General features: G+C 46.1%; 24 non-coding genes across 24 annotated transcripts; 3 read left to right on the top strand and 21 right to left on the bottom strand.

Moving 5' to 3' along the window:
- Nucleotides 1-7,075: 7,075 nt before the first annotated feature.
- trnas-uga (transfer RNA serine (anticodon UGA)) lies at nt 7,076-7,157 on the bottom strand. Its single transcript has one exon. It is a non-coding gene; the product is annotated as a tRNA-Ser (tRNA).
- A 25,375-nt stretch (nt 7,158-32,532) lies between these two features.
- Nucleotides 32,533-32,614, bottom strand: trnas-gcu (transfer RNA serine (anticodon GCU)). Its single transcript has one exon. It is a non-coding gene; the product is annotated as a tRNA-Ser (tRNA).
- A 16,956-nt stretch (nt 32,615-49,570) lies between these two features.
- Nucleotides 49,571-49,652, bottom strand: trnas-cga (transfer RNA serine (anticodon CGA)). The gene has a single exon. It is a non-coding gene; the product is annotated as a tRNA-Ser (tRNA).
- An 11,540-nt stretch (nt 49,653-61,192) lies between these two features.
- On the top strand, nt 61,193-61,264 carry trnag-ucc (transfer RNA glycine (anticodon UCC)). Its single transcript has one exon. It is a non-coding gene; the product is annotated as a tRNA-Gly (tRNA).
- Nucleotides 61,265-72,490: 11,226 nt separating this feature from the next.
- trnal-aag (transfer RNA leucine (anticodon AAG)) lies at nt 72,491-72,573 on the bottom strand. Its single transcript has one exon. It is a non-coding gene; the product is annotated as a tRNA-Leu (tRNA).
- A 6,816-nt stretch (nt 72,574-79,389) lies between these two features.
- trnal-aag (transfer RNA leucine (anticodon AAG)) lies at nt 79,390-79,472 on the bottom strand. The gene has a single exon. It is a non-coding gene; the product is annotated as a tRNA-Leu (tRNA).
- A 3,130-nt stretch (nt 79,473-82,602) lies between these two features.
- On the bottom strand, nt 82,603-82,685 carry trnal-aag (transfer RNA leucine (anticodon AAG)). The gene has a single exon. It is a non-coding gene; the product is annotated as a tRNA-Leu (tRNA).
- A 1,159-nt stretch (nt 82,686-83,844) lies between these two features.
- trnag-ucc (transfer RNA glycine (anticodon UCC)) lies at nt 83,845-83,916 on the bottom strand. The gene has a single exon. It is a non-coding gene; the product is annotated as a tRNA-Gly (tRNA).
- A 675-nt stretch (nt 83,917-84,591) lies between these two features.
- On the bottom strand, nt 84,592-84,674 carry trnal-aag (transfer RNA leucine (anticodon AAG)). Its single transcript has one exon. It is a non-coding gene; the product is annotated as a tRNA-Leu (tRNA).
- A 1,160-nt stretch (nt 84,675-85,834) lies between these two features.
- On the bottom strand, nt 85,835-85,906 carry trnag-ucc (transfer RNA glycine (anticodon UCC)). Its single transcript has one exon. It is a non-coding gene; the product is annotated as a tRNA-Gly (tRNA).
- Nucleotides 85,907-86,581: 675 nt separating this feature from the next.
- On the bottom strand, nt 86,582-86,664 carry trnal-aag (transfer RNA leucine (anticodon AAG)). The gene has a single exon. It is a non-coding gene; the product is annotated as a tRNA-Leu (tRNA).
- Nucleotides 86,665-87,816: 1,152 nt separating this feature from the next.
- On the bottom strand, nt 87,817-87,888 carry trnag-ucc (transfer RNA glycine (anticodon UCC)). Its single transcript has one exon. It is a non-coding gene; the product is annotated as a tRNA-Gly (tRNA).
- Nucleotides 87,889-88,563: 675 nt separating this feature from the next.
- Nucleotides 88,564-88,646, bottom strand: trnal-aag (transfer RNA leucine (anticodon AAG)). The gene has a single exon. It is a non-coding gene; the product is annotated as a tRNA-Leu (tRNA).
- Nucleotides 88,647-89,806: 1,160 nt separating this feature from the next.
- trnar-ucu (transfer RNA arginine (anticodon UCU)) lies at nt 89,807-89,878 on the bottom strand. Its single transcript has one exon. It is a non-coding gene; the product is annotated as a tRNA-Arg (tRNA).
- A 675-nt stretch (nt 89,879-90,553) lies between these two features.
- Nucleotides 90,554-90,636, bottom strand: trnal-aag (transfer RNA leucine (anticodon AAG)). Its single transcript has one exon. It is a non-coding gene; the product is annotated as a tRNA-Leu (tRNA).
- Nucleotides 90,637-91,780: 1,144 nt separating this feature from the next.
- On the bottom strand, nt 91,781-91,852 carry trnag-ucc (transfer RNA glycine (anticodon UCC)). The gene has a single exon. It is a non-coding gene; the product is annotated as a tRNA-Gly (tRNA).
- Nucleotides 91,853-102,818: 10,966 nt separating this feature from the next.
- On the bottom strand, nt 102,819-102,901 carry trnal-aag (transfer RNA leucine (anticodon AAG)). The gene has a single exon. It is a non-coding gene; the product is annotated as a tRNA-Leu (tRNA).
- A 2,740-nt stretch (nt 102,902-105,641) lies between these two features.
- On the bottom strand, nt 105,642-105,713 carry trnam-cau (transfer RNA methionine (anticodon CAU)). The gene has a single exon. It is a non-coding gene; the product is annotated as a tRNA-Met (tRNA).
- A 5,621-nt stretch (nt 105,714-111,334) lies between these two features.
- trnam-cau (transfer RNA methionine (anticodon CAU)) lies at nt 111,335-111,406 on the bottom strand. Its single transcript has one exon. It is a non-coding gene; the product is annotated as a tRNA-Met (tRNA).
- Nucleotides 111,407-120,380: 8,974 nt separating this feature from the next.
- Nucleotides 120,381-120,453, bottom strand: trnak-cuu (transfer RNA lysine (anticodon CUU)). The gene has a single exon. It is a non-coding gene; the product is annotated as a tRNA-Lys (tRNA).
- An 842-nt stretch (nt 120,454-121,295) lies between these two features.
- trnas-uga (transfer RNA serine (anticodon UGA)) lies at nt 121,296-121,377 on the top strand. The gene has a single exon. It is a non-coding gene; the product is annotated as a tRNA-Ser (tRNA).
- A 4,144-nt stretch (nt 121,378-125,521) lies between these two features.
- On the bottom strand, nt 125,522-125,612 carry trnap-agg (transfer RNA proline (anticodon AGG)). Its single transcript is given in 2 exon segments — nt 125,522-125,557; nt 125,577-125,612. It is a non-coding gene; the product is annotated as a tRNA-Pro (tRNA).
- An 8,350-nt stretch (nt 125,613-133,962) lies between these two features.
- Nucleotides 133,963-134,035, bottom strand: trnak-cuu (transfer RNA lysine (anticodon CUU)). Its single transcript has one exon. It is a non-coding gene; the product is annotated as a tRNA-Lys (tRNA).
- A 708-nt stretch (nt 134,036-134,743) lies between these two features.
- On the top strand, nt 134,744-134,825 carry trnas-uga (transfer RNA serine (anticodon UGA)). The gene has a single exon. It is a non-coding gene; the product is annotated as a tRNA-Ser (tRNA).
- Nucleotides 134,826-144,179: the final 9,354 nt, after the last annotated feature.

Below are 144,179 nucleotides of genomic sequence, written 5' to 3'. Positions count from 1 at the left end.
CCTTCTATTCCCATCCTATTCATATATTTGTCAAGATGCCCCTTAAATGTCCCTATCGTCCCTGCCTCCACTACCTCCTCCGGTAGTGAGTTCCAGGCACCCACTACCCTCTGCGTAAAAAACTTGCCTCGTACATCTACTCTAAACTTTGCCCCTCTCACCTTAAACCTATGCCCCCTAGTAATTGACCCCTCTACCCTGGGGAAAAGCCTCTGACTATCCACTCTGTCTATGCCCCTCATAATTTTGTATACCTCTATCAGGTCGCCCCTCAACCTCCTTCGTTCCAGTGAGAACAAACCGAGTTTATTCAATCGCTCCTCATAGCTTATGCCCTCCATACCAGGCAACATTCTGGTAAATCTCTTCTGCACCCTCTCTAAAGCCTCCACATCCTTCTGGTAGTGTGGCGACCAGAATTGAACACTATACTCCAAGTGTGGCCTAACTAAGGTTCTATACAGCTGCAACATGACTTGCCAATTCTTATACTCAATGCCCCGGCCAATGAAGGCAAGCATGCCGTATGCCTTCTTGACTACCTTCTCCACCTGTGTAGCCCCTTTCAGTGATCTGTGGACCTGTACTCCTAGATCTCTTTGACTTTCAATACTCTTGAGGGTTCTACCATTCACTGTATATTCCCTACCTGCATTAGCCCTTCCAAAATGCATTACCTCACATTTGTCCAGGTTAAACTCCATCTGCCATCTCTCCGCCCAAGTCTCCAGACAATCTAAATCCTGCTGTATCCTCAGACAGTCCTCATCGCTATCCGCAATTCCACCAACCTTTGTGTCGTCTGCAAACTTACTAATCAGACCAGTTACATTTTCCTCCAAATCATTTATATATACTACAAAGAGCAAAGGTCCAAGCACTGATCCCTGTGGAACACCACTGGTCACAGCCCTCCAATTAGAAAAGCATCCCTCCATTGCTACCCTCTGCCTTCTATGGCCTAGCCAGTTCTGTATCCACCTTGCCAGTTCACCCCTGATCCCGTGTGACTTCACCTTTTGTACTAGTCTACCATGAGGGACCTTGTCAAAGGCCTTACTGAAGTCCATATAGACAACATCTACTGCCCTACCTGCATCAATCATCTTAGTGACCTCCTCGAAAAACTCTATCAAGTTAGTGAGACACGACCTCCCCTTCACAAAACCGTGCTGCCTCTCACTAATACGTCCATTTGCTTCCAAATGGGAGTAGATCCTGTCTCGAAGAATTCTCTCCAGTAATTTCCCTACCACTGAAGTAAGGCTCACCGGCCTGTAGATCCCGGGATTATCCCTGCCACCCTTCTTAAACAGAGGAACAACATTGGCTATTCTCCAGTCCTCCGGGACATCCCCTGAAGACAGCGAGGATCCAAAGATTTCTGTCAAGGCCTCAGCAATTTCCTCTCCAGCCTCCTTCAGTATTCTGGGGTAGATCCTATCCGGCCCTGGGGACTTATCTACCTTAATATTTTTTAAGACACCCAACACCTCGTCTTTTTGGATCACAATGTGACCCAGGCTATCTACACCCCCTTCTCCAGACTCAACATCTACCAATTCCTTCTCTTTGGTGAATACTGATGCAAAGTATTCATTTAGTACCTCGCCCATTTCCTCTGGCTCCACACATAGATTCCCTTGCCTATCCTTCAGTGGGCCAACCCTTTCCCTGGCTACCCTCTTGCTTTTTATGTAAGTGTAAAAAGCCTTGGGATTTTCCTTAACCCTATTTGCCAATGACTTTTCATGACCCCTTCTAGCCCTCCTGACTCCTTGCTTAAGTTCCTTCCTACTTTCCTTATATGCCACACAGGCTTCGTCTGTTCCCAGCCTTTTAGCCCTGACAAATGCCTCCTTTTTCTTTTTGACGAGGCCTACAATATCACTCGTCATCCAAGGTTCCCGAAAATTGCCGTATTTATCTTTCTTCCTCACAGGAACATGCCTGTCCTGTATTCCTTTCAACTGACACTTGAAAGCCTCCCACATGTCAGATGTTGATTTGCCCTCAAACATCCGCCCCCAATCTATGTTCTTCAGTTCCCGCCTAATATTGTTATAATTAGCCTTCCCCCAATTTAGCACATTCATCCTCGGACCACTCTTATCCTTGTCCACCAGTACTTTAAAACTTACTGAATTGTGGTCACTGTTACCGAAATGCTCCCCTACTGAAACATCTACCACCTGGCCGGGCTCATTCCCCAATACCAGGTCCAGTACCGCCCCTTCCCTAGTTGGACTGTTTACATATTGTTTTAAGAAGCCCTCCTGGATGCTCCTTACAAACTCTGCCCCGTCTAAGCCCCTGGCACTAAGTGAGTCCCAGTCAATATTGGGGAAGTTGAAGTCTCCCATCACCACAACCCTGTTGTTTTTACTCTTTTCCAAAATCTGTCTACCTATCTGCTCCTCTATCTCCCGCTGGCTGTTGGGAGGCCTGTAGTATACCCCCAACATTGTGACTGCACCCTTCTTATTCCTGATCTCTACCCATATAGCCTCACTGCCCTCTGAGGTGTCCTCTCGCTGTATAGCTGTGATACTCTCCTGAACAAGTAGCGCAACTCCGCCTCCCCTTTTACATCCCCCTCTATCCCGCCTGAAACATCTAAATCCTGGAACGTTTAGCTGCCAATCCTGCCCTTCCCTCAACCAGGTCTCTGTAATGGCAACAACATCATAGTTCCAAGTAGTAATCCAAGCTCTAAGTTCATCTGCCTTACCCGTAATGCTCCTTGCATTAAAACATATGCACTTCAGGCCACCAGACCCGCTGTGTTCAGCAACTTCTCCCCGTCTGCGCTGCCTCAGAGCCACACTGTCCCTATTCCCTAGTTCTCCCTCAATGCTCTCACCTTCTGACCTATTGCTCCCGTGCCCACCCCCCTGCCATACTAGTTTAAACCCTCCCGTGTGACACTAGCAAACCTCGCGGCCAGGATATTTATGCCTCTCCGGTTTAGATGCAACCCGTCCATCTTATACAGGTCACACCTGCCCCGGAAGAGCTCCCAGTGGTCCAGATAACAGAAACCCTCCCTCCTACACCAGCTGTTTAGCCACGTGTTTGTCTGCTCTATCTTCCTATTTCTAGCCTCACTGGCACGTGGCACAGGGAGTAATCCCGAGATTACAACCCTCGAGGTCCTGTCTTTTAACTTTCTGCCTAGCTCCCTGAACTCCTGCTGCAGGACCTCCAAAGTCGCACAACTCTCTGTGAGAAATTTCTACATCTCCATCCGAAAAGGGCGACATCCTTGTTTTTAACTGCCCAGTAGTTCTGGTCTCACCCACAAGCAGTGACATCCTTTCCACCTCCACCTTGCCAAGACCATTCAAAATCTGATGTACTTCAATCAAATCAACTGTCACTCTTCACATCTCTATTGGAAACAAGTGCAGTCTGTCTAACCTTTCCTCATTAGAAAACCCGCTCATTCCTGGACCAATCGAGGAAACCTCCTCTGAACCGTATTTACCTAAATAAGGAAACCAAAACTGCACAGAATTAGCGAAATGTGTAGCTCCTGGAATAAAAGGGACAGCAGCAATATGGATATAAATGTGGTTGAATAATCAGAAACAGAATATAATGGCCAGTAGAGAGTTTTCGGACTGGAAGGAGGTTTGTAGTGTGCGACATGGGTTCCTACTGGAATATTTGCTTTCCCTGGTATATAACAATGTGCTAGATCATGGTGTAGAGGGAACAGTTTCAAAGTTTGATGATGGTACAAACTTGGAAATTTTCTGAACTGATACGTGGACAGTCTAGAACTTCAAACGACGAAAGATGATTTTCAGTCTGGAGACGTGTGAGATGATTGGTTTAGACTAGAAACCAGGCAGGGGCTGGTTTAGCACACTGGGGTAAATCGCTGGCCTTTAAAGCAGACCAAGGCAGGCCAACAGCACGGTTCAATTCCCGTACCAGCCTCCCCGAACAAGCGCAGGAATGAGGCGACGAGGGGCTTTTCACAGTAACTTCATTTGAAGCCTACTTGTGACAATAAGCGGTTTTCATTCATTATGCATTTTTTAAGGGAATGGAGAATCATAGAATTTACAGTGCAGAGGTGGCCATTCGTACCATGGAATCTGCACCAGCTCTTAAAATAGCACCCCACTGAAGTCCACCCTTTCCCTGTATCCCAGCAACCCCATCTAACCTAAGGGTAATTTAGCATGGCCAATCCACCTATACTGCACACCGCTGGAGTGTGGTAGGAAACTGGAGACCCGGAGGAAACCCACGCAGACACAGGGAGAACACAGACAGTGATCCAAGTGGGAATCGAACATGAGACCCGGCGCTGTGAAGCCACAGTGCTAACCACTATTCTACCGTGCTGTGCCTGAATCATGGTGAATACCAAGAGCTGAATAATGTTGTCAACACTCACATAGAAATGGCACACAGAATAAAATGGCGAGATCGTGGAAAATGTGGACCGTTTTCCATGACCGGAAGCCACCACTGGAAAAAGGCAGATCCAGCAGATAGGATTCGCCCTCACCTCCAATGTGTCAGCTCAGCCTGCGGCAGATTGAGAAAGAGAATACTTGAAGAGCAGCTTCATGACAGGATCGTTCGGAGTGACCATTGCACAGTGCTTACTCAGCAACGGCAAAGACTGGTCCCGTATGTGTTTTATTCTGTTCGCAGTGGAGGCCAACAAACCAAAAATAACCCAATTTACCCATGATCCCAGTACGAAAAGCAAGGGACAAAAATTGTTTCTTTTGATTTTATTTCAACAACGAAACTGCGAGGGCAGCATGGCGGCACAGTGGTCAGCACTACTGCCTCACGGCGCCGAGGTACCAGATTCGATCCCGGCTCTGGGTCACTGTCCGTGTGAAGTTTGAACATTCTCCCGTGTTTGCGTGGGTTTCGCCCCCAGAATCCAAAGATGTGCAAGCTAGGTGGATTGGCCTCGCTAAATTGCCCCTTAATTGGGAAAAATTAATTGGGTACTCTAAATTATTTTAAAACAAGGTGAAGACTGCGGATCCCGCTCCTGCTGTTTAATACAGATCACTATACCTGGCACAGTGAGCAGAAAGAAATTCGTGTTGTTTGTGTGAATTTCACTCCAATTTAAAACGCTCATGAATGAAAGTGTCTGTGTCACACGGCTCCCGATCAGCCAGGAGATGGCACCAGTCCACAATAAATGTATTTATGCAATATATTTCTGATAGTGTTTATGTGAGGAGGGGTTGATACATGTTCTATGTAATGATGTTCTGTGTGTCATTACATTGGACTCTTACTCTGGTCTGAGACGTTACCTTGTCCTTGTGCCCTGATGCTGCCCTTTTTATCCTGTTTCAGTAATAACTTTTTACTGGTATTAATTATGTAACTTACTTAGTGATTAAGTTATTCAGCCACTAGGAGTGTTTTAAGCTCATTTTGTAAACGGAACTTTGCGTGGCTCGTATTTTTGTCCCGTTTAACCCACCTATTTACTATTGTTGCAGACTGAGAACTTAGTTATTAATGTTGAAGATTGTCGTTTATTTAAATTAAGTTTCCACTCAAAACAAATTGATGCTGGTTATTACATAAGGAACCCATGGGTGATGAAAACAATTGGTGAATTTTATTTGAGGAGTGTCCACTCCTTTTCTGTCCTGACCTGCGGTATCTAATTAAATAATTCACCACTGTGATGGGCAGGAACTGAATCTGGGTCAAATGCTGGGACAGTCACCACTATACCACCACCTGTCACTGGGCAATGTTGCCCCCTCTGTATTTATAGAACGAATACACAAACAATGAAGCGGGTGAATGTATTAAATCAGGGATTCGATATTCTTGTAACCAATATGGCTGCAATGGGAATCTTTCATATTCCGATAGATCGGGTAGAGCTGGGTAGCTCAGTCAGAAATCAGATATCTGGGGATTTTAAGATGATTACTACAATGATAATATTTAACCATGTTAATGTTCTTTTGCTCCAATTGAAATGTGTTACGAATACAGCGTTACCGTGTTGTACAACTCGCGTTCAACCAGGAGATGGCAGCAGTGCGCAATTGTTTGGATAACCTGTTTGTGTCCGCAGATCTCGACAGGAATGGAGCTGCTGCTGCACGGGCAGCTGGACAAGCAAGCGGCACAGATATTAACAAACTGCACCCGCTCCAAATAGATTCCCCAAATTATTGAACAAAACAAAAACAAGCACAAATCATATTTTAAGAAAGTATGACAGTGTCTCTGAAAACAATATACCAACACCTCATAAAGAATCGATTTGCCTAGACTAATTCAAAATCAACCGTTTCAATATCAGCCTTAATTCCTTGCCAGTTCTCAGACAGGCGCTGAAGGGTGAGAAGATTGCATCACTTTTCAAGGTCCTGCTCAATAAAATCAATCACAGACCCATGATCTGCTTTCCTCCTGTTCTCAGACACATCCACTTTCTACAAGGGCGCACTAACTGGTTTTCAGAGTAAGAGTCAGACTGCAGTCACCTCGTTCTCTCTCGATCCCTTTATCTCAGAGCCACCTCACAACCAGGAATGGAGCTTCTCACAGAGCCAAGAATGGAATAGGTTGTCGATTCTTTCACTGATTCAGGACCGTCCATCACCAGGACGTGTTGGTCCAAAAGAGTTGGGATGAGATGGGGCTGAGTTTCGCTGTGTATCCAATGAGTCCCCGGAGAAGCACAAAAACAATGAGTGAGGGAGAGTGAAAGAAACAAAGAAACAGATAGAGACAAAGGAAAGAGAACAAGAAAATATTTTAAAAATATGTTCCATTTCTGCCACGATCTTTTTACCCAGAAATACATTCAGCTGAATGAAACCAAACCACGTTTCCATTCGCTGCCGTTGCTGCTTCTCCTTCCGAACGTTGCAGCAAATGTTATTATTTACTGATTGCTGTTTTGGGTGTGAGTTCCTTATTCATCTGAATATTTCGTTCAGTACCCCCCCCAAAAATGTTAAATATCTGGCTGAACTTGATTAACGTTCAAACCGCTTATTTACAAACAATCGGAAAACGTACTAATTTTCGAAGAAACAATTCGAATCACAGCCGCTGCGAGCAGGATTCGAACCTGCGCGGGGAGACCCCATTGGATTTCAAGTCCAACGCCTTAACCACTCGGCCATCGCAGCTGCGTTCAACGTATCATTTATTAGTTATTTGGTCGATGGAATACATTCTAAAACCAGCCTGGAATCACTCCAGGAAGTTATTCCATTCAAGCGACCAATAGTCGGCCGGTGCAGACACGGTGGGCCGAATGGCCTCCTTCTGCACTGTAAATTCAATGATAATCTATGATTAATCTAGGAAAAAGGTTCGGCACAACATCGTGGGCCGAAGGGCCTGTACTGTGCTGTATTTTTCTAAGTTCTGATAGTGTTTATGTGAGGAGGGGTTGATACTTCGTGGAAAATGGCCATTGGATTTGGAGAGAAGCCTTGAGAGACTCGAAAATCGCAACTCCCTAAACGCACAATTCCACTGATTTAATAGTTTGTGTCACAACATCAGTTACATTGGAAATATATTAGAAATTCAAATGGAACAGGACCACACTTCCCAGTCTGGAAGAAAATTAAAATGATGGAATCTAGAAATTACGGCACAGAAAGAGACCTGTGCAGGCCGAATGGTCACGTGATGACCTGATGACGCAAATAACATGATCACGTGTCTGGATTCGAGCAGTTCTCCCCGGATCGCGGTCAGAGCAGAAACCAGGAGCACCTGCTCAATTATTAATTTAATTATTTTTTATTACAAGACCTTGGTCGCCAGTCATTGAGAGACCAGCATTTCTACATGGTGTCAGGAGTGGGCAGTATGGCAGAAGGACTCCACCGCATCAACCTCCTTGTATCATCGAATCGTAAAATCTCCAGAACAGAAGGAGGCCATTCGACCCAACGAGTCAACACTGACCCTCCAAATGAGCACCGCCGCTAATCTGCAATAGGTAGTGCAGCATTCCGGCTAGCTCAGTCGGTAAAGCATGGTACTTTTAATTTCAGTATCGTGGGTTCGAGCCCCACGTTGGGCGCTTCCATATTAGTATCTTAAAATATTCATGCTGAATTAACTGTCTTCATAACAAAAACACAAGGTTCTGTCGCTTGACTGGGAATCCAGGGGTCGAAACTAACCCTTGGTGACACGATTGAATTAATCAGGAATTGAAATTTCGTCTCCGTAATGGCGCAGAAAGGTTCTGCTTCTGACGGATCGATTTCCACAACCGGGAACACATTTACACAACAGGGAATGATTTAACACAACCAAAGAACAAAGAAATGTACAGCACAGGAACAGGCCCTTCGGCCCTCCAAGCCCGTGAAGACCATGCTGCCCGACTAAACAACAATCTTCTACACTTCCTGGGTCCGTATCCCTCTATTCCCATCCTATTCATATATTTGTCAAGATGCCCCTTAAATGTCACTCGCGTCCCTGCTTCCACCACCTCCTCCGGTAGCGAGTTCCAGGCACCCACTATCCTCTGCGTAAAAAACTTGCCTCGTACATCTACTCTAAACCTTGCCCCTCTCACCTTAAACCTAGTAATTGAACCGTCTACCCTGGGGAAAAGCCTCTGACTATCCACTCTGTCTGTGCCCCTCATAATTTTGTATACCTCTATCAGGTCTCCCCTCAACCTCCTTCGTTCCAGTGAGAACAAACCGAGTTTATTCAACCGCTCCTCATAGCTAATGCCCTCCATACCAGGCAACATTCTGGTAAATCTCTTCTGCACCCTCTCTAAAGCCTCCACATCTTTCTGGTAGTGTGGCGACCAGAATTGAACACTATACTCCAAGTGTGGCCTAACTAAGGTTCTATATAGCTGCAACATGACTTGCCAATTCTTATACTCAATGCCCCGGCCAATGAAGGCAAGCATGCCGTATGCCTTCTTGACTACCTTCTCCACCTGTGTTGCCCCTTTCAATGACCTGTAGACCTGTACTCCTAGATCTCTTTGACTTTCAATACTCTTGAGGGTTCTACCATTCACTGTATATTCCCTACCTGCATTAGACCTTCCAAAATGCATTACCTCACATTTGTCCGGATTAAACTCCGTCTGCCATCTCTCGGCCCAAGTCTCCAAACAATCTAAATCCTGCTGTATCCTCTGACAGTCCTCATCGCTTTCCGCAATTCCACCAGCCTTTGTGTCGTCTGCAAACTTACTAAACAGACCAGTTACATTTTCCTCCAAATCATTTATATATACTACAAAGAGCAAAGGTCCCAGCACTGATCCCTGTGGAACACCACTGGTCACAGCCCTCCAATTAGTGCAGTGCAGTGCAAATCTGTCAACGGAAGAGTCATTTTTCCACGATAGAGAGAACAGTCACACAGCAGAGAGCTCAGTTACACAGCTGAGAGCTCAGTTACACATCAGAGAGCACGGTTACACAGCAGGATAAACATTTACAAACAGGGCCTCTCTGTGTGCAGCAGAAAACACATTTTCCTAAATACCCAATTTCTCCATCTCAGTATCTTGCTGGTTTGCACTGCACCTTTTCTGTGTGTCACTGTGTGTATCCTGATAGTCTCTTTCTGTGTGACTTTCTCTATCTGTTACAGCCATGCTGGTGTTACGTATTCATCTCACGTTTCCCAAACAAGCATTGTGATTGATAAATACAGAAAGATTTCCACACTGACATTCAGTACCAATGTCTGATAGAGACTGAATCCCACCCTCACATACAGTACCAGACTTTGACTGAGAGGGAAACCGAGAATGGGAGGCAGTGTCATACTGGACTCGGAACTGTAACTTCCTCTCTCCACAGATGTTGCCAGACCAGCCGAGTTATCCAACATTTTATATTTCTCTTTCAGGATTTTATGAAGAATCTCCATAGCGGCATTGCCCTTGTGCTCGACGCTTCTATTTATAAAGATTGGTCCCGGATGTCTATTGTTCTGTTCGCAGCGGAGGCCAACAAACCAGAAAGAACCAAATTGACCCAATGACCCCGATAAGAAAAGCAAGGGACAAAAAAGAGTTTCTTTCGATTTTACTTTAACAACCAAACCAAATTGAACAGGAATTAAGAAGCCCATTGAGTTGATAAAATACATTTTGCTTGGGAGGTAATGGTAAAATGGTGTCAGCGGCACGCTGACCACCGGCTGGCTCGTTGGTCTAGTGGGATGATTCTCGCTTAGGATCTTCTGCTGCCATAAAATGAGAGAGATCCCGGGTTGAGATTGCGGACTGTGCAAATAACTTTTTAAAATCTGTACGATCGATATGGTGCCATTGACTGAACTCGGGAGTAGTTTGGAGGAAAGGGAGGGAGGGAGCGAGGGTCATGTTTAGAGCTTAACCACTTCTTCACGCCAGTTCTTCAGCTGCCAACAGTACAGTCGAGGTGACCCAGTTGACCTCTTCCAGAATCCTCCTCTGCCGCTTCCACTGGATGAATTTCCTCATGTTTGTCCACTGGGGGGGGTTCTTCGGCTACTTGTCTGTGAAAGCAGCACCGGAAGCAGCTGTGGAGACAGATTCCAATCTCCAGGATGCAACTCTCCAATTGCATACTTCACTTTGATCAGATCTTACACTCTCGTTTAGAGAATCATTGAATAGTTACAGATCAGGCGAAATCCATTTTGCCCACCGTGTCCACGTTGGTCGCCGAGAGCTGGCGGTAGTCCCGTGATAAAAACAGAAAATGGTGGAAAATCCCAGTAGGCCTGGCAGCATCTGTAGAGAGTGAAACAGAGTATGAGGAGCAGGGTCATACTTGACTCGGAACTGTAACTCTCTTTCTCTCTCCACAGATGTTGCCAGACCAGCCGAGTAATCCAACATTTTCCAATTCTCTTTCAGGATTTTATGAAGAATCTGCATTATGAAGAATGTGCTCGACGCTTCTATTTATAAAGATTGGTCCCGGATGTCTATTGTTCTGTTCGCAGTGGAGGCCAACAAACCAGAAATAACCAAATTGACCCAATGATCCCGATAAGATAAGCAAGGTACAAAAAATAGTTTATTTGGATTTTACTTTAACAACCAAACCAAACCAAATCAACAGGAATTAAGAAGCCCATTGAGTTAATAAAATAAGCTTCGGTTGGGAAGTAATGGTAAGATTGTTTCAGCGGGACGTTGATCACCTTTGGTGATTCTCGCTTTGGCGATTCTCTCGTAGGCAATTCTGCTGCGATAAAATTCCAGAGGTCCCGGGTTCCAATCCCGGACGGAACCTGCAAAGCACTTTTTAACATCTGTGCGATCGATATGGTGCCATTGACTGAACGCGGGAGCAGTTTTGAGGAAAGGTAGGGAGGGACGTGTTTGGCGCTTAACCGCTCCTTGACACCTGTTATTCGGCTGCCCACAGTACAGTCGAGGTGAATCAGTTGACCTCTTCCAGAATCCTACTCTGCCGCCTCCACTGAATGAAGTTCCTCCTGTTTGTCCACTGGAGGCGTTCTTCATTGAGTTCTGAATTTGGTGCATTTGCGTGCTATAGTGAGAGTTTCGTGACTGAGGGTGTATAAGGGTTAATTTTGATCTAAAGTCTAGTCTTTCTTTTATTTAGTTAATTAACTTAAAAGTTCCTGTTTGGTTGAGAAGGTGAATTTTCAACGAGCTTTAAACAAAGGTTCTACTTGTAGGTACTTGCAGCTGGAGCTTATTAATTAGCTAATTGGATTAGGCCAGTCTCCAGAGGCTAGATTCACAGTATAAAAGTGATCCAGCTACAGTGCATACTTTGTTTGCTCTGAGTGATGAATTTGGTGCATTTGACTGCTACAGTGAGTGTTTGGTGACTGAGGGAGTTAGGTGAGGAGGTAGTAATGTGCTCCTTTAATTTCATTTCAGCAAAGAGCGAGAACGGAACCAGGAGTTTATAGAGTGTGTAGCTGACTGGGAGCAGAGTCAGAGGCCGGAAGTCCAGTTGATCCACAGGGCAGCTATATTCTGTAAGGCAAGAAGGGTTGGAGTCTAGGGCAGTTACATGCTCATCCTGTAGGATGTGGGTGGTGAGGGATACCACCGGTGTCCACGCTGACTGTACCTGAGGGAAGTGCACCCAACTCTAGCTCCTCAGAGACCGTGTTAGGGAACTGGAGCTGGAGCTGGATGAACTTCGGATCATCCGCGAGGCAGAGGGGGTAATAGAGAATAGTTACAGGGAGGTAAGCACACCCAAGGTACAGGACAAGAGTAGCTGGATTACAGTCAGGGGAAATAAAACAAACAGGCAGACAGTGCAGGGATCCCTCGTGGCCGTTCCTCTTCAAAGCAAGTATACCGTTTTGGATGCTGTTGGGGGTGGGGGGGGGGGGGGATGACCTACCGGGGGAAGGCCTTAGCGGCCAGCTCTCTGGCACTGAGTCTGGGTCTGGGGCTCAGAAGGGAAGGGGGAGAAGAGAAAAGCAATCGTAATAGGAGATTCAATGGTTAAGGGAATAGATAGGAGATTCTGTGGTCGCGAGCGAGACTCCCAGAAGGTATGTTGCCTTCCGGGTTCCTGTGCCAGGGATGTCTCGTATCGTGTCTTCAGGATCCTTAAGGGGGAGAGTGAGCAGCCAGAAGTCGTGGTGCACATTGCTATCAACGAGGTAGGTAGGAAAAAGGGTGTGGAGGTAATAAACGGAGTTAGGCTGGAAGTTAAAAGCCAGAACAGACAGAGTTGTCATCTCTGGTTTGTTGCCGGTGCAACGTGATAGCGAGGCTAGGAATAGGGAGAGAGTGCAGTTAAACACGTGGCTGCAGCAATGGTGTAGGAGGGAGGGCTTCAGGTATTTGGATAATTGGAGTGCATTCTGTGGGAGGTGGGACCTGTACAAGCAGGATGGGTTGGATCTGAACCAGAGGGGAACCAATATCTTGGGAGGGAGGTTTTCTAGTAATCTTCGGGAGGGTATAAACTAGTTTGGCTGGGGAATGGGAACCGAATTTGTAGTCCAGCAACTAAGGTAGCCGATATTCAGGACGCCAAAGCGTGTAATGAGGCAGTGGGGAAGGGAACACTGACAAAGGAGAGTACTTGCAGGCACGGAGATGGGTTGAAGTGTGTATACCTCAACGCAAGAAGCATCAGGAATAAGGTGGGTGAACTTAAGGCATGGATCGGTACTTGGGACTACGATGTGGTGGCCATCACAGAAACTTGGATAGAAGAGGGGCAGAAATGGTTGTTGGAGGTCCCTGGTTATAGATGTTTGAATACGATTAGGGAGGGTGTTAAAAGAGGTGGGGGGTGGCATTGCTAATTAGAGATAGTATAACAGCTGCAGACAGGCAGTTCGAGAAGGATCTGCCGACTGAGGATGTATGGATTGAAGTCAGAAATAGGAAAGGAGCGGTCACCTTGTTGGGAGTTTTCTGTGGGCCCAAATATTAGCAGAGATGTGGAGGAACAGATTGGGAAACAGATTTTGGAAAGGTGCAGAAATCACAGGGTAGTAGTCATGGGTGACTTCAACTTCCCAAACATTGAGTGGAAACTCTTTACAAAGAACTAAGAACAAATAAAATTACAGTACAGGAACAGGCCCTGCGGCCCTCCCAGCCTGCGCCGATCCAGATCCTTCATCAAAACCTGTCGCCTATTTTCCAAGGATCTACTTCCCTCTGTTCCCCGCCCGTTCATGTATCTGTCTAGATGCATCTTAAATGACGCTATCGTGCTCGCCTCTACCAGCTCCGCTGGCAAAGCGTTCCAAACACCCACCACCCTCTGCGTAAAATACTTTCCACGCACACCTCCCTTAAACTTTCCCCCTCTCACCTTGAAATCGTGACCCTTTGTAATTGACACCCCCACTCTTGGAAAAAGCTTGTTGCTATCCACCCTGTATATACCTCTCATAATTTTGTAGACCTCAATCAGGTCCCTCTTCAACCTCCGTCTTTCCAACGAAAACAATCCTAATCTACTCAACCTTTCTTCATAGCTAGCACCCTCCATACCAGGCAACATCCTGGTGAACCTCTTCTGCACCCTCTCTAAATCATCCACATCCTTCTGGTAATGTGGCGACCAGAACTGCACGCAGTATTCCAACTGTGGCCTAACCAAAGTTCTAGACAACTGTAACATGACCTGCCGAATCTTGTACTCAATACCCCGTCCGATGAAGGCAAGCATGCTGTATGCTTTTTTGACCACTCTATCGACCTGCGTTGCCACCTTCAGGGTACAATGGACCTGAACTCCCAGATCTGTCTGTACATCAATGTTCCCCAGGACTCTTCCATTAACCGTATGGTCCGCTCTTGAATTAGATCTTCCAAAATGCATCACCTCGCATTTGCATGGATTGAACTCCATCTGCCATTTCTCTGCCCAACTCTCCAATCTATTTATATTTTCCTGTATTCTCTGACAGTCCTCCACGCTATCTGCAACTCCACCAATCTTAATATCATCTACAAACTTGCTAATCAAACCACCTATTCCTTCGTCCAGATCATTTATGTATATCACAAACAACAGTGCTCCGAGCACGGATCCCTGTGGAACACCACTAGTCACCTTTCTCCGTTTTGAGACACTCCCTTCCACCACTACTCTCTGTCTCCTGTTGCCCAGCCAGTTCTTTATCCATCTAGCTAGTACACCCTGAACCCCATACGACTTCACTTTTTCCAGCAACCTGCCATGGGAAAGTTTATCAAACTCCTTACTGAAGTCCGTATATATGACATCTACAGCCTTTCCCTCATCAATTAACGTTGTCACTTCCTCAAAGAATTATATTAGGTTTGTAAGTTATGACCTTCCCTGCACAAAACCATGCTGCCTATCACTAATAAGTCTATTTTCTTCCAAATGTGAATAGATCCTATCACGCAGTATCTTCTCCAACAGTTTGCCTACCACTGACGTCAAGCTCACAAGTCTATAATTCCCTCGATTATCTCTGCTACCCTGCTTAACCAAAAGGACAACATTAGCCATTCTCCAGTCCTCCGGGACCTCACCAGTGCTCAAGGATGCTGCAAAGATATCTGTTAAGGCCCCAGCTATATCTTCCCTCGCTTCACTCAGTAACCTGGGAGAGATCCCATCCGGACCTGGGGACTTGTCCACCTTAATGCCTTTTAGAATACCCAAACTTCCCCCTTCCTTATGCCGACTTGACCTAGAGTATTTAAACATCCATCCTTAGCCTCAACATCCGTCATGTCCCTCTCCTTGGTGAATACCGATGCAAAGTACTCATTAAGAATCTCACCCATTTCCTCTGGCTCCACGCATAAATTCCTTTTTTTTTTGAGTGGGCCAATCCTTTCTCTAGTTACCCTGTTGCTCCTTTCTACGAATAAAAGGCTTTGGGATTTTCCTTAACCCTGTTAGCCAAAGATATGTCATGACCACTTTTAGAACTCTTTATTGCGCGTTTGAGATGTGTCCTACTTTCCCGATATTCCTCCAAAGCTTCATCAGATTTAAGTCGCCTAGATGAAAAAGGTATGCTTCCTTTTTCATCTTAGCAAGTCTCACAATTCCACCCGTCATCCATGGTTCCCTAATCTTGCCATTTCTATCCCTCAATTTCACAGGGACATGTCTGTCCTGCACTCGAATCAACCTTTCCTTAAAAGACTCCCACATTTCAAATGTGGATTTACCCTTAAAGACTTGCTCCCAATCCACATTCCCTAGCTCCTTCCGAATTTTGTTATACTTGGCCTTTCCCCAATTTAGCACTCTTTCTTTAGGACCACTCTCGTCTTTGTCCATGAGTAATCAAATAGTTTGGATGGGGTGGTGTTTGTGCAGTGTGTCCAGGAAGCTTTTCTAACACAGTATGTAGATCGTCCGACCAGTGGGGAGGGCATATTGGATTTGGTACTTGGTAATGAACCAGGGCAAGTGATAGATTTGTCAGTGGGGGAGCATTTTGGAGATAGTGACCACAATTCTGTGACTTTCACTTCAGTAATATAGAGGAATGGGTGCGTGCAACAGGGCAATGTTTAAAATTGGGGGAAGGGTAAATACGATGTTGTCAGGCAAGCGTTGAAGTGCATAAGTTGGGAACATAGGCTGTCAGGAAAGGACAGTGAAATGTGGAACTTGTTCAAGGAACAGGTACTACGTGTCCTTGATATGTATGTCCCTGTCATGCAGGCAAGAGATGGTCGAGTGAGGAAACCATGGTTGACAAGAGAGGTTGAATGTCTTGTTAAGAGGAAGAACGAGACTTATGTAAGGCTGAGGAAACACGTTTCAGACACTGCGCTGGAGGGATACAAGATAACCAGGAGGGAACTGAAGAAAGGGATTAGGAGAGCTAAGAGAGGGCATAGAAAATCTTTGGCGGGTAAGATCAAGGAAAGCCCCAAGGCCTTTTACAGAAATATGAGAAATATGAGAATGACTAGAGCGAGGGTAGGTCCGATCAAGGACAAGAGCGGGAGATTGTGTATTGCGTCTGAAGAGAGAGCAGAGGTCTTGAACGAGTACTTTTCTTCAGTATTTACAAATGAGAGGGGCCATATTGTTGGAGAGGACAGTGTGAAACAGTAAGCTCGAGGAAATACTTGTTAGGAAGGAAGATGTGTTGGGCATTTTGAAAACGTTGAGGATAGACAAGTCCCCCGGGCCTGACAGAATATATCCAAGAATTCTATGGGAAGCAAGAGATGAAATTGCAGAGCCGTCTGCAATGATCTTTTCGTCCTCACTGTCAACAGGGGTAGTACCAGGGGATTGGGGAGTGGCGAATGTCGTGCCCCTGTTAAAAAAAGGGAATAAGTATAACCCTGGAAATTACAGGCCAGGTAGTCTTACTTCGGTGGTCGGCAAACGAATGGAAAGGGCACTGACGGATAGGATTTCTGAGTATCTGGAAAGGCACTGCTTGATTAGGGATAGTCAGCACGGATTTGTGAGCGGTAGGCCTTGCCTTACAAGTCTCATTGAATTATTTGAGGAGGTGACCAAGCGTGTGGATGAAGGTGAAGCAGTGGACGTAGTGTACATGGCTTTGACTAAGGCATTTGATGAGGTTCCCCATGGTAGGCTTCTACAGAAAGTAAGGAGGCATGGGATAGTGGGAAATTTGGCCAGTTGGATAACGCACTGGATAACCGATATAAGTCAGAGAGTGGTGGTGGATGGCAAATATTCAGCCTGGACCCCAGTTACCAGTGGCGTACCGCAGGGATCAGTTCTGGGTCCTCTGCTGTTTGTGATTTTCATTAATGACTTGGATGAGGAAATTGAAGGGTGGGTCAGTATATTTGCAGACGATACGAAGAGTGGCGGAGTTGTGGATAGTGAGGAGGGCTATTGTCGGCTGCAAAGAGACATAGATAGGATGCAGAGCTGTGTGGGAAGTGGGATATAGGGTTAACGTTAGGGTTCTTGGCTATGTGGAGGAGCAGAGAGATCTTGGGGACTATGGTCATAGATCTTTGAAAGTTGCCACTCAAGTGGATAGAGCTGTGGAGAAAGCCAATGGTGTGCTAGCGTTCATTAACAGAGGGATTGAATTTAAGAGCCGTGTGGTGATGATGCAGCTGTACAAAACTTTGGTAAGGCCACATTTGGAGTACTGTGTACAGTTCTGGTCGCCTGATTTTAGGAAGGATGTGGAAGCTTTGGAAAAGGTGCAAAGGAGATTTAACAGGATGTTGCCTGGAATGGAGAGTAGGTCTTTCGAGGAAAAGTTGAGGGGGCTCGGCCTTTTCTCATCAGAACGGAGAAGGATGAGGGGCGACGTGATTAAGGTTTATAAGATGATCAGGGGAATAGATAGAGTCGACAGAGACTTTTCCCCCGAATGGAACAAACCATTACAAGGGGACATAAATTTAAGGTGAACGGTGGAAGATAAAGGGGGGATGTCAGAGGTAGGTTCTTTACCCAGAGAGTAATGGGGGCATGGAATGCACTACCTGTGGAAGTAGTTGAGTCGGAAACATGAGGGACCTTCAAGTGGCTATTGGATAGGTACATGGATTACGGTATAATTATATAGTGTAGATTAATTTGATTCTAAGGGCAGCATGGTAGTATTGTGGGCAGCACAATTGCTTCACAGCTCCAGGGTCTCAGGTTCGATTCCGGCTTGGGTCACTGTCTGTGAGGAGTCTGCACATCCTCCCCGTGTGTGCGTGGGTTTTCTCAGGGTGCTCCGGTTTCCTCCCACAGTCCAAAGATGTGCAGGTTAAGACCATAAGACATAGGAGCGGAAGTAAGGCCATTCGGCCCATCGAGTCCACTCCACCATTCAATCATGTCTGATTTCAACTCCATTTACCCGCTCTCTCTCCACAGCCCTTAATTCCTCGAGAAATCAAGAATTTATCAACTTCTGTCTTAAAGACACTCAACGTCCCGGCCTCCACCGCCCTCTGTGGCAATGAATTCCACAGACCCACCACTCTCTGTCTGAAGTTAGGTGGATTGGCCATGATAAATTGCCCTTAGTGTCCAAAATTGCCTTTAGCGGTTAATGGGTTATGGGGATAGTGTGGAGGTGTTGACCTTGGGCAGGGTGCTCTTTCCGGGAGCCGGTGGGCCGGCTGGCCTCCTTCTGCACTGTTCTGCAAAATTCTATGATAATCCATGATCAATCTAGGATACAGGTTGGGCTACTTGGCTGTGAAAGCAGCACCGGACGCAGCAGGAGAGAGAGATTCCAGTCGCCGGGATGCAACTCTCCAATTGAGCACTTCACGTTGCTCTGATCTTACACACTCGTTTCGAGATTCGTAGAATGCTTACAGGTCAGGGTGCGTCCATTCCGCCCACCGTGTCCACGTCGGTCGCCTCGAACTGGCGTGTAGTCCCGTGTTAAAAACAGAAAATGCTGGAAAATCTCAACAGGCCACCACTTCCCCATTGACCCGGAAGTATTGGATCTTCCTGGGGTTGAACGTTTATTTGAAGAAACGTAACCTGGTGGAAGAAGAGTGAATGCCAGAAGTGAGATTCGAACCCACGCCTCCAGAGAAGGCTGCGACCGTATGGCAGCGCCTTCGACCGCTCGGTCATTCTAACGCTTTGTGGCAAAACACATGCTCCGTGCACAAATCGATTTAAATTCTATCTTCATCGTAATTTATTTTCAAACTTGATGTGCTTTTCCTATTTTTGTGCCCCAACCAGAGTCCTGTATCTGAGTGCCATTGTTCTCCAAGCCGCTGGGGTTTAACGAGCTTCTCATTGCTGCATTGATCAGTTTACTCCAATCAACATTGACCGAACTGCCGCCTATCTGTTCCTCACGCGAAGGTATTGAGAGTCTAAAAGATCTGAGCGGGGTGAAGTGTCCAATTCGACAGTTGCATCCTGGCGACTGGAATCTCTCTCCACAGATGCTTCTGGTGCTGCTTTCACAGACAAGTAGCCAAAGAACCCCTTCAGCGTCCAAGCAGGAGGACATTCATCCAGTAAAGGCGGCAGATGAGGATTCTGGGAGAGGTCAACTGAGTCACCTCGACAATCCAGCCAGACAGACTATTTACAACACGAGAAGAGGAATTTTACCTGGCGTCCCGGGATCAATATTAATTCCTCAACCAGACTCACAGAGCAGATTATCCAGCCATTAACTGGGTTTTTGCCTGTGGTGTTTTGCTGTGCCAACTTAAGCAGGAATCTGACGTCCTGAGGCCACCACTTCACCATGGAATGGGAGATAATGGATATTCCTGGGGTTGAACATTTTGCTGGAGAAATGTAACCTCGTGAGGAAAAGCTAATGTCAGAAGTGTGATTCGAACCCACGCCTCCAGAGGAGCCGACAACTTTAAGGCAACGCGTTCGACCGCTCGGCCATCCTGACGCGCTACGGCAAACCATATGCTCCGTGCACAACTCGATTTAAATTCTACCTTAATCGTCTGCTATTTGCGATTTTTATCAATGACTTGGAGGAGGGAGCTGAAGGGTGGGTCAGTAAATTTGCTGATGACACCAAGATTGGTGGAGTAGTGGATGAGGAGGAGGGCTGTTGTACGCTGCGAAGAGACATTGATAGGATGCAGAGCTGGGCCAGAAAATGGCAGATGGAGTTTAACCTTGATAAGTGCGAGGTGATTCATTTTGGTAGAAAAAAATTGAATGCGGATTACAGGGTCAACGGCAGGGTTCTGAGGAATCTGGAGGAACAGAGAGATCTTGGGGTTCATGTCCACAGATCTCTGAAGGTTGCCACTCAAGTGGATAGGGCCGTGAAGAAGGCTGATAGTGTGTTAGCATTTATGATCAGGGGACTTGAGTTTAAGAGCCGCGGGATTATGCTGCAACTATACATGACCCTGGTGAGACCACATTTGGAGTATTGTGTGCAGTTCTGGTCACCTCAATATAGGAAGGATGTGGAAGCATTGGAAAGGGGGTCAAGGAGATTTACCAGGATGCTGCCTGGTTTGCAGGATAGGTCTTATGAGGAAAGGTTGAGGGAGTTAGGGCTTTTCTCTTTGGAGCGCAGGAGGATGAACATAAGAACATACAAACTAGGAGCAGGAGTAGGCCATCTGGCTCCTCGAGCCTGCTCCACCATTCAATGAGATCATGGCTGATCTTTTGTGGACTCAGCTCCACTTTCCGGCCCTAACACCATAACCCTTAATCCCTTTATTCTTCAAAAAATTATCAATCTTTATCTTAAAATCATTTAATAAATGAGCCTCTACTGCTTCACTGGGCAAGGAATTCCATAGATTCACAACCCTTTGGGTGAAGAAGTTCCTCCTAAACTCAGTCCTAATTCTACTCACCCTTATTTTGAGGCTATGCACCCTAGTTCTGCTTTCACCCGCCAGTGGAAACAACCTGCCCGCATCTGTCCTATCTATTCCCTTCATAATCTTATATGTTTCTATCAGATCCCCCCCTCATCCTTCTAAATTCCAACAAGTACAGTCCCAGTCTACTCAACCTCTCCTCGTAATCCAACCCCTTCAGCTCTGGGATTAACCTAGCGAATCTCCTCTGCACACCCTCCAGTGCCAGTACGTCCGTTCTCAAGTAAGGAGACCAAAACTGAACACAATACTCCAGGTGTGGCCTCACTACCACCTTATACAATTGCAGCATAACCTCCCTAGTCTTAAACTCCATCCCTCTAGCAATGAAGGACAAAATTCCATTTGCCTACTTAATCACCTGTTGCACCTGTAAACCAACTTTTTGCGACTCGTGCACTAGCACACCCAGGTCTCTCTGCACAGCAGCATGTTTTAATATTTTATCATTTAAATAATAATGCCTTTTTCTGTTATTCCTACCAAAATGGATAACCTGACATTTGTCAACATTGTATTCCATCTGCCAGACACTAGCCCATTCACTTAGCCTATCCAAATCCCTCTGCAGACTTTCAGTATCCTCTGCACTTTTTGCTTTACCACTTATCTTAGTGTAGTCTGCAAACTTGGACACATTGCCCTTGGTCCCCAACTTCAAATCATGAGAGGTGACTTCATAGAAATTTATAAGATAATGAGGGGGATAGAGTGGACGTTCAGAGACTATTTCCTCGGGTAAATGTAGCTGTTACAAGGGGGCATAAATATAAGATTCAGGGTGGGAGATATAGGAGGGATGTCCGAGGTAAGTTCTTTACTCAGAGAGTGGTTAGGGTGTCGAATGGACTGCGTGCTGTGATAGTGGAGTCGGACAATTTAGGAAATTTCAAGCGGTTATTGGATAGGCACATGGAGCACACCAGGATGACAGGGAGTGGGATAGCCTGATCTTGGTTTCGGAAAATGCTCGGAAAAACATCGAGGGCCGAAGGGCCTGTTCTGTGCTGTACGGTTCTATGTTCTATGTCCTTTCATTTCAAACTAGATTTGCTTTTCCTATTTTTGAAGCCCAGCCAGAGTCGTGTATCTGAGTGCCATCCTTCTCCAGGCCGCCGGGGGTTAAGGAGTTTCTCATTGCTGCATAGATCAGTTTGCTCCAATCAACAAGGACCGAACTGCCGCCGACCTGTTCATCACACGAGGATATTGAGAGTGTAAGATCTGAGCGGCGTGAAGGATCCAATTAGTCAGTTGTATCCTGATGACTGGGATCTCTCTCCACAGCTGCTTCTGGTGCTGCTTTCACAGACAAGTAGCCGAAGAACCCTTCAGTGTCCACACAGGAGGAGGTACATCCAGGAAAAGCGTCAGAGAAGGATTCTGCGAGAGGTCAACTGAGTCACCTCGACAATCCAACCAGACATGCTTTTTGCAACAAGAGAGGGGGAATTTTATCCGGGGTCCTGGGTTCAATATTAATTCCTCAGCCAGTGTCACTGAGCAGGTCATCCAGTCATGAACTGGGCTTCGGCCTGTGGGGTCTTGATGTGCGAATTTAAGTAGAAATCTCTTGTCCGGAGACGACCGTTTCCCCATTGAATTGGCGTAATTGGAACTTCCTGGAGTTGAACATTTTGCTGGAGAACTGTAACCTCGTGGAGTGAAACTTAATGTCAGAAGTGGGATTCAAACCCACGCCTCCAGAGAAAACTGCGACCTTAACGCAGCGCCTTCGACTGATCAGCCATCCAGCCGCGTAGTGGCAAACGACACGCTTCTTGCACAAAACGATTTAAATTATATCTTCATCGTCATTTCTCTGCAAACTCGATGTGCTTTTCCTCTTTTTGAAACCCAGCCAGAGTCCTGTATCTGAGTGCCATACTTCTCCAAGCCGCTGGGGGTTAAGGAGCTTCCAATTGCTGCATTGATCCGTTTGCTCCCATCAACAATGACCGAACTGCCGCTCTACCTGTTCCCACACGAAGGTATTGAGAGTCTAATATCTGAGCGGCATGAAGGATCCAATGAGATAGTTGCATCCTCTCTCCACAGCTGCTTCAGGTGCAGCTTTCACAGAACTGACAGATGACTGCCTCTCAGCAAGTAGGGTGGGGGCAGCTTCAGCAAGTCATACACTAAGCTAAACACTGCACCTTTAACTGAGAAGCAGCAGAATTTGACTTCCCACTTACCTTTCCTGATTTCCTCACTGCACCAAATTACCAAGTTTCAATTCACATTCTGGATGTGTCTCACTCACTCAGGATGTGTCTCCTTGAACTGGGCAAAATCAGATGTGCTTTTCCTATTTATCAACTCCAGCCAGAGTCCGGTATCTGAGTGCCATCCTTCTCCAAGCCGCTGGAGGTTAAGGAGCTTCTCATTGATACATTGATCCGTTTGCTGCAAACAACAAAGTCCGAACTGCCCCCTACCTGTTCCTCACACGAAGGTATTGAGAGTCTAAAATCTGAGCGGCGTGAAGGATCCAATCAGACAGTTGCATCCTGGCGACTGGGATCTCTCTCCACAGCTTCCTCTGGTGCTGCTTTCACAGACAAGTAGCCGAAGAAGCCCTTCAGTGTCCACACAGGATGAGATACATCAAGGAAAGGCGGCAGAAGAGGATTCTGGGAGACGTCAACTGAGTCACCTCGGCAATCCAACCAGACAGGCTATTTAAATAATGAGAAGAAGAATTTTACACGGAGTCGTGGTATCAATATTAATTCCTCAAGCAGACTCACTGAGCAGGTCATCCAGTCATGAACTCGGCTTCTTCCTGTGGGGTCTTGCTGTGCGAATTTAAGTAGAAATCTCATGTCCTGAGACCACCGCTTCCCCATTGAATGGGAGGTATTGGATCTTCTTTGGGCTGAACATTTTGCTGGAGAAACGTAACGACGTGGAGGAAATGTTAATGCCAGAAGTTGGATTCGAACCCACGCCAACAGACGAGACTGCGATTTTAACGCAGCGACTTCGACGGCTCCAACATCCTGACGCGTTGCGGCAAAGATATGCTCCGTGCACAAATCGATTTAAATTCTATTTTCATCGTCATTTCTTTTCAAACTTGATGTGATTTTCCTAATTTTGAACCCCAGCCAGAGTCCTGTATCTGAGTCCCATCCTTCTCCAAACCGCTGGGGGTTAAGCAGATTCTCATTGCTGCATTGATCAGTTTGCTCGAATCAACAAGGACCGAACTCCCGCTCGACCTGTTCCTCACACGAAGATATTGAGAGACTAAGATCTGAGCGACGTGAAGTATCCACTTCGGTTGGAGAGTTGCAACCCGGCGACTGGAATCTCTCTCCACAGCTGCTTCCGGTGCTGTTATCACAGAGAAGTTGCCGAAGAACCCCTCCAGTGTCCAAACAGGAGGACGCTCATCCAGTCGAGGCGCCAGAAGAGTGTTCTGGGAGAAATCAACTTCGTCACCTCGACTGTACTGTGGGTAGCTGAAGAACAGGTATCAAAGAGCGGATCAGACTGAAAGCAAAACTTTGATGCTAATAAAGAAAAAGGCAGATATGCTGCTGGCAAACAATGACTTGTTTCCGTTTGATGTGAGAGAGAATATAAATGGCAGATGATGGTTTCGATCCATGGGGTTATGGGCACAGCACGCTTCCGCTGCGCCACTCTGCTCGTGGTTGTGTTCTTTCGGGGTCGGACTTGAGGCAAAGTTTGAAGAAATCAGTTACAGCGTGATCCATGTTCCCGGAGAGGTGAAACTGCCGCCCGAAATTCATTCTATGACGGTGATTCCAGACACTCCCCACTTTCCCATCAGAACAACGTCACAGAAGAAATCACATCACCTTCACAGAACAACCATTGCGCACGAAAGTTAATTATCTGACCTATGCTGACCAGAATCAGTTTGCTCAAACGTGTGTTCCTGTTGAAAGACTAAATGAGGAAGTGAATAGTTGAGTGGCTACCGCAGGGCAGTAATGTTGTAGCTCCTGGTTTAAGGAGCAGAGTGCCGCAGCGGAAGCGTGCTGGGTCATTACCCCGAGGTCGAGGAATCGAGGCAATTTTCTGCAATTTACATTCTCCCTAACACCAAAAGTAAACATAACGCGCGCTCCTGTTTGCTGTGCACCAAATACCCGTCAGAATGTTTCTTGCACTCTCATCCCGTCATTTGTCCCAGGAATGAATGAGACAAAATGACACATTACAACATTGTAATGCTCACAAATATGGAACCACGGAGAAAACGTTTTAAAATCTCTGCCGGTCTGACAGCATCTGTCGGGTGACAAATGAGCTAACGCTTCGAGTCCAGGTGACGCTTTGTCAAAGCTGGACTGGAAACGTTATCCAGGAGAACGCCACAGAGGGGCAACATAGATATATAACGATATCCAGTAATCCCTCACAGGGGGCAATAAGGAAATAAACCAAGTTCCCATCTTCCTCTCTCGGACGGATGTGAACAATCCAACCAGCACGACTTTTGAAAACCAATTTTACTCGGAGCCCTGGAATCAATGTTATTTCCTCAACTAGAGTCACTGAAGCAGATTATCGAGTAATTAACTGGGCTTTTGCCAGTGGCATCTTGCTGTGCGTATTTAAGCAGGAATCTCCTGTCCTGCGACCGACGCTTATCCATTGAATGGGAGATATTGGATCTTCCTCAGGTTGAAAATCTAGCTGGAGAAATTTTACATGCGGGGGGAAAAGTCAATATCAGGAGTAGGATCCGGACCCAAGCCTCCAGAAGAGACTGCGACCTGAATGCAGAGCCTTAGAACGCTCGGCCTTCATAGAACATAGAACGATACAGTGCAGTACAGGCCCTTCGGCCCACGATATTGCACCGACATGGGAAGTCAAAAAACAAAAGCCATCTAACCTACACTATGCCATTATTATCCATATGCTTATCCAATAAACTTTTAAATGCCCTCAATGTTGGTGAGTTTACTACTGTTGCAGGTAGGGCATTCCACGGCCTCACCACTCTTTGCGTAAAGAACCTACCTCTGACCTCTGTCCTATATCTATTACCCCTCAGTTTAAGGCTATGTCCCCTCGTGCTAGCCATTCCCATCCGCGGGAGAAGGCTCTCACTGTCCACCCTATCTAAACCCCTGATCATTTTGTATGCCTCTATTAAGTCTCCTCTTAACCTTCTTCTCTCTAACGAAAACAACCTCAAGTCCATCAGCCTGTCCTCATAAGATTTTCCCTCCATACCAGGCAACATCCTGGCAAATCTCCTCTGCACCCGTTCCAAAGCTTCCACGTCCTTCCTATAATGAGGTGACCAGAACTGTACGCAATACTCCAAATGCGGCCGTACCAGAGTTTTGTACAGCTGCAACATGACCTCATGACTCCGGAACTCAATCCCTCTACCAATAAAGGCCAACACTCCATAGGCCTTCTTCACAACCCTATCAACCTGGGTGGCCACTTTCAGGGATCTATGTACATGGACACCGAGATCCCTCTGCTCATCCACACTTCCAAGAATTTTACCATTAGCCAAATATTCCACATTCCTGTTATTCCTTCCAAAGTGAATCACCACACACTTCTCTACATTAAACTCCATTTGCCACCTCTCAGCCCAGCTCTGCAGCTTATCTATGTCACGCTGTAACCTGCAACATCCTTCCGCACTGTTGACAACACCACCGACTTTAGTGTCGTCTGCAAATTTACTCACCCACCCTTCTGCGCCCTCCTCTAGGTCATTTATAAAAATGACAAACAGCAACGGCCCCAGAACAGATCCTTGTGGTACGCCACTTCTAACTGAACTCCATTCTGAATATTTCCCATCAACCACCACCATCTGGCTTCTTTCAGCTAGCTAATTTCTGATCCACATCTCTAAATCACCCTCAATCCCCAGCCTCCGTATTTTCTGCCATAGCCTACCGTGGGGAACCTTATCAAACACTTCCTGGCGCGTTGCCGTCGAAATGAAGATCCGTGCATGAATAGACTGAAATTCTGTCTTCATCGTCATTTCATTTCAAACAAGATACGCTTTTCCTACTTTTGAACCCCAGCCTGAGTCCTGTATCTGAGTGCCATCCTTGTCCAAGCCGCTGGGGTTAAGCAGCTTCTCATTGCTGCATTCATCAGTTTGCTCTAATCACAAGGACTGAATTCCCGCTCTACCTGTTCCTCACACGAAGTTATTGAGAGTCTGAGATCTGAGCGACGTGAAGTATCCAATTGGAGAGTTGCATTCTGGCGACTGGAATCTCTCCCCGCAGCTACTTCCGGTGCTGCTTTCATAGACAAGGAGCCGAAGAACCCCTCCAGTGTCCAAACAGGAGAACTTTCAGCAAGTAGAGGCGGCAGAAGAGTGTTCCGGGGAAAGTCAACTGAGTCACCTCGACTGTACTGAAGGTAGCTGAAGAACAGGTGTCAAAGAACGGATCAGACTGAAAGCAAAACTTTAATACTAATAAAGAAAAAAGGCAGATGTGCTGCTGACGAATTGCCACTTGTTTCCGTTTGGTGTGAGTGAGAATATAAATAGCAGAAGATGGTATTAATCCATCGACCTCCGGGCTATGGGCCTAGCACGCTCCCACGGCGCCACTCTGCTCGTGATTGACTCGCTTCGGGGTCGGACTTGAGGCAAAGTTTGATGAAATCAGTAACAGGTTGATCAATGTTCCCAGAGAGGTGAAACTGCCGCCCCGAACTTCCTTCTATGAAGGTGATTCCAGTCACTCCCCACTTTCCCATCAGAACAACATCACAGAAGAAATCACATCACCTTCACAGAACAACCATTCATCACGAAAGTAAAATATCTGAACTGTGCTGACCAAAAGCAGTTGAGTCGGGTTCGATTCCTGGCCTTCACAGTAATAGTTGTATTGGATGTTCTTGCACCACATCGTTAGTTTCAAACTGAGGAAGACTGGCCAACAGCTTTTCACTCAGAATTTATGCGCCATTATTTAATTGAGATGTATAAGATGTCGGAAGGTATGGATAAAGGAGACGTGGCGTTGATGCTTCCTCTTGTGGGTCATTCTAAAACCAGAGGTCATGATCTGAGTATAAGAGATCGCAAATTTAAAACCGATTTGAGGAAAAACTGCGTGTCCCAAATGCTTGTGATTCTGTGGAATTCGCAACCCCACAGTGCGTTGGATGCAGGGAGAGTGAGTAATTGTAAGGAGGAGTTAGAGAGATTTTTATTGGTAAGGAGTTGAAGGTTTAGGGAGAGCGTGCAGGACGGTGGAGTTGAGGCCTCGATGGGATTTGCTAAGATCACATGGAAGGTGTTAGACTCAGGAGGCTAAATTGCCTACTCCCGCTCCTAGGTCATGTATTCTTGGGAGAAGGTGTTCTGGCTGATATCATAAACGATCTCTTGGTCTGTAACATTCTAAGTAGCAGCTGAGGAACCTTTCAGCCATGATGGAATGACGGGCAGATTCGTTGGGTCGACTGGCTTAATTTTGATTCTATACCTGATGAACTTATCTTTTTGGCGCGACTTCATGCCTTTCAAACTGAGGGAAAGAAATCGTTTCCAACACAGAATTTATGCGCTATTAGGGCGGGCAGTGAATAAAGTCAATTCCTCGTCATTTTGTAATGTAGTTTGAATATGGAAAGTGTTCGAGTATTCACCACCTCCAGGCCCTTAAACAAAAGCTAAAAATCACAGCATTTTTACTTCACCCTCATGAAGTGGACCAGACAGAGACGCTACAGACACGTTGCAGACGATGATGGGATACGGACCCACGAGCGCAGAGCACAAAGGGTTACGGTGCATCCCCTTAACCACGTGGTACAACCCCTTCACTTCATGGATCTTTAATATTTGATCTTCGCACAGACATGGAACCCCTCCAATGTACAAATAGAAGGAATTTCATCTGGGAGAGGTGGCAGAACTTAATTATAGGAGAGGTCAACACGGAAACATCGACTTTCCTGTGTTCGGCCGAAGACGAACAGGTGTCAACGGGCGGTTAAGCACCAACACGTCTGTCTTCGTTCCTCCCTCCACTAACCCAACTCGATGCAAAAGGCCTGAAAAATTGGAATAGATTGACACATCAGTTATTGCAGATCCATCATGGAAAAATTAGCCCCACTTCCGAGAAACACTAGATGAAAATTCGACGAGGATGGGATTCGAACCCATGTTTTCAAAGCACAATGGACAAGCAGTCCATCGCCTTCACCATTCGGCCACCACATTACAGGCACGCATCCGCTAATACGTTTAAATTCGGTTCGCATCCATGAACTGATGGAAATTATCTGCCTCTTTCTATTCAACCTGGTATCCAAAATTTGAAATGGGGCGATGGTGGTACAGTGATGAGCGCAGCTGCCTTCTAAACAGTTTATCTGGGTTCGATTCCCAGCTATGGCAGTAATAGTTGTATTGGAATTGGATGTTTTTCACGACATCGTGAGTTTCAAACTGAGGAGTACTGGCAGACAGTTTTTCATTCGGAATTTATGCGCCATTATCTAAGTGAGATGCATAAGATGTCAGAAGGTACGGATAAGGTAGACGTGGAGTTGATGCTTCCTCTTGTGGGGCATTCTAAAGCCAGAGGTCATGATCTTAGAATAAGAGATCGCAAATTTAAAACCGATTTGAGGAAAAACTACGTGTCCTAAATGCTTGTGATTCTGTGGAATTCGCAACCCCACAGTGCGTTGGATGCAGGGAGAGTGAGTAAATGTAAGGAGGAGTTAGAGAGATTTTTATTGGTAAGGAGTTGAAGGTTTATGGAGAGCGTGCAGGACGGTAGAGTTGAGGCCACGATGGGATCAGCTAAGATCACATGGAAGGTGTTAGACTCAGGAGGCTAAATTGCCTACTCCCGCTCCGAGGTCATGGATCCTTGGGACTGGGTGTTCTGGCTGATATCATAATCGATCTCTTGGTCTGTAATATTCTAAGTAGCAGCTGAGGAACCTTTCAGCCATGATGGAATGGCGGCCAGATTCGATGGGTCGACTGGCTTAATTTTGCTTCTATACCTGATGAACTTATCTTTTTGGCGCGACTTCATGCCTTTCAAACTGAGGGAAAGAAATAGTTTCCAACACAGAATTTATGCACTATTAGGGCGGGGAGTGAATAAAGTCAATTCCTCGTCATTTTTTAATGTGGTTTGAATATGGCAAGTGTTCGAGTATTCACCACCTCCAGCCCTTAAAGAAAAGTTAAAAATCACAGCATTTTTACTTCACCCTCATGAAATAGACCAAACAGAGACGCAACAGACACGTTACAGAAGATGATGGGATGCGGACCAAGGGTTATTGTGTATCCCTTAACCTCGTGGTACCTTCACTTCATGGAACTTTAATATTTGATCTTCTCACATACAAGGAACCGAGGCACCCCTCCAATGCACAATTCCACCTGGGAGAGGTGGGAGAACTTAATTATAGGAGAGGTCAACACGGAAACATCGACTATACTGTGTTCGGCCGAAGAAGAACTGGTGTCAATCGGCGGTGAAGCCCCAACACGTCTGCCTCCGTTCCTCCCTCCACTAACCCAACTCGATGCAATCTGGCCTGAAAACCTGGAATAGATTGTCACATCAGTGATTGCAGATCCATCTTGGAAAAATGAGCGACACTTCAGAGAACCAGTGGATGAAAATTCCACGAGGATGAGATTCGAACCCACGCGCGCAAAGCACAATGGATCAGCAGTCCATCGCCGTGACCACTGGGCCACCATCTCCCACACACTCAGCCGCAAATACGTCTAAATGCGGTTCGCATCCATGAACTGTTGGAAATTATCTGCCTCATTCTATTCAACCTGGTGTCCAAAACTTAAAATGGAGCGATGGCGGTACAGTGTTGAGCATAGCTGCTTACCAAACAGTTGACCGGGGATCTGTTCCCGGCCATCGCAGTAATAGTTGTATTGGATGTTTTTGCGCCACATAGAACATAGAAAAATACAGCACAGAACAGGCCCTTCGGACGACGATGTTGTGCCGAACCTTTGTCCTAGATTCATCATAGATTATCATAGCATTTACAGTGCAGAAGGAGGCCATTCGGCCCATTGAGTCTGCACCGGCTCTTGGAAAGAACACCTCCACCCAACACTAAGGGCAATTTTGGAATCGAAGGGCAATTTATCGTGAGTTTCCAACTGAGGAACACTGGCCAACAGTTTTTCACTCAGAATTTATGCGCCATTATCTAATTGAGAAGGAAAAGATGTCAGAAGGTATGGATAAAGTGCGGAGCACAATGGATGAGCAGTTCACCGCCTTAACCACTCGGCCACCCCGTCCCGCAAGCTCGCACGTCTATCCGTCTTCGTTCATTTTGCACCCATGAACTGATGGATTATATCTGCCTCGTTCTATTCATCCTGGTGTTCAATATTGAAAATGCAGCGATAGTGGCATAGTGGTGAGCATAGCTTCCTTCTCAGCAGTTGAACAGTGATCGATTTACCGCCATCGCAGTAATAGTTGTATCGGATGTTTTTGCGCGACACCGTGAGTTTCAAACCGAGGAAGACTGGCCAACAGTTTTTCACTCAGAATCTATGGGCAATTATCTAATTGAGGGGTATAAGATGCCAAAAGGTCAGGATAAGGTCGTCGTGGAGTTGATGCTTCCTCTAGTGGGGCATTCTAAAACGCGAGGTCATAATCTTAAAATAAGAGATCGCAAATTTAACAAAGATTTGAGGAAAAACTACTTCTCCCAAAGGCTTGTGATACTTGTGGAATTCGCAACCCCACAGTGCGTTGGATGAAGTGAGAGTGAGTAAACTTAAGGAGAAGTTAGAGAGATTTTTATTGGTAAGGCGTTTCAACTCCTTACCAACAAGGAGAGCGGGCAGGACGGTGGAGTTGCGGCCACGATGGGATCAGCCAAGATCACATGGAAGGTGTTAGGCTCAGGAGGCTAAATTGCCTACTTCCGCTCCGAGGTCATGTGTTCTCGGGAGGAGGAGCTCTGGCTGATATCGCAATCGACCTCTTCACCTGTAACATTGTAGATAGCAGATGAGGAACATATCAGCGATGATAGAATGGCGGGGCAGACTCGAAAGGTCGAATGGCTTAATTCTGCTCCTATATTTTATGAACTTATCTTTTGCGCGAATTCGTGAGTTTCACACTGAGGGAAAGAAACGGTTTCCAACTCAGAATTTATGGGCAATTATGGTAGAGAGTGATTTAAGTAACTTCCTCATCGTTTTTTAATGTTGTTTCAATATGGAAAGCGTTCTACTATTCACCACCCGCCAAGCCCTTAAACAAAAGCTAAATATCACAGCATTTTTATTTTATCCTCATGAAGTTGACCACGTTACAGACGAGAATGGGATTGGAATCCACGTGCGCAGAACACAATGGATTATTGTGCATCACCTTAACCACGTGGTATACCTCCTTTACTTCATGGAAATTTAATATGCGATCTTCTCACAGACAAGTAGCCGAAGAACCCCTCCAGTGTACAAACAGGAGAAGGTTCATCCAGGAGAGGTGGCTGAAGAGAATTATGGGAGAAGTGAACCCGGTAACCTCGCCTGTACTGTGGGTAACCGAAGAAGAACTGGTGGCATTGAGCGGTTAAACCACAAACACGCTTGCCTCCATTCGTCCCTCCTCTCACCCAACTCGATGCAATCCGGGATGACAACTTTGAATAGACTGTCACATCAGTGATTGCAGATCCATCTTTGAAAAAGGAGTCCCACTTTCGAGAAACGGTGGATGAAAAATCGACGAGGATGGGATTCGAACCCACGCGTGCAGAGCACAATGGATTAGCAGTCCATCGCCTTAACCACTCGGCCACCCCGTCCCGCAAGCTCACTCAGAATCTATGCGCAATTATCTAATTGAGGGGTATAAGCTGCCAAAAGGTATGGATAAGGTAGGCGTGGAGTTGATGCTTCCTCTAGTGGGGCATTCTAAAACGCGAGGTCATAACCTTAGAATAAGAGATTGCAAATTTAATAAAGACTTGAGGAAAAACGACTTCTCCCAAAGGCGTGTGATTCTGTGGAACTCGCGACCCCAGAGCTGGTTGGATGCAGGGAGAGTGAGTAAATGTAAGGAGGAGTTAGAGAGATTTTTAGTGGGAAGGAGCTTAAGGGTTATTGAGATCGGGTAGGACGGTGGAGTTGAGGCCAGGATGGTTTCAGCCAAGATCACATGGAAGATGTTAGGCTCAGGAGTCTAAATTGCCTACTCACGCTCCGAGGTCATGTGTTCTCGGGAGGAGGTGCTCTGGCTGATATCGCAATCGACCTCTTCATCTGTAACATTGTAGATAGCAGATAAGGAACATATCAGCGATGATAGAATGGCAGGGCAGACTCGAAAGGTCTAATGGCTTAATTCAGCTCCTATATTTATTGAACTTACCTTTTGCGCGAATTCGTGAGTTTCGAACTGAGGGAAAGGAACGGGTTCCGACTCAGCATGTATGCGCAATTAGGGCAGAGAGTGAATTAAGTAACTTCCTCATCGTTTTTGAATGTGGTTTCAATGTGCAAGGTGTTCTACTATTCACCACCCGCCAAGCCCTTCAACAATTGCTACATATCACAGCATTTTTATTTTATCCTCATAAAGTTGACCACGTTACAGACGAGGGTGCGATTGGAATCCACGTGCAATGGATTATTGTGCATCATCTTAACCACGTGTTCCAACTCCTTTACTTCGTGGAAATTTAATATGCGATCTTCTCACAGATAAGTAGCCGAAGGACCCCTCCAGTGTACTAACAGTAGAAGGTTCATCCAGGAGAGGTGGCTGAAGAGAATTATGGGAGAAGTGAATACGGAAACCTGGACTGCGCAGTGGGTAACCGAAGAAGAACTGGTGGCATTGAGCGGTTAAACCCCAAACACTGGCAGATACAATCACACAGTCACAAAAAGTGACATACACTGACAGGTACTATGACACACTCACAGTTAGTGAAATATAGTGATACGCATAATCACACACTCAGAGACAGTCTCAGAAACAGATAGATGCAATCACACACTCAGACAGTAACAGATACTGACAGATACAAGCACACACTCATAGACTGTAAGCAACGCTGACAGATACAATCACACACTCACAAATAGTATCAAACATTGATAGATACAATGACAACGCACAGACAGTGACACACGCTGATCGATCCAATCACACACTCACAGTCACAGACACTGACAGATACAACCACACACTTAGAGACAGCGACAGGCACTGAAAGATACAATCACACACTCACAGACACTGAAAGATGCAATCGGACTCTTACGGACAGTCACAGACACGGAAAGATGCAATTGCACACTTACAGACAGCCACAGACACTTATAGATGGAATGGCACACTTACATACTGTAAAAGACACTGATAGATGCAATAGATCACCCACAGACTGTACCAGACGCTAATAGAGGCAATTACACACTCACAGACAGTAACAGACACTAGCAGATCCAATAGTACACTGACTGATTGTAACAAGCACTGATAGATAAAATCACAGACAGTAAGAGACACTGACAGATACAGTCGCGCACACACAGTCAGTGACACACACTGTCAGATATAATCACAACTCACAGACAGTAAGATACAGTGATCGATGCACTCACACACTCACAGACAGCAACGTAAACCGACAGATGAAATTACACATTCGTCGGCAACAGTGCACACTGATAGATGCAATCACACACTCAGACAGTAACATACACTGACAGACACAATCAGAAACTCACAAACTGTAATAGACACTTATAGGTACAACAGAAACTCACAGACAGGAACGTCACGGATAGGTGCAATCGCGCCGGCACAGACAGTAGCAGACACTTATTGATACTGTCTCACACTTACAGATAGAACGAGGCTGACAGATTCATCCACATACTCATATACCGAAACAAAGAATTGCAGGCCTATCACACGGTAAATGACAGGCTCACGGATAGAATCAGGCACTCACAGAGAGTAACAGAGGCTGGCATGCACAATCACACAATCAGACACAGTAACAGACACTGACAGATACAATCACACACGCACAGAGAGAAACAGATTGGCAGCAACAGAGACTGACATATATAATCACACACAGACAGCAATAGAGACGGACAGATATAATAATCGAATAATAATCCACCTTTTTAGTACCACATAGGTTTCCATTAACACAGCCATGAAGTTACAATGAAAAATCACTAGTCGCTGCACTGCGGCGCCTGTTTCCTCCTCTAAGGGGGAGAGCTGACTGGTGTTGATTTAACCTGAGAACCGCTGCACCTCGGGAGAGGGGTGTGTTTGAGAAGGTGGCCCTTCCTGAACCAAATACCCAAGTTAGTTGCATTGGGGTAGTATTAAGTAAATTGGCACCACTCAATGGTCCACTCACACACTGTGACCTCATTGGCCGGGGGCCGGATAAAGTTCTGGAAAGGCAGGGGGGAGGGGTATAACAATCAAATCCCGGTCCCCCGAACAGCGAAGACTCCATTCAGCAGAGCCGGTAGGAAGCAGCGTGTGAGGCCCACCCTGGCAACGAAGACCGCGAGGAAATCGAGGCTCAGAGAATGAGAGGAACAGGCACAGTTTCTAATTCGGGAGGTATGAGAAATTAAGTCAGGTAGTGAAATACTTAACTTACTCAGCATTTTGTTTGAAGAGCGTAAACTTTGGATTCAATATGGAAGGAGTTCGATTATTCCAGGCCCTCAAACATCATCTGCCACCATGTTTCTTTGAACATTTTAAACTCCATGAATTAAAAACTAAAAATCACAGCATTTTCAGTTCACCCTCATGAACTGGACCAAACAGAGACACAACAGATACTTTACAGACGACGATGGGAGCTGAAACCACTTGTACAGAGCAGAATGGATTATTGAGTATCGCTTTAACCACGTGGTACAAACATTTGATCACATCATGATGAACATCGCTCAGGCGCCTTAAGGATCAGGTCATGTGGAACTCATGACAAATCTAATTTGTTATCCATAGAATCCCTCAAATTCCGAAGAGGGTCATTCGGCCCATTAAGTCTGCACCGACCCTCCGAAACAGCCTCTGTCCAGAACCCCCCAATCCCCCGCCCGCCCTATTCCCCTAACACCACGCATTGCCCATGGCCTATCCACCTAGCCTGCATAGCTTTAAAATGAGATACGAATCCGCAGCACCCGGAAGATCCTCCTTCCGCAGAGACGGGGAGAATGTGGAAACTCCACACGGATAGCCACGCAAGGCCGGAATCCAACTATTACGAAACGCCAACTGACAGGCAGAATTGCTGTAACTCCACATGATTCGGACAAGTTGAGCGAGTGGGCAAATGAATGGCAGATGCAGTACAATTTGGATGAATGTTAGGTTCGCAACTTTGGTAGGAAAAAGAAGAAGGTAGATTATTATGTGGATGGCAATAAATTAGGAAATGTGAATGTGCCACGAGACCTGGGTGTCCCTGTGCACCAGTCGCTGAAGATAAACGTGCAGGTGCAGCAGGCGGCAAAGAAGGCAAGTGGTACGTTGGCTTTCATCGCGAGAGCATTTCAGTGCAGGAGCAAGGATGTCTTGTTGCAATTATATAAGATGTGGAGATGCCTGCATTGCACTGCGGTGAGCACAGCAAAATGTCTTACAAGACCAGGTTAAAGTCCAACAGGTTTGTTTCAAATCACTAGCTTTCGGAGCATTGCTCCTTCCTCAGGTGAATGAAGAGTTGTGTTCCAGTAACATATATATCGACAAAGTCAAAGATGCAAAACGATACTTAGAATGCATGCACTTGCAGGGGTGATCCCAGATTTAAGAGGGGTGTGAATTGCCCAAGCCAGGATAGTTGGTAGGATTTTGCAAGCCCAGGCCAGATGGTGGGTGGGTGTGAATGTAATGCGACAAGGATCAAAGGTCCCGGTTGAGGCCGTAGCAATGAGTGTGGAACTTGGCTACAAGTTTCTGCTCGGCCATTCTGCGTTGTCGCGCGACCTGAATGCTGCCTTGGAGAACGCTTACCCAAAGATCAGAGCCTGAATGCCCTTGACAGCTGAAGTGTTCCCCGACTGGAAGGGAACATTCCTGCCTGACGATTGTCGCGCCATGTCCGATCATCCGTTGTCCAAGCATCTACATGGTCTCGCCAATATACCACGCTTTGGGACAAACTTTCCTGCAGCGTATGAGGTAGACAACATTGGTCAACTCGAACGAGTATGTACCGCGTACCTGGTGGGTGGTGTTCTCATGTTTAATGGTGGTACCCATGTCGATGATCTGGCACATCTTGAGGAGATTGGTATGTCAGAGTAGTGTGGTGGCGTGGTCGTTGTTCTGAAGTCTGGGTAGTTTGCTGCAAACAATGATTTGTTTGAGGTTGCGCGGTTGTTTGAAGGCAAGTTGTGAAGGTGTGGGGATGTCCTTGGCAAGATGTTCGTCTTCATCGATGACGTGTTGTAGGCTGGAAAGAAGATTTCGTAGTTTATCCGCTCCAGGGAAGTACTGGACGACGAACGGTACTCTGTCGGTTGTGTCCAGTTTTTGTCATCTGAGGAGGTCCGTGCGGTCTTTTGCTGTGGTGCGTTCGAACTGTCATACTCCGTTCGAGTCGAACGCCATATTCCGTTCGTACGAAGGCATCTTTCAGCGTCTCAACTCTCATTTTCTGCTTCACTCCATTGTTCTGGAGTGATGTTCCTCGGATGTCGGAAGAACCATCACCACGTGATACAGAAGGATCACATTTGAATTCAGAGCAGAAAACTGTGTGTGAATCACATTCTGTACACGAATCCTATTATTTATTTGTGATAAAGAAGTAAGATTAGTGAAATTAAAGTCACAATAAATGGATTGAAGGGCGGGTTGTTCATGGACAGATTGCAGAATTTGACGAATATTTATTGTCAGAGATCTCAGAACAATTGATATTTGACGCGATTAAGGAGATTAACATTGAACGAAGCATGTCCTTAGCTATAATTTACCATTATCTAATTTTGTGAAATTTGCTCTGACAGATGGCATTCAAAGTCCTGAAGTCATCAGGATTCGAAACTGCGGAGAGAAATCCCGATGGATTATGAATCCATCGCCTTAACCACTAGGCCAGGGTTGCGTCCCCTGACGTATGCAAACCACACACACTGCTGGTGAAACCACATGTCAAAAATGTACTGCCGCATTTTGAATTCCGGTGCTGCATCTTAATGTATTTCGGCATTCTGATGGTTATGTAGATCTGTACTCTGCATTTAGAGTGAATCGTATTTAATCGGGGTGGGTTTTAATCAGCCTTTGTAGCCATCTGGGATGGCCACTTACCACGAGGGACAGAGAAACTCGCAAAGCCTAAAACGGACAAGGCAAGACTCAGCCAGGCTCAGAGCCTGAGATGTATATTTGCAAGCAAGAAGTCCAGACGGTATCGAAACTCCGACCAATTAGCGTTTTGATGGGGCCGATTAGCATTTGATGGCCCATTTTCACGTAAACAAAGGACTGGTACTCCAGAGACCGTACAGTCCCAGACATTTCGGCGCCACTCCCTGTTCAGGGGAACCTAAAGCAATTCCGCTTGGCACACGTTCAGCCATCCAGGTCCCCGCCCACCTATTGGTTAGGAATCGAACAGAGTGATCAGGGATCACCCAATTAGTGGGGTCCAAACTGAAGGACCGCCCAAAAGAGCGCAAAAACCCCCAAGTATAAGAAGAAGAGTTCGCCATGTGCTCGACCTCTTTTGGACCTGGCGCCCTGGCAACGACCATCTCCAATCGCAGCAACACCAGAAGCAAGTCCAAGTTCAACGCTCGCTACCAGACGGATGAGCCTAGCTGAGCAGCACTTACTTCTCCAGACTCGATGGATCCAGAATCGGACAGCGGCCACTGTTCCTCTGGCCAAAGCCGGGTGCCTGAAGTTAAGTACATGTTGTCTTAGTCGATAGGTGTAGTTAACTAGTAGTGTTTATATTGCATGACTAATTGTGTGTAAATAAAGTATCCTTGACTTTGAATTAACTGACTTGTGTTTGGCTCTTTGATCAATAGCCGGTTGAACCTTGTGGTGGTATCATTTGATACCTGGCGACTCTGAGCATTAGAACATAGATATCAAAAGAAAGGAGGGCAAACTAACTGATTGCCATAATTGGAACAGAGCCACAGAAAAAGACAGGGGAATAAAAGGCAACAGTCATTGGCGACACGTGACGGGAATTGACCCAAACGTGACCGTGTCACTCCGAGAGAACCCACAAAAGTGTTTGAATTAGAAATCCAAATTTTCAAAATAAAAGAAACCACAAGCGAAACCAATATCGATCAAACCTCCAAAATTCAGGAGTGTGTAATCTGCATGCGTATTAACTAAGTGATATAAGGTAAACTCGATAGGGTTTGTTGCGTGAAACTCTTGGGAGTTGCGTAAACCGGAAAATAGCTTGAGCCTTACCCGTATTGGCACCACCGCTTTATTCCCCCTTGTTCCAAATTTCCGGTAGAGACAGAAGTAATTGTTGGGATTGCCATGAAAGCAATGGAATGCGCTATGCATCCACAGGCACCCGAGGGTGCAGCGAGCAACAGATCAGAACAGTGTCCCGTATGGGAAGAAGAGCTTAGGAGATACCTAAAGGGGAAAGGATGGCCCCTATGGTCGGAATTTTGCGCAAATGAGGAAAGTGTTCCTGACAGCATAGGACAGACTTGGTGGGACAGCCTGACAGAGATCCACAAGAAAAGTTTAAGTAAGGTTCGTAAGCCGATGGCAATCGTATCCTGTCTGGCAATTGCGTGTCACGGAGGAGATCATGAGGGCACTCCGTAAGCAGCTTGAGAAGAAGGAGAGATGTAGAGAGGGAGATATTAGTGCAACCGAGAGATTAAATGTGCAGCTGCGGTACCAGCTAGCGGCGAAGCACAAGGAGATGGATGATGTCAAGAAGACACACCAATCCTGTCTCGCCCACCGTAGCAGCTTCCAAATTCACTATGATAAGGCCTACCAGGACACGCAACGTGATGTGATGGTAAGAGAAGAAACAGCGAACCAGTTAGAACAATTGAGGAAACAGTGCTGTGATTTGTAGGCAGCCCTCCGAGCACTCCACAGTTCCACCACGGGACAGAGGCAGGGTTTGGTGGGTCATGCCAAGTGCAGGCAGCAAATTGCAAAATTGCAATCCCTGCTATCTGTTCAAAATGGGTTCAGAGACACCTTTGGCCCACAGCTAGATCAGGAAGACGGCCCTGATTGGCAGGAACTCAGTGAAACGGCCCAACGGTACATGAGTGAGATCGAAAATCAAAATAGAGCTCCCCCCCTCCCGCCCCCCAGGCTCCGGAAAGAAAAGCACCCGCACCACCGACTGCACAGGCAGCACCCAACACAATGAACCCCATCACCATGCAGCGCAGGGTCAGCACGGAAGACCAACCCGATTTTCTTTATACAACCCCATTAACCATCACCCAGTTAAGAGATGCCGACGATAAGATTGAGACTTTCCACCGCACATCAGACATACACCACCTTTTCGAGCTAGTGAAGCAACAGACACTAATGTACAGTTTAGATGAGAAGGAGGAGGTAACGCTCATAGTTATGTGCCTCGACCCGTCAGTTAGTTCAGCCCTTCCCAACTCACAAACGGTAGGAGGTGGTAGCCTCCAAGGCATGAAAACAGACATTTTAGACGCCATTGACTATAATAGAGGAGATGCGTAGAAGGACTCAACCGGTGCAGACAGAAAAAGGGAGAGCATACAACAGCTTTTGCTGAACACCTTTGGATTCACTTTACTGCTGTATTTGGTGAGTCAGCCCGCGCCCGTTTATCAGCAGACGATACGGTCAAATGTACCCATACACTAGTATCCCATGCCACAGAAGCAGGGCAGAAGATGTGCCAGTTACGACTCCTCAGACCCGGCACACAATGAAGTGTGGGGTCGGAAACGCTTATCGAGAGCTTGGGAACAATCTGTACAGAGAACGACAGAGCAGTAGAGAGTGGGCGCCACAATGAACCCAGTAAGGGCACACCAAGACCCCGCATGGGTAAATTAAGGTAGAAGAAGCACGCAGCATGCTAAAGCATAGGAATGTTATAATTGTGGACACGAAGGACATTATGCCCGAGAATGAAATACCGCCCGAAGCAGCAAAGGAATAAGCACCCCCCCCCCGCCCAGAAACAATGCCAGACCCATCCACAGTGTTAGCACCCGACCAGATAATTTGGCCATGAATGGCACCGATTGACGGTCTTCGCGCTCCGCAACCTGGGTCCGTGATACACTTTAGGATAACTCCGGAAGACCGGTAGTTGCATGCACCGTCTGGGGACGCCCCGTAGAGTTCCTTTGGGATACAGGAGGGTCCTGAACCACAGTAAACCCCTCCACCATGTACCAAAGAGAGATATGGCCCACTACGGACACCATTACCCTTCATCGCTTTACAGGACAACTCCAGCACGGACACATCACAGCCCCTGTGGATGTACAGATTGGCAATATTAAAACAAAACACTTGGTCATTTTTGTAGATTTACCCTAGGCAGCAGAACACATCCTAGGCATAGATTTCATGAGTGCACCAACCTTTCATTGGACCCAGTCAACAGATGTATATGGGAAATGGCTAGAGCAGCGCCCGCCAGGCTCACAGTAGTAGATTATGCCCATTGACTCAGCTCATTAGGAGAGTACTGGTTTGATGCACAAACCATTACCACAGGCAAAGCGGTTAGAGAGGTCTTGAAGAGACATAAAGCAGCGTTTGCCCAGCACAAGCACCACTGCGGCAAATTCCCAAGAGTGGTTAACATTACAGGTCCCAATCCTAAGTCCCAGAAACAGTATGGCTTCCCCCAGCAAGCCGAGGGAGAGTTAGTCAAGGTAATTGCTTATTAAAGCTTATTAAATCAAGGAGTGATTCGACCAGCAGCATCGACGAACAATGCCCCGATTTGGCCAGTAAGAAAACCAGACGGTTCATGGCGACTGACCATCGACTACAGGGAATTGAACAAAGTGACTCCCCTAGCAGCCCCCACTGTTGCCACGAGCTCCGAGACCATGTTAAAACAGGGACTCCAGTCGAAAGTTTTCACGGTATTGGACATTAGCAATGGTTTTTGGTCCATACCACTGGACAAAGGTTGCCAGTATAAATTTGCGTTCACGTTCCAGGGACAGCAGTACACGTGGACGTGCCTTCCACAACTTCTCCTCCATTTTTCACAGACAATTGGCGAATGGCTTATCTAAATTTTCCCGCCCTGAATGCCTTGTTCAGTATGTGGATGACTTGCTCCGACAGACGGACACCAAGGAAACGCACATCTTGCTTCTTTCAGAATTATTAGGACTACTCACAACAATTGAAAGCAAAATTAACCCCATGTAAGCCCAAATCCTCCATGGAAATTTCACAAATGTAGGTACGGTCATCACACATGGGAAGAGTAAAATAGAATACAAACGCATAGATTCCATTCGAAATTTGCCTTTGCCCCAGAACGTTACAGCACTCCGTTCATTTTTAGGAGTGGTTGGATCTTGTAGAAACCCCATAGACGGATTCGCCGCAAAAGCAGCCCCACTTTCCGAGCTCAGAAAGAAACAGGCCCCATGGAAATGGCTTCCACAGCACACGGATGCCATGAATGTTTTAAATCGCGCCCTGAGCACAATCCCCGCCTTGCAAGCCCCAGATCCACACTCCCCATATGCGATAGAGGTAGCGACCACCGACCGAACCCTTTCGGTCGTACTCCTGCAGGAAAGGCACGATCGTTTCGGACCCATATCCTATGCCTCACGTGTTTTAGATGCAGTCGAGCAGGGATTTTCAGCCTGCGAAAGCTGTTAGCAGTTTTCTGGGCAGTACAGTGCTTCTCGTACATAACCGGACTCAACCCAGTAACCATTTTGACCGAGCATACCCCGACACAGCTTTTACTGGACGCGACTAAAAGACGGCACAGTAAGCGACATTCAAACAGCACGATGGACCCTACTCGTACAAGGAAGCGACATTACGGTAAAACGGACAAAAACGCACATGTTTCTGGCCGACCATTTGCACGATGCAGGAACCCCACGTGAGTGCGAGATCATAGCCCCCAAGCACAGTACAGGCCCCTTTGTTCCCAAGTCGGTACCAAAAAAGACAGGCATCCGACGATAGACGAACACAGACAAAGCATTGAGAATCTATGTAGATGGCTCCTCCACAGTCCTTGATGGAAAAAGGATCACAGGATGTGGTATTTATGTCGAGGATGCGCAGGGACGCGCTTCAGAAGAAATTGCTTTAAAGTTGCCTGGACACTTAGGTTCGCAGGCAGCCGAGTTAGCAGCCATCGCTTACATTGTCCAGCACCCTGATTCGTTCCCGACCCCAGCAGACATATATTCAGACAGTTTGCATGTCTGCAACAGCCTAACAGAATTCCTATCCCTGTGGGAGTCTAAAGGATTAATTTCCGACGACGGAAAACCTCTACCCTCAGCCCCATTGATCAAATATATCCTTCAGAATGCGAGAGGCAGAAAATATGGTGCGGTAAAAGTAAGAAGTCACCATCGTTCCTCCCCACCCGGCAACATGAAAGCTGATGCCCAAGCGAAGGCAGGCTCACGACATGGCCACTTTTGGCAACCCCCCGAGAGTGCCCCAGTACACGCAGTTCAGGTCTCACAGACCAACATCCAAGACTTAACCCAGGCCCAGAAGGAAGACGAGACATTGAAGGGAATTTTAAAAGGAAACTTCTCAGCTCCCTGCGAAAATGTTAGGAATTCTTTAACGATCCATGATGGAATCGTTTTAAAAGATGGCATTTATGTAGTCCCCACCCAGGACAGGAACCAAATATTTTGTTATTTCCATGACGGATATGGACACCAAGGAATTGAATCCACCCTTGCCCACCTCTGACCTCTCTGCTGGTGGCCTGATTTGAAAACCGACGTATCCCATTAGGTTGAAAATTGCTTGATTTGTGCACAGAACAGCCCGGATAGATATGCGAAAAAAGCCCAGCTACGACACACCCGCCCTGTGAATTGCCCGTGGACAAACCTTCAGCTAGATTATATTGGTTCCCTCCACCCACCCCCCCCCCCCCACCCTGCAGAAATGGATACAAATATGTGTTGGTTGTAAGCGATACATTTACGAAATGTGTCGAAACTTTCCCCTCGAGAACAAAGACAGCCAAGCCCACGGCAAAGATCCTAACCGAGCAAATTGTCACCAGATGGGGACTCCCCTGTAGTACTGTGTCGGACCAAGGTTCGTACTTTACAGGCAGGGTTATGAAAAACGTTATGCCCATTTTTGGTATAAAGCAAAAGTTCCACATTGCCTATCACCCGCAGTCCAGCGGCATTGTGGAACACACGAATCGAACACTAAAGGCAACACTTAAGAAAACGGTGCAGCAGCACAACACGACATGGCACACAGTTCTCCCATTCGCACTGATGTTTGTTAGGAACACAGTGTCAAGTTCAACAGGATATACCCTGAGAAAATCGCACGTCCACATATACTCTCATAACCGGACGACCCATGAAGTGTACCGAGTATTTATTTGGACTTGATTTGGCCAGCCCCGCAGTCCCCACCCTGACCCATGAGAAAGCAGTCCAGCACATGGTAGAAAATATTAAAGCAGCACAAGTCGCTGCAGCTGTTCGACTAGGTGCAAAATGAAAGCAGAGTAAAGCCTGCTTTGATAAGACGGTACACCCGACAGAGTATACAGTCGGACAGCAAGTAATGGTCACCTTATACAACCACAGCTCATTCCTCTCCCCTAAATTTGCAAGTCCCTATTCAACCTCGGAGAATGTAAGCCCCCCAGTTTATGAAATCACGTAGCCGAACGGAAAATCAGGATGGTTCCATGCAAATCAGCTTAAGGTTTATGGAACCCAGTGCAGCCACTCGCACCACCTCTCCTCGGCGATGGCAGACAATGAAGACCCGCCCACTGACAACCCAATCCCCCCTCCCCCCAGCAGCAGCAGCACGTCCACACACACAACCTTGACCCGGCGCCTCGAATCAAATTTCACCCTGACGCTTGATTCTGCTGACAGCGACAGCACAACTGAAGCCCATGAGAAAACCGAACAATGGACACACAGGCCAGACCCCAGTCTTTGCAGCCCCAGAGACACCGATCAGGATACATTCAGCCCCTTCGTGACGATTTATTTGCCCACACCGGAAACTGACCCACCACCCGCCGATAGGGACAACCCCCTTACCCAGACCGCCATATGGAACATGAAACACTGGCAAAGCGATCATTCCTGTCGTCTGACACGGAATGATGAAATGGACCCCACATCGGCAAACGCGGTGTTAGCACGGAAACTCTACACGCGAGTTTGGCACCTGGGAGATGCTGATGACTCCATGTCTGACTCCCACCATGGTAACCCCTTTGAAACCCTTTTCAGAATGGAACCTTGAGGTGTCCAGATGATGGGAGACAGGAACCGATTGAGATTTACGGTGTCCTATACTCTGATGGAACCCGCCCGCTTTTGTTCTTTACTTTGTTTTTAAATGTTGTATATTCTCTCTTGTACGATTTTGTGTCAGCCTCACGAATACTTTCCTGATACAGTAATAACTACTCTTCTGACGCCACATGGCAGTTAAGAAAACACATTTCCAAATTCGTACCGCTCTTGGAAGGTCACTCAGGCAGTAGAGTAACGGCATTCATCGCCGCCCTGCCTGAGGACCCCTTATACATTTGGTCAGCCAAGCTCGGGGAGTGGTGTAAAGGCACTGGTCACCACCCTACCCGGGGATTCCACCCATTCTTGCCCTGCCGCGGATCATATGCACTCCATTCGGAGAATTATTTTCGAATCTCTTCGCTGTTCTTTTTCATTCCTGTGGTTTAAAGAATGCATTTTGCCACAACTTTGCCCCTTTCAGGCAATCCTTCGGTTGTTATCCCCCACCTACTATTTACATGTCAGAATCACTTCGTTGGAAAAACGAGTTTGCAGAGGACGGAGAAATTGTCCGTCCACTCAGCCCATCAAACACCAGCTGCGAGACTGCTCGCACTGTGACAGAATTTGTTTTTCGGATGTCTTGTCTCCGCAAATGGTTGGTATACAAATAAAATGAGGGAGTCACATATGGTGACGATTCTAACGGGAAATTGACGTTAAGGAGAAACAGACAGACAAACGAGATGTTAAGCAACAAGATAATAACAGACATTTTGCTTGCTCCCCGAAGAAGATACGAAGATACCTACAGTCGGAGAAAAGCCTGAACAAGATGAAGACGACCCTGATGATCTGCATCATGACCGTAGCTGGAACAATACAGTTGCGCGAGTTACCTACCTCTACCTCCCTCACCACAGAGGCCCCGAACACGACTACCCAACACAACAACCCCAGCCTGGACACGACATCACACATAGACCCAGCCACCGATACCCCCACATGGTGTGAGAATCTGATTAAATGGTACTCCCTGTCAAAAACAGTAGAAGCCTTACTAGTGATAGCCATATTCTGCAGAGTCACCCAGACAATCAGATTGCGGAAATGGAGAAGGAGAGCCTCCCGCCCTCCAGTATACACCTTTAGAGTCCCTATCCTCGGACTCCAGAAAACCCCACACTCTTTCTGAACTTTTTTATTTCATAAATTCCGCAGTTGTTGCTCCGTTAATAAAGTTAATTTTCTGTATATGAATGTTAGTGATATGAAGAAATGTGATACTGCTATTGGGTTTTTGTGCTGCAAGATAAGTTCTTTGATTGTTAAGTAGCAGCATGAGGGTAGTTTACTGAGACACAGTTAGAGGTTCTCCTTTTATATTATTTATAAGGAGAATGGAATATAGGATTGAATGTTAAAAGGCCCCTTAGGAATATTTAGGTACGTGTTGTATCAGGGAGATTTAGGTAAATGCTTTCGACCCGTGGCACAGAGTAGGGTAGAATCTGTCCTTGATTGAGGGTACCCGGCATTTCAGAGAACAGGAGAAGACCCAGTATTGTGATCCTTCACGCTTCGCGATGAGGATCAAGAGGACGGAGTGTAGCCATCTGGGATGGCCACTTACAACTAGGGACAGAGAAACTCGCAAAGCCTAGCGGGTAAAACGGACAAGGCAAGGCTCAGGCAGGCTCAGAGCCTGAGATGTATATTTGCAAGCAAGAAATCCAGACGTTATCGAAACTCCGACCAATTAGCATTTTGATGCGGCCGATTAGCATTTGATGGCCCATCTTCTCCAAAACAAAGCACTGGTACTCGAGCAACCGGTACAGTCCCAGACATTTCAGCGCCACTCCCTGTTCAGGGGAAGCGTAAGCAACCGGGTCAGTGACCGTTTGGAACACGGCCAGCCATCCAGGTCCCCGCCAACTTATTGGTTAGTAATCGAACAGAGTGATCAGGGATCACCCAATTAGTGGGGTCCAAACTAAAGGAGCGCCAAAAGAACACGAAGCCCCCCCAAGTATAAGTATAAGAGTTTGCCAGATATTCGTCCTCTCTTGGACCTGGCGCTCTGGCCACGACCATTTCCAAGTGCAGCAACACCAGAAGTAAGTGCATGTTCAACGCTCGCTACCAGACGGATGAGCCGAGCTGAGCAGCACTTATTTCTCCAGACTCGAGTGTTCCAGAATCGGACAGCAGCCACTGTCCCTCTGACCTAAGCCGGGTGCCTGAAGTTCAGTACAGATTGTCTTAGTCGATAGGTGTAGTTAACTAGCAGTGTTTATGTTGCATGACTAATTGTGTGTAAATAAAGTACCCTTGACCTTGAACTAACTAACTGGTGTTTGGCTCTTTGATCAATAGCCGGTTGAACCTTGTGGTGGTATCATTTGATACCTGGCGACTCTGAGCATTAGGACATAGATATCAAAAGAAAGGTGGGCAAACTTATTGATTGCCATAATTGGAACAGAGTCACAGAAAAGACAGGAAAAGAAAAGGCAACATCTTTCCTTCAGTTTTCAATCAGGTCAAAACACATTGATACACAAAGCAGCTCAACACAAACAGATTGAGAGATAACAGAAATAAATACACAATTATTCTATTATTCAACGCACTATCATGCTCCTACACATAAAATTCAAATGCAAACGTCGCAATAGTAATCATAAATATTGTTTTATTTAGAGCTTGATATTATCCAATACCTGCAACAGCTACGTTGAAGATGTCATCGGAGTGCGTTCTTCAGCGGGAGGAACTCGAAGATTTTATATTCTTCTGTCATTTGTCGCATCCATTCTGCAATTTAGATTTGCGGAGATATGAAAAAGGAATATGTGAATTCCTCGGCTAGAACGAAATAAACTGATATGTGCCAGTAGAATACAGGCTGGAAATGCAATGAATAGTAGACGCAGAGGCAGTCAGTAAAGATGTGCGGGGTTACACAACAGCCTTACATTGCAGGACCAGTGGGAAATTGGTGTACTTTGCAGATGGTGAGAAACGATAGACCTTGGAGGAGCAAAGGGATTGGAGACCCTTGTTTCGGAGTCATTCACCGTCAGTGGAAATATCCGATTACTATTTTCTCGTTCTCAACTTCCAGGCTGTCATATCAGAGGCGACATTCATTCCTCCAGTCCATTGTCTGGGCAAATCTCTCCAATGAGCTGCTGTAATTAATTGAAACATCGATTCCCTAGCGGGCAGAGTGGGGCTATTCGGTCCATTCAGTCTGCACCGACCCTCCGAACGAGCATCATACCGTTCCCGTACCAGCCTCCCCGAACAGGCGCCGGAATGTGGCGACTAGGGGTTTTTCACAGTAACTCCATTTGAAGCCTACTTGTGACAATCAGCGATTTTCATATTTCATATTTCATTTCATACCCTGTCCATAACTCCACCTAATGTCTGGAAAGTAAAGGCCTAGTAAACATGGCCCATTCCAACTAAGCTGCAGATGGTTGAAGTGTGGAAGGTAGCCGGTGCAGTACCAAGGTCCCACTGCCTGCTCGCACCTCGTTCTATTCATCCATTAGCCTTTGATTTGAACAATAAAATGATATCCAGACATTTTGCTCAATTGTCGGCGAGACCAGCGGCCATTAAGAACGGCAGAGAAGTCTTGCCGTTCGACACATTTTCACGAAAGTTCCTTTGACATTTTTGTGTTTTACACCACCTCACAGCTTTCCATGTAAGGCATAACTTATGACAACGAAACTTTCGTGAATTTGTAAATTGCATGAGTAAAGGAAGACACGTTGTCATCAGGATTCGAACCTCCGCGGGGAAAGCCCAATGGATTTCTAGTCCATCGCCTGAACCGGCATAGTGGGGAGCACCGCGGTGTTCCCGGTGGTTAACCAGCGTTCGATTACCGGCTATTGTTGCGCCGATTTATTTAGAAATTTATGCGAGCTGGTCAATTTCAAAATAAGAGAACAAAAAGATCTAACAAATGACAGGCAAAAATAAATTTGAAGCTTTGTTATCATCGATTTTCACAATTCTGGTGCCCGGTGAAGTTAATATGAACGTTGCTGAGGTTGTGAAACTATCCTGACAAATAAGAAAATTCAGAGCGAAAGCAGAATGAGAAAAAGGAAGGTTCTTCTGTCATGACACAGACATTTAATCCGAATACATTGAATGAACAAGAACTTCAAATTGATACTTAGACTGACATCGTGTTCTGCAAACAGATTGCTCCAAACGGAGTAAAGATTTCAGATCATAGCCGCTGCGAGTAGGGTGCGAACCTACGCGGGGAAACCCCATTGGATTTCGAGTCCAACGCCTTAACCACTCGGCCATTGCAGCTGACCGCTCGCTTGTAGAAAGCATTGTAAAATGCACTCCAGGTATTCCAGTAATGCAATGAACGGTGTCCCAGTCTTTATCTGGGAAGGGTAGAATTAACATGGAAAAAGACCATGAGATTTGTGGCAACGCCTTGAGCTGCACGAAAATCTCACCTTCCATAACGCACTGTTCTACTTTTGTGTCACAATATCAGTTGCAAAGGAAATATGCGATAAATTCATGTTGTTTGAATGGACCAGTACATAACTTCCCAGTCTCGGTCAAAATTAAAGTAATGGAATCGAAGAATCTTACAACACAGAAAGAGACCTGCGCAGACCGAGTGGTCACGTGATGACTGGGTTATCAGGAAGTTCCACCAGATTTCTGTGTGAAGTGACCGCAGCAGGTCTACCACATGGACTCAACGTTAAATTCCGCGACGTCAGACGCCGTTTCCATCCGCTGCAAAGAGGAAGCTGATGTTTTCACCCTGTCAATAATCACTGTCAATATTTCCATTTCAGTTCTGTTTTTGATGATACCCTTTTTCCCAGATCACAGAAAATACACGGAAAGCTCCAGCTGCCGGACATGGTCATTTTCGATGTCGCAAAAGTCCTTCACATTGCTAGCCGTGAAGATTCATGGAGCATCATCCTCAAATTTAGCTGCTCACGGGCATGTGTCACATCCTCTGCCTGTTCGGCAATCACATAGAGTCAGTGATCCTCACCAAGTGAATCAACACAAACCCGGCTCAATAAGAACTGCAGACAAACAAAGGGTGCGTCATAGCACCAATTTTCTTTTCCATTTTCCTCACTACAATATTGTACATGTCACCCAGCAACTTCCCGACAGGCCTGGAGATAATCAAAGGAACGACAGGAAATTGTTCAAACTACAATCGTTTTCATTAGAAAGTCAAACAATATCTTCAGACATTGAGCTCCAGGCTGGAGGCAAAGTTTGTGTGGGTGTTCAATCAGAATCTCAGAATCAAGCAGATTCAGCACAGCTTTATGAAGGGAACGTCATGGACGACAGATTAATTGGAATTCTTTGCGGCGTTAATCACCAGGATAAATAAAGGAGACCCAAAAGGTGTAATATACTTGGATATCCAATAACGCGTTCGACAAGATGCCACACATAAGTTAACTTAATGAGATAAGAGACCATGGTTTTCTGGCTAATATATTCGGACGGTCTCCTTGGATTTTATTTTGTATATTGTCACGTTCTCCAAGGTACAGTGATATGTATTCTTCTGCGAGCAGCTCAACAGATCATTAAGTACATGAAACGGAAAGGAAATAAAAGAAAATACATAATAGGGCAACACATGTTACACAATGTAACTCCATAACACCGGCATCGGGTGAAGCATACAGGGGTGTAGTGTTCATGTGGTCAGTCCATAAGAGGATCGTTTAGGAGTCCGCTAACAGCGGGGAAGAAGCTGTTCATGCGTTATCTCAAACTTCGGTATCTCCTGCCCATTGGAAGAAGTTGGAACAGTGAGTAAGCCGGGTGGGAGGCGTCTTTGATTGTGCTGCCCGCTTTCCCCAGGTAGCAGAAGGTGTAGATGGAGTCAATGGAGGGGAGGCAGGTTCGTGTGATGGACTGGCGGTGTTTACGACTCTCTGAATTTTCTTGCGGTCATATCCGAGCAGTTGCCATAACAGGCTGTAATGCCGCCAGATAGATTGCTTTCAATGGTGCATCTGTAAAAGTGGGTAAGAGATAATGTGGACATGCCGAATTTCCTTAGTTCCCTGAGGACTGGATAATATCCCAAACTTGTATCCTGCTATTGTCACCTTGCTCCACCACCTTGTTCTCTTCACAAAACATCAGGAATCTCAGACCAAATCTTCAGACATTTGATTCTCTCTTCAACCAACATCTTGTCCCTGATTAAGTCCACCTTGGGAAGAGGGGCTTGACATTCCGAGATCCCCTGCAGACAGCCGGTTGCTGTTGATGGAGCAAAAGAGGCCTAAACCCTGAAAGAAAGCCTCTCTCACAGTCCTGTGAGCATGTCTCCATTAGACGGCGCAGTCACAACCTGCAGAATACCTAACGGCACAGAGGTCCCACTTTCGATCCCGGCCCTGGGTCACTGTCCGTGTGGAGTTTGCATATTCGCCCCATATTTGTGTGCGTTTCATCCCCACAACCCAAAGATGTGCAGGGTAGGTGGATTGCCCCTTAATTGGTAAAATGAATTGGGTACTCTAAATTTATATTGAAACAAAACACTGAATAGATCCTCTGGGAGCTGGACTCAAATCAAATGGGGAATATCCGATGAATTTCTGGTCGAAAGATTTAACAACTGGATAACGTCAGCTGACATAAGCAATTGTGTTAAAATCCCTGTTGATATTCCACAGGAAAGGGAAGGAGAATTTGCAAAAGACAGATATCCCGCTGTTATGGAGGAAGTTCTCATTCTTACACATGGTCAAAGGGAATAAGGCTCGGCTGAGATTTGAATTTAGATTTTTCTTTAGGGAACAGACACTTTAACGTACTAAACTACAGTGTGTGAGTATGTTGAGCTAATCACAAGGGAATGCTGGAAATAATTTACTGATCTGTAGTATCTGTGAAAAGAGAAATAGTTACCATTTCAGATCCTGACCTTTCATTGGAACGACCTGTTCCTCTCTCCACAGAAGCTGCCGGATCAGCTGAATATTTGCAGCATTTTCTGTCTTCGTTTCGGGTTTGCAGCATCCACAGTATTTTGCTTTTGGGCCTAAGGACAATGAGTTGTCCTTCCTGCTCTGAGGGTTATTGCAGGTCTCTCTGGCTGTGATTATCGCTGATTATCCATCTCTGGGATCTTTATGAATCATTGAACGATTTATCGTGAGCTAGTACCATTTACTGCATTCAGGAGCAGCATTCCCTCTCAGTGAGCAGGTCACACTCGTTGCAGCCGCCTGCTGCCTGTGACCAGCAACAAAAGCAATTGCAGAGACAGACTTAGATTATCATCATGGGACAAATAACAAAAATAATAATCGCTTATTATCACAAGTCGGATTCATTGAAGTTACTGTGAAGTCGACACATTCCGGCACCTGTTCGGGGAGGCCAGAATGGGAATTGAATCCGCGCTGCTGACTTTGTTTTGCAGAACATGCCAGCTGTTCCGACTACTGTGCTAACCCAGTCCCTCAATACAAAGCCCGAGAGACAGGATCAGAGGGAAGGTTGTTTTTCTGCAGTGTGGACTTCACTCCAGAACAATGAGAAAAGCAGAACATGAGAGTTGAATGTGGTAAAGAGACGTTTCTTCACACAAAAGGTAACGGAAATTAGGAACTCGCGCCGAACAAGCCAGTGAAACTCAGAGTCAATAATATAGTTTTGAATATTTCACTTATTTTTAACCAGCTCTGGTCTGATTGTTTCTGAAATCCTGTAAGGGAGCTGGAGTGAAGATGCAGCCGAGCCCTAATTCAATTTAAATAAAGAGTGGAACTGTCTCGAGGGGCTGAATGGCCAGCACAGTTTGTTTGTTCCTGGGAATACAACAGAATATCAAGAGAAACAGTTGAAAACACACATTGCATTTCATTCATAGAGTCATAGAACCATACAGCACAGAAAAGGCCCTTCGGCCCGTCACGTCTGTGCTGCTCAAAAACAACCACCTAACCATTCTCATCCCATTTTCCAGAACTTGGCCCAAAGCATTGTGTGCCCTGGGATGGCAAGTACACATCTAAATACTTCAATATTATGAGGGTCTTTGCTCTACCACCCTTTCAGGCAGCGGAAAAACATGTTTTCACAATAAAATATTTCACAACAAACATTGCAATCAGAATCTGAAAAGGGAGAGAGGTCATCTTGTCCTCTGTGTCCCTATTAATAAAGCCGAGGATACCGTCTGCTTTATTAACGGCTCTTGCAACCTTTTCTACCTGCTTCAATGATTTATACACTTGTCCATCCATTTCCCGCTGTTCCTGCACACACTTTTGGAATTATATCCTTTATTTTATATTGCCTACTTGTGTTCTTCGTACAGAAATTAATCACTTCATTTCTTGTCTGCCATATGTTCTCCTGTTGCACCAACAAGTCGATGTCCTTTCAGTGTTCGACGGTGTTCAGAATTCCTGGAACTCTTTTCACAACCACAGGCTGGCCCAAAACATTTCAGACAATAATGTTCTCTTGAAATGTACCCTTTGAACTGTGCAAATTGCTGAACTTTTGAACTGCCTGTTGGACAACATCGGAAATTCCCATGTGGGGATGGGCGATTACTGCAAGTGTGGCTCTATGGCGCAACGGATAGCGCGTTGGACTTCTGCTTGCTGTCGTGGTGAGACGTTCAATGGTTGTGGGCTCGACTCCCATGAGAGTCACGTTTTAAATAATGTTTTACGAAATCAGTCACGGGTTGATCAATGTTCCCAGAGGACTGCCGCCCGGAACTTCCTTCCAGAAAGGTTCCTCCAGTCACTCCCCCACTTTCTCATCAGAACAACGTCACAGAAGAAAACACACCACCTTCACAGAACGACCATTCAGCAGGAAAGTAAAATATGTGAACTATGCTGACCCGAATCAGTCTGCTCAAACGTGAGTTCTTGTTGAAAGAAAAATTGAGGAAGTGAATAGTTGACTGGCAACCGCAGGGCAGTAATGTCGTAGCTCCTGGTTTAAGGAGCAGAGTGCTGCAGCGGAATGATGGGCCATTACCCCGAGTACGAAGAATCGAGGGTATTCCCTGCTATTTACAATCGCCATCACAAGAAAGCAAACAGAAACAACGTTCCTGTTTGCTTTACAGCAAATACCTATCAGAATCCTGCTTGCAGTCGCATCCCGACAGTTGTCCCAGGAATGAAGCAGACAGTATTACAATATTGTAAAGGTAAAAAATGGGGAACCACAGAGAAAATGCTGTAAAAAAGGATGGGTGAGTAAATTTGCAGATGACACTAAAGTCGGTGGAGTTGTGGATAGTGCGGGAGGATGTTACAAGTTACAGAGGGACCATAAGACCATAAGACATAGGAGCGGAAGTAAGGCCATTCGGCCCATCGAGTCCACTCCACTATTCAATCATGGCTGATTTCAACTCCATTTACCCGCTCTCTCTCCATAGCCCTTAATTCCGCGAGAAATCAAGAATTTATCAACTTCTGTCTTAAAGACACTCAACGTCCCGGCCTCCACCGCCCTCTGTGGCAATGAATTCCACAGACCCACCACTCTCTGGCTGAAGAAATTTCTCCTAATCTCTGTTCTAAAGTGACTCCCTTTTATTCTAAGGCTGTGCCCCCGGGTCCTAGTCTCCCCTGCTAATGGAAACTACTTCCCTACGTCCACCCTATCTAAGCCATTCATTATCTTGTAAGTTTCTATTAGATCTCCCCTCAACCTCCTAAACTCCAATTAATATAATCCCAGGATCCTCAGACGTTCATCGTATGTTAGGCCTACCATTCTTGGGATCATCCGTGTGAATCTCCGCTGGACCCGCTCCAGTGCCAGTATGTCCTTCCTGAGGTGGGGGGCCCAAAATTGCTCACAGTATTCTAAATGGGGCCTAACTAATGCTTTATAAAACTTCAGAAGTACATCCCTGCTTTTATATTCCAAGCCTCTTGAGATAAATGACAACATTGCATTTGCTTTCTTAATTACGGACTCAACCTGCAAGTTTACCTTTAGAGTATCGTGGACTAGGACTCCCAAGTGCCTTTGCACTTCAGCATTATGAATTTTGTCACCGTTTAGAAAATAGTCCATGCCTCTATTCTGTTTTCCAAAGTGCAAGACCTCGCACTTGCCCACGTTGAATTTGATCAGCCATTTCTTGGACCATTCTCCTAAACTGTCTAAATCTTTCTGCAGCCTCCCCACCTCCTCCATACTACCTGCCCCTCCACCTATCTTTGTATCATCGGCAAACTTAGCCAGAATGCCCCCAGTCCCATCCTCTAGATCGTTAATATATAAAGAGAACAGCTGTGGCCCCAACACTGAACCCTGCGGGACACCACTCGTCACCGGTTGCCATTCCGAAAAAGAACCTTTTATCCCAACTCTCTGCCTTGTGCCTGACAGCCAATCGTCAATCCATGTTAGTACCTTGCCTCGAATACCATGGGCCCTTATTTTACTCAGCAGTCTCCCGTGAGGCACCTTATCAAAGGCCTTTTGGAAGTCAAGATAGAGAACATCCATTGGTTCTCCTTGGTCTAACCTATTTGTTATCTCTTCAAAGAACTCTAACACGTTTGTCAGGCACGACCTCCCCTTACTAAATCCATGCTGACTTGTCCTAATCCGACCCTGCACTTCCAAGAATTTAGAAATCTCATCCTTAACAATGGATTCTAGAATCTTGCCAACAACCGAGGTTCGGCTAATTGGCCTATAATTTTCCATCTTTTTCCTTGTTCCCTTCCTTTGTGATGGTTACCATATTCAACTCTGCCCCCTGACTCTCCTGAATTGTTGGGATATTGCTCATGTCTTCTACTGTGAAGACTGACGCAAAGTACTTATTTAGTTCCTCAGCTATTTCCTTGTCTCCCATCACCAGATTACCAGCGTCATTTTGGAGCGGCCCAATGTCTACTTTTGCCACCCGTTTGTTTTAATGTATTTAAAGAAACGTTTACTATCATTCCTAATGTTACTGGCTAGCCTACCTTCATATTTGATCCTCTCTTTCTTTATTTTTCTCTTTGTTATCCTTTGTTTGTTTTTGTAGCCTTCCCAATCTTCTGACTTCCCACTACACTTTGCCACATTATAGGCTTTCTCTTTTGCTTTGATGCATTCCCTAACTTCCTTTGTCAGCCATGGCTGCCTAATCCCCCCCCCCCCCTCTGATAACCTTTCTTTTCTTTAGGATGAACCTCTGTACTGTGTCCTCAATTACTTCCAGAAACTCCTGTCATTGCTGTTCTACTGTCTTTCCCACTAGGCTCTGCTCCCAGTCGATTTTCGTCAGTTCCTCCCTCATGCCACTGTAGTTAGCTTTTTTTAACTGTAACACCTTTACATGTACATAGATAACTGCAGCTCTGGGCGGAGAGGTTGCAAATGGATTTTAATGCAGAAAAGTGTAAGGTGATTCATTTTGGAAGGAATAACAGGAAGACATAGTACTGGGCTAATGGTAAGATTCTTGGCAGTGTGGATGAGCAGAGAGATCTCGGTGTCCATGTACATAGATCACTGAAAGTTGCCACTCAGGTTGAGAGGGTTGTTAAGAAGGCGTACTGTGTGTTAGTTTTTATTGGTAGAGGGATTGAGTTTCGGAGCCATGAGGTCATGTTGCAGCTGAACAAAACTCTGGTGCGGCTGCATTTAGAGTACTGCGTGCAATTCTGGTCACCGCTTTATAGGAAGGATGTGGAAGCATTGGAAAGGGTACAGAGGAGATTTACCAGAATGTTGACTGGTATGGAGGGAGGATCTTATGAGGAAAGGCTGAGGGACTTGAGGCTCTTTTCGTTCGAGAGAAGAAGGTTAAGAGGTGACTTAATTGAGGCATACAAGATGATCAGAGGATTGGATAGGGTGGACAGTGAGAGCCTTTTTCCTCGGATGGTGATATCTAGCACGAGGGGACATAGCTTTAAATTCAGGGGAGATTGGTATAAGACAGACGTCAGAGGTAGGTTCTTTACTCAGAGAGTAGTAAGCGTGTGGAATGCCCTGCCTGCAACAGCATTGGACTCGCCAACACTAAGGGTATTCAAATGGTCATTGGATAGACATATGGACGATAAGGGAATAGTGTAAATGGGCTTTAGAGTGGTTTCACAGGTCGGCGCAACATCGAGGGCTGAAGGGCTGTACTGCGCTATAATGTTCTATGTTCTATGTTCTAAATCTCAGCTGCTTTGGCAGCATCTATGGGGAGAGAAAAGAGCTAACGTTTGGAGTCCAGGTGACACTTTGTCAAAGCTGGACACGAAACATTATCCAGTAGTACCACACAGAGGGGCAATATAGATATATAACGATAACCAGTAATACGTCACAAGGGAGCAATAAAGAAATAAAACATTATCGAGGAATAAGTCACAATAGAAACTGAGTGCCCAGCTTCCCCTCTCGGACGGATGCGGACAATCCAACCAGCCAGACTATATACAACAAGGGAAGAAGGATTTTACCCGGAGTCCTGGGATCATTATTAATTCCTCAACCAGAGTCACTGAAAAGGCTATCCAGTCATTCACTGGGCTTTTACCTGTGGGATAATTCTGTGCGAATTTAAGAAGGAATGTCTTGTGCTGAGATCGCCGCTTCCCCATTGAATGGGAGGCATTTGATCTTCGTGGGTTGAACATTTTGCTGGAGAAATGTAACCTCGTGGAGGAAGAGTCAATATCAGGAGGCGGATTCGGATCCACGCCACCAGAGAAGACTGTGACCTTCGACCGCTCGGCCATCCTGACGCGTTGTGGCAAAAGATATGCTCCGTGCAGAAATCGATTTAAATTCCACCTTCATCGTCATTTCATTTCAAACTGGATGTACTTTTACGATTTTTGAACCCCAGCCAGAGGCCTGTATCTGAGTGCCATCCTATTCCGAGCCGCTGGTGGTTAAGGAGCTTCTCATTGCTGCATTCATCAGTTTGCCCCAATCAACAAGGTCCGAATTGTTAGGTGGATTGGCCATGATAAATTGCCCTTAGTGTCCAAAATTTCCCTTAGTGTTGGGTGGGGTTGCTGGGTTATGGGGATAGGGTGGCGGTGTTGACCTTGGGTAGGGTGCTCTTTCCAAGAGCCGGTGCAGACTCGATGGGCCGAATGGCCTCCTTCTGCACTGTAAATTCTATTCTATGAAATTCCCGCTCTACCTGTTCCTCACACGAAGGTATTGAGAGTCTAAGATCTAAGCGACGTGAAGGATCCAATAGGAAAGTTGCATCCTGGCGACTGGAATCTCTCTCCACAGCTGATTTCACAGACAAGTAGCCGAAGGCGCCCTCCAGTGTCCAAACAGGAGAAATTCCATTCAGTCGATGCGGCAGCAGACGATTCTGGGAGAAGTCAACTGAGTCACCACGACTGTACTGTGGGTAGCTGAAAAACAGGTGTCAAGGAGCGGATCAGACTGAAAGCAAAACTTTGATACTAATAAAGGTATAGTCAGAAGTACAGCTGGGTGACACCAAACTGTTGGCTTTTCGTATGAGTGAACGTATAAATAGCAGAGAATGGTTTCAATCCATCGACCTCTGGGATATGGGCCCAGCACGCTTCCGCTGCGCCACTCTGCACCTCGTTGAATGCCTCTGGGCTTGGACTTGAGGCAAAGTTTAAAGAAATTAGTAACAGGTTGATCAATATTCCCAGAGAGGTGAAACTGCCGCCACGAACTTCCTTCCATGAAGGTGTTTCCAGTCACTCCCCACTTCCGCATCAGAACTACGTCACAGAAGAAATCACATCCCCCTTCACAGAACAACCATTCAGCACGAAAGTAAAATATCTGAACGATGCTGACCAGAGTCAGTGTGCTCAAACGCGTGTTCTTGGTGAAAGAAAAAATGAGAAAGTGAATAGTTGTGTGGCTACCGCAGGGCAGTAATGTTGTAGCTCCTGGTTTAAGGAGCAGAGGACCGCAGCGGAACCGTGCTGGGCCATTAGCCCTAGTTCGAGGTTGTTCTCTGCTGTATACATTCTCACTCACACCAAAAGTAAACATAACGCACGTTCCTGTTGGCTTTGCAGCAAATACCTATCATCCCGACATTTGTCCCAGGAATGAAGGAGACAGCATTACAACATAGGGAACCACGGAGAAAATGCTGTAAAATCTCAACAGGTTAGGCATATCCTGAGACCTAGGATTTCCCTTGAATGGGAGGTATTAGATCTTCCCAGGTTTGAAAATCTTGCTCGAGAAATGTAACCTCGTGGAACACAAGTCCATATCAGGAGTGGAATTCGAACCCAGAGCACCAGAGTAGGCTTCGACTTTAACACAGCGCCTTTGGCCGCCCAACCATCAGAACACGTTGCGATAGAAGATACAAATCGATTTAAATTATATCTTCAACGCCATTTCATTTCAAGTTAGATCTGCTTTTCCCATTTATTTATTTTTAAAATAAATTTAGAGCACCTAATTCATTTTTCCAACTAAGCGGCAATTTAGCGTGTTCAATCCACCTACTTGGCACATCTTTGGGTGATAGAACATAGAAAATAGAACATAGAACAATACAGCGCAGTGCAGGCCCTTCGGCCCACGATGTTGCACCGAAACAAAAGCCATCTAACCTACACTATACCATTATCATCCATATGTTTATCCAATAAATTTTTTAATGCCCTCAATGTTGGGGAGTTCACCACTGTAGCTGGTAGGGCATTCCACGGCCTCACTACTCTTTGTGTAAAGAACCTACCTCTGTTCTATATCTATTACCCCTCAGTTTAAAGTTATGTCCCCTCGTGCCAGCCATTTCCATCCGCGGGAGAAGGCTCTCACTGTCCACCCTATCCAACCCCCTAATCATTTTGTCTGCCTCTATTAAGTCTCCTCTTAACCTTCTTCTCTCCAACGAAAACAACCTCAAGTCCATCAGCCTTTCCTCATAAGATTTTCCCTCCATACCAGGCAACATCCTGGTAAATCTCCTCTGCACCCGCTCCAAAGCCTCCACGTCCTTCCTATAATGCGGTGACCAGAACTGTACGCAATACTCCAAATGCCAACACACCAACACGGGGCGAATGTCTAAACTCTACGCGGACAACTACCCAGAACAGGATCGAACTTGGGACCTCGGCGCAGTGACGCTTTTCCTATTTCTCAACCCCCGCCAGAGTCCTGTATCTGAGTGCCACCCTTCTCCAAGCCGCAGGGCATAAAGGAGCTGCTCAAAGCTGCATTGGTCAGTTTTCACCAATCAGCAAGGAGCGAATTCCCACTCTACCTGTTCCTCACACCAAGGTATTGAGAGTCTAAGATCTGAGCGACGTGACGCATCCAAATGGAGCGTTGCAACCTGGCGACTGAAATCTCTCTCCACAGCTGCTTCCGGTGCTACTTTCACATACTAGTAGCCGAAGAACCCCTCCAGTGTCCAAACAGGAGGGAGTTCATCCAGTAGAATCGTCAGAAGAGAATTATGGGAGAAGTCAATCCGATCACCTCGACTGCACTGTGTGTAGCCGAAGAACTGGTGGCAATGAGCGGTTAAGCCCCAAACACGTCTGCCTCCATTCCTCCCTTGAATCCAACTCGATGCAATCTGGCCTGACAAACTGGAAAGGATTGTCACATCAATGATTGCAGATCGATCGTGGAAAACTGAATTCCACTTCCGAAAAATGTGTGGATGGAAAATCGAAGAGGACGGGATTCGAACCCACGTGTACACAGCACAAAAGATAAACAGTCCATCGGTTTAATCACTCAGCCACTTCGTCCCACAGGTTCAGACGCCAATACGTCTCAATTTGTTTTGCATCCATGAACTGATGGAAATTATCTGCCTCGTTCGTTTCAAACTGGTGTTCAACGATGGAAATGAAGCGATGGTGGTATAGTGGTGAGCACAGTTGCTTTCCAAGCAGTTGATTCGGGTTCGATTCCCGGCCATCGCAGTAATTGCTAGCGCGGATGTCTTGACATCGTGAGTTTCAAACTGAGAAAAACTGGTTAACAGTTTCTCACTTGAATGTATGTGTAATTATCTAACTGAGGTGTATCAGATGCCAAAAGGTCCGGAAAGGTAGACATGGAGCTGATGCCTCCTCTTGTGGCGCATTCTAAAACGAGAGGTCATGACCTTAGAATAAAAGATCGCAAATTAAAAAAGAGTGGAGGTAAAACTACTTCTCGCAAAGGGTGTGAGTCTGTGGAATTCGGTACCCCAGAGTGTGTTGCATGCAGGGAGACTGAGTAAATTTCATGAGGTGTTAGAGAGATTTTTATTGGTGAGGAGTTGAAGGGTTGTGGAGAACGGGCCAGACGGTGGAGTTGAGGCCAGGATGGGATCAGCCAAGATCACATAAAATGTGTTAGGCTCACGAAGCTAAATTGCCGACTCCAGCTCCGAAGTCTTGTTTTCCAGAGAGGATGTGTTCTGGCTGAAGCGCAATCGACCTCTTCATCTGAAACATTGTCGGTAGCAGATGAGGAACATATCAGCACGATAGAATGGCGGGGCAGACTCGATGTGTCTAATGGCTTAATTCTGCTCCTGATATTTTATGAACGTAACTTTTGCGCGACTTCGTGAGTTTCAAACTGAGGGGAAGAAACAGTTTCCGAATCAGAATTTATGCGCAATTAGAGCAGTGAGTTAAATAAGTAATTTTCTCAGCTATTTGTAATGTGATTTTAACATGAATAGTGTTCGACTATTAACCACCCCCAAGCCCTTAAACAAAAGCTAAACATCACAGCATTTTTACTTTATGCTCGTGACATGGACCAAACAGAGACACAGCAGACACGTTTCAGCCGAGGATGGGATTCGAACCCACGTGCGCAGAGCGTAAAGGATTATTGTGCAGCCCCTTAACCACGTGGTACAACTACTTTACTTCATGAAAGATTAATGTCCGATCTTCTCACAGACAAGCAGCCGACGCACTCCTCCAGTGGACAAATAGAATGAAATTAATCCAGGAGAGGTAGCAGAATGTAATTGTGGGAGAAGTCAAACCGGTCACCTCGACGAGACTGTGGGTAGCCGAAGAAGAACTGGTGTCAATGAGCTGTTCAGCCCCAAACACGTCTGCCTCCGTTCCTCCCTCCTCTAACCCAACTGGATGCATTCTGGCCTGACAACCTGTAATAGACTGTCACATCAGTGATTGTGGATCCACCTTGGAAAAGTGAGTCACATTTCGCGGAAACAGTGGATACAATTTCGAGGAGTATGGGATTCGAACCCACGTGTGCAGAGCACAATAGATTATCAGTCGATCACCTTTACCGCGGCCCACAAGCGCGCAAGCTAATATGTCTTCACTCGTTTTGCATCCATGAACAGATGGAAAGTATCGGCCTCCATCTATTCCACCTGGTGTTCAAATTTGGAAATGCAGCGATGGTGGTGCAGTGGTCAGCACAGCTTTCTTCCAAGCAGTTGTACCGGGTTCGGATCCCGGCCATCGCAGTAATAGTTGTATCGGATGATTTTGCGCGACACCGTGAGTTTCAAACTGAGGAAGACTGGCCATAGTCTCACTCAGAATCTATGCGCAATTATCTAATTGAGGTGTATAAGATGCCAAAAGGTATGGATAAAGTAGACGGGGGGCTGATGCTTCCTCTTATGGGGCATTCTAAAACGAGAGGTCATAGTTTTAGAATAAGAGATTGCAAATTTAAAAAAGATTTGAGGAAAAACTACTTCTCCCAAAGGGTTGTGATTCTGTGGAATTCGCTACCCCAGGGTGCGTTTCATACAGGGAGAGTGAGTAAAGTTAAGGAGGGGTTAGACAGATGTTTATTGGTAATGAGTTGATGGGTTATGGAGAACGGGCAGGATGGTGGAGTTGAGGCCAGGATGGCATAAGCCAGGATCACATGGAAGGTGTTAGGCTCAGTAGGCTAAATTGCCTACTCCCGCTCCGAAGACGTGTGTTCTCGGGAGGAGGTGCTCTGGCTGATATTGCAATCGACCACTTCATCTGTAACTTTGTAGGTAGCAGATGAGGAACAACTCAGCCCTGATAGAATGGCGTGCAGACTCGATCGGTCTAATGGCTTAATTCTGCTCCGATACCTTATGAACTTATCTTTTGAGCGACTTTGTGAGTTTCAAATTGAGAGGAAGAAGCAATTTCGAACTCAGGATTTATGCGCAATTAGGGCAGGGAGTGAAATAAGTAACTTTCTCACCTTTTTATAACGTGGTATCAACATGGACAGTGTTGGACGAATTCACCACCCTCCAAGCCCTTGAACAAATGCTAAAAATCACAGCATTTTTACTTTTTGCTCATGAAGTGGACCAAACAGAGACACAACAGACACATTACAGACGAGGATGGGATTTCATTCCACGTGTGTAGAGTACAATGGATTATTGTGCATCTCATTAACCACATGATACAACTCCTTTACTTTATTGAATTTTAATACGCAATCTTCTTACAGGCAAGTAGCTAAAGAACCCCTCCCGTCTACAAACAGGAGGAGGTTCATCCTGGAGAGCTGGCTGAAGAGAATTAGTGGAGAAGTCATCCCGGTAACCTCAACTGTACTGTGGGTAGCCGAAGAACTGGTGTCAAGGAGCGGTTCCACTGACAACGTATCCACAGGCACATATAGTGACGAAGACTGTCAGGTTCAGATTGTCTCTTTCACTCTCACTCATTACCTGAGAGTGACAGGAATCCCCCATTTACAAACGGGACCAGAGAAGGGCAGAGCGAATGCACCTCACTCCCACATACAACATGTTGACAGATTCAACACAACCAAAATATAAGAAAAGATCATCACCAAATATTATGTTCTCATAAATCCCGCCATCCCAAGTTCAATATAATATAAACAATTGTTATCAGTTGTGTGTCACTCTGACCTGCGAACTTCGTTCCACCAGAGTGTGCTGACATCTATTGGCCACGACACAGAACCGCAACAGAGCGGGGGAGATTCACATGAACTGTCGGTGTTGCAGAAACAGGTCAACATGAAGAACCGGTGATAGAATGTGATCGGCAGGACTGAGAGGTGTTAGAAGTAAGTAAAAGTTAAACAATCTATATTCATGTATTTCCCAATGGAGGTGGTAGAATTTGGAAGTGTTTATCTTGAGGATCAATTAAGACGAATAGCAGAAATGTTTTTAAGTGAAATCTGGACGAGTACAGGAGTGAGAATGGATTTCAGAGACAAACAAATAATGTTGCATGAAGTAGTCCATAGAATCCACCAATTCTATAGTCTGGGTGTAGGATCTCCTGGAGCACTGTAACAACTAGAGAAGTGTCTGTTTTCAATTATGAGCATTATGGAGAGGACGAATAACAATTTGCAGTATTTTCAGACACTGACAGATACTGACAGCAACAGAGACTGACAGAAAGTAACAATCTGACAGGTAAATCACACTCACAGATAAGAACTGAGACTGACAGATACAATCAGACACTTACAGACAGTAACCCACACTGACAGATACAATTGTACATTCACACACAGTATCAAACACTGAAAGATACAATCACAACTCACATACACTGAAATACACTGATAGCTACAATCACACACAAACAGGCATTAACAGATACTGACAGTTACAATCACAACTCACAGACATTTACACACGCTGATACATCTAATCAGCGTGTGTCTGTTTAGCACAGGGCTAAATCGCTGGCTTTGAAAGCAGACCAAGGCAGGCCAGCAGCACAGTTCAATTCACGTGACAGCCTCCCCGAACAGGCGACTAGGGGCTTTTCACAGTAACTTCATTTGAAGCTTACTTGTGACAATACGCGATTTTCATTTCATTTCATTTTCATACACTCACAGTCACAGACACTGACTGATACAATCGCACACTTACAGACAGTGACAGGCACTGATACACTCGCCCAGAACCCTCCTCTGCCGCCTCCACTGGGTGAAATTCCTCCTGTTTGTCCACTGGAGGTGTTTCTCGGCTACGTGCCTGTGAAAGCAGCCCCGGAAGCAGCGGGGGAGAGAGATTCCAGTCGCCAGGATGCAATTCTCCAATTGGATACTTCACGTTGCTCAGAACTTACACGCTCGTTTAGAGAATCATTGAATGGTTAAAGATCAGCGTGAGTCCATTCCGCCCACCGTGTCCATGTCAGTCGCCTGGAGCTGGCGTGTAGTCCTGTGATGAAGACAGAAAATGCTGTAAAATCTCAACAGGCCTGGCAGCAGATGTGGGGAGGGAAACAGAGAATGGGAAGGAGGGTCAGACTGGATTCGGAACTGTAACTCTCTGTCTCCCTCCACAGGTGTTGCCCGGCCATCCGAGTTATCCACCATTTTCTATTGCTGTTTCAGGATTTTATGAAGAATCGCCATAGCGGCATTGCCCTTGTGCTCGGCGCTTCTAATTATAAAAACTGGTCCCGTATGTCTATTGTTCTGTTCGCAGTGGAGGACAACGAACCAGAAAGAACCAAATTGACGCAATGATCCCGATAAGAAAAGCAAGGGACAAAGAAGACTTTCTTTTGATTTTACTTTCACAACCAAACCAAATTCAGCGGGAATTAAGAAGTCCATTGAGTTGCTCAAATAAACTTTGCTTGGGACGTAATGGTAAGGTGGTTTCAGCGGTATGTTGAGCACACCTGGTTCGTTGGTCTAGGGGTATGATTCTCGCTTGGGGCCTTCTGCTGCAATAAAATGCTAGAGGTCACGTGTTCAAATCCTGGACGATCCTTGCAAAGCACATTTTAATATCTGTGCGATCGATATGGTGTCATTGACTGAACGAGGGAGCAGTTTGGAGAAAAAGGAGGGTGGGAGCGAGGGTCATGTTTGGGGCTTAACCGCTCTTTGACACCAGTTCTTTGGCTGCCCACAGTGCAGTCGAGGTGACACAGTTGACCACTCCCAGAACCCTCCTCTACCGCCTCCACTGGATGAATTTCCTCCTGTTTGTCCACTGGAGGGATTCTTCTGCTAAGTATCTGTGAAGGCTGCACCGTAAACAGCGGGGGAGAGAGATTCCAATCGCCAGGATGCAACTCTCCAATTGGATACTTCACGTTGCTCACACTCGTTTAGAGAATCATTAAATGGTAACAGATCAGGGTGAGTCCATTCCGCCCAACGTGTCCATGACAATCGCCTAGAGCTGGCGTATAGTACCGTGATACAAACAAAAAATGCTGGAAAATCCCAACATGCCTGGCAGCAGCTGTGTTGAGCGAAACAGAGAATGGGAAGCAGGGTCATTCTGAATTCAGAATGGTAACTCTCTTCCTCTCTCCACAGATGTTACCATACCAGACGATTTGTCCAGCAATTTCTATTTGTCTTTCAGGATTTTATGGAGAATCTCCATAGCGGCATTGCCCTTGTGCCCGGCGCTTCTATTTACAAAGACTTGTCCCTTCTGTCTATTGTTCTGTTCCCCGTGGAGGCCAACAAACCAGAAAAAAACAAATTTACCCAATAATCTAAATAAGGAAAGCAAGGGGCAAAAGTGAGTTCCTTTTGATTTTACTTTAACAACCAAACCAAATTCAACAGAATTAAGTCCGTTGAGTTGATAAAATAAGCTTTGCTTGGGAGGTAATGGTAAGATGGTTTCAGCGGAATACTGATCTCCGGCTTGTTCGTTGATCTAGGAGTATGATTCTCGCTTAGCGTCTTCTGATCGGCAAAATGCGATTGGTCCCGGGTTCAAACCCCCGCCGAGCCCTGCAAGGACTTTATAACATCTGTTCGATCGATATGGTCCCATTGACTAAACTCGGGAGCAGTTTGGAGGAAAAGGAGGGAGGGGCGAAGGTCATGTTTGGAGCTTAACCGCTCCTTGACATCAGTTCTTCGGCTGTCCACAGTACAGTCGAGGTGACTCAGTTGACCTCTTCCACAATCCTTCTCTGTCGCCTCCACTGGATGAATTCCCTTCTGTTTTGTCCACTGGAGGTGTTCTTCGGCTACATGTCTGTGAAAGTAGCACCGGTAGCAGCTGTGGAGGGAGATTACATACGCCAGGGTTTAACTCTCCAATTGGATACTTCCCGTTGCTAACTCTTGTTTAGAGAATCAAAAAATGGTTACAGATCAGGATGAGTCCATTCCGCCCACCGTGCCCATGACAGCCGCCTAGAGCTGGCGTGTAATCCCGTGATAAAAACAGAAAATGCTGGAAATCCTTAACAGGCCTGGCAGCAGCTATGGAGATGGAAACAGAGAATGGGAGGGAGTGTCGTACTGGATTCGGAACTGTAACTGTCTTTCTCTCTCCACAGATGTTGCCATACCAGTCAAGATATCCAACATTTTCTATTTCTCTTTCAGGATTTTATGAAGAATCTGCATAGCGGCATTGCCCTTGTGCTCGACTCTTCTAGTTGTAAAGACTGCTCACTTATGTCTATTGTTCTGTTCGCAGTGGACGCCACCAAACCAGAAAGAACCAAATTGACCCAGTGATCCCGATATAAAACCAGGGGACAAAAAGTCTTTTTTTTGATTTTACATCAGCAAGGAAACCAAATTTAACAGGAATTAAGAAGCACATTGACTTGATAAAATAAGCTTTGCTTCGGAGGAAATGGTAAATTGTTTCAGTGGAATGCACAAAGCGATTTAAATTCTATATTCATCGTCATTTCATTTCAAACTTGATGTGCTTTTACTATTTTTGAACCCTGTATCTGAGTGCCAGAGTCACAGATCTGATTATCCAGTCAGTAACTGATCTTTTCCTGTTGGGTTTTGCTGTGCCAATTTAAGCAGGATTCTCACGTCCTGAGGCCGCCTCTTCCCCGGTGAATTGGAGGCATTGGATCTTCCTGGGGTGAACATTTTGCTGGAGAAATGTAACCTCGTGGAGGAAAAGTTAATATCAGTAGTGGGATTCGGACCCATGCCTCCAGAGGAGACTGTGACCTTAACGCAGTGACTTCGAACGCTCGACCATCATGACGCGCTGTCGCAAAAGATATGCTGCGTGCAAAAATCGATTACAATTCTATCTTCGTCGTCATTTAATTTCAAGCTAGAAACAAGTAGCAGGTGGAAGGTACTGAGGGAGATAGTAAATGGGTGACCAAAAGACAGAGCAAGAGTAGGAAGGCAGTGCAGGTGTCCTCTGCGGTCATCTCCCTGCAAAACAGATATACCGCATTGGATACTGTTGAGGGAGATGGCTCACCAGGGGAAGGCAGCAGCAGCCAGGTTCATGGCACCGTGGCTGGCTCTGCTGCGCAGCTGGGCAGGAAGAAGAATAGCAGGGCTATAGTGATAGGGGACTCAATTGTAAGGGGAATAGACAGGCGGTTCTGCGGACGCAATCGAGACTCCAGGATGGTATGTTGCCTCCCTGGTGCAAGGGTCAAGGATGTCTCGGAGCGGCTGCAGGACATTCTGGAGGGGGGGGGGGGGGTGAGGGTGAACAGCCAGCTGTCGTGGTGCACATATGCACCAACGATATAGGTAAAAAACGGGACGAGGTCCTACAAGCTGAATTTAGGGAGCTAGGAGGAAAACTAAAAAGTAGGACCTCAAAGGTAGTAATCTCAGGATTGCTACCAGTGCCACGAGCTAGTCAGAGTAGGAGTGTCAGGATAGAGAGGATGAATACGTGGCTCGAGAGATGGTGCAAGAGGGAGGGATTCAAATTCCTGGGACATTGGAACCGGTTCTGGGGGAGGTGGGACCAGTACAAACCGGACGGTCTGCACCTGGGCAGGACTGGAACTGATGCCCTAGGGGGGGGGGGGGGGTGTTTGCTAGAGCTGTTGGGGAGAGTTTAAACTTATGTGGCAGGGGGATGGGAACCGATGCAGGAAGTTGGAAGGTTGTAAAACAGGGACATAAATAAAAGGCAGTAATGGGGAAAGTGTAAGGCAGAGAAGCCATAGTCAAAAATCAAAAAGGGCGACAGTACAAGGTACAGTGACTGAGGGGGAGCTCAGTGAATAGGACCACGAATAATAAAAGAAATAAAACGGGAAGTGAAAACATTAATGTTAAGCGACGCGGCAGGTTGTTACAGGAAGATATGGGTTCGATGACAAGGAAAATTAGGAGAAAGGTTAAGAGGAAATATAACTTAGGAGAGGTTACTGATCGAGGTGTTAAGATTCAGAACAGAGGTAAAAAAGCCAACATAAGTGTACTTTACCTGAATGCTCGTATTATTCAGAATAAGGTAAATGAGTTGATGGCGCAAATCGTCGTGAATGACTATGATTTAGTGGCCATTACTGAAACATGGTTAAAGGATGGTCACGACTGGGAGTTAAATATCCGAGGGTATCAAACCTTTCGGAAGGACAGAGTGGATGGTAAGGGAGGTGGTGTAGCTCTGTTATTTAAGGATGACATCCGGGCAACAGTAAGGGGTGACACCGGTGCTATGGAGGATAAGGTTGAATCCATTTGGGTGGAAATCAGGAATAGTAAGGCGAAAAAGTCACTGATAGGAGTAATCTATAGGCCACCAAATAGTAACATTATGGTGGGGCAGGCAATAAACAATGAAATAGCAGATGCATGTAGAAATGGTACAGCAGTTATCATGGGGGATTTTAATCTACATGTTGATTGGTTTAACCAGGTCAGTCAAGGCAGCCTTGAGGAGGAGTTTATAGAATGTATCCGCGATAGTTTCCTAGGTGGAACCTACGAGGGAACAAGCGGTCCTAGATCTGGTCCTGTGTAATGAGACAGGATTGATTCAGGATCTCATAGTTAGGGAACCTTTCGGAAGGAGCGATCACAATATGATGGAATTTAAAACACAGATGGAGGGTGAGAAGGTACAATCAAGCACTAGTGTTTTGCGCTTAAACAAAGGAGATTACAATGGGATGAGAGAAGAACTAGCTAAGATAGACTGGGAGCAAATATTTTATTGTGAAACAGTTGAGAAACAGTGGAGAACCTTCCAAGTGATTTTTCACAGTGCTCAGCAAAGGTAGATACCAACAAAAAGGAAGGGCGGTAAAAAGAGGGAAAATCGACCGTCGATATCTAAGGGAATAAGGGAGAGTATCAAATTGAAGGATAAAACATACAAAGTAGCAAAGATCAGTGGGAGACTAGAGGACTGGGAAATCTTTAGGGGGCAACTGAAAGCTACTAAAAAAAGCTATAAAGAAGAGTAAGATAGATTATGAGAGTAAACTTGCTCAGAATATAAAAACAGATAGTAAAGGTTTCGACAAATACATAAAACAAAAAAGAGTGGCTAAGGTAAATATTTGTCCTTTAGAGGATGAGAAGGGAGATTTAGTAATGGGAGATGAGGAAATGGTTGAGGAACTGAACAGGTTTTTTGGGTCGGTCTTCACAGTGGAAGACACAAATAACATGCCAGTGACTGATGGAAATGAGGCTATGACAGGTGAGGACCTTGAGAGGATTGTTATCACCAAGGAGGTAGTGATGGGCAAGCTCATTGGGCTAAAGGTAGACAAGTCTCCTGGACCTGATGGAATGCATCCCAGAGTGCTAAAACGGATGGCTAGGGAAATTGCAAATGCACTAGTGATAATTTACCAAAATTATCTGGGGCCGTCCCGGCGGATTGGAAATTAGCAAACGTGACACCACTGTTTAAAAAAGGAGGTAGGCAGAAAGCGGGTAATTATAGGCCAGTGAGCTTAACTTCGGTAGTAGGGAAGATGCTGGTATCTATCATCAAGGAAGACATAGCGAGGCATCTGGATGGAAATTGTCCCACTGGACAGACGCAGCATGGGTTCATAAAGGGCAGGTCGCGCCTAACTAATTTAGTGGAATATTTTGAGGACATTAACAGTGCGGTAGATAACGGGGAGCCAATGGATGTGGTATATCTGGTATATCTGGATTTCCAGAAAGCCTTTGACAAGGTGCCACACAAAAGGTTGTTGCATCAGATAAAGATGCATGGCATTAAGGGGAAAGTAGTAGCATGGATAGAGGATTGGTTAATTAATAGAAAGCAAAGAGTGGGGATTAATGGGTGTTTCTCTGGTTGGCAATCAGTAGCTAGTGGTGTCCCTCAGTGATCAGTGTTGGGCCCACTACTGTTCACAATTTACATCGATGATTTGGAGTTGGGGACCAAGGGCAATGTGTCCAAGTTTGCATACGACACTAAGATAAGTGGTAAAGCAAAAAGTGCAGAGGATATTGGAAGTCTGCAGAGGGATTTGGATAGGCTAAGTGAATGGGCTAGGGTCTGGCAGATGGAATACAATGTTGACAAATGTGAGGTTATCCATTTTGGTAGGAATAACAGCAAAAGAGATTATTATTTAAATGATAAAATATTAAAACATGCTGCTGTGCAGAGAGACCTGGGTGTTCTAGTGCATGAGTCTCAAAAAGTTGGTTTTCAGGTGCAACAGGTGATTAAGAAGGCAAATGGAATTTTGTCCTTCATTGCTAGAGGGATGGAGTTTAAGACTGGGGAGGTTCTGCTGCAATTGTATAAGGTGTTAGTGAGGCCACACCTAGAGTATTGTGTTCAGTTTTGGTCTCCTTGCTTGAGAAAGGACGTACTGGCACTGGAGGGTGTGCAGAGGAGATTCACTAGGTTAATCCCAGAGCTGAAGGGGTTGGATTACGAGGAGAGGTTGAGTAGACTGGGACTGTACTCATTGGAATTTAGAAGGATGAGGGGGGGGGGGATCTTATAGAAACATATGAGATTATGAAGGGAATAGAAAGGATAGATGCGGGCAGGTTGTTTCCACTGGCGGGTGAAAACAGAACTAGGGGGCATAGCCTCAAAATAAGGGGAAGTAGATTTAGGACTGAGTTTAGAAGGAACGTCTTCACCCAAAGCGTTGTGAATCTATGGAATTCCTTGCCCAGTGAAGCAGTAGAGGCTCCTTCATTAAATGTTTTTAAGATAAGGATAGATAGTTTTTTGAAGAATAAAGGGATTAAGGGTAATGGTGTTCGGGCCGGAAAGTGGAGCTGAGTCCACAAAAGATCAGCCATGATCTCATTGAATGGTGGAGCAGGCTCGAGGGGCCAGATGGCCTACTCCTGCTCCTAGTTCTTATATTATCCAGTTATGAACTGGGCTTCTCCCTGTGAGGTCTTGCTGTGCGAATGTAAGCAGGAATCTCATTCCCTGACCCATTGAATCTTCCTGGGGTTGCACATTTTGCTGGAGAAACGTAACCACGTGGAGGAAACGTTAATGTCAGAAGTAGGATTCGAACCCACCCCTCCAGAGGAGACTGCAACCTTAACGCAGCGCCTTCGACCGCTAGGCCATCCTGACGCGCTGTAACCAAAGATATGCTCCATCGGCGAATCGATTTAAATTCAATTTTCATCTTCATTTCATTTCAAACTAGATGTGGTTTTACTATTTTTGAACGCCAGCCAGACTCTTGTATCTGAGTGCGATCGTTCTCCAACACGCTGTGTGTTAAGGAGCTCTCATTTCTGCATTAATCAGTTTGCTCTTTTCAACAAAGTCCGTACTGCCGCCTACCTGTTCCTCACACGAAGGTATTACGAGTCTAAGATCTGAGCGGCGTGATGGATCCAATTATACAGTTGCATCTTGGCGACTGGAATCTCTCTGCACAGCTGCTTCTGGTGCTGCTTTCACAGGCTAGTAGCCTAATAGCCCCTCCAGTGTCCAAACACGAGGATGTTCATGCTGTAAAGGCGGCAGAAGAACATTCTGGGAGAAGCCAACTTATTCACATCCGCCAATACAACATGCCAGACTATTTACAACAAGGGAAGTGGAAATTTACGCGGAGTCCTGGGATCATTATTAATTCCTGATCCAGAGTTACTGAGCAGATCATGCCGTCATGAACTTGGCTTCTGCCTGTGGGAACTTGCTGTGCGAATTTAAGCACGAATCTCACGTCCCGAGGCCACCGCTTCCCCTTTGAATGGGAGGTATTGGATCTTCCTGGGCCTGAACATTTTGCTGGAGAAATGTAAGCACGTGGAAGAAAAGTTAATGTCAGAGGTGGCATTCGAACCCTCGCCTCCAGCAAGACAGTTCGGCCATCCTGACGAGCTGGGTGAAATGTTATGCTCCGTGCACAAATCGACATAGACATAGAACATACAGTGCTGTAGGAGGCCATTCGGCCCATCGAGTCTGCACCGACCCACCTAAGCCCTCAATTCCACCCTATCACCCTCATCCCGCAACCGGATAATCTTTCCTACCTTTGTGGACACGAAGGGCAATTTTGCATGGCCAATTCACCTAGCCTGCACGTCTATGGGCTGGAGGAGGAAACCGGAGCACCCGGGGTGAAATTCACGCAGACACAGGGAGAACATGCAGACTCCGCACAGACAGTGACCGAAGCCGGGAATCGAAACTGGAACCCTGGTGCTGTGAAGCAACTGTGCTAACCACGATGCTACCTTGCTGTCCAAAATTTCGAAATAAATTTCTTCTGCGATGGCCGAGAATCGAACACGGGTCAACTGCTTGGAAGGAAACTGTGCTCACCACTGTACCACCATCGCTCACAGACCCGCTTTGAATTATATCTTCATTCGCATTTTCTTTCTAATCAGTTGTGCTTTTCCTATTTTTTGAACACCAGCCATAATCCTGAATCTGAGTACCGTCCTTCTCCAAGCCGCTGGGGGCTAAGGAGCTTCGCATTGATGCATTGATCAGTTTGCTGCAATCAACAAAGACCGAACTCCCGCCGACCTGTTCCTCACACGACGGTATTGAGAGTCTAAGATCTGAGCGGCGTGAAGGATCCAATTATACAGTTGCATCCTTGCGACTGGAAACTCTCTCTACAGCTGATTCTGGTGCTGCTTTCACAAACAAGTAGCCAAAGAACCCTTCAGTGTCAAAACAGGAGGTCCCTCATGCTGTAAAGGCGGCAGAAGAACTTTCTGGAAGAAGCCAACTGATTCACGTCCGACAATCCAACCAGCCAGACTATTTACAACAAGGGAAGTGGAAATTTACCCGGAGTCCTGAGGTCAGTATTAATTCGTCAACCAGAGTCACTGAGCAGATCATCCCGTCATGAACTGGGCTTCTGACAGTGGGGTCTTGCTGTGCGAATTTAAGTGCGAATCTCACGTGCCGAGGCCACTGCTTCCCCATTGAATGGGAGGTATTAGATCTTCCTGGGGTTGAACATTTATTGGAGAAATGTAACCTCGTGGAAAAAAAGGCAATGTCCGAAGTAGGATTCGAACCCACGCCTTCCAGAGGACACTGCGATCTTAACGCAGCGCCTTCGACCGCTCGGCCAGCCTGACGAGCTGGCGACAACGTTATGCTACGTGCACAAATAGACATAGACAGAGAACATACAGAGCATGTTCTGTTCGCAGTGGACGCCACCAAACCAGAAAGAACCAAATTGACCCAGTGATCCCGATATAAAACCAGGGGACAAAAAGTCTTTTTTTTGATTTTACATCAGCAAGGAAACCAAATTTAACAGGAATTAAGAAGCACATTGACTTGATAAAATAAGCTTTGCTTCGGAGGAAATGGTAAATTGTTTCAGTGGAATGCACAAAGCGATTTAAATTCTATATTCATCGTCATTTCATTTCAAACTTGATGTGCTTTTACTATTTTTGAACCCTGTATCTGAGTGCCAGAGTCACAGATCTGATTATCCAGTCAGTAACTGATCTTTTCCTGTTGGGTTTTGCTGTGCCAATTTAAGCAGGATTCTCACGTCCTGAGGCCGCCTCTTCCCCGGTGAATTGGAGGCATTGGATCTTCCTGGGGTGAACATTTTGCTGGAGAAATGTAACCTCGTGGAGGAAAAGTTAATATCAGCAGTGGGATTCGGACCCATGCCTCCAGAGGAGACTGTGACCTTAACGCAGTGACTTCGAACGCTCGACCATCCTGACGCGCTGTCGCAAAAGATATGCTGCGTGCAAAAATCGATTACAATTCTATCTTCGTCGTCATTTAATTTCAAGCTAGAAACAAGTAGCAGGTGGAAGGTACTGAGGGAGATAGTAAATGGGTGACCAAAAGACAGAGCAAGAGTAGGAAGGCAGTGCAGGTGTCCTCTGCGGTCATCTCCCTGCAAAACAGATATACCGCATTGGATACTGTTGAGGGAGATGGCTCACCAGGGGAAGGCAGCAGCAGCCAGGTTCATGGCACCGTGGCTGGCTCTGCTGCGCAGCTGGGCAGGAAGAAGAATGGCAGGGCTATAGTGATAGGGGACTCAATTGTAAGGGGAATAGACAGGCGGTTCTGCGGACGCAATCGAGACTCCAGGATGGTATGTTGCCTCCCTGGTGCAAGGGTCAAGGATGTCTCGGAGCGGCTGCAGGACATTCTGGAGGGGGGGGGGGTGAGGGTGAACAGCCGGCTGTCGTGGTGCACATATGCACCAACGATATAGGTAAAAAACGGGACGAGGTCCTACAAGCTGAATTTAGGGAGCTAGGAGGCAAACTAAAAAGTAGGACCTCAAAGGTAGTAATCTCAGGATTGCTACCAGTGCCACGAGCTAGTCAGAGTAGGAGTGTCAGGATAGAGAGGATGAATACGTGGCTCGAGAGATGGTGCAAGAGGGAGGGATTCAAATTCCTGGGACATTGGAACCGGTTCTGGGGGAGGTGGGACCAGTACAAACCGGACGGTCTGCACCTGGGCAGGACTGGAACTGATGTCCTAGGGGGCGGGGGGGGTGTTTGCTAGAGCTGTTGGGGAGAGTTTAAACTAATGTGGCAGGGGGATGGGAACCGATGCAGGAAGTTGGAAGGTTGTAAAACAGGGACAGAAATAAAAGGCAGTAATGGGGAAAGTGTAAGGCAGAGAAGCCATAGTCAAAAATCAAAAAGGGCGACAGTACAAGGTACAGTGACTGAGGGGGAGCTCAGTGAATAGGACCACGAATAATAAAAGAAATAAAACGGGAAGTGAAAACATTAATGTTAAGCGACGCGGCAGGTTGTTACAGGAAGATATGGGTTCGATGACAAGGAAAATTAGGAGAAAGGTTAAGAGGAAATATAACTTAGGAGAGGTTACTGATCGAGGTGTTAAGATTCAGAACAGAGGTAAAAAAGCCAACATAAGTGTACTTTACCTGAATGCTCGTATTATTCAGAATAAGGTAAATGAGTTGATGGCGCAAATCGTCGTGAATGACTATGATTTAGTGGCCATTACTGAAACATGGTTAAAGGATGGTCACGACTGGGAGTTAAATATCCGAGGGTATCAAACCTTTCGGAAGGACAGAGTGGATGGTAAGGGAGGTGGTGTAGCTCTGTTATTTAAGGATGACATCCGGGCAACAGTAAGGGGTGACACCGGTGCTATGGAGGATAAGGTTGAATCCATTTGGGTGGAAATCAGGAATAGTAAGGCGAAAAAGTCACTGATAGGAGTAATCTATAGGCCACCAAATAGTAACATTATGGTGGGGCAGGCAATAAACAATGAAATAGCAGATGCATGTAGAAATGGTACAGCAGTTATCATGGGGGATTTTAATCTACATGTTGATTGGTTTAACCAGGTCAGTCAAGGCAGCCTTGAGGAGGAGTTTATAGAATGTATCCGCGATAGTTTCCTAGGTGGAACCTACGAGGGAACAAGCGGTCCTAGATCTGGTCCTGTGTAATGAGACAGGATTGATTCAGGATCTCATAGTTAGGGAACCTTTCGGAAGGAGCGATCACAATATGATGGAATTTAAAATACAGATGGAGGGTGAGAAGGTACAATCAAGCACTAGTGTTTTGCGCTTAAACAAAGGAGATTACAATGGGATGAGAGAAGAACTAGCTAAGATAGACTGGGAGCAAATATTTTATTGTGAAACAGTTGAGAAACAGTGGAGAACCTTCCAAGTGATTTTTCACAGTGCTCAGCAAAGGTAGATACCAACAAAAAGGAAGGGCGGTAAAAAGAGGGAAAATCGACCGTCGATATCTAAAGGAATAAGGGAGAGTATCAAATTGAAGGATAAAACATACAAAGTAGCAAAGATCAGTGGGAGACTAGAGGACTGGGAAATCTTTAGGGGGCAACTGAAAGCTACTAAAAAAAGCTATAAAGAAGAGTAAGATAGATTATGAGAGTAAACTTGCTCAGAATATAAAAACAGATAGTAAAGGTTTCGACAAATACATAAAACAAAAAAGAGTGGCTAAGGTAAATATTTGTCCTTTAGAGGATGAGAAGGGAGATTTAGTAATGGGAGATGAGGAAATGGCTGAGGAACTGAACAGGTTTTTTGGGTCGGTCTTCACAGTGGAAGACACAAATAACATGCCAGTGACTGATGGAAATGAGGCTATGACAGGTGAGGACCTTGAGAGGATTGTTATCACCAAGGAGGTAGTGATGGGCAAGCTCATGGGGCTAAAGGTAGACAAGTCTCCTGGACCTGATGGAATGCATCCCAGAGTGCTAAAACGGATGGCTAGGGAAATTGCAAATGCACTAGTGATAATTTACCAAAATTATCTGGGCCGTCCCGGCGGATTGGAAATTAGCAAACGTGACACCACTGTTTAAAAAAGGAGGTAGGCAGAAAGCGGGTAATTATAGGCCAGTGAGCTTAACTTCGGTAGTAGGGAAGATGCTGGTATCTATCATCAAGGAAGACATAGCGAGGCATCTGGATGGAAATTGTCCCACTGGACAGACGCAGCATGGGTTCATAAAGGGCAGGTCGCGCCTAACTAATTTAGTGGAATATTTTGAGGACATTAACAGTGCGGTAGATAACGGGGAGCCAATGGATGTGGTATATCTGGTATATCTGGATTTCCAGAAAGCCTTTGACAAGGTGCCACACAAAAGGTTGTTGCATCAGATAAAGATGCATGGCATTAAGGGGAAAGTAGTAGCATGGATAGAGGATTGGTTAATTAATAGAAAGCAAAGAGTGGGGATTAATGGGTGTTTCTCTGGTTGGCAATCAGTAGCTAGTGGTGTCCCTCAGTGATCAGTGTTGGGCCCACAACTGTTCACAATTTACATCGATGATTTGGAGTTGGGGACCAAGGGCAATGTGTCCAAGTTTGCATACGACACTAAGATAAGTGGTAAAGCAAAAAGTGCAGAGGATATTGGAAGTCTGCAGAGGGATTTGGATAGGCTAAGTGAATGGGCTAGGGTCTGGCAGATGGAATACAATGTTGACAAATGTGAGGTTATCCATTTTGGTAGGAATAACAGCAAAAGAGATTATTATTTAAATGATAAAATATTAAAACATGCTGCTGTGCAGAGAGACCTGGGTGTTCTAGTGCATGAGTCTCAAAAAGTTGGTTTTCAGGTGCAACAGGTGATTAAGAAGGCAAATGGAATTTTGTCCTTCATTGCTAGAGGGATGGAGTTTAAGACTGGGGAGGTTCTGCTGCAATTGTATAAGGTGTTAGTGAGGCCACACCTAGAGTATTGTGTTCAGTTTTGGTCTCCTTGCTTGAGAAAGGACGTACTGGCACTGGAGGGTGTGCAGAGGAGATTCACTAGGTTAATCCCAGAGCTGAAGGGGTTGGATTACGAGGAGAGGTTGAGTAGACTGGGACTGTACTCATTGGAATTTAGAAGGATGAGGGGGGGGGGGGGATCTTATAGAAACATATGAGATTATGAAGGGAATAGAAAGGATAGATGCGGGCAGGTTGTTTCCACTGGCGGGTGAAAACAGAACTAGGGGGCATAGCCTCAAAATAAGGGGAAGTAGATTTAGGACTGAGTTTAGAAGGAACGTCTTCACCCAAAGCGTTGTGAATCTATGGAATTCCTTGCCCAGTGAAGCAGTAGAGGCTCCTTCATTAAATGTTTTTAAGATAAGGATAGATAGTTTTTTGAAGAATAAAGGGATTAAGGGTTATGGTGTTCGGGCCGGAAAGTGGAGCTGAGTCCACAAAAGATCAGCCATGATCTCATTGAATGGTGGAGCAGGCTCGAGGGGCCAGATGGCCTACTCCTGCTCCTAGTTCTTATATTATCCAGTTATGAACTGGGTTTCTCCCTGTGAGGTCTTGCTGTGCGAATGTAAGCAGGAATCTCATTCCCTGACCCATTGAATCTTCCTGGGGTTGCACATTTTGCTGGAGAAACGTAACCACGTGGAGGAAACGTTAATGTCAGAAGTAGGATTCGAACCCACCCCTCCAGAGGAGACTGCAACCTTAACGCAGCGCCTTCGACCGCTAGGCCATCCTGACGCGCTGTAACCAAAGATATGCTCCATCGGCGAATCGATTTAAATTCAATTTTCATCTTCATTTCATTTCAAACTAGATGTGGTTTTACTATTTTTGAACGCCAGCCAGACTCTTGTATCTGAGTGCGATCGTTCTCCAACACGCTGTGTGTTAAGGAGCTCTCATTTCTGCATTGATCAGTTTGCTCTTTTCAACAAAGTCCGTACTGCCGCCTACCTGTTCCTCACACGAAGGTATTACGAGTCTAAGATCTGAGCGGCGTGATGGATCCAATTATACAGTTGCATCTTGGCGACTGGAATCTCTCTGCACAGCTGCTTCTGGTGCTGCTTTCACAGGCTAGTAGCCTAAGAGCCCCTCCAGTGTCCAAACACGAGGATGTTCATGCTGTAAAGGCGGCAGAAGAACATTCTGGGAGAAGCCAACTTATTCACATCCGCCAATACAACATGCCAGACTATTTACAACAAGGGAAGTGGAAATTTACGCGGAGTCCTGGGATCATTATTAATTCCTGATCCAGAGTTACTGAGCAGATCATGCCGTCATGAACTTGGCTTCTGCCTGTGGGAACTTGCTGTGCGAATTTAAGCACGAATCTCACGTCCCGAGGCCACCGCTTCCCCTTTGAATGGGAGGTATTGGATCTTCCTGGGCCTGAACATTTTGCTGGAGAAATGTAAGCACGTGGAAGAAAAGTTAATGTCAGAGGTGGCATTCGAACCCTCGCCTCCAGCAAGACAGTTCGGCCATCCTGACGAGCTGGGTGAAATGTTATGCTCCGTGCATAAATCGACATAGACATAGAACATACAGTGCTGTAGGAGGCCATTCGGCCCATCGAGTCTGCACCGACCCACCTAAGCCCTCAATTCCACCCTATCACCCTCATCCCGCAACCGGATAATCTTTCCTACCTTTGTGGACACGAAGGGCAATTTTGCATGGCCAATTCACCTAGCCTGCACGTCTATGGGCTGGAGGAGGAAACCGGAGCACCCGGGGTGAAATTTACGCAGACACAGGGAGAACATGCAGACTCCGCACAGACAGTGACCGAAGCCGGGAATCGAAACTGGAACCCTGGTGCTGTGAAGCAACTGTGCTAACCACGATGCTACCTTGCTGTCCAAAATTTCGAAATAAATTTCTTCTGCGATGGCCGAGAATCGAACACGGGTCAACTGCTTGGAAGGAAACTGTGCTCACCACTGTACCACCATCGCTCACAGACCCGCTTTGAATTATATCTTCATTCGCATTTTCTTTCTAATCAGTTGTGCTTTTCCTATTTTTTGAACACCAGCCATAATCCTGAATCTGAGTACCGTCCTTCTCCAAGCCGCTGGGGGCTAAGGAGCTTCGCATTGATGCATTGATCAGTTTGCTGCAATCAACAAAGACCGAACTCCCGCCGACCTGTTCCTCACACGACGGTATTGAGAGTCTAAGATCTGAGCGGCGTGAAGGATCCAATTATACAGTTGCATCCTTGCGACTGGAAACTCTCTCCACAGCTGATTCTGGTGCTGCTTTCACAAACAAGTAGCCAAAGAACCCTTCAGTGTCAAAACAGGAGGTCCCTCATGCTGTAAAGGCGGCAGAAGAACTTTCTGGAAGAAGCCAACTGATTCACGTCCGACAATCCAACCAGCCAGACTATTTACAACAAGGGAAGTGGAAATTTACCCGGAGTCCTGAGGTCAGTATTAATTCGTCAACCAGAGTCACTGAGCAGATCATCCCGTCATGAACTGGGCTTCTGACAGTGGGGTCTTGCTGTGCGAATTTAAGTGCGAATCTCACGTGCCGAGGCCACCGCTTCCCCATTGAATGGGAGGTATTAGATCTTCCTGGGGTTGAACATTTATTGGAGAAATGTAACCTCGTGGAAAAAAAGGCAATGTCCGAAGTAGGATTCGAACCCACGCCTTCCAGAGGACACTGCGATCTTAACGCAGCGCCTTCGACCGCTCGGCCAGCCTGACGAGCTGGCGACAACGTTATGCTACGTGCACAAATAGACATAGACAGAGAACATACAGAGCAGAAGGAGTCCAGTCGGCCCATCGAGTCTGCACCGACCCACTTAAGACGTCAATTCCATCCTATCACACTCACCCCGCAACCCAATAAACCTTCCTACTTTTTTGGACACTAAGGGCAATTACGCATGACCAATTCCCCGAGCCAGCGCGTCTTCATGCTGTGGGAGGAATCCGGAGCACCCGGGGTGAAATTCACGCAGAAATGGGGAGAACGTGCAGACTCCGCACAGACAGTGACCCAAGCCGGGAATCGAACCTGGAACCCTGGAGCTGTGAAACAACTGTGCTAACCACAGCGCTAGCTTGCTGCCCAAAATTTCGAAATAAGTTTTTTCTGCGATGGCCGGGCATCGAACCTAGATGAAATGCTTGGAAGGCAGCTATGCTCACCACTATACCACCATCGCTCACTGAAGAACTTTAAATTCTATCTTCATTGTCATTTCATTTCTAGTCAGTTGTGCTTTTCCTATTTTTGAACACCAGCCAGAGTCCTGTATCTGAGTGCCGTCCTTCTCCAAGCCGCTGGGGGTTAAGGAGCTTCGCATTGTTGCATTGATCAGTTTGCTGCAATCAACAAAGACCGAACTCCCGCCGGCCTGTTCCTCACACGAAGGTATTGAGAGTCTAAGATCTGAGCGGCGTGAAGGATCCAATTCTCCAGTTGCATCCTTGCGACTGGAATCTCTCTCCACAGCTGCTTCTGGTGCTGCTTTCACAAACAAGTAGCCAGAGAACCCTTCAGTGTCCAAACAGGAGGACGTTCATCCAGGAAAGGCTGCAGTAGAGTTTTCTGGGAGATGTCGACTGAGACACCTCAATAATCCAACCAGCCAGACTATTTACAACAAGAGACGAGACATTTACCCGGAATCCTGGGATCATTATTAATTCCTCAAATAGAGTCATGAGCAGATTATCCAGTTATGAACTGGGCTTTTGCCTGTGGGGTCTTGCTGTGCGAATATCAGCAGGAATCTCATTCCAGGAGGCCACCGCTTCCCCATTGAATGGGAGGTATTGGATCGTCCTGGTGTTGCAAATATTGCTGGAGAAACGTAACCACGTGGAGGAAAAGGGAATGTCAGAAGTGGGATTCGAACCCACGCCTCCAGAGGAGACTGCGACCTTAACGCAGCGCCTTCGACCGCTCGGCCATCCTGACGCACTGTGGCCAAAGATATGCTCCATGCGCAAATCGATTTAAATTTAATTTTCATCTTCATTTCATTTCAAACTAGATGTGGTTTTACTATTTTTGAACGCCAGCCAGACTCTTGCGTCTGAATGCGATCGTTCTCCAACGCGCTGTGTGTTAAGGAGCTCTCATTTCTGCATTGATCAGTTTGCTCCAATCAACAAAGTCCGTACTGCCGTCTAACTGTTCCTTCCACGAAGGTATTAAGAGTCTAAGATCTGAGTGGCGGGAAGGATCCAATGAGACAGTTGCATCCTGGCGACTGGAATCTCTCTGCACAGCTGCTTCTGGTGCTGCTTGCACAGACAAGTAGCCGAATAACGCCTCCAGTGCCAAACACGAGGATGTTCATGCTGTAAAGGCGGCAGAAGAACTTTCTGGAAGAAGCCAGCTGATTCACGTCCGACAATCCAACCAGCCAGACTATTTACAACAATGGAAGTGGAAATTTACCCGGAGTCCTGGGATCAGTATTAATTCGTCAACCAGAGTCACTGAGCATATCATCCAGTCATGGACATGGCTTCTGACTGTGGGGTCTTGCTGTACGAATTTAAGTACGAATCTCGCATCCCGAGGCCTCCGCTTCCCCATTGAATGGGAGGTATGAGATCTTCCTGGGGTTCAACAATTTTTGGAGAAATGAAACCTCGTGGAAAAAAAGGCAATGTCAGAAGTAGGATTCTAACGCACGCCTCCAGAGGAGACTGCGTCCTTAACCCGCGCCTTCGACCGCTCGGCCACCCTGACGAGCTGCAGAAACTGTTATGCTCGGTGCACAAGTCGACATAGAACATACAGTGCAGAAGGAGTCCATTCGGCTCATCGAGTCTGCACCGATCCCCTAAAGACCTCAATTCCATCCTATCACCCTCACCCCGCAACCCAATAATCCTTCCTAGCTTTTTGGACACGAAGGGCAATTACGCATGACCAATTCCCCTAGCCTGCTCGTCTTTATGCCGTGGGAGGAAACCGGAGCACCCGGGGTGAAATTCACGCAGACATGGGGAGAACGTGCAGACTCCGCACAGACAGTGACCCAAGCCGGGAATCGAACCTGGAACCCTGGAGCTGTGAAACAATGTGCTACCTTGCTGCCCAAAATTTCGAAATAAGTTTTTTCTGCGATGGCCGGGCATCGAACCCAGGTCAACTGCTTGGAAGGCAGCTATGCTCACCATTATACCACCATCGCTCACTGAAGAACTTGAAATTCTATCTTCATTGTCATTTCATTTCTAATCAGTTGTGCTTTTCCTATTTTTGAACACCAGCCAGAGTCCTGCATCTGAGTGCCGTCCTTCTCCAAGCCGCTGGGGGTTAAGGAGCTTCGCATTGTTGCATTGATCAGTTTGCTGCAATCAACAAAGACCGAACTCCCGCCGACCTGTTTCTCACATGAAGATATTGAGAGTCTAAGATCTCAGCGGCGTGAAGGATCCAATTCTCCAGTTGCATCCTTGCGACTGGAATCTCTCTCCACAGCTGCTTCTGGTGCTGCTTTCACAAACAAGTAGCCAGAGAACCCTTCAGTGTCCAAACAGGAGGACGTTCATCCAGTAAAGGCGGCAGAAGAGTTTTCTGGGAGATGTCGACTGAGACACCTCGACAATCCAACCAGCCAGACTATTTACAACAAGAGACGAGACATTTACCAGGAATCCTGGGATCATTATTAATTCCTCAAATAGAGTCATGAGCAGATTATCCAGTGATGAACTGGGCTTTTGCCTGTGGGGTCTTGCTGTGCGAATATCAGCAGGAATCTCATTCCAGGAGGCCACCGCTTCCCCATTGAATGGGAGGTATTGGATCGTCCTGGTGTTGCAAATATTGCTGGAGAAACGTAACCACGTGGAGGAAAGGGGAATGTCAGAAGTGGGATTCGAACCCACGCCTCCAGAGGAGACTGCGACCTTAACGCAGCGCCTTCGACCGCTCGGCCATCCTGACGCACTGTGGCCAAAGATATGCTCCATGCGCAAATCGATTTAAATTTAATTTTCATCTTCATTTCATTTCAAACTAGATGTGGTTTTACTATTTTTGAACGCCAGCCAGACTCTTGCGTCTGAGTGCGATCGTTCTCCAACGCGCTGTGTGTTCAGGAGCTCTCATTTCTGCATTGATCAGTTTGCTCCAATCAACAAAGTCCGTACTGCCGTCTAACTGTTCCTTCCACGAAGGTATTAAGAGTCTAAGATCTGAGTGGCGGGAAGGATCCAATGAGACAGTTGCATCCTGGCGACTGGAATCTCTCTGCACAGCTGCATCTGGTGCTGCTTTCACAGACAAGTAGCCGAATAACGCCTCCAGTGCCAAACACGAGGATGTTCATGCTGTAAAGGCGGCAGAAGAACTTTCTGGAAGAAGCCAGCTGATTCACGTCCGACAATCCAACCAGCCAGACTCTATACAACAATGGAAGTGGAAATATACCCGGAGTCCTGGTATCAGTATTAATTCGTCAACCAGAGTCACTGAGCATATCATCCAGTCATGAACTGGGCTTCTGACTGTGGGGTCTTGCTGTACGAATTTAAGTACGAATCTCGCGTCCCGAGGCCACCGCTTCCCCATTGAATGGGAGGTATGAGATCTTCCTGGGGTTCAACAATTTTTGGAGAAATGTAACCTCGTGGAAAAAAAGGCAATGTCAGAAGTAGGATTCTAACGCACGCCTCCAGAGGAGACTGCGTCCTTAACCCGCGCCTTCGACCGCTCGGCCACCCTGACGAGCTGCAGAAACTGTTATGCTCGGTGCACAAATAGACATAGAACATACAGTGCAGAAGGAGTCCATTCGGCCCATCGAGTCTGCACCGATCCACTTCAGACCTCAATTCCATCCTATCACCCTCACCCCGCAACCCAATAATCCTTCCTACCTTTTTGGACACTAAGGGCAATTACGCATGACCAATTCCACTAGCCAGCTCGTCTTTATGCCGTGGGAGGAAACCGGAGCACCCGGGGTGAAATTCACGCAGACATGGGGAGAACGTGCAGACTCCGCACAGACAGTGACCCAAGCCGGGAATCGAACCTGGAACCCTGGAGCTGTGAAACAACTGTGCTACCTTGCTGCCCAAAATTTCGAAATAAGTTTTTTCTGCGATGGCTGGGAATCGAACCCAGGTCAACTGCTTGGAAGGCAGCTCTGCTCACCATTATACCACCATCGCTCACTGAAGAATTTTAAATTATATCTTCATTGTCATTTCATTTCTAATCAGTTGTGCTTTTCCTATTTTTGAACACCAGCCAGAGTCCTGCATCTGAGTGCCGTCCTTCTCCAAGCCGCTGGGGGTTAAGGAGCTTCGCGTCGTTGCATTGATCAGTTTGCTGCAATCAACAAAGACCGAACTCCCGCCGACCTGTTCCTCACATGAAGATATTGAGAGTCTAAGATCTGAGCGGCGTGAAGGATCCAATTATACAGTTGCATCCTTGCGACTGGAATCTCTCTCCACAGCTGCTTCTGGTGCTGCTTTCACAAACAAGTAGCCAGAAAACCCTTCAGTGTCCAAACAGGAGGACGTTCATCCAGTAAAGGCGGCAGAAGAGTTTTCTGGGAGATGTCGACTGAGACACCTCGACAATCCAACCAGCCAGATTATTTACAACAAGAGACGAGACATTTACCAGGAATCCTGGGATCATTATTAATTCCTCAAATAGAGTCATGAGCAGATTATCCAGTGATGAACTGGGCTTTTGCCTGTGGGGTCTTGCTGTGCGAATATCAGCAGGAATCTCATTCCAGGAGGCCACCGCTTCCCCATTGAATGGGAGGTATTGGATCGTCCTGGTGTTGCAAATATTGCTGGAGAAACGTAACCACGTGGAGGAAAAGGGAATGTCAGAAGTGGGATTCGAACCCACGCCTCCAGAGGAGACTGCGACCTTAACGCAGCGCCTTCGACCGCTCGGCCATCCTGACGCACTGTGGCCGAAGATATGCTCCATGCGCAAATCGATTAAAATTTAATTTTCATCTTCATTTCATTTCAAACTAGATGTGGTTTTACTATTTTTGAACGCCAGCCAGACTCTTGCGTCTGAATGCGATCGTTCTCCAACGCGCTGTGTGTTAAGGAGCTCTCATTTCTGCATTGATCAGTTTGCTCCAATCAACAAAGTCCGTACTGCCGTCTAACTGTTCCTTCCACGAAGGTATTAAGAGTCTAAGATCTGAGTGGCGGGAAGGATCCAATGAGACAGTTGCATCCTGGCGACTGGAATCTCTCTGCACAGCTGCTTCTGGTGCTGCTTGCACAGACAAGTAGCCGAATAACGCCTCCAGTGCCAAACACGAGGATGTTCATGCTGTAAAGGCGGCAGAAGAACTTTCTGGAAGAAGCCAGCTGATTCACGTCCGACAATCCAACCAGCCAGACTATTTACAACAATGGAAGTGGAAATTTACCCGGAGTCCTGGTATCAGTATTAATTCGTCAACCAGAGTCACTGAGCATATCATCCAGTCATGAACTGGGCTTCTGACTGTGGGGTCTTGCTGTACGAATTTAAGTACGAATCTCGCGTCCCGAGGCCACCGCTTCCCCATTGAATGGGAGGTATGAGATCTTCCTGGGGTTCAACAATTTTTGGAGAAATGTAACCTCGTGGAAGAAAAGGCAATGTCAGAAGTAGGATTCTAACGCACGCCGCCAGAGGAGACTGCGTCCTTAACCCGCGCCTTCGACCGCTCGGCCACCCTGACGAGCTGCAGAAACTGTTATGCTCGGTTCACAAATAGACATAGAACATACAGTGCAGAAGGAGTCCATTCGGCCCATCGAGTCTGCACCGATCCACTTAAGACCTCAATTCCATCCTATCACCCTCACCCCGCAATCCTTCCTACCTTTTTGGACACTAAGGGCAATTACGCATGACCAATTCCCCGAGCCAGCTCGTCTTTATGCCGTGGGAGGAAACCGGAGCACCCTGGGTGAAATTCACGCAGACATGGGGAGAACGTGCAGACTCCGCACAAACAGTGACCCAAGCCGGGAATCGAACCTGGAACCCTGGAGCTGTGAAACAACTGTGCTACCTTGCTGCCCAAAATTTCGAATTAAGTTTTTTCTGCGATGGCTGGGAATCGAACCCAGGTCAACTGCTTGGAAGGCAGCTATGCTCACCATTATACCACCACCGCTCACAGAAGAATTTTAAATTGTATCTTCATTGTCATTTCATTTCTAATCAGTTGTGCTTTTCCTATTTTTGAACACCAGCCAGAGTCCTGCATCTGAGTGCCGTCCTTCTCCAAGCCGCTGGGGGTTAAGGAGCTTCGCGTCGTTGCATTGATCAGTTTGCTGCAATCAACAAAGACCGAACTCCCGCCGACCTGTTCCTCACATGAAGATATTGAGAGTCTAAGATCTGAGCGGCGTGAAGGATCCAATTATACAGTTGCATCCTTGCGACTGGAATCTCTCTCCACAGCTGCTTCTGGTGCTGCTTTCACAAACAAGTAGCCAGAAAACCCTTCAGTGTCCAAACAGGAGGACGTTCATCCAGTAAAGGCGGCAGAAGAGTTTTCTGGGAGATGTTGACTGAGACACCTCGACAATCCAACCAGCCAGACTATTTACAACAAGAGACGAGACATTTACCAGGAATCCTGGGATCATTATTAATTCCTCAAATAGAGTCATGAGCAGATTATCCAGTGATGAACTGGGCTTTTGCCTGTGGGGTCTTGCTGTGCGAATATCAGCAGGAATCTCATTCCAGGAGGCCACCGCTTCCCCATTGAATGGGAGGTATTGGATCGTCCTGGTGTTGCAAATATTGCTGGAGAAACGTAACCACGTGGAGGAAAAGGGAATGTCAGAAGTGGGATTCGAACCCACGCCTCCAAAGGAGACTGCGACCTTAACGCAGCGCCTTCGACCGCTCGGCCATCCTGACGCACTGTGGCCAAAGATATGCTCCATGCGCAAATCGATTTAAATTTAATTTTCATCTTCATTTCATTTCAAACTAGATGTGGTTTTACTACTTTTGAACGCCAGCCAGACTCTTGCGTCTGAGTGCGATCGTTCTCCAACGCGCTGTGTGTTCAGGAGCTCTCATTTCTGCATTGATCAGTTTGCTCCAATCAACAAAGTCCGTACTGCCGTCTAACTGTTCCTTCCACGAAGGTATTAAGAGTCTAAGATCTGAGTGGCGGGAAGGATCCAATGAGACAGTTGCATCCTGGCGACTGGAATCTCTCTGCACAGCTGCATCTGGTGCTGCTTTCACAGACAAGTAGCCGAATAACGCCTCCAGTGCCAAACACGAGGATGTTCATGCTGTTAAGGCGGCAGAAGAACTTTCTGGAAGAAGCCAGCTGATTCACGTCCGACAATCCAACCAGCCAGACTCTATACAACAATGGAAGTGGAAATATACCCGGAGTCCTGGTATCAGTATTAATTCGTCAACCAGAGTCACTGAGCATATCATCCAGTCATGAACTGGGCTTCTGACTGTGGGGTCTTGCTGTAATAATTTAAGTACGAATCTCGCGTCCCGAGGCCACCGCTTCCCCATTGAATGGGAGGTATGAGATCTTCCTGGGGTTCAACAATTTTTGGAGAAATGTAACCTCGTGGAAAAAAAGGCAATGTCAGAAGTAGGATTCTAACGCACGCCTCCAGAGGAGACTGCGTCCTTAACCCGCGCCTTCGACCGCTCGGCCACCCTGACGAGCTGCAGAAACTGTTATGCTCGGTGCACAAATAGACATGGAACATACAGTGCAGAAGGAGTCCATTCGGCCCATCGAGTCTGCACCGATCCACTTAAGACCTCAATTCCATCCTATCACCCTCACCCCGCAACCCAATAAACCTTCCTACCTTTTTGGACACTAAGGGCAATTACGCATGACCAATTCCCCGAGCCAGCTCGTCTTTATGCCGTGGGAGGAAACCGGAGCACCCGGGGTGAAATTCACGCAGACATGGGGAGAACGTGCAGACTCCGCACAGACAGTGACCCAAGCCGGGAATCGAACCTGGAACCCTGGAGCTGTGAAACAACTGTGCTACCTTGCTGCCCAAAATTTCGAAATAAGTTTTTTCTGCGATGGCTGGGAATCGAACCCAGGTCAACTGCTTAGAAGGCAGCTCTGCTCACCATTATACCACCATCGCTCACTGAAGAATTTTAAATTCTATCTTCATTGTCATTTCATTTCTAATCAGTTGTGCTTTTCCTATTTTTGAACACCAGCCAGAGTCCTGCATCTGAGTGCCGTCCTTCTCCAAGCCGCTGGGGGTTAAGGAGCTTCGCGTCGTTGCATTGATCAGTTTGCTGCAATCAACAAAGACCGAACTCCCGCCGACCTGTTCCTCACATGAAGATATTGAGAGTCTAAGATCTGAGCGGCGTGAAGGATCCAATTATACAGTTGCATCCTTGCGACTGGAATCTCTCTCCACAGCTGCTTCTGGTGCTGCTTTCACAAACAAGTAGCCAGAAAACCCTTCAGTGTCCAAACAGGAGGACGTTCATCCAGTAAAGGCGGCAGAAGAGTTTTCTGGGAGATGTCGACTGAGACACCTCGACAATCCAACCAGCCAGACTATTTACAACAAGAGACGAGACATTTACCAGGAATCCTGGGATCATTATTAATTCCTCAAATAGAGTCATGAGCAGATTATCCAGTGATGAACTGGGCTTATGCCTGTGGGGTCTTGCTGTGCGAATATCAGCAGGAATCTCATTCCAGGAGGCCACCGCTTCCCCATTGAATGGGAGGTATTGGATCGTCCTGGTGTTGCAAATATTGCTGGAGAAACGTAACCACGTGGAGGAAAAGGGAATGTCAGAAGTGGGATTCGAACCCACGCCTCCAGAGGAGACTGCGACCTTAACGCAGCGCCTTCGACCGCTCGGCCATCCTGACGCACTGTGGCCAAAGATATGCTCCATGCGCAAATCGATTTAAATTTAATTTTCATCTTCATTTCATTTCAAACTAGATGTGGTTTTACTATTTTTGAACGCCAGCCAGACTCTTGCGTCTGAATGCGCTGTGTGTTAAGGAGCTCTCATTTCTGCATTGATCAGTTTGCTCCAATCAACAAAGTCCGTACTGCCGTCTAACTGTTCCTTCCACGAAGGTATTAAGAGTCTAAGATCTGAGTGGCGGGAAGGATCCAATGAGACAGTTGCATCCTGGCGACTGGAATCTCCCTGCACAGCTGCATCTGGTGCTGCTTTCACAGACAAGTAGCCGAATAACGCCTCCAGTGCCAAACACGAGGATGTTCATGCTGTAAAGGCGGCAGAAGAACTTTCTGGAAGAAGCCAGCTGATTCACGTCCGACAATCCAACCAGCCAGACTATTTACAACAATGGAAGTGGAAATTTACCCGGAGTCCTGCGATCAGTATTAATTCCTCAACCAGAGTCACTGAGCATATCATCCAGTCATGAACTGGGCTTCTGACTGTGGGGTCTTGCTGTGCGAATTTAAGTACGAATCTCGCGTCCCGAGGCCACCGCTTCCCCATTGAATGGGAGGTATGAGATCTTCCTGGGGTTGAACAATTTTTGGAGAAATGTAACCTCGTGGAAAAAAAGGCAATGTCAGAAGTAGGATTCTAACCCACGCCTCCAGAGGAGACTGCGTCCTTAACCCGCGCCTTCGACCGCTCGGCCACCCTGACGAGCTGCAGAAACTGTTATGCTCGGTGCACAAATAGACATAGAACATACAGTGCAGAAGGAGTCCATTCGGCCCATCGAGTCTGCACCGATCCACTTAAGATCTCAATTCCATCCTATCACCCTCATCCCGCAACCCAATGATCCTTCCTACCTTTTAGGACACTAAGGGCAATTACGCATGACCAATTCCCCTAGCCAGCTCGTCTTTATGCCGTGGGAGGAAACCGGAGCACCCGGGGTGAAATTCACGCAGACATGGGGAGAACGTGCAGACTCCGCACAGACAGTGACCCAAGCCGGGAATCGAACCTGGAACCCTGGAGCTGTGAAACAACTGTGCTACCTTGCTGCCCAAAATTTCGAAATAAGTTTTTTCTGCGATGGCTGGGAATCGAACCCAGGTCAACTGCTTGGAAAGCAGCTATGCTCACCATTATACCACCATCGCTCACTGAAGAACTTTAAATTCTATCTTCATTGTCATGTCATTTCTAATCAGTTGTGCTTTTCCTATTTTTGAACACCAGCCAGAGTCCTGTATCTGAGTGCCGTCCTTCTCCAAGCCGCTGGGGGTTAAGGAGCTTCGCGTCGTTGCATTGATCAGTTTGCTGCAATCAACAAAGACCGAACTCCCAAGACCTGTTCCTCACATGAAGACATTGAGAGTCTAAGATCTGAGCGGCGTGAAGGATCCAATTATACAGTTGCATCCTTGCGACTGGAATCTCTCTCCACAGCTGCTTCTGGTGCTGCTTTCACAAACAAGTAGCCAGAAAACCCTTCAGTGTCCAAACAGGAGGACGTTCATCCAGTAAAGGCGGCAGAAGAGTTTTCTGGGAGATGACGACTGAGACACCTCGACAATCCAACCAGCCAGACTATTTACAACAAGAGACGAGACATTTACCAGGAATCCTCGGATCATTATTAATTCCTCAAATAGAGTCATGAGCAAATTATCCAGTGATGAACTGGGCATCTGCCTGTGGGGTCTCGCTGTGCGAATATACGCAGGAATCTCATTCCCGGAGGACAACGCTTCCCCATTTAATGGGAGGTATTGGATCTTCCTGGCGTTGATCATTTTGCTGGAGAAATGTAACCACGTGGAGGAAAACTTAATGTCAGAAGTGGGATTCGAACTCACGCCTCCAGAGGAGAGTGCGACCTTAACGCAGCGCCTTCGACCGCGCGGCCATCCTGACGCGCTGTAGCCAAAGATATGCTCCATGCGCAAATCGAGTTAAATTTAATTTTCGTCTTCATTTCATTTCAAACTAGATGTGGTTTTACTATTTCTGAACGCCAGCCAGACTCTTGTGTCTCAGTGCGATCGTTCTCCAACGCGCTGTGTGTTAAGGAGCTCTCATTTCTGCATTGATCAGTTTGCTCCAATCAACAAACTCCATACTGCCGCCTACCTGTTCCTCACACGAAGGTATTAAGAGTCTAAGATCTGAGCGGCGTAAAGGATCCAATTAGACAGTTGCATTCTGGCGACTGTAATCTCTCTCCACAGCTGCATCTGGTGCTGCTTTCACAGACAAGCAGCCGAATAACGCCTCCAGTGTCCAAACACGAGGAAGTTCATGCTGTAAAGGCAGCAGAAGAACATTCTGGGAGAAGCCAACGGATTCACCTGCGTCAATCCAAGCAGCCAGACTATTTACAACAAGGGAAGTGAAAATTTACCAGGAGTCCTGTGATCATTATTAATTCCTCAACCAGAGTCACTAAGCAGAACATCCCGTCATGAACTTGGCTTCTGCCTGCGGGGTCTTGCTGTGCGTATTTAAGCAAGAATCTCACGTCCTGAGGCCACCGCTTCCCCATTGAATCGGAGGTATTGGATTATCCTCGGGTTCAACACTTCGCTGGAGAAATGGATCCGCGCGGATGAAAGTTGAATATCTGAAGTGAGATTCGAACACACGTCTCCAGAGGAGACTATAACCGAAACGCAGCACCTTCATCCGCTCGGCCATCGGTACGCGCTGTGACATACGGTGTGTTCCGTGCACGAATCGATTTAAATTCTATCGTCATTGTCATTTCATTTCAAACAAAAACAAAGAACAACGAAAAGTACAGCACAGGAACAGGCCCTTCGGCCCTCCAAGCCCGTGCCGACCATGCTGCCCGTCTAAACTAAAATCTTCTACACTTCCTTGTTCCGTATCCCTCTATTCCCATCCTATTCCTGTATTTGTCAAAATGCCCCTTCCATGTTACTATCGTCCATGGTCCCACCGCCTCCTCCGGCAGCGAGTTCCAGGCACCCACTAACCTCTGTGTAAAAAACGTGCCTCGTACATCTCCTCTAAACATTGCCCCGCGCACCTTAAACCGATGCCGCCCAGTAATTAACACCCCTAGCCTGGGCAAATGTCTCTGACTATCCACTGTGTCGATGCCCCTCATAATTTTGTAGACCACTATCAGCTCGCCCGTCAACCTCCGTCGTTCCAGTGAGAACAAACCGAGTTTATTCAACCGCTCCTCATAACTAATGCCCTCCATACCGGGCATCATCCTGTTAAATCTCTTCTGCACCTTCATAAAGCCTCCACACACTTCTGGTAGTGTGGCGACCAGAATTGAACACTCTACTCAAAGTGTGGCCAAACTAAGGTTCTATACAGCTGCAACGTGACGTGCCAATTCTTGTACTTAGTGCCCCGGCCAATGAAGGCAAGCATGCCGTATGCCTTTCTGACTACCTTATCCACCTGTGTTGTCCCTTTCAATGACCTGTGGACCTGTTCACCTTGATCTCTCTGACTTTCAATACTCTCGAGTGTTCTACCATTCACTGTATATTCCCTACCTCCATTAGACCTTCCAAAATGCATTACCTCACATTTGTCCGGATTAAACGCCATCTGCCATCTCTCCACCCACGTCTCCAAACGATCTAAATCCTGCGGCATCCGCTGACTGTCCTCATCTCTATCCGCAATTCCACCAACCTGTGTGTCGTCTGCAAACTTACTTAGCAGACCAGTTACATTTTCCTCCAAATCATTTATGTTTTCTACGAACAGCAAAGGTCCCAGCACTGATCCCTGCGGAACACCACTAGTCACAGCCCTCCAATTAGGAAATCACCCTTCCATTGCTGCACTCTGCCTTCTATGACCTAACCAGTTCTCGATCTAACTTGCCAGCTCACCCCTGATCCCGTGTGACTTCAATTTTTGTGCCGGTCTACCATGAGGGACCTTGTCAAAGGCCTTACTGAAGTCCATATAGATAACATCCACTGCCCTACCTGCATCAATCATCTTTGTGACCTCTTCGAAAAACTGAGTTTACCTTGACAATCCAACCAACCAAACTACTCACAACAAGAGAAGAGGAATTTTACCCGGAGTCCTGGGATCAATGTTAATTCCTCAACCAGAGTCACTGAGCAGATCATCCAGCCATGAATTGGGTTTCTATCTGTACGGTCTTCTTGTGTGAATCGAAGCAGGAATCTCATGTCCTGAGGCCACCGCTTCCCCATTGTATCTGAGTTATTTGACCTTCCTGAGGTTGAACATTTTGCTGCAGAAATGTAACCTCGTGGACGAAAAGTTAATGTCAGCAGTGGGATTCGAACACACGCCTCCAGAGGAAACTGCTACCTGAATGCAGTGTCTACGATCGCTCGGCCATCCTGAGGCGCTCTGGCAGAAGCCCTGCTCCGTGCACAAATCCGACTGGCATCCTTCTCCAAGCCGCTGGGGGTTATGGAGCTTCTCAACGCTGCATTGACCTGTTTGCTCCAATCAACAAAGACCAAACTGCCGCCGACCTGTTCCTCATTATTGAGAGTCGTAGATCTGAGCGGCGTGAAGGATGCAATTAGACTGTTGCATTCTTGCGACTGGAATCTTTCTCCACAGCTGCTTCTCTTGCTGCTTTCACAGACAAGTAGCCAAAGAACCCCTGCAGTGTCCAAACAGGAGGACGTTCATCCAGTAAAGGCGGCAGAAGAGGACTCTGGGAGAAGTCAACTGAGTAACCGCGACAATCCAACCAGACAGATTATTTACAAGATAAGAGGAATTATACCCGGAGTCCTGGGATTAATATTACTGCTTCAACCAGAGTCACTGAGCAGATTATCCATTCATCAAGTGGGCTTTTTCCTGTGGGAATTTAAGCACGAATCGCACGATACGAGGCCACCTCTCCCATTGCATGGGAGATATTGGATCATCCTGGGGTTGAATATTTTTCTTGAGAAATGTAACCTCGTGGAGGTAATGTTAATGTCAGATGTTGAATTCAAACCTACGCCTCCAGAGGAAACTGCGACCTTAACGCAGCGCCATCAACCGCTCTGCTATCCTGGCGCTTTGTGGCAAAGGGTATGCTCCGTGCATCAATAGATTTAAGTTCGATCTTCACCGTTATTTCATTTCGAACGAGATGTGCTTTTCCTATTTTGAACGCCAGCCAGAGTCACGTATCTGGGTGCCATTCTTCTCCAAGCCTCTGGCGGTTAAGAAGCTTCTCATTGATGCATTGATCAGTTTGATCCAATCAAAAAACCCGAACTGCCGCCGACCTGTTCCTCACACGAAGCTATTGAGAGTCTAAGATCTGAGCGGCGTGAAGCATGCAATTATAGAGTTGCATTCTCGCGACTGGAATCTCTCTCCACAGCTGCTTCTGCATTCACAGACAAGTAGCCAAAAAACACCTTCAGTGTCCAAACAGGAGGAGTTTCATGCAGTAAAAGCGGCAGAAGAGGATTATGTGAGAGGTTAAATGAGTCACCTCGACAATCCAACCAGCAAGACTATTTACAACAAGTGAAGAGGAATTTTGCCCGGAGTCCTGGGATCCATATTAATTCCTCAACCAGAGTCACTGAGCAGATTATCCGGTCACTAGCTGGGATTTTGCCAGTGGGGTATTGCTGTGCCAATTTAAGCAGGAATCTCACGTCCTGAGGCCAACGGTTCCCCATTGAATTGGAGGTATTGGATGTTTGGTAGTTGAACATTTTGCTGGAGAAATGTAACCTCGTGGAAGAAAAGTTAATGTCAGAAGTGGGAGTCGAACACAGGCCTCAGAGAAGACTGCGATCTTAATGCTGCGACTGGGACCTTAAAGCAGCGCCTTCGAACGTTCGGCCACCCTGCCGCGCTGTGGCAACAGATATGCTCCGTGCACAAATCGATTTAAATTCTATCTTCTTCGTAATTTCCTTTCAAACAAGATGTGCTTTTCCTATTTTTGAACCCCAGCCAGAGACCTGCATCTGAGTGCGATCTTTCTCCAAGCCGCTGGGGGGTTAAGGAGCTTTTCATTGCTGCATTGATCAGTTTGCTCCAATCAACAAAGACCGAGCTGCCGCCTACCTGTTCCTCACGCGAAGGTATTGAGAGTCTAAGATCTGAGCGGCGTGAAAGCTCCAATTAGACAGTTGCATCCTGGCGACTGGAATCTCTCTCCACAGCTGCTTCTGGTGCCGCTTTCACAGACAAGTCGCCAAAGAACCCCTTCTGTGTCCACACAGGAGGAAGTTCATCTCATGTCCTGAGGCCACCACTTCCCAATTGAACCGGAGGTATTGGATCTTCCTGGGGTTGAACATTTTGTTTGAGGAACATAACTTCGTGGAAGAAATGTTAATGTCAGAAGGGAATTCGAACGCACGCTTCCAGAGGAGACTGCAAACTTAACGCAGCGCCTTCGACCGCTCGGCCATCCTAACGCTTTGTGACAAAACATATGCTCCGTGCACAAATCGATTTAAATTCTATATTCATCGTAATTTCTTTTCACACTTCATGTGCTTTTCCTATTTTTGCACTCCAGCCAGAGTCCTCTATCTGAGTGCCGTCCTTCTCCAAGCCGCTGGTGTTTAACGAGCTTCTCATTGCTGCATTGATCAGTTTGCTGCAATCAACAAAGACCGAACTCCCGCCGACCTGTTCCTCACACGAAGGTATTGAGAGTCTAAGGTAAAGGTAAAAAATGGGGAACCACAGAGAAAATGCTGTAAAAAAGGATGGGTGAGTAAATTTGCAGATGACACTAAAGTCGGTGGAGTTGTGGATAGTGCGGAAGGATGTTACAAGTTACAGAGGGACCATAAGACCATAAGACATAGGAGCGGAAGTAAGGCCATTCGGCCCATCGAGTCCACTCCACCATTCAATCATGGCTGATTTCAACTCCATTTACCCGCTCTCTCTCCATAGCCCTTAATTCCTCGAGAAATCAAGAATTTATCAACTTCTGTCTTAAAGACACTCAACGTCCCGGCCTCCACCGCCCTCTGTGGCAATGAATTCCACAGACCCACTACTCTTTGGCTGAAGAAATTTCTCCTCATCTCTGTTCTAAAGTGATTCCCTTTTATTCTAAGGCTGTGCCCCCGGGTCCTAGTCTCCCCTGCTCATGGAAACAACTTCCCTACGTCCACCCTATCTAAGCCATTCATTATCTTGTAAGTTTCTATTAGATATCCCCTCAACCTCCTAAACTTCAATGAATATAATCCCAGGATCCTCAGACGTTAATCGTATGTTAGGCCTACCATTCCTGGGATTATCCGTGTGAATCTCCGCTGGACCCGCTCCAGTGCCAGTATGTCCTTCCTGAGGTGTGGGGCCCAACATTTCTCACAGTATTCTAAATGGGGCCTAACTAACGCTTTATAAAGCTTCAGAAGTACATCCCTGCTTTTATATTCCAAGCCTCTTGAGATAAATGACAACATTGCATTTGCTTTCTTAATTACGGACTCAACCTGCAAGTTTACCTTGAGAGAATCCTGGACTAGGACTCCCAAGTCCCTTTGCTCTTCAGCATTATGAATTTTGTCACCGTTTAGAAAATAGTCCATGCCTCTATTCTTTTTTCCAAAGTGCAAGACCTCGCACTTGCCCACGTTGAATTTCATCAGCCATTTCTTGGACCACTTTACTAAACTGTCTAAAACTTTCTGCAGCCTCCCCACCTCCTCCATACTACCTGCCCCTCCACCTATCTTTGTATCATCGGCAAACTTAGCCAGAATTTCCCCAGTCCCGTCATCTAGATCGTTAATATATAAAGAGAACAGCTGCGGCCCCAACACTGAACCCTGCGGGACACCACTCGTCATCGGTTGCCATTCCGAAAAAGAACATTTTATCCCAACTCTCTGCCTTCTGCCTGACAGCCAATCGTCAATCCATGTTAGTACCTTGCCTCGAATACCATGGGCCCTTATTTTACTCAGCAGTCTCCCGTGAGGCACCTTATCAAAGGCCTTTTGGAAGTCAAGATAGATAACATCCATTGGCTCTCCTTGGTCTAACCTATGTGTTATCTCTTCAAAGAACTCTAACAGGTTTGTCAGGCACGACCTCCCCTTACTAAATCCATGCTGACTTGTCCTGATCCGACCCCGTACTGACAAGAATTTAGAAATCTCATCCTTAACAATGGATTCTAGAATCTTGCCAACAACCGAGGATAGACTAATTGGCCTATAATTTTCCATCTTTTTCCTTGTTCCCTTCTTGAACAGGGGGGTTACAACAGCGATTTTCCAATCCTCTGGGACTTTCCCTGACTCCAGTGACTTTTGAAAGATCATAACTAACGCTTCCACTATTTCTTCAGATATCTCCTTTAGAACTCTAGGATGTATCCCATCTGGGCCCGGAGATTTATCAATTTTTAGACCTCTTTGTTTCTCTAGCACTTTCTCCTTTGTGATGGATACCATATTCAACTCTGCCCCCTGACTCTCCTGAATTGTTGGGATATTACTCATGTCTTCTACTTAGGCCACACTTGGAGTATAGTGTTCAATTCTGGTCGCCACACTACCAGAAGGATGTGGAGGCTTTAGAGAGGGTGCAGAAGAGATTTACCAGAATGTTGCCTGGTATGGAGGGCATAAGCTATGAGGAGCGATTGAATAAACTCGGTTTGTTCTCACTGGAACGAAGGAGGTTGAGGGGCGACCTGATAGAGGTATACAAAATATTGAGGGGCATAGACAGAGTGGATAGTCAGAGGCTTTTCCCCAGGGTAGAGGGGTCAATTACTAGGGGGCATAGGTTTAAGGTGAGAGGGGCAAGGTTTAGAGTAGATGTACGAGGCAAGTTTTTTACGCAGAGGGTAGTGGGTGCCTGGAACTCGCTACCGGAGGAGGTAGTGGAAGCAGGGACGATAGGGACATTTAAGGGGCATCTTGACAAATATATGAATAGGATGGGAATAGAAGGATACGGACCCAGGAAGTGTAGAAGATTGTAGTTTAGTCGGGCAGTATGGTCGGCACGGGCTTGGAGGGCCGAAGGGCCTGTTCCTGTGCTGTACATTTCTTTGTTCTTTGTTCTTTGTACTGTGAAGACTGACGCAAAGTACTTATTTAGTTCCTCAGCTGTTTCCTTCTCTCCCATCACTAGATTACCAGGGACATTTTGGAGCGGCCCAATGTCTACTTTTACCTCCCGTTTGTTTTTAATGTATTTAAAGAAACTTTTATTATCAATCCTAATGTTACTTTCTGGCCTACCTTCATAATTGATCCTCTCTTTCTTTATTTCTCTCTTTGTTATCCTGTTTGTTTTTGTAGCCTTCCCAATCTTCTGACTTCCCACTACTCTTTGCCAGATTATAGGCTTTCTCTGTTGTTTTGATGCATTCCCTAACTTCCTTTGTCAGCCATGGCTGCCTAATCTCCCCTCTGATAACCTTTCTTTTCTTTGGGACAGACATCTGTACTGTGCCCTCAATTACTCCCAGAAACTCCAGCCATTGCTGTTCTACTGTCTTTCCCACTAGGCTCTGCTCCCAGTCGATTTTCGTCAGTTCCTCCCTCATGCCCCTGTAGTTACCTTTATTTAACTGTAACACCTTTACATCTGATTCTATCTTCTTTCTTTCAAATTGGAGATTGAATTCTACCATGTTATGATCACTGCCTCCTAAGTGTTCCCTTACTTTAAGATCTTTAATCAATTCTGGCTCATTACATATAACTAAGTCCAGAATGGTCTGTCCCCTCGTGGGCTCCATCACAAGCTGTTCCAAAAAGACCCCTCCTGTAAACATTCAATGAATTCCCTTTCCTTGGGTCCACTGGCAGCATTATCTACCCTGTCCACCTGCATATTAAAGTCCCCCATGATCACTGTGACCTTGCCTTTCTGACACGCACTTTCTATTTCGTGGTGCATTTTGTGACCCTGGTCCTGACCACTGTTAGGAGGCCAGTACATAACACCCATTATGGGTTTTTTTTGCCTTTGTGGTTCCTCAACTCTACCCACGCAGACTCCACATCATCTGACCCTATGTCGTTTAGTGCTATCGATTTAATTTCATTCCTAATTAACAAGTCAGCCCCGCCCCCTCTGCCCACCTCTCTGTCTCTTCGATAGGTTGTGAATCCCTGGAGGTTTAAATGCCAGTCCTGAACCCCCTACAACCACGTCTCTGTGATGCCTACCACATCATACCTGCCAGTCACAATCTGGGCCACAAGCTCATCTACCTTGTTCCGTACACTGCGCGCATTTAAATATAGCACCTTTAATTCTCTATTGACCGTCCCTTTTTGTTTTCTTAGTGTGGTGGACCTTGGTTTACTGAGGCTTTCCATACACTGTGTCATATTTTGTGGGACGGGGACTATCGTAACCTCTCCTGAGTTCGGTCTTTTCGTGCGTTTTTGTATTCCTAAGCAGCTACGCTTCCCACTGATTACTTCACCTCATGGTTCCCTGACTCCCCTCGCCCCCCCCCCCCCCATTCTCTAGTTTAAAGTCCGACTGACCACCCTATTTACTTTTTTCGCCAGAACACTGGTCCCAGCTCGGTTCAGGTGGAGACCATCCCAACGGTATAGGTCCCCCTGTCCTAAAACTGATGCCAGTGTCCCATGAAAAGGAACCCCTCTTTCCCACACCACTCTTTCAGTCACGTATTATCTTCCCTTATTCTTGCCTCCCTATGCCAATTTGCACGTGGCTCGGGCAGGAATCCGGAGATTATGACCCTTGAGAACCTGTTTTTTAATTTGAATCCTAGCTCTTTATAATCTCTAAACAGGTCCTCTTTTCTAGACTTTCCTATGTTGTTGGTATCGACATGGACCACAACAACTGGGTCCGCCCCCTCCCTCACCCGTATCCTTTCAAGCCGGTCAGAGATGCCCCGCACCCTAGCACCGGGCAGGCAACTTATAATGTGGGACCCTTTATCCTGCTCACAAAGGATACTATCTATCCCCCTGATAATAGAATCCCCTACAACTACAACTTGCCTATTTACTCCCTCCCCTTGAATAGCCTGCTGAACCATGGTGCCTTGGTCAGCTGACTCATCCTTCCTGCAGCCCTGTTCGCCATTCACACAGGGAGCAAGTGCCTCATACCTGTTGGACAGGGTCAAGTGCTGAGGCTCCTGAGTTCCTGACTGCTGCTTCCCGTTACCTGCCTGACTTGCAGTCGCACCGTGCTGTCCCTGGCCACCGGCAGGATTTAAACTACTCCTGTCATGAACTGGGCTTCTGCCTTTCGGGTCATGCTGTACGAATTCAAGCAGGAATCCCATGTCCTGAGCTCACCGCTTGCCCATTGAATGTGAGGTATTGGATCTTCCTGGGGTTGAATATTGCGTGGAGGAAAAGTTAATGTCTGAAGTGGGATTCGAACCCACGCCTCCAGAAAAGACTGAGACCTTAGCGCAGCGCCTGCGACCGCTCGGCCACCCTGCCACGTTGCGACAAAATGTGTGCTCCGTGCACAAATCTATTTAAATTCTATCTTCATTGTCTTTACATTCCAAGCTTGATGTGATTTTAATATTTTTGAACCACAGCAGAGTCTTGTGTCTGAGTGCCATCCTTCTCCAAGCCGGTGGTGTTTAAGAAAATTCTCATTGCTGCATTGAACAGTTTTCTCTAATCAAGAAAGTCCGAACTGCCGCCTTACTGTTCCTCACACGAAGTATTGAGAGTGTAAGATATGAGTGGAGTGAAGGATCCAATTGGAGAGTTGCATTCTGGCGACTCGAATCACTCTCCATTGCTGCTGCTTTCACAGACAAGTAGCCGAAGAACCCTTAAGTGTCCAAACAGCAGGAAGTTCATCCAGTAAAGGCGGCAGAATAGGTTTCTAGGAGAGGTCAACTGAGACACCTCGACATTCGAACCAGCCAGACTATTTACAACAAGAGAAGAGAAATGTTACCCGGCGTCCTGCGATCAATATTATTTCCTCAACCAGGCTCACAGAGCAGATCATCCAGTCATGGGCTGGGCTTCTGTCTGTTGGGCCTTGCTTTGCGAATGTGAGCAGGAATCTCATGTCTTTACGCCACCGCTTCCCAATTGAATCGGAGGTATTGGATCTTCCTGGTGTTGAACGCTTAGCTGGAAACACGTAACCTCGTGGAGGAAAAGTTAATGTCAGAAGTGGGATTCGAAATCACGCCTCCAGAGGAGACTGCAACCTTAACGCAGCGCCTTCGACCGCTCGGCCATCCCGACGCGCTGCGATCAAAGATATGCTCCATGGGCAAATCGATTTTAATTCAATTTTCATCTTCATTTCATTTCAAACTAGATGAGGTTTTACTATTTTTGAACGCCAGCCAGACTCTTGTATCTGAGTGCCATCCTTCTCCAAGACGCTGTGTGTTAAGGAGCTCTCATTTCTGCATTGATCAGTTTGCTCCAATCTACAAAGTCCGTACCACCACTTGCCCATTGAATGTGAGGTATTGGATCTTCCTGGGGTTGAACATTTCGTGGAGGAAAAGTTAATGTCAAAAGTGCGATTCGAACCCACGCTTCTAGAGAAGACTGCGACCTTAACGCAGCGCCATAGCCACTCGGCCATCCTGACGCGCTGGCGTCAAAACTACGTTCCGTGTACAAATCGACTTAAATTCTATCTTCATCGTCATTTCATTTCAAACAAGATATGCTTTCGCTACTTTTGAACCCCACCCAATGTCCTGTATCTGAGTGCCATCCTTGTCCAAACTGCTGGGGGTTAAGGAGCTTCTCATTGCCGCATTCATCAGTTTGCTCCAATCAACAAGGACCAAAGTCCCGCTCAACCTGTTCCTCGCACGACGGTATTGAATGTCTAAGATCTGAGAGACGTGAAGTATCCAATTGGAGAGTTGCATTCTGGCGACTGCAATCTCTCTCCACAGCTGCTCCCTGTGCTGGTTTCAGAGACATGGAGCCGAACAACCCCTCCAGTGTCCAAACAGGTGAACGGTCATCCAGTCGAGGCGCCAGGAGAGTGTTCTGGGAGAAGTCAACTTAGTCACATCGACTGCAGTGTGGGTAGCTGAAGAACAGGTGTCCAAGACCGGATCAGACTGAAAGCAAAACTTTGATACCAATAAAGAAAATCGCAGATGTGCTGCTGACCAATAGCAACTTGTTTCCGTTTGGTGTGAGTGAGAACACGAATAGCAGAGGATGGTTTCAATCCATCGACTTCTGGGTTATGGGCCCAGCACGCTTCCGCTGCGCCACTCTGCTCGTGGTTGACTCTCTTCGGGGTCGGACTTGAGGCAAGATTTGAAGAAATCAGTAACAGCGTGATTAATGTTCCCAGAGAGTGAAACTTCCGTCACGAACTTCATTCTATGAAGGTGATTCCAGTCACTCCCCACTTTCCCATCAGAATAACGTCACAGAATCAATCACATCACCTTCACAGAACAACCATTCAGCACGAAAATAAATTATCTGAACTATGCTGACCAGTATTAGTGTGTTCAAAAGTGTGTTCCTGTTGAAAGAAAAAATAAGGAAGTGAATAGTTGTGTGGCTACCGCAAGGCAGTAATGTTGTAGCTCCTGGTTTAAGGAGCAGAGTGCGCAGTGGAAGCGTGCTGGGCCATTAGCCAGAGGTAGAGGAATCGAGGCTATTCTCTGCTATTTACATTCTCCCTCACACCAAAAGTTAACATAACGCAGATTCATGTTTGCTTTGCAGCAAATACCTATCAGAAACTTTTTGCAGTCTCATCCTGACATTAGTCCCAGGAATGAAGGAGGCAGCATGGCACATTACAACATTGTAAAGCTCACACATAGGGAACCACAGAGAAAATTCTTTAAAGTCTCAGACGGTCTGACAGCATCTGAAGGGAGAGAAAAGAGCAAACGTTTCGAGTCCAGGTGACCCTTTGTCAAAGCTGGACGGAAACGTTATCGAGCAGTACCCCACAGAGGGGCAATATAGATATAGAACGATATCCAGTAATAACTCACAGGGGGCCAACAAGGAAATAAAGCTTTATCGAGCAATGAATCACAATAGAAACAGATTTCCCATTTTCCCTCTCGGACGGATGTGAACAATCCAACCAGCCAGACTACTTACAAGAAATGAAGACGAATTTGTCCCGGAGTCCTGGGATCAATATTCATTCCTCAACCAGTTTACTGAAGCAAGTTATAGAGTCATTAACTGCGCTTTTGCCTGTGGAGTCTTGCTGTGCGTATTTAAGCGGAATCTGATGCCCTGAGGCCAATGTTTTTCCACTGAAAGGGAGCTATTGGATCTTCCTGGAAAAATTTAACCTCGTGGAGGAAAAGTCAAAATCAGGGGTGTGAGTGGAACCCACGCCTCCAGAAGAGACTGCGACCTGAACGTAGCTCCTTAGCCGCTCGGCCATCCTGATGCGCTCGCGTCAAATTTAAGATCCGTGCACAAATCGACTTAAATTCTATCTTCATCGTCATTTCCTTTCAAACAAGATATGCTTTTCCTAATTTTGAACCCCAGGCAGTCCTGTATCTGAGTGCCATCGTTGTCCAAACTGCTGGGGGTTAAGGAGCTTCTCATTGCTGCATTCATCAGTTTGCTCCAATCAACAAGGACCAAATTCCCGCTCAACCTGTTCCTCGCACGACGGTATTGAATGTCTAAGATCTGAGAGACGTGAAGTATCCAATTGGAGAGTTGCATTCTGGCGACTGCAATATCTCTCCTAAGCTGCTCCCTGTGCTGGTTTCAGAGACATGGAGCCGAACAACCCCTCCAGTGTCCAAACAGGTGAACGGTCACCCAGTAGAGGCGCCAGAAGAGTGTTCTGGGAGAAGTCAACTTAGTCACATCGACTGCAGTGTGGGTAGCTGAAGAACAGGTGTCCAAGACCGGATCAGACTGAAAGCAAAACTTTGATACCAATAAAGAAAATCGCAGATGTGCTGCTGACCAATAGCAACTTGTTTCCGTTTGGTGTGAGTGAGAATATAAATAGCAGAGGACGGTTTCGATCCATCGACCTCTGGGTTATGGGCCCAGCACGCTTCCGCTGCGCCACTCTGCTCGTGGTTAACGCTCTTCGGCGTCGGTCTTGAGGCAAAGTTTGAAGAAATCAATAACAACGTGAACAACGTTCCCAAAGAGGTGAAACTTTGTTCCCGAACTTCATTCTATGAAGGTGATTCCAGTCACTCCCACTTTCCCATCAGAACAACGTCACAGAAGAAATCACATCACCTTCACAGAACAACCACTGAGCACGAAGGTAAATTAACTGAAATATGCTGACCAGAATCAGTGTGCTAAAAAGTGTGTTCTTGTTGAAAGAATAAATGAGGAAGTGAATAGTTGTGTGGCTACCGCAGGGCAGTAATGTTGTGTCTCCTGGTTTAAGGAGCAGAGTGCCGCAGCGGAAGCGTGCTGGGTTATTAGCCTGAGGTCGAGGATTCGAGGCTGTTCTCTGCTATTTACATTCTCCCTCACACCAAAAGTAAACATAACACACGTTCCTGTTTGCTTTGAAGCAAATACCTATCAGAATGTTTCTTGCAGTCTCATCCCGACATTAGTCCCATGAATGAAGAAGACATAAGAACATAAGAACTAGGAACAGGAGTAGGCCATCTGGCCCCTCGAGCCGGCTCCGCCATTTAATGAGATCATGGCTGATCTTTGTGGACTCAGCTCCACTCTCCGGCCCGTTCACCATATCCCCGAATCCCTTTATTCTTTAGAAAGGCATTAATCTTTTTCTTAAAAACGTTTAAAGAAGGAGCCTCAACTGCTTCACTGGGCAAGGAATTCCAGAGATTCACAACCCTTTGGGTGACGAAGTTCCTCCTACACTCCGTCCCAAATCTACCTCCCCTTATTTTGAGGCTATGCCCCCTGATTCTGCTTTCCCCGACCAGTGGAAACAACCTGCCCGCATCTATCCTATCTATTCCCTTCATAATTTTATATGTCTCAATAAGATCCCCCCCGCATCCTTCTAAACTCCAATGAGTACAGTCCCAGTCTGCTCAACCTCGCGTCATAATCTAATCGCCTCAACTCTGGGATCAACCTAGTGAATCTCCTCTGCAGTCCCTCCAGTGCCAATATGTCCTTTCTCAGGTAAGGAGACCAAAACTGAACACAATACTCCAGATGCGGCCTCACCAACACCCTATACAATTGCAGCATAAACTCACTAGTCTTGAACTCCATCTCTCTAGCAATGAAAGACAAAACTCGATTAGCCTTCTTAATCACCTGTTGCACCTGCACACCAACTTTTTGCGACTCGTGCACCAGCACACCCAGGTCCCTCTCCACAGCAGCATGTTTTAACATCTTACCGTTTAAATAATAATCCATTCTGCTGTTATTCCTCCCAAAATGGATAGCCTCAGACTTGGCAACATTGAACTCCATCTGCCAGACCCTATCCCATTCACCTAACGTATCCAAATCCTTCTACAGACTTCCGGTATTCTCTGCACTTTTTGCTTTACCACTCATCTTAGTGTCGTCTGCAGATTTTGACACATTGCACTTGGTCCCCAACTCCAAATAGTCTATGTAAATTGTGAATAACTGCGGGCCCAACGCTGATCCTTGAGGGACCCCACTAGTTACAGGTTGCCAACCAGAGAAACACCCCTTTGATCCCCACTCTCTGCTTTCTGTTAGTTAACCAATCCTCTACCCATGCTACCACTTTACCCTCAATGCCATGTATCTTTAGTTTATGCAGCAACCTTTTGTGCGGCACCTTGTCAAAAGCTTTCTGGAAATCCAGATATACCACATCCATTGGCTCCCCGTTATCTACTGCACTGGTAACGTCCTCAAAAAATTCTTCCAAATTAGTCAGACACGAACTATCCTTTGCGAACCCATGCTGCGTCTGCCCAATGGGACAATTTCCCTCCAGGTGCCCCGCTATTTCATCCTTAATGATAGATTCCACCATTTTCCCTACAACCGAAGTTAAGCTTACCGGCCTATAATTACCCGCTTCCTGCCGACCTCCTTTTTTAACCAGTGGTGTCACGTTTGCTACTTTCCAATCCTCTGGGACCACCCCAGAGTCTAGTGAATTTTGGTAAATTAGCACTAGTGCGTTTACAATTTCCCTAGCCATCTCTTTTAACACTCTGGGATGCAGCCCATCAGGGCCAGGAGACTTGTCTACCTTTAGCCCCATTAGCTTGCCCAATACTGCCTCCTTAGTGATTACAATCATCTCAAAGGTCCTCACCAATCATATCTTTATTTCCATCAGTCACTGGCATGTTATTTGTATCCTCCACTGTGAAGATTGACCCAAAAAACCTGTTCAGCTCCTCAGCCATTTCCCCATCTCCTATTATTAAATCTCCCTTCTTGTCTTCCAAAGGACCAATATTTACCTTAGCCACTCTTTTTTGTCTTATATATTTGTAGAAGCTGTTACTATCTGCTTTTATGTTCTCAGCCAGTTTACTTTCATAGTCTACCTTACTCTTCTTTATGCCTTTTTTTAGTAGTTTTCTGTTGTCCCCTAAAGACTTCCCAGTCCTCTAGTCTCCCACTAATTTTTGACACTTTGTATGTTTTTCCTTCAATTTGATACTCTCCCTCACCTCCTTAGATATCCACGGTCGATTTTTCCCCTTTCTACCGTCTTTCTTTTTTGTCGGTATGAACCTTTTCGAAACACTGTGAAAGATCGCTCGGAAGGTTCTCCACTGTTCCTCAACTGCTTCACCATGAAGTCTTTGCTCCCAGTCTACCTTAGCTAGTTCTTCTCTCATCCCATTGTAATCGCCTTTGTTTAAGCACAAAACACTAGTGTTTGATTTTACCTTGTCATCCTCCAACTGTATTTTAAATTCCACCATATTGTGGTCGCTCCTTCCAAGAGGATCCCGAACTATGAGATCATTAATCAATCCTGCCTCATTACACAGGACCAGATCTAGGACCGCTTGTTCCCTTGTAGGTTCTATTACATACTGTTCCAGGAAATTATCCCGGGCACATTCTATAAACTCCTCCTCAAGGCTGCCTTTACCAACCTGGTTAAACCAATCGATATGCAGATTAAAATCTCCCATGATAACCGCTGTACCATTTCTACATGCATCTGTTATTTCTTTGCTTATTGCCTTCCCTACCATCCTGTTACTATTTGGTGGCCTATAGACTACTCCTATCAGAGCCCTTTTCGCCTTACTATTCCTGATTTCCACCCAAATTGATTCAACCTTGTCCGCCATAGCACAAATATCATCTCTTACTATTGCCCGGACGCCATCCTTAAACAACAACGCTACACCACCGCCCTTACCGTCCATTCTATCCTTTCGTATAGTCTGAATCCCTTGAATATTTAACTCCCAGTCGTCACCATCTTTTAACCATGTTTCAGGAATGGCCACTAAATCATAGTCATTCACGATGATTGGCGCCATCAACTCATTTACCTTATTTCGTATACTCCGAGCATTCAGGTAAAGTACACTTATGCTGTTTCTTACGTCTTTGTTATGAATCCTAACACCTTGATCAGTAACTTTTCGCAATTTATTTTTCCTCTTACCATTTCTCCCATTTTTCCTTGTCTTTGAACCCATATCTCTACATAATAACCTGTCACGTAACCTGCTGCCTTAATCTCCATTAACCATCATACTGTCCATAGCTTTACATTTCCCTTCCCCCCAACTTGCTAGTTGAAAGTCCTTGTGACCAACCTATTTATCCTATTCGCTAGAACACTGGTCCCAGAATGGTTCAGGTGAAGTCCGTCCCAACGGTACAGGTCCCTCCTGCCCTATTACTGATGCCAATGCCCCATGAAATGGAATCCCTCTTTACCGCACCACTCCTTTAGTGCGGGAAACTTCTCTAATTTTCTCAACCCTATGCCAATTGGCACGTGGCTCGGGTAGTAATCCAGAGATTATAAGCCTGGAAGACCTGTTCTTTAATTTAGTCCCTAGTGTTTGATAATCCCCAAACAGGTGCTCTTTCCTAGTCTTACCTATGTTGTTAGTCCCCACGTGGACCACAACAACTGGATCCTCCCCCTCCCTCTCCAAAATCATTTCAAGCCGATCAGAGATGTCCCTCACCCTGGCATCGGGCAGGCAACATACCATGTGGGACTCTCGATCTGGCTTACAAAGGATGACATCAATCCCGCTAATTATAGAATCCCCTACAACTACCACTTGTCTTTTTGCTCGCCACTCTTGAATGGCTTCCTGTACCACGGTGCAGTGGTCAGTCAACGCATCCTCCCTACAGCCCTCTTCCTCATCCACACAGGGAGTAAGTACCTCCTGCCCGTTGGACAAGGTCAAGGGCAGAGGCTCCTCAACTCCTAAACTCAGGATCCTCCTACATGCCTCCCTTGCAGTCACACCACTCTGTCCCTGACCACTGTCCGAATTAACAGTACTTATTCTACCGGGTGTGACTGCCTCCTGAAACAAAGCGTCCAGCATGAAACATTGCAACATTGTAAAGCTCACACAGAGGGAACCACGGAGAAAATGTTTTAAAGTCTCAGCAGGTCTGAAAGCATCTGCAGGGAGAGAAAAGAGCTAACGTTTCGAGTCCACGTGACAATTTGTCAAAGCTGCACGGGAAACGTTATCCAGTAGTACCCCATAGAGGGGCAATATTGATATATAACGATATCCAGTCATACCTCACAGTGGGGCAATAAGAAAATAAAGCTTATCGAGCAATAAATCACAATAGAAACCGAGTTCCCAACTTCCCCTCTCGGACGCATGTGAACAATCCAACCAGCCACACTATTTATAAGTTGAGAAGACGAATTTTACCCGGGGTCCTGAGATCAATATGAATTCCTCAACCAGAGTCACTGAAGCAGGTTATCGAGTCATTAACTGGGCTTTTGCCTGTGGGGTCTTGCTGTGCATATTTAAGCAGGAATCTCATGACCTCAGGCCAACGCTTTTCCAATGAAATTCCTGAGGTTGAAAATCTTGCTGGAGAAATTAAATCTCGTGGAGGAAAAGTCAATATCAGGAGTGGGATTCTAACCCACGTCTCCAAAAGCGACTGCGAGCTGAACGCAGCATTCTAGACCGCCTGGCCATCCTGATGCGTCGTCGTCAAAACTAAGCTCCGTGCACAAATCGACTTAAATTCAATCTTCATCGTCGTTTCATTTCAAACAAGACATACGTTTCCTCCTTTTGAACCCCAGCCAGAGTCCTGTATCTGAGTGCCATCCTTCCCCAAGCCGCTAGGGGTTAAGCAGCTTCTCATTGCTGCATTGATCAGTTGCTCCGATCAACAAGGACCGAATTCCAGCTCTATCCGTTCCTCACACGAAGGCACTGAGAGTCTATGATCGGAGCGACGTGAAGTATCCAACTGGAGAGTTGAATCCTGACGACGGGAATTTCTCTCCACAGCTGCTTCCGGTGCTGCTTGCACAGACAAGTCGCCGAGAGAAATCCTCCAGTGTCCAAACAGGTGAACGTTCATCCAGTAGAGGGAGAAGAGTGTTCTGGGAGAAGTCAGCTTAGTCACCTCGCTGCACTGTGGGTCGCTGAAGAACAGGTATCAAGGAGCGGATCAGACTGAAAGCAAAACTTTGATACGAATAAAGAAAAAGGCAGATGTGTTGCTGACAAATAGCGACTTGTTTGCTTTTGGTGTGAATTAGAAAATAAATAGCAGAGAATGGTTTCGATCCATTGACCTCTGGGTTATGGGCCCAGCACGCTGCCGCTGCGCCACTCTGCTCGTGGTTGACTCTTTGCGGGGTCGGACTTGAGGTAAAGTTTGAAGAAATCAGTAACAACGTGATCAATGTTCCCAGAGCGGTGAATCTGTCGCGCCGAACTTCATTCTATGAAGGTGATTGCAGTCATTCCCCACTTTCCCATCAGAACAACGTCACAGAAGAAATCACGTCACCTTCACAGAACAACCATTCAGCACGAAACTGAATTATCTGAACCATGCTGACCAGAATCAGTGTGCTCAAACGTGTATTCTTGTTGAAAGAAAAAATGAGGAAGTGAATAGTTGTGTGGCTGCCGCAGGGCAGTAATGACGTACCTCCTGGTTTAAGGAGCAGAGTGCGGTAGGGAAACCGTGCTGGGCCATTACCCTGAGGACGAGGAATCGAGGCTGTTCTCTTCTATTTACATTCTCCCTCGCACCAAAAGTAAACAGAACTCACGTTCCTGTTTGCTTTGCAGCAAATACCTATCAGAAATTTCTTGCAGTCTCATCCCGACATTAGTCCCAAGAATGAAGGAGACAGCATGACACAGTGCAACATTGTAAAGCTCACACATAGGGAACCACGGAGAAAATGCTTTAAAGTCTCAGCAGGCCTGGCAGCATCTGCAGGGAGAGAAAAGAGCTAACGTTTCTAGTCCACGTGACAATTTGTCAAAGCTGCACGGGAAACGTTATCCAGTAGTACTCCACAGAGGGGCAATATAGATATATAACGATATCCAGTAATACCTCACAGTGAGGCAATAAGGAAATAAGGTTTATCGAGCAATAAATCACAATAGAAACCGAGTTCCCAACTTCCCCTCTCGGACGCATGTGAACAATCCAACCAGCCACACTATTTATAAGTTGAGAAGACGAATTTTACACGGGGTCCTGGGATCAATATGAATTCCTCAACCAGAGTCACTGAAGCAGATTATCGAGTCATTAACTGGGCTTTTGCCTGTGGGGTCTTGCTGTGCGTATTTAAGCAGGAATCCCATGACCTCAGGCCAACGCTTGTCCAATGATCTTCCTGAGGTTGAAAATCTGTCTGGAGAAATTAAATCTCGTGCAGGAAAAGTGAATATCAGGAGAGAGATTCTAACCCACGTCTCCAAAAGAGACAGCGAGCTGAACGCAGCATCTTAGACCGCCTGGCCATCCTGATGCGTCGTCGTCAAAACTAAGCTCCGTGCACAAATTGACTTAAATTCAATCTTCATCGTCGTTTCATTTCAAACAAGACATGCGTTTCCTCCTTTTGAACCCCAGCCAGAGTCCTGTATCCGAGTGCTCCAAATATGGCCTTACCAAAGTTTTGTACAGCTGCATCATCACCACACGGCTCTTAAATGCAACCCCTCTGTTAATGAACGCTAGCACACCATTGGCCTTCTCCACAGCTCTATCCACTTGAGTGGCAACTTTCAAACATCTATGAACATAGCCCCCAATATCTCTCTGCTCCTCCAAATTGCCAAGAACCCTACCGTTAACCCATTATTACGCATTCATATTTGTCCTTCCAAAATGGACAACCTCACACTTTTCAGGATTAAACTCCATCTGCCACTTCTCAGCCCAGCTCTGCATCCTATCTATGTCTCTTTGCAACCGACAATAGCCCTCCTCACTATCCACAGCTCCACCAATCTTCGTATCGTCTGCAAATTTACTGACCCACCCTTCAATTCCCTCATCCAAGTCATTATTGAAAATCACAAACAGCAGAGGACCCAGAACTGATCCCTGCGGTACGCCACTGGTAACTGGGATCCAGGCTGAATATTTGCTATCCATCACCACTCTCTGACTTCTATCGGTTAGCCAATTCGTTACCTAACAGGCCAAATGTCCCACTATCCCATGCCTCCTTACTTTCTGCATAAGCCTACCATGGGGATCATTATCAAATGCCTTAGTAAAATCCATGTACACTACATCCACTTCTTTACCTTCATCCACATGCTTCATCACCTCCTCAAAGAATTCAATAAGACTTGTTAGGCAAGACCTACCTCTCACAAATCCATGCTGACTATCCCTAATCAAGCAGTGTCTTTCTAGATACTCAGAAATCCTATCGCTCAGTGCCCTTTCCATTACTTTGCCTACCACCGAAGTAAGACTGACTGGACTGTAATTTCCAGGGTTATCCCTATTCCCTTTTTTGAACAGGAGAACGACATTCGCCACTCCCCAATCCCCTGGTACCACCCCTGCTGACAGTGAGGACGAAAAGATCATTGCCGACGGCTCTGCAATTTCATCTCTTGCTTCCCATAGAATTCTTGTATATATTCCGTCAGGCCCGGAGGACTTGTCTATCCCCAACTTTTACAAAATGCCCAACGCATCTTCCTTCCTAACAAGTATTTCCTCGAGCTTACTGTTTCACACTATCCTCTCCAACAATGTGGCCCCTCTCATTTGTAAATACTGAAGAAAAGAACTCGTTCAAGACCTCTCCTATCTCTTCAGACACAATACACAATCTCCCGCTACTGTCCTTCATCGGACCTACCCTCGCTCTAGTCATTCTCATATTTCTCACATATGTGTAAAAGGCCTTGGGATTTACCTGGATCCTACCCGCCAAAGATTTTCCTTGCCCTCTCTTAGCTCTCCGAATCCCTTTCTTCAGTTCCCTCCTGGTTATCTTGTATCCCTCCAGCGCCCTGATTGAAACTTGTTTCCTCAGCCTTACAGATGTCTCCTTCTTCCTCTTAACAAGACATTCAACCTCTCTTGTCAACCATGGTTCCCTCACTCGACCATCTCTTCCCTGCCTGACAGGGACATGCATATCAAGGACACGTAGTACCTATTCCTTGAACAAGTTTCACATTTCACTTGTGTCCTTCCCTGCCAGCCTATGTTCCCAACTTATGCACTTCAATGCTTGCCTGACAACATCGTATTTACCCTTCCCCCAATTGTAAACCTTGCCCTGTTGCACGCACCTAACCCTCTCCATTACTAAAGTGAAAGTCACAGAATTGTGGTCACTATCTCCAAAATGCTCCCCCACTAACAAATCTATCGCTTGCCTTGGTTCATTACCAAGTACCAAATCCAATATGGCCTCCCCACTGGTCGGACAATCTACATACTGTGTTGGAAAAGCTTCCTGGACACACTGCACAAACTGTGGAGAAGATACTGCGTGATAGGATCTATTCACATTTGGAAGAAAATAGACTTATCAGTGATAGGCAGCATGGTTTTGTGCAGGGAAGGTCATAACTTAGAAACCTAATAGAATTCTTTGAGGAAGTGACAACGTTAATTGATGAGGGAAGGGCTGTAGATGTCATATACATGGACTTCAGTAAGGCGTTTGATAAAGTTTCCCATGGCAGGTTGCTGGAAAAAGTGAAGTCGTATGGGGTTCAGGCTGTACTAGCTAGATGGATAAAGAACTGGCTGGGCAACAGCAGACAGAGAGTAGTGGTGGAAGGGAGTGTCTCAAAACGGAGAAAGGTGACTAGTGGTGTTCCACAGGGATCCGTGCTCGGAGCACTGTTGTTTGTGATATACAGAAATGATCTGGACGAAGGAATAGGTGGTTTGATTAGCAAGTTTGCAGATGATATTAAGATTGGTGGAGTTGCAGATACCGTGGAGGACTGTCAGAGAATACCGGGAAATATAAATAGATTGGAGAGTTGGGCAGAGAAATGGCAGGTGGAGTTCAATCCAGGCAAATGCGAGGTGATGCATTTTGGAAGATCTAATTCAAGAGCGGACTTTACGGTCAATGGAAGAGTCCTGGGGAAAATTGATGTACAGAGAGATCTGGGAGTTCAGGTCCATTGTACCCTGAAGGTGGCAACGCAGGTCGATAGAGTGGTCAAAAAAGCATACAGCATGCTTGCCTTCATCGGACGGGGTATTGAGTACAAGAGTCGGCAGGTCATGTTACAGTTGTCTAGAACTTTGGTCAGGCCACAGTTGGAATACTGCGTGCAGTTCTGGTCGCCACATTACCAGAAGGATGTGGATGATTTAGAGATGGTGCAGAGGAGGTTCACCAGGATGTTGCCTGGTATGGAGGGTGCTAGCTATGAAGGAAGGTTGAGTAGATTAGGATTGTTTTCATTGGAAAGACGGAGGTTGAAGGGGGACCTGATTGAGGTCTACAAAATTATGAGAGGTATATACAGGGTGGATAGCAACAAGCTTTTTCCAAGAATGGGGGTGTCAATTACAAGGGGTCACGATTTCAAGGTGAGAGGTGGAAAGTTTAAGGGAGGTGTGCGTGGAAAGTATTTTACGCAGAGGGTGGTGGGTGCCTGGAACGCTTTGCCAGCGGAGCTGGTAGAGGCGGGCACGATAGCGTCATTTAAGATGCATCTAGACAGATATATGAATGGGCGGGGAACAGAGGGAAGTAGATCCTTGGAAAATAGGCGACAGGTTTTGGTGAAGGATCTGGATCGGCGCAGGCTGGGAGGGCCGAAGGGCCTGTTCCTGTGCTGTAATTTTCTTTGCTCTTTGTTCTTTGTAAAGAGTTTCCACTCAATGTTTGGGAAGTTGAAGTCACCCATGACTACTACCCTGTGATTTCTGCACCTTTCCAAAATCTGTTTCCCAATCTGTTCCTCCACATCTCTGCTAATATTTGGGCCCACAGAAAACTCCCAACAAGGTGACCGCTCCTTTCGTATTTCTGACTTCAACCCATACTACCTCAGTAGGCAGATCCTCCTCGAAATGTCTGTCTGCAGCTGTTATACTATCTCTAATTAGCAATGACACCCCCCCCCCCCACCACCTCTTTTACCACCCTCCCTAATCGTATTGAAACTTCTATAACCAGGGACCTCCAACAACCATTTCTGCCCCTCTTCTATCGAAGTTTCTGTGATGGCCACCACATCGTAGTCCCACGTACCGATCCATGCCTTAAGTTCACCCACCTTATTCCTGATGCTTCTTGCGTTGAGGTATACACACTTCAACCCATCTCCGTGCCTGCAAGTACTCTCCTTTGTCAGTGTTACCTTCCCCACTGCCTCATTACACGCTTTGGCGTTCTGAATATCGGCTACCTCAGTTGCTGGACTACAAATCCGGTTCCCATTCCCCTGCCAAATTAGTTTATACCCTCCCGAAGATTACTAGAAAACCTCCCTCCCAGGATATTGGTGCCCCTCTGGTTCAGATGCAACCCATCCTGCTTGTACAGGTCCCACCTCCCCCAGAATGCACTCCAATTATCCAAATACCTGAAGCCCTCCCTCCTACACCATCCCTGCAGCCACGTGTTTAACTGCACTCTCTCCCTATTCCTAGCCTCGCTATCACGTGGCACCGGCAACAAACCAGAGATGACAACTCTGTCTGTTCTGGCTTTTAACTTCCAGCCTAACTCCGTTTATTACCTCCACACCCTTTTTCCTACCTACCTCGTTGATAGCAATGTGCACCACGACTTCTGGCTGCTCACTCTCCCCCTTAAGGATCCTGAAGACACGATACGAGACATCCCTGGCACAGGCACCCGGAAGGCAGCATACCTTCTGGGAGTCTCGCTCGCGACCACAGAATCTCCTATCTATTCCCTTAACCATTGAATCTCCTATTACGATTACTTTTCTCTTCTCCCCCTTCCCTTCTGAGCCCCAGACCCAGACTCAGTGCCAGAGAGCTGGCCGCTAAGGCCTTCCCCCGGTAGGTCACCCCCCCCCCCCCTCAACAGCATCCAAAACGGTATACTTGTTTTGAAGAGGAATGGCCACGAGGGATCCCTGCACTGTCTGCCTGTTTGTTTTCGTTCCCCTGACTGTAATCCAGCTACTCTTGTCCTGTACCTTGGGTGTGCTTACCTCCCTGTAACTATTCTTTATAACCCCCTCTGCCTCGTGGATGATCCGAAGTTCATCCAGCTCCAGCTCCAGTTCCCTAACACGGTCTCTGAGGAGCTAGAGTTGGGTGCACTTCCCTCAGGTACAGTCAGCGTGGACACCGTATCCCTCACCACCCACATCCTACAGGATGAGCATGTAACTGCCCTAGCCTCCAACCCTTCTTACCTTACAGAATATAGCTGCCCTGTGGATCAACTGGACTTCCGGCCTCTGACTCTGCTCCCAGTCAGCTGCACACTCTATAAACTCCTGGTTCCGTTCTCGCTCTTTGCTGAAATGAAATTAAAGGAGCACCTTACTAACTTCTCACCTAACTCCCTCAGTCACCAAACACTCACTGTAGCAGTCAAATGCACCAAATTCATCACTCAGAGGAAACAAAGTGTGCACTGTAGCTGGATCACTTTTATACTGTGAATCTAGCCTCTGGAGACTGGCCTAATCCAATTAGCTAATTAATAAGCTCCAGCTGCAAGTACCGACAAGTAGAACCTTTGTTTAAAGCTTGATGAAAATTCACCTTCTCAACCAAACAGGAACTTTTAAGTTAATTAACTAAATAAAAGAAAGACTAGACTTTAGATCAAAATTAACCCTTATACACCCTCAGTCACGAAACTCTCACTATAGCACGCAAATGCACCAAATTCAGAACTCAGTGAAGAACGCCTCCAGTGGACAAACAGGAGGAACTTCATTCAGTGGAGGCAGCAGAGGAGGATTCTGGAAGAGGTCAACTGAGTCACCTCGACTGTACTGTGGGCAGCCGAAGAACAGGTGTCAAGGAGCGGTTAAGCGCCAAACACGTCCCTCCCTACTTTTCCTCAAAACTGCTCCCGCGTTCAGTCAATGGCACCATATCGATCGCACAGATGTTAAAAAGTGCTTTGCAGGGTTCGTCCGGGATTGGAACCCGGGACCTCTGGCATTTTATCGCAGCAGAATTGCCTACGTGAGAATCGCCAAAGCGAGAATCATACCCTTAGACAAACGAGCCACCTGGTGATCAACGTCCCGCTGAAACAATCTTACCATTACTTCCCAACCGAAGCTTATTTTATTAACTCAATGGGCTTCTTAATTCCTGTTGAATTTGGTTTGGTTGTTAAAGTAAAATCCAAAGAAACTCTTTTTTGTCCCTTGCTTTTCTTATCGGGGTCATTGGGTCAATTTGGTTCTTTCTGGTTTGTTGGCCTCCGCTGCGAACAGAACAATAGACATCCGGGACCAATCTTTATAAATAGAAGCGTCGAGCACAAGGGCAATGCCGCTATGGAGGTTCTTCATAAAATCCTGAAAGAGAAATATAAAATGTTGGATAACTCGGCTGGTCTGGCAACATCTGTGGAGAGAGAAAGTTACAGTTCCGAGTCCAGTATGACACTGCCTCCCATTCTCGGTTTCCCTCTCAGTCAATGTCTGGTACTGTATGTGAGGGTGGGATTCAGTCTCTATCAGACATTGGTACTGAATGTCAGTGTGGAAATCTTTCTGTATTTATCAATCACAATTCTTGTTTGGGAAACGTGAGATGAATACGTAACATCAGCATGGCTGTAACAGATAGAGAAAGTCACACAGAAAGAGACTATCAGGATACACACAGTGACACACAGAAAAGGTGCAGTGCAAACCAGCAAGATACTGAGATGGAGAAATTGGGTATTTAGGAAAATGTGTTTTCTGCTGCACACAGAGAGGCCCTGTTTGTAAATGTATATCCTGCTGTGTAACCGTGCTCTCTGATGTGTAACTGAGCTCTCAGCTGTGTAACTGAGCTCTCTGCTATGTGACTGTTCTCTCTGTCGTGGAACAATGACTCTGCCGGTGACAGATCTGCACTGCACTGCACTAATTGGAGGGCTGTGACCAGTGGTGTTCCACAGGGATCAGTGCTGGGACCTTTGCTCTTTGTAGTATATATAAATGATTTGGAGGAAAATGTAACTGATCTGTTTAGTAAGTTTGCAGACGACACAAAGGTTGGTGGAATTGTGGATAGCGATGAAGAATGTCAGAGGATACAGCAGGATTTAGATTGTTTGGAGACTTGGACGGAGAGATGGCAGATGGAGTTTAATCCGGACAATTGTGAGGTAATGCATTTTTGAAGGTCTAATGCAGGTAGGGAATATACAGTGAATGGTAGAACCCTCAAGAGTATTGAAAGTCAAAGAGATCTAGGAGTACAGGTCTACAGGTCATTGAAAGGGGCAACACAGGTGGAGAAGGTAGTCAAGAAGGCATACGGCATGCTTGCCTTCATTGGCCGGGGCATTGAGTATAAGAATTGGCAAGTCATGTTGCAGCTGCATAGAACGTTAGTTAGGCCACACTTGGAGTATAGTGTTCAATTCTGGTCGCCACACTACCAGAAGGATGTGGAGGCTTTAGTGATGGTGCAGAAAAGATTTACCAGAATGTTGCCTGGTGTGGAGGGCATTAGCTATGAGGAGCGGTTGAATAAACTCGGTTTGTTCTCACTGGAACGAAGGAGGTTGAGGGGAGACCTGATAGAGGTCTATAAAATTATGAGGGGCACAGACAGAGTGGATAGTCAGAGGCTTTTCCCCAGTGTCGAGGGGTCAATTACTAGGTTTAAGGTGAGAGGGGCAAGGTTTAGAGTAGATGTACGAGGCAAGTTTTTTACGCAGAGGGTAGTGGGTGCCTGGTACTCGCTCCCGGAGGAGGTGGTGGAAGCAGGGACGATAGTGACATTTAAGGGGCATCTTGACAAATACATGAATAGGATGGGAATAGAGGGATACGGACCCAAGAAGTGTAGAAGACTGTTGTTTAATCGGGCAGCATGGTCGGCACGGGTTCAGAGGGCCGAAGGGCCTGTTCCTGTGCTGTACATTTCTTTGTTCTTTGGTTGTGTCAAATCATTCCCTGTTGTGTCAATGTGTTCCCGGTTGTGGAAATCGATCCGTCTGAAGCAGAACCTTTCTGCGCCATTACGGAGACGGAATTTCAATTCCAGATTTATTTAATCTTGTCACCAAAGGTTAGTTCACACCCCTGGATTCCCAGTCAAGCGACATAACCTTGTGTTTTTGTTATGAAGACAGTTAATTCAGCATGAATATTTTAAGATACGAATATGGAAACGCCCAACATGGGGCTCGAACCCACGACCCTGAAATTAAGAGTACCATGCTCTACCGACTGAGCTAGCCGGGATGGTGCTGCATTATCTATTAAACCTCTTCTTGCAGAGTAGCGGAGGTGCTCATTCGGAGGGTCAGTGTTGACTCGTTGGGTCGAATGGCCTCCTTCTGCGCTGGACATTTTACGATTCGATGATACAAGGAGGTTGATGCGGTGGAGTCCTTCTGCCATACTGCCCACTCCTGACACCATGTAGAAATGCTGGTCTCTCAATGACTGGCGACCAAGGTCTTGTAATAAAAAATAATTAAATTAATAATTGAGCAGCCCCTCCTGGCTTGTGCCCTGACCGCGATCCGGGGAGAACTGCTCGAATCCAGACACGTGATCATGTTAGTTGCCTCATCAGGTCATCACGTGACCATTCGGCCTGTACAGGTCTCCTTCTGTGCCGTAATTTCTAGATTCCATCATTTTTATTTTCTTCCAGACTGGGAAGTGTGGTCCTGTTCCATTTGAATTTCTAATATATTTCCAATGTAACTGATGTTGTTACACAAACTATTAAATCAGTGGAATTGTGCGTTTAGGGAGTTGAGATTTTCGAGTCTCTCAAGGCTTCTCTCCAAATCCAATGGCCATTTTCCACGAAGTATCAACCCCTCCTCACATAAACACTATTAGAACATAGAAAATACAGCACAGAACAGGCCCTTCGGCCCACGATGTTGTGCCGAACCTTTTTCCTAGATTAATCATAGATTATACAGTGCAGAAGGAGGCCATTCGGCCCACCGTGTCTGCACCGGCCGACTATTGGTCGCTTGAATGGAATAACTTCCTGGAGTGATTCCAGGCTGGTTTTAGAATGTATTCCATCGACCAAATAACTAATGAATGACACATTGAACGCAGCTGCGATGGCCGAGTGGTTAAGGCGTTGGACTTGAAATCCAATGGGGTTTCCCCGCGCAGGTTCGAATCCTGCTCGCAGCGACTGTGTTTCGAAATGTTTGTTCAACTCGCCGCACAAGCCGCTGACTCGAAAATTCATACGTTTTCCGATGGTTTGTAAATAAGCTGTTTGAACGTTAATCAAGTTCAGTCAGTTATTAACAGATGAATATTCAGATGAATAAGGAACTCACACCCAAAACAGCAATCAGTAAATAATAATATGTCCTTCAACGTTCGGAAGGAGAAGCAGCAACGGCAGCGAATGGAAACGTGGTTTGGTTTCATTCAGCTGAATGTATTTCTGGGTAAAAAGATCGTGGCAGAAATGGAACATTTTTAAAAAATATTTTCTTGTTCTCTTTCCTTTGTCTCCATCTGTTTCTTTGTTTCTTTCTCTCTCCCTCACTCATTGTTTTTGTGCTTCTCCGGGGACTGATTGGATACAGCGAAACTCAGCCCCATCTCATTCCAACTCTTTTGGACCAACACGTCCTGGTGATGGACGGTCCTGAATCAGTGGAAGAATCGACAAACTATTCCATTCTTGGCTCTGTGAGAAGTTCCATTCCTGGTTGTGAGGTGGCTCTGAGATAAAGGGATCGAGAGAGAAAGAGGTGACTGCAGTCTGACTCTTACTCTGAAAACCAGTTAGTGCGCCCTTGTACAAAGTGGATGTGTCTGAGAACAGGAGGAAAGCAGATCATGGGTCTGTGATTGATTTTATTGAGCAGGACCTTGAAAAGTGATGCAATCTTCTAACCAGTCAGCGCCTGTCTGAGAACTGGCAAGGAAGTAAGGCTGTTATTGAAACGGTTGATCTTGAATTAGTTTAGGCAAACCGATTATTTATGAGGTGTTGGTATATTGTTTTCAGAGACACTGTCATACTTTCTTAAAATATGATTTGTGCTTGTTTTTGTTTTGTTCAATAATTTGGGGAATCTATTTGGAGCGGATGCAGTTGGTTAATATCTGTGCCGCTTGCTTGTCCAGCTGCCCGTGCAACAGCAGCTCCATTCCTGTCGAGATCTGTGGACACAAACAGGATATCCAAACTATTGCGCACTGCTGCCATCTCCTGGTTGAACGCGAGTTGTAGAACACGGTAACGCTGTATTCGTAACACATTTCAATTGGTGCAAAAGAACATTAACATGGTTAAATATTATCATTGTAGTAATCATCTTGAAATCCCCAGATATCTGATTTCTGACTGAGCTGCCCAGCTCTACCCGACCTATGGGAATATGAAAGATTCCCATTACAGCCATATTGGTTACAAGAATATAGAATCCCTGAATTAATACATTCACCCGCTTCATTGTTTGTGTATTCGTTCTATAAATACAGAGCGGGCAACATTGCCCAGGGACAGGTGGTGGTATCGTGGTGACTGTCCCAGCATTTGACCCAGATTCAGTTCCTGCCCATCACAGTGGTGAATTATTTAATTAGATACCGCAGGTCAGGACAGAAAAGGAGTGGACACTCCTCAAATAAAATTCACCAATTGTTTTCATCATCCATGGGTTCCTTATGTAATAACCAGCATCAATTTGTTTTGAGTGGAAACTTAGTTTAAATAAACGAACAATCTTCAACATTAATAACTAAGTTCTCAGTCTGCAACAATAGTAAATAGGTGGGTTAAACGGGTCAAAAATACGAGCCACGCAAAGTTCCGTTTACAAAATAAGCTTAAAACACTCCTAGTGGCTGAATAAATTAACCACTAAGTAAGTTACATAATTAATACCAGTAAAAAGTTATTACTGAAACAGGAAGAAAAGTGCAGCATCAGGGCACAAGGACAAGGTAATGTTTAAAACAAGGATAAGAGTCCAATGTAATGACACACAGAACATCATAAATATATTGCATAAATACATTTATTGTGGACTGGTGCCATCTCCTGGCTGAGCGGGAGCCGTGTGACACAGACACTTTCATTCAGGAGCGTTTTAAATTGGAGTGAAATGCACACAAACAACACGAATTTCTTTCTGCTCACTGTGCCAGTTATAGTGATCTGTATTAAACAGCAGGAGCGGGATCCGCAGTCTTCACCTTGTTTTAAAATAATTTAGAGTACCCAATTAATTTTTCCCAATTAAGGGGCAATTTAGCGTGGCCAATCCACCTAGCTTGCACATCTTTGGATTCTGGGGGATAAACCCACGCAAACACGGGAGAATGTGCAAACTTCACACGGACAGTGACCCAGAGCCGGGATCGAATCTGGTACCTCGGCGCCGTGAGGCAGTAGTGCTGACCACTGTGCCGCCATGCTGCCCTCGCAGTTTCGTTGTTGAAATAAAATCAAAAGAAACAATTTTTGTCCCTTGCTTTTCGTACTGGGATCATTGGGTAAATTGGGTTATTTTTGGTTTGTTGGCCTCCACTGCGAACAGAATAAAACACATACGGGACCAGTCTTTGCCGTTGCTGAGTAAGCACTGTGCAATGGTCACTATGAACGATTCTGTCATGAAGCTGCTCCTCAAGTATTCTCTTTCTCAATCTGCTGAAGGCTGAGCTGACACATTGGAGGTTAGGGCGAATCCTATCTGCTGGATCTGCCTTTTTCCAGTGGTGGCTTCCGGTCATGGAAAACGGTCCACATTTTCCACGATCTCGCCATTTTATTCTGTGTGCCATTTCTATGTGAGTGTTGACAACATAATTCAGCTCTTGGTATTCACCATGATTCAGGGACAGCACGGTAGAATAGTGGTTAGCACTGTGGCTTCACAGCGCCGGGTCTCATGTTCGATTCCCACTTGGATCACTGTCTGTGTTCTCCCTGTGTCTGCGTGTGTTCCCTCCGGGTCTCCGGTTTCCTACCACACTCCAAAGATGTGCAGTTTAGGTGGATTGGCCATGCTAAATTACCCTTAGGTTAGATGGGGTTGCTGGGATACGGGGAAAGGGTGGACGCGTGGGCTTCAGTGGGGTGCTATTTGAAGAGCCTGTGCAGATTCCATGGTACGAATGGCCACCTCTGCACTGTAAATTCTATGATTCTATATTCCCTTAAAAAATGCATCATGAATGAATGAATGAAAATCGCTTATTGTCACAAGTAGGCTTCAAATTAAGTTACTGTGAAAAGCCCCTAGTCGCTACATTCCTGCGCCTGTTCGGGGAGGCTGGTACGGGAATTGAACCGTGCTGCCTTGGTCTGCTTTAAAAGCCAGCGATTTACCCCAGTGTGCTAAACCAGCCCTTGTCTGGTTTCTAGTCTAAACCAGTCATCTCACACGTCTCCAGACTGAAAATCATCTTTCGTCGTTTGAAGTTCTAGACTGTCCACGTATCAGTTCAGAACATTTCCAAGTTTGTACCATCATCAAACTTTGAAACTGTTCCCTCTACACCATGATCTAGCACATTGTTATATACCAGGGAAAGCAAATATTCCAGTAGGAACCCATGTCGAACACTACAAAACTTCTTCCAGTCCGAAAACTCTCTAATGGCCATTATATTCTGTTTGTGATTATTCAACCACATTTATATCCATATTGCTACTGTCCCTTTTATTCCAGGAGCTACACATTTCGCTAATTCTGTGCAGTTTTGGTTTCCTTATTTAGGTAAATACGGTTCAGAGGAGGTTTCCTCGATTGGTCCGGGAATGAGCGGGTTTTCTAATGAGGAAAGGTTAGACAGACTGCACTTGTTTCCAATGGAGATGTGAAGAGTGACAGTTGATTTGATTGAAGTACATCAGATCTTGAATGGTCTTGGCAAGGTGGACGTGGAAAGGATGTCACTGCTTGAGGTTAACTACTGGGCAGTTAAAAACAAGGATGTCGCCATTTTCGGATGGAGATGTGGAAATTTCTCACTCCCAGAGTTGTGCGACTTTGGAACTCTGCCTCAGAAGGCGGCGGAAGCGGGACATTGATTATTTTTAAGGCGGAGATTCAGCAAATAAATCAAAGGTTTATTGGGGTTACATACAAACATTGCATTCAGCCAACTACCTGGATGCGCAAGCGTTCGTTTGTTTTTCTTGATATCTGAGGATAAATTCAGAGTCCTCCACCATGGTGAAACGGTCTTTAAATGTCGCGTTCGTTTCTTCGCGTGTTCTGTATTGACACATTCTCTGGAGCTCAAACTTGCTCCCGATTTCAATCAATGACAACACATGGATCGCACTGATTAAACATAAACAGGGCTCGTCCGGGATTTGAACCCGGGACCTCTCGCATTTTACCGTTAACGGAAATCCCTAAGCGAGAATCATACCCCTAGACCAACGAGCCAACCGACAGGCAAACGTCACTCAAACCAACTTATCATTGCGTCCCGAAGCCTATCGTATCAGCTCAATGCGCTTTTTAATTCCTGTTCAATTTTGTTTCGTTGTTGAAATAAAATCAAAAGAAACAATTTTTGTCCCTTGCTTTTCGTACTGGGATCATTGGGTAAATTGGGTTATTTTTGGTTTGTTGGCCTCCACTGCGAACAGAATAAAACACATACGGGACCAGTCTTTGCCGTTGCTGAGTAAGCACTGTGCAATGGTCACTCCGAACGATTCTGTCATGAAGCTGCTCTTCAAGTATTCTCTTTCTCAATCTGCTGAAGGCTGAGCTGACACATTGGAGGTGAGGGCGAATCCTATCTGCTGGATCTGCTTTTTTCCAGTGGTGGCTTCCGGTCATGGAAAACGGTCCACATTTTCCACGATCTCGCCATTTTATTCTGTGTGCCATTTCTATGTGAGTGTTGACAACATAATTCAGCTCTTGGTATTCACCATGATTCAGTCAGTGGTGGTCTGTGGAAAGTAGGAGTCAGTCTGTGGAGCTCTGTCTCCCATAGTCTTGACGTTCAGAGTGACCATTACACAGTCCTTGTGGCGACAAGGTCCCATTTGCACATTGAGGATTCGCACCATCCCGTTATTTGACACTACCACCCTGCTACGTGCGATCAATTTTGAAATACAATTGCTGCATATTTCAGTCCCTGACACTATATGGCAGAGTCAGATTCATTCCATATTTGTAATATACCAATCATTCTTCGGCTTGTTACAGATCTTCTGCAACAATCTGTCTTTGGGATTCAGTGAAATCGCTTTGCGAGAGTCTCTGGGACTGTATGAGAGTCTGTCATTCATTTAATATCTTTCATACTCTGAAAATCTGTGTGAAGGTGGAACTAAATCTGTAATGATCAATCTCTAATATTGTTATTGAGTGGATAAAATCATTATGTTGTTTGCCAGTTTCCGTTAAAACGTCTGCATATCAGAATCATGACAAGACTTTCAGTGGCAGTGGGCATGCGCGTGTGTTGGGGGAGGTGCATATAGACATTTGGGTGGTGACTGAATCTTTATCTGTCAGTCCCTGCTGTGCACAGTAACAAGTCTGACAACACCAGGTTAAAGTCCAACAGGTGTGTTTCAAACACTAGCTTTCGGAGCACTGCTCGTTCCTCAGGTGAATGAAGAGGTATGTTTCTGAAACATATATATAGGCAAAGTCAAAAATGCAAGACAATGCTTTGAATGCCAGCATTTGCAGGTAATTAAGTCTTTACAGATCCAGAGATTAAATGAAAATCGCTTATTGTCACAAGTAGGTTTCAAATTAAGTTACCGTGAAAAGCCACATTCCGTCGCCTGTTCGGGGAGGCTGATCCAGGAATTGAGCCGTGCTTCTGATCGGACTCGGTCGGCTTTTAAAGCCAGCGATTCAGCCCTGTGCTAAACCAGATAGGGCGAACCCCAGGTTAAAGGGGTGTGAATTGACTCACACCAGGACAGTTGGTAGGATTTCGCAAGCCCAGGCCAGGTAGTGGGGGATAAATGTAATGCGACATGAATCCAAGGTCCCGGTTGAGGCCGTACTCATGTATGCGGAACTTGGCTCGAAGTTTCTGTTCGGTGATTTTCCTTGTCGCGCGTCCTGAAGGCCGCCTTGCAGAACGCTTACCCGGAGATCAGAGGCTCAATGCCCTTGACTGCTGAATTGTTCTCCTACGTGTTCTCTGGTGTGACATGTGAATATTCGATTCATTCTCTATCTGCAGTCTCTATTGCTTTGTGTGGCACAGGTCTCCCTCGGCCAACGAACCAGCCGCTGATTTGATCTCACTTAAAGCAACTTTTAATTGCGTCCAAAGCCCATCAGTTTCCCCACACAATTATAAATCAGAAATATGAATGAACAATGTGACATTTATCTCTCTGTTCTGGAGCTGACCAGAAGCAGTGATGTCAGTTTGCACCACTCGCCAAGTCGGCCTGTGGATGCGCCTCGCCAATCACGTGGGTAATGTAATTCTGCCAGTCAGTGGGTTCAGTTGGCATTTTAGGAGAAATTCGAAGCCATCATGACTTCATCAGTGGCTCATGGTTAAGGTGTGAGTGATGTCAATCATGATGTGATCAAATGAGTATCTGTTTCAGTCTTTCCGCAGGGAGTTTTCATACTGAGGAGAAACATGTTGGACATGGTCTGGGAATGTTTCACTCCGGTCCATTCCCAACATATCCTGCCCTGATGGGATGGGCTTTTCCTTCCAAACGTTGCAGAACACTTTTCTAATATTGATTAATATTGGTTAATTATCATTTCTCAAGTATTGTTTCATATGTTTAGAGTAGTTTATATAAAAATACTAATTACCAGACGTGATAAAGTTTTACTTTCATTCCCGAAAAAGCCAAATTGGATGAAAACCATCAAAGAGCCCCGGTCATTTGTGTGGTCAGTGGTGTGTTTATGGAGTACGAAATGGTTTTCAGAGTAAGAGTCAGACTCGTTCTCTCTCGATCCCTTTATCCCAGAGCCACCTCACAACCAGGAATGGAACTTCGTACAGAGCAAGAATGGAATAGTTTGTCGATTCTTCCACTGATTCACGATCGTCCATCACCAGGACGTATTCGTCCAGAAGAGTTGGGATGAGATGGGGCTGAGTTTCGCTGTGTATCCAATCAGTCCCCGGAGAAGCACAAAAACAGTGAGTGAGGGAGAGAGAAGGAAACAAAGAACCAGATAGAGAGACAACGGAAAGAGAACAAGGAAATATTTTAAAAACATGTTCCATTTCTGCCACGATATTTTTACCCAGAAATACATTCAGCTGAATGAAACCAAACCACGTTTCCATTCGCTGCCGTTGCTGCTTCTCCTTCCAAACGTTGCAGGAACCGTTATTATTTATTGATTGTTGCTTTGAGTGTGATCTCCTTATTTATCTGTATGTTTCGTTTAGTTTCCAAAAAGGACTTTTTTCCAAAAAACTGCGTTCGATAAATGTTCATACCGTTAACAGACAACCAACCGAAATTCCGATTCATTGTCGAGCCGGCAGCTTCCCGGGATGAGTTGAACAAACATTTCGAATCACAGTCGAATCTGCGGGGGGGGGGGGGGACCCTATTGGATTTGAAGTCCAATGCCTTGACCATTCGGCCATCACAGCTGCATCATTCAACAGTAATTTGGTCGATAGAATACATTCTAAAACCAGCCTGGAATCACACAAGGAAGTCATTGCATTCAAGCGATCAAAGGCCCCGGGATTTATGTGAGGAGGGCTTGAATCTTGTGGAAAATAACCATTCGATTTGGAGAGAAGCCTTCAGATATTCGAAAATCTGAGTTCCATAAACGCACAATTCCACTGATTAAATAGTTTGTGCAACAACATCAGTTACATTGGAAAAATATTAGAAATTCATGTTTCTTCTCAAATGCAGAAGCACTACACTTCCCAGTCTGGAAGAAAATTAAAATGATGAATCTAGAAATGTGAGCACAGAGGGAGACCAGTGCAGACCGAATGGTCGCGGGATGACGCAACTAAATGATCACGTGTCTGGATTCCGGCAATTCTCCCCGGATCCCGGTCAGAGCACAAGCCAGGAGGAGCAGCTCAATTATTAAATCAATTATTTTTTATTACAACACCTTGGTTGCCAGTCATTCAGAGACGAGCATTTCTATATGGTGTCAGGAGTGGACATTATAGCAGAAGCATTTGAACGCATCAACCTCCTTGCATCATAGAATCGTAGATGTCCATGCTAAGTTGCCCCTTAGTGTTCAAAATGTTGGGTGGTGTTACAGGGATGTGGTGGGGACAGAGGGGCTCTTTCAGAATATCGTTGCAGAATCCATTGGCAGAATGGCCTCCTTTTACATTTTAATGATTTCATGATAATCCTCATGTCCACTTTCCCGGCTTTTTCTCTATACATTTCATGATGAATCTTTAAAACCAACATACCAACCAAGCCTCAAGTAGCAGTAACTCCTCAATGGTCGTTAATGTCCCGGCTATCAATCATTTGGTCAGTCTTGAGTGAAGTCACATCCTGGAAATGTCATACATTGATCCAGTTCTAAAGTAAATTAAGTCGCTCTAGTCCCTGATGACCACAGGCTCTTTGAGGGTAAGATCTCACTGGTGGTGATTTAACCTGAGGATCACCATACCTCAGTCGAGGAGCAATAATAGTAATAATACTAATAATCTCTTATTGTCACAAGTAGGCTTCAATGAAGTTACTGTGAAAAGCCCCGAGTCGCCACATTCCGGCGCCAGTTCGGGGAGGCTGGAACGGGAATTGTGAGATGGCGGGGTTTTTATGTTTCAGGTCTTGTATAACCGTGTGATCTGAATCTAATTAATTTGGTTTTCCTTCTGCTAATCTTGTCTCACAGTGAGGCAAACCTCACTGATTGGATAGACGAGTGATCGTTCTTCAGTCTTGTCATTGTCGGACCCGCTGAATATGGAGGCATATCCTGTGTGGCAGGATTTAGCTCCAACTCAAGCTATAAGTTTGTGGATGATACCACTGCGGTAGATCGTATCGCAAACAATGACGAATCAGATACAGAAGGTAGATAAATCACATGGTTGCATAGTGCACTGTCATGTGAGTGTACCTTTAAGACATGGATGTTTAAGCAATGTACATTTAACAAAACAGTGATGTCAGAGAGTGGGTGGAACTGGGCTTTAGGTCAGCCATTTTGCAGGTTTTTAGTTTCAGTTCAAAAAGCACTTTGTGTGTGCCTGTGTGTTTCCAGAGAGCTGCAAGTTTGAAAAGTGATTGGGAGTGTCTTCGTTTGCAGGGGATGTTAAGTTGAGTTCATGGAATAAACAGTGTTTTCTGTTTAAAAACCCACGTGACCATAATTGTAATCCCACACCTCGGGAAAAAGCCATGTGCCAGGAAAAGCAACACATCCATTAAAGGGAGAGATTAGTTGAACTCTCTGATACATTTTGGGGTTCTGAAAACGCCTCGCCCATAACAGTACCTAAAACAGCCTGTCTCTAAATGTCGGAAAGACCAAGGAACTGATCATCGACGCCATGAAGCGTTGCACAACACACACACCCGTCTGCATCAATGGGTGCGAAGTGGAGATGGTCGATAGCTTTACATCTCTGAGGGTCACCATCATCAACAGTCTGTCCTGGTCCACTCACGCTAATGCAACAATCTAGAAAGCCCAACATCGTTTGTACCTCCTAAGGAAGGAAAATAAAATCGTCATGTCTGCATCGACTCTCACAAACGTCTACAGATGCGCCATAGAGAGCATCCTATCGGGCTGCATCACAGCTTGGTATGGCAACTGCTCGATCCAACTTCGCAAGAAACTGCAATGTGGTGAACTCAGCTCAACCCAACACACAAGCTTGCCACCCGCACAGTGATTCTGCCTACAACTCCCGCTGCCGCAGGACAGCAGACAACATTATCAGAGACCCTCCCACCCAGGCTTTACCTTTTTACTGATTATTCCATCAGGCAGAAGGTACAGAAGTCTGAAGACCCGCACATCCAGACATAGGAACAGCTTCTTCCCCACAGCTACTAGACTCCTCAACAACTCTCCCTCGGACTGATCTGTTCCCTGTAAGAACACTATTCACGACGCCCTATGCTGCTGTTGGTCATGGATTTACTTTGTTTGTCCACTTGTTCCGCACTGTAACCAATCACTGTTTGTCGATGTACCATTTGTCAATGCACTGCGTCGATTATTCTTTTTTTGCCCACTATGTATGTAATGTGTATGTTCCTTGGAAGCAGAAAAATACTTTTCACTGTACATGTGACAATAAGTCAAATCAAAGTGGTTCCTCTCTCACTACCCGATCAATTCATCTCAATCAGACCAAGACTGAATTTTGAATTCTCGCTTTTCCAACACAGCTCGATGCAATCCGGCCTCACAACCTGGAATGGATTTGCACGTCAGTGATTGCAGATCCATCATCGAAAAATGAGTCCCACTTCCGAGAAAAAAGCGTATGAAAAATCGACGATAATGGGATTCGAACGGCGTTATAGAACGCAATGGACTAGCAGTCCATCGCCTTAACCACTCGGTCAGCTCAGCACACAAGTGTATGCGTCAAAAAGACTTAATTCGTTTTGCATTCGTGAACTGATGGACAATATCCGCCTCTTTGTCTTCAGCCCCGTGTTCAATGTTGGAAATGCAGTTTTTTTCAGTAAAATGAATTCCCATCACATTCAGGGACTTTTGTGAATGGACTGATGGGAAACACATCAATATTATTTCCAAGATGTTTCCACACAGTGTGAAAGGCCCCCGCTGAAAGACTGGATTCAACCATCATTTGATAGCAAAAACAAACGCTCCCGGCTTCACAGAGGAATCCGTCGATCATCGGAACACACACTTCACGATGGACATTTTCTGATAATTCAGTTACAAGTTTCTACTCCTGCCTGGCTTCATTCCCCAGGAAATAGGGATTATATTCTTTCAGCGAGTCATGAAAGTATACTTGGAGCAGATTAAAGATAAATTATTGTGGTACCATGAAACTATTCCTGGTTGAAAGGTAAACTTTCCATAAAGTGCTTCAATATTCAGCGGGTCCGTCCATGACAAGACTGAGGAACGATCACTCGTCTATCCAATCGGCGAGGTGTACCTCAGCGTGAGACAATATTAACAGAGTGAGAACCAGGTTAATTAGATTCAGATCACACGGTTACAATAGAACTGAAGCAGGAAAACCCCGCCTTCGCAGCCTTGCCACTCGCCTGAGGTATCGTGATCCTCAGGTTAAATCACCATCAGTCAGATCTCACCGTCAACCGGGAAAGCAGCCTATGGTTATCAGGGACTAAAGCGACTTAATTTACTTTCGAACTGGGTCAATGTATGATGTTTCCAGGATGTGACTTCCTCAGACTGATCAAATGATTGACAGACGGAAAATTTACGACCATTGAGGAGTTACTGGTACCTGAGGCTTGGTTGGAGTATTGGTTTTAAAGGTTAATCATGAAATCTAGAGATGAATAGCCGGGAAAGTGGGCATGAGGATTATCATGAAATCATTAAAATGTAAAAGGTGGCCATTCGGCCCATCGACTCCGCACCGACCCTCTGAAACAGTCCCTATGCCCCAACCACATCCCTGTAACGCACTACCCAACTTTATAAACACAAAGGGGCAATTTAGCATGGACATTCCACCTAACCCACGCACATTTGGACGTGCGAGGAAATCGAAGCACCCGGAGGAAACCCATAGACACAGAAAAAAAGTGCAAACTCCACACAGTCAGTGACCAAAGGCTGGAATTGAACCGGAATCGCGGGCGCTGTGAGGTAGGCACTGTGACAACGTGCCACCATACCAGATCATAACACGTCATATCATATCAGATCAATCATGATCTCATTGAAATACAGAGCACATTCGATGGGCTGAATGGTCTACTTGTGCTCCTACGTCTTATACCCTGATATTGTGTAAATGTGTTCCGGTTCTTGTGTAACTCTTGTTAAAACAACACAGACACCGTATGCCGACTGCATCTGATTATCTGGCGCAGAGAAGGTGATTGTGGAATACATGTCGTACCCATCAAACTCTGCTACTCACCTGACTGAGATTTGTTCTGTATCTGTAAATGACAGGTAGTATTCGCGAGTGGAGGGAACACTCTGCACCTCAGTCTCTGGGACAGGTTGTGAGAGCAGGATGCCTTTATTATGAGTCAATGTCTGGTACTTTATGTGAGGGTGGGTTTCAGTCTCTATCAGACATTGGTACTGAATGTCAGTGTGGAAATCTTTCTGTATCTATCAATCACAATTACTGTTTGGGAAAAGCGAGATTAATACATAACATCAGCGCTGCTGTAACAGACAGAGAAAGAAACACAAAAAAGCAGTAAGAGACTATCAGGACACACACAATGACACAGAAAAGGTGCCGAGATGGAGAAACTTGTTATTTAGGAAAGTGTGTTTTCTGCTGCACACAGAGAGGCCCTGTTTGTAAATGTATATCCTGCTGTGTAACTGAGCTCTCTGCTCTGTAACTATTCTCTCTGCCGTGGAACCGTGACACTGCCGGTGACAGATCTTCACTGTCGTTGCGTCAATGTGTTCCCAGTTGTGGAAATAAGATCCGTCGGAAGCAGAACCTTTCTGCGCCGTTAATGAGACGGCGTTTTCTCACGTTAATTTTCGTTTTGTTCGTTTCGACCCACTGGATTCCCAGTCAAGGGTCATAACCTTATTCCTGTTATGAAGACAGTTCATTCAGCACCAATGTTTTCGGATAATAACAAGGAAGCGCCCAACGTGGGGCTCGAACCCACGACCCTAGGATTAAGAGTCCCATGCTCTACAGACTGAGCTAGCCGGGCTGCTGGCGCAGTATCAATTAAACCTCTTCTTGAAGAGAGTTGCTGCGGTTCTCATTCGGAGGGTCAGTGCTGACTTGTTGGGCCGAATAGCCTACTTCTGAGCTGGATATTCTACGATTCTATGATTCAAGGAGGTTGATGCGGTGAAGTCCTTCTGCCATACTGCCCATTCATGACACCATGTAGAAATACTGGTCTCTCAATGACTGGCGACCAAGGAGCTGTAATAAAAAATAACTGACTTAATAATTGAGCAGGTCCTCCTGGCTTGTGCTCTGACCGCGATCCGGGGAACTGCCGGAATCCCGACAGTGATAATTTTAGTTGCGTCATCAGGTCATCAGGTGACCGTTCGGCCAGCACAGGTCTCCTTCTGTGCTGTAATTTCCAGATTTCATCATTTAAATTTTCTTCCAGACTGTAAACTGTGTACCTGCTCCATTTGAATTTCTAATATATTTCCAATGTAACTGACGTTGTTCCACAATCTATTCAATCGGTGGAATTGTGCGTTTAGGGAGCTGAGGTGTTCGAGTCTCTCAAGGCTTCTCTCCAAATCCAATGGTCATTTCCCACGAAGATTCAATATCACATAAACACCGGGGCCCCGTTGATCGTTTGAATGCAATAACTTCCTGGAGTGATTCCAGGCTGGTTTTAGAATGTATTCTATCGACCAAATTACTAATGAATGACGCACTGGACGCAGCTGCGATAGCCGAGTGGTTAAGGCGTTGGACTTGAAACCCAATGGGGTCTCCCCGCGCAGGCTCGAGCCCTGCTCGCAGCGACTGTGATTCGAAATATTTGTTGAACTCCCCGCGCAAGCCGCTGACTCGAGAATGAATCGGAATGATTGTAAATGAACGGTTTGAACCTATATCGAGCTCAGTCAGATATTTACCATTTCTTTTGGTAACTGAACGATATATAAAGAAGCTCACACTCAAAACAACAATCAATAAATAATAACGTCTCCTGCAACGTTTAGAAGGAGAAGCAGCAACGACAGCGAATGGGAACGTGGTTTGGTTTCATTCAGGTGAACGGATTTCTGGGTAAAAAGATCGTGGTAGCCACCAAACCCACTGTGTTCAGCGACTTCTCCCTGTCTGCTCTGCCTCAGAGCCCCACTGTCCCTATTCCCTCGTTCTCCCTCAATGCTCTCAGCTTCTGACATATTGCTCCCGTGCCCACCCCCCTGCCATACTAGTTTAAACCCTCCCGTGTGACACTAGCAAACCTCGCGGCCAGGATATTTATGCCTCTCCAGTTTAGATGCAACCCGTCCTTCTTATATAGGTCACACCTGCCCCGGAAGAGCTCCCAGTGGGTCAGATAACGGAAACCCTCCCTCCTACACCAGCTGTTTAGCCACGTGTTTAGCTGCTCTATCTTCCTATTTCTAGCCTCACTCGCACGTGGCACAGGGAGTAATCCCGAGATTACAATGCTAGAGGTGCTGTCTTTTAACTTTCTGCCTAGCTCCCTGAACTCCTGCTGCAGGACCTCATGCCCCTTCCTGCCTATGTCGTTAGTACCAATATGTACAACGACCTCTGCCTGTTTGCCCTCCCCCTTCAGGATGCCCTCTACCCATTCGGAGACATCCTGGACCCTGGCACCAGGGAGGCAACATACCATCCTGGAGTATCTTTCACGTCCACAGAAGCGCCTATCTGTGCCCCTGACTATAGAGTCCCCTATTACTATTGCTCTTCTGCGCTTTGACCCTCCCTTCTGAACATCAGAGCCAGCCGTGGTGCCACTGCTCTGGCTGCTGCTGTTTTTCCCTGATAGGATACACCCCCTCCCCCGACAGTATCCAAAGGGGTATACCTGTTCGAGAGGGGGACAACCACAGGGGATTCCTGCACTGACTGCCTGCCCTTTCTGGTGGTCACCCATTTCTCTGCCTGCACCTTGGGTGTGACCACATTTATATAACTGCGATCTATGACGCTTTCCGCCACCTGCATGCTCCTAAGTGCATCCAATTGCTTCTCCAACCGAACCAAGCGGTCTGTGAGGAGCTCCAGTTGGGTGCACTTTCTGCAGATGAAGCCATCTGGGACGCTGGAAGCCTCCCGGACCTGCCACATCTCACAGTCAGAGCATTGCACCCCTCTAACTGACATTGCGTCAATTAATTAAAATTAAACGTTTTTTTTTTAAATTATTATTTTTATTTTTTTAAAGTTACTGTTAACTATCTGTTTCCTAGCACTAGATTTCTAATATAAATGCGAAAGCTAAATATAGTACTCTCCGATCTCTGGCTTAGATACCTCTCTAAATTATAATTCAGTAATTATGTTTAATTAGTTACCAATGCTTAATTTTTTTAATTCAGTGTAGATTCCCAACCAGCCACTCAGGTCACAGCTTTTCTGTGATGTCACTTCAGTCCCCCCCCCCCCCGACACGCACAGTTTGAAAAAGGTATAAAAGTAAAAATGAGTAAAAATCACTTACTTACCTTCTTACCTTCTGAGTGTCTTAGATGTTCTCAGGTTCTCTCCCTGACAGAGACTGCTCCTCCTCCTCCGAACGGCCCCTGAAACAAGGGCGCGATCTTTCAAAATCTCGGTAGTCGGATGCACCTCAACCCATCTGCTGAACACATCCACAATAACCAAAACATATTTAAAACGTTGACAACATTAACACCTTTCCAACTCAATGTAATCCATTTGGAGCGTCTCAAATGGACCACTGGGCAATGGGGCTTGCCTCATACCACAAGGGATACCTTTGCCGGTGTTATATTGCTGACAAATCAAACACCGATTACTGATACTCTGGGCCAGCCCCTGCATTTTAGTGTGCCACCAAGTGTCCAGCAACAAATCACTAGTCCCCCGAGCCCCACAATGAGTTGTAAGGTGTGCACATTCGATGACCCACAAAGCCAGTACCTCAGACATACAAGTCAGGTGTGCTGGCGTGGTCCATAAAGAATAAACAGAATCATATGTACAACCTAACCGTTTCCACATTTGTTTATCACTCTCAGGAGCGTCCTGCTGTAACCTTCTGACGTCTTGGATGGTTGGCACTGGCTTGTCAGAAGCAGATCTATTTAAAGCAGATCGTTTTGTCTGACTTAGCATTTTAGGCACCACTGAATTTGAGGGCTGTCCGCGCTGCACAATCTGCTTGTTCATTACCAACGTCAACTGGGGTCTTACCGTTTGTATGGGCAGCGCATTTAATGACGGAAATCTGCGCAGACATAAGGAGGTCCCGCAGTAGGTCATTAACTAAACCCCGGCGGGATCTTTTCCGTGCAGGCCGAGGTAAGGAATCCCCTATTCTTCCAGAGCTGTGGGTTAGCTGAAGTCGAGTGTTAATCGTTTCAGAGACCTCAAAATATTTTATGGAAGTGCCGTCTGGCATGGCTTGAAGTGCGTACTCTGTTAGATCTGAATGATCCACTGCCCACCTTACCATAGGCCCCAGATCCTTGGCATGGTACTGGTCATGGACCTGACGTGTAATATGAGGGCCGACAGAAGCTGACTGTGCCCATAAATGTGGTGGTATTGTAACAAAATCGGCTGTACCTTCTTTTCCCGTGACTGTGGCTGTAATCTTTACTGGTCATTCGGTCCCAATTAACGTCCGGTATTTGTCCTCCAACTCTCTGTTCTGTCCGGTTCTGGCATAGGCCAGGGTAACGTGGAGCAGTGAATGCTCAATGTCTAACGTCCACCACTAGGGTATGATGGAAATATAGCACTGTTGTCTCATCCTCCATGATTGAACCGTTACCCCTTCGTCTCTGCACTGCAGCTGGAAGATACACAGTAAATCACGGGCCAACAAGTTACAGTCGAATCCAGTAGTCACCACAAACTGATGATCTGTAGACCTATTCTCATAAATGACTGTCACAGGTTCAGAAATAGGATACTCACACACGTGTCCTTGGGGCCCCGCCAAATGCTGGATGTGGTCGGATAGTGGTAGTCGAAGTTCTGATTGCACCGAAGACATGGCTGCTCCAGTGTCGATTACAAATGGGTAATGTTGATCTCCTGTCTGCAGAGAGATAATAGGTTCACTGTCCGATTGGAGATTACTTATGACTAAATTAGCTAGTCAATCTTGTGTTGGGAAAGGGTTTGTCTGGGAGAAGCCGGTCTATAAGACCATAAGACATAGGAGTGGAAGTAAGGCCATTCGGCCCATCGAGTCCACTCCACCATTCAATCATGGCTGATTACAACTCCATTTACCCGCTCTCTCTCCATAGCCCCTAATTCCTTGAGAAATCAAGAATTTATCAACGTCCCGGCCTCCACCGCCCTCTGTGGCAATGAATTCCACAGACCCACCACTCTCTTGCTGAAGAAATTTCTCCTCATCTCTGTTCTAAAGTGACTCCCTTTTATTCTAAGGCTGTGTCCCCGGGCCCTAGTCTCCCCTGCTAATGGAAACAACTTCCCTACATCCACCCTATCTAAGCCATTCCTTATCTTGTACGTTTCTATTAGATCTCCCCTCAACCTCCTAAACTCCAATGAAGAAAATCCCAGGATCCTCAGACGTTCACCGTATGTTAGGCCTACCATTCCTGGGATCATCCGTGTGAATCTCCACTGGACCCGCTCCAGTGCCAGTATGTCCTTCCTGAGGTGTGGGGCCCAAAATTGCTCACAGTATTCTAAATGGGGCCTAACTAATGCTTTATAAAGCTTCAGAAGTACATCCCTGCTTTTATATTCCAAGCCTCTTGAGATGAATGACAACATTGCATTTGCTTTCTTAATTACGGACTCAACCTGCAAGTTTACCTTTACAGAATCCTGGACTAGGACTCCCAAGTCCCTTTGCACTTCAGCATTATGAATTTTGTCACCGTTTAGAAAATAGTCCACGCCTCTATTCGTTTTTCCAAAGTGCAAGACCTCGCACTTGCCCACATTGAATTTCATCAGCCATTTCTTGGACCACTCTCCTAAACTGTCTAAATCTTTCTGCAGCCTCCCCACCTCCTCCAGACTACCTGCCCCTCCACCTATCGTTGTATCATCGGCAAACTTAGCCAGAATGCCCCCAGTCCCGTCATCTAGATCGTTAATATATAAAGAGAACAGCTGAGGCCCCAACACTGAACCCTGCGGGACACCGGTTGCCATTCCGAAAAAGAACCTTTCATCCCAACTCTCTGCCTTCTGCCAGACAGCCAATCGTCAATCCATGATAGTACCTTGCCTCGAATACCATGGGCCCTTATTTTACTCAGCAGTCTCCCGTGAGGCACCTTATCAAACGCCTTTTAGAAGTCAAGATAGATAACATCCATTGGCTCTCCTTGGTCTAACCTATTTGTTGTCTCTTCAAAGAACTCTAACAGGTTTGTCAGGCACGAACTGCCCTTACTAAATCCATGCTGAATTGTCCTAATCCGACCCTGCACTTCCAAGAATTTAGAGATCTCATCCTTAACAATGGATTCTAGAATCTTGCCAACAACCGAGGTTAGGCTAATTGGCCTATAATTTTCCATCTTTTTCCTTGTTCCCTTCTTCAACAGGGGGGTTACAACAGCGATTTTCCAATCCTCTGGGACTTTCCCTGACTCCAGTGACTTTTGAAAGATCATAACTAACGCCTCCACTATTTCTTCAGCTATCTCCTTTAGAACTCTAGGATGTAGCCCATCTGGGCCCTGGGATTTATCATTTTTTAGACATCTTAGTTTCTCTAGCACTTTCTCCTTTGTGATGGCTACCATATTCAACTCTGCCCCCTGCCTCTCCTGAATTGTTGGGATATTACTCATGTCTTCTACTGTGAAGACTGATGCAAAGTACTTATTCAGTGCCGCAGCTATTTCCTTGTCTCCCATCACAAAATAACCAGCGTCATTTTGGAGCGGCCCAATGTCAACCTTTGCCTCCCGTTTGTTTTTAATGTATTTAAAGAAACTTTTACCTTCATTCCTAATGTTACTGGCTAGCCTACCTTCAAATTTGCTCCTCTCTTTCCTTATTTCTCTCTTTGTTATCCTCTGTTTGTTTTTGTAATCTTCCCAATCTTCTGACTTCCCACTACTCTTTGCCACATTATAGGCTTTCTCTTTTGCTTTGATGCATTCCCTAACTTCCTTTTTCAGCCATGGCTGCCTAATCCCCCCTCTGATAACCTTTCTTTTCTTTGGGATGAACCTCTGTACTGTGTCCTCAATTACTCCCAGGAACTCCTGCATTGCTGTTCTACTGTCTTTCCCACTAGGCTCTGCTCCCAGTTGATCTTCGTGAGTTCCTCCCTCATGCCCCTGTAGTTACCTTTATTTAACTGTAACACCTTTGCGTCTGATTCTACCTTCTTTCTCTCAAATTGGAGACTGAATTCGATCATATTATGATCACTGCCTCCTAAGTGCTCCCTTACTTTAAGATCTTTAATCAAGCCTGGCTCATTACATAACACTAAGTCCAGAATGGCCTGTTCCCTCGTGGGCTTCATCACAAGCTGTTCCAAAAAGCCCACCTGTAAACATTCAATTAATTCCCTTTCCTTCGGTCCACTGGCAGCATTATTTACCCAGTCCACCTGCATATTGAAGTCCCCCATGATCACTGTGACCTTGCCTTTCTGACATGCACTTTCTATTTCGTGGTGCATTTTGTGCCCCCGGTCCTGACCACTGTTAGGAGGCCTGTACATAACTCCCATTATGGTTTTTTTGCCTTTGTGGTTCCTCAACTCTACCCACACAGACTCCACATCATCTGACCCTATGTCGTTTAGTGCTATTGATTTAATTTCATTCCTAATTAACAAGGCAGCACCGCCCCCTCTGCCGACCTCTCTCTCTTTTCGATAGGTTGTGAATCCCTGCATGTTTAAATGCCAGTCCTGAACCCCCTGCAACCATGTCTCTGTGATGCCTACCACATCATACCTGCCAGTATGGGCCACAAGCTCATCCACCTTGTTCCGTACACTGCGCGCATTTAAATATAGCACCTGTAATTCTCTATTGACCGTCCCTTTTTGTTTTCTTAGTGTGGTGGACCTTGGTTTACTGAGCCTTTCCATACGCTGTGTCATATTTTGTGGGATGGGGACAATCGTAACCACTCTTGAGTTTTGTCTGTTCGTGTTTTTTTGTATTCCTAAGCAGCTACGCTCCCCGCTGATTACTTCACCTCTTGGTTCCCTGACTTTCCCTTCCCGCCCAATCTTTAGTTTAAAGTCCTATTGACCACCCTATTGACTCTGTTCGCCAGAACACTGGTCCCAGCTCGGTTCATGTGGCGACCATCCCAACGGTGTAGGCCCCCCCTGTCCCAAAACTGATGCCAGTGTCCCATGAAAAGGAACCCCTCATTCCCACACCACTCTTTCAGCCACGTGTTAACTTCCTTTATTCTTGCCTCCCTATGACAATTTGCACGTCGCTCGGGCAGTAATCCGGAGGTTATGACCCTTGAGGACCTGTTTTTTAATTTGAATCCTAGCTCTTTATAATCTCTAAACAGGTCCTCTTTCCTAGACTTGCCTATGTTGTTGGTACCGACATGGACCACAACAACTGGATCCTCCCCCTCCCTCTCCTGTATCCTTTCAAGCCGGTCAGAGATGTCCCACACCCTAGCACCGGGCAGGCAACATACCATGCGGGACTCTTTATCCTGCTCGCAAAGGAAACTATATATCCCCCTGATAATAGAATCCCCAGAACTACGACTTGCCTATTTACTCCCTCCCTTTGAATGGCCTGCTGAACCATGGTGCCTTGGTCAGCTGACTCATCCTTCCTGCAACCCTGTTCGCCATCCACACAGGGAGCAAGTGCCTCATACCTGTTGGACAGAGTCAAGGGCTGAGGCTCCTGAATTCCTGACTGCTGGTTCCCTTTACCTGCCTGACTTGCAGTCACACCCTGCTGTCCCTGGCCACTGGCATGATTTAAACTACTTACTCTGACAGGCGTGACTGCCTCCTGAAACACAGTGTCCAGGTAAGTCTCCCCCTCCCGGATGTGCCTCAGTGTTTGAAGCTCAGACTCCAGCTCATCAACTCTTAGCCGGAGCTCTTCGAGCAGCCAGCTCGCACACCAAGCAGCTCAAGCACATCACCTGACCAGCCATAACTAATTAATTAATTAGTTTAATTTAAGTTTATTATGGGGGCAGCTGCAGCCAATCAGACACTAATCTATCCTGCACTTTTAACTGAAAAACAGCACAATTAGATTAACCACTTACATTTCCTGGTTACCTCACTGCACCAAACTACCAAATTCTCACTGTCTGTATCTCTTATTCCGGCTGTGTCTCCTTGACTTGCGCAATGCTAATAATATAATAAGGTCTACCTCGTCTGTCCTCCCCTTGGTGGGTACCCCCTCCTTTAGGGTCGGGTAGTCTCCTTCTGCTGCCTGTCCTTTAAAGGGGCATTCCTGATGCCAGTGATCTGTACGGCCACAATTAAAACTTGCATTGTTCCCTCTATATCTGCCGCTGGTTGGGGTCTCAGATCATCCTCTTTCATTATAAACTCAGTCTTAATCTTTGTAACTGAGTCTCCTTCCTGGTCTACACCCTCCTTACAATAAAATCTGACTGCCCGGGCCATCTGGGAAGGGTCGTTCTCTGTCCATTTCATGTTACCACATTTCACGGCAGGAGGCACGGAAGGTGGTAGGCAATACATTAATACAGCATAATATTGAAGGGAATTCTGATCACTCTGGGACAGCATGTCACCTGACTGCCCACGGGAGATTTCATTAAAAAGGTTCCAGAAATTCCTCTGGCTCTTCAGTATAGCAGAGATGTTTATGGGCTTTTGAAATGTGGCATTCAACGCATTCAGGATTTGTGCTCGCCTATCATCGTCCAAGGCATGGGCTTGCTGAAATGCGGCGTGGCTAGTATAATTCAAGTGGTTGAGGGAACGGCGGAGCTCTGCTGGGGTTAAAAGCCGCTGGACTAGGGACCAGAGGTCTCTATAATCAGCTTGATAAACTGAGATGGTACTTCTCAGATAGTCCACGAAAGCAGCAGGAGATTTCTTCCTGTCTGGGATTGCAGCCAGAATAGCCATCATCTCACTGGGTCGCCATGGGAAATAAACGTCTATCGTGGGCTGGGCTGCTGCTGTTGCAACATCAGGGTTGTGTATTTTCCTAAGCGGCAACTGTCTCAGAGTCTCATTAGGGGGCGCTTTAGCGGATTCCTCTGGCTCTTCAAAGACCTCGACGTCCTTCTCTTCCACTAGGGGAGTTCCATATCCTCAGAACCATTCCCATCCTCTTTCTTTGTTCTCTACCTTTTCTGTCCTACTATATCGGTCTTAATGAATCTAGGTCGTATGCGTAATTGTTTCTGGATAGGATCAGGCCCCTCTCTCTTTGTCCGAGATCGGTTCCTAGAGCTAATTGGGCTTGTGGAACAGAGCTCCCCTTCTCTAACAGATGGTGAAGGTGCAGAAATAGGGCCCATACTATTAAACGAAGGGGCTGGAGAGGCTGGCATGATTTGAATCTGGGAGCAGTGACTGGATATAAATTATGATACCCTGGTGGTTCCGGAATTAGTGCAGACAATGCTACTGGTGCAGTCGGGACCCTCGCCGACATGGTCCAATTCTCTAGGTCATCATCTGCGTCTGTCAATACAAGGCCAGGCATTGAACTACGTAGCCCTCTTTTTTTCTCCAGTCCACCCTCTCTTTACTTGCGCGTGTTTTTGAATGCACACTCCTTTTTCAAGATCTCCAGAGTTTTCTGGTTCCCCCCTTCACTAATTGGAATCCCCATTTTAAGGTCATTTTCTTGCCAACTGATAACATGATCCTATCCCTCTCCTCTTGACAATATTGTCTCCATAATCCAATTAACTCTTTAGCTTTCATACTTTGGCTCTTTTTTTATTTATTTATTTGCCTATTTATAACCAATGGCAATTTTTGCTACTTGGCAAAGTTATTTAAAAGGTTTTAACAGTGTTCTTTTCAAACTTAAAATGTTTGAAAATTCAAATTGAATTACTGCAAACTGCAAGCTCAGCTCTGATCTCAATTCAGAACTGAATTTACGATTTGCTTAACACAAACTTGTATAATTTTTACAAATTAATTAATTCTTTCTCTTAACAATTTTTCTTTTCACAAGTTATTTTTT

This window comes from Scyliorhinus torazame, chromosome 24 (assembly GCF_047496885.1).
Source record: "Scyliorhinus torazame isolate Kashiwa2021f chromosome 24, sScyTor2.1, whole genome shotgun sequence".
NCBI classification, from domain to species: domain Eukaryota; kingdom Metazoa; phylum Chordata; class Chondrichthyes; order Carcharhiniformes; family Scyliorhinidae; genus Scyliorhinus; species Scyliorhinus torazame.
This window is presented reverse-complemented; position numbering and strand designations above follow the sequence as displayed.